Here is a 144,179-nt window from a genome sequence, read left to right as displayed (position 1 = left end):
GACTTTTTTGATAACTCGAATTGTAACTTTATCGTTGATTAAAGAACAAAATCAATAGACGATTATCGCATAGCCGCTTTCAACCTGAAAATGAAGTTAAATAAATACATTGATATAAATGACATAATTATATACTTCTGAGATTTGTTGTAGTTTTTGACAAATGCTTAAAACCTTAGTACTATACTCAGGATATTTGGAACTAACATTAACTTAAGGTGAATGTGTTGAATAATTTTAGGAATATTAAGGAACTGGTACAACATGCAAAATTTGATAGAAAATGTTTTGGTCCATTTGTTTAATGTGGACGAATTGTCTTACACTTTTGTTGTCTCCAGATATCACGAGCACACTAAAGTTGCACTAAAATCTTTTAAAATGATTTAAGAATGTTCGAGATTATAACGAATATTCTTGATATATTTCCTTTTAAAGATAACTTAGCACTGTTATCTATATACAGAGATGATGGATTCATTCTTTTTAATTCTAGTCAAGATAATCTTACTGAATTATTTAACATTGCTAATAATATACACCCGTTGATAAAATTTACGCAGGAAATATCACAATCTAGCATTCAATTCCTTGACGTCACAATTTTTAAAGGAAACAGATTCCTTAATCATAATATATTAGACGTAAAACTATACCGTAAACCTACTGATAACTTTCAGTATCTTGAACGAACGTCAGCTCACCCATCATCGGTGTTCAATGGATTTATTACTGCGGAAATATTGCGTTTTATGAGATCATCAAATAACAAAAAAGATACACTAAAAGAAATTGAAACTTTTAAAACAAAACTTCTCCAAAGGGGATACTCGGAAAAAGATATCAACCCCATTATAACAAATGCACTTCATAAGGAAAGAAAAGATTGTCTAAGGTACAAGCTTAAAAACAAAAGAGCAATGCCTCCATTAGTTTTAGCCACCAAATTTAATCCTTCCTTCAATGGACTAAATAAAGCAATTAAAAAACATTGGCACCTAATTGAACAAAATGATAGCACGAAAACCATGTTTCCAAAACCTCCGATCATAGCATATAAAAGACACAAAAACTTGAAGGATCTACTTACATCCTCCAAATTATAGGATAAACCAAGTTATAGGATAAATCACAACATAAAAGACAATAGTTATATCAAATCATAAACTGATTTAATTTAGAATACAATACATCAATACAAAGTTACCAGGTGTCGTATCCCGGTATGCAGAATTTTTAAATTCTATGCGTATGGATGCTTTGAACTTTACTTTGAAACTGATTATTTTATTAGTTAGAGGCTTAGGATACCTGATGAGGAAAAGCCTTGGTAGTTAAACCTTAACCGAAACACCTTAAGAAACAACAAATATTTATGATACAATATTGAATTGAACAAAAAAGATTATGAAATAAAGTCAAATACTAAGAATATGTATTGGTATATATAGGATTGGTTCTGGACTCGTTATATCTCATTCAAAATTATATAGTTATATTAAGTATTTTCGGGTTTCCTTATATTTTTGACAACTGTACTTAATTGAATATGAGTTGGGGAATCCCTCTATGTTTTAAAATACAAGCTTAAGTGTAATGCCCGAATTATTTCAATTTCTGTGTCCGTATCGTCAGATCACAAAAATTGGCACTATTGACATATAACAAAGATTGTTAGCTTTCTGCAGGGTCTCATCGGAGCATTTAGATGAAGAACAGCAATTCTCTGTTCATTTGGTATAGTTTTATATATGTGCGTAGTTACTTTAAGTCTTTTATGCACCTGATCGACTTTTTTGTTAACTCGAACTGTAACTTTATCGTTGATTAAAGAACAAAATCAATAGACGATTATCGCATAGCCGCTTTCAACCTGAAAATGAAGTTAAATAAATCCATTGATAAAAATGATTATATTCTTCTGAGATTTGTTGTAGTTTTAAACAAATGCTTAAAACCTTAGTACTATACTCATGATATTTGGAACTAACATTAACTTAAGGTGAATGTGTTGAATAATTTTAGGAATATTAAGGAACTGGTACAACATGCAAAATTTGATAGAAAATGTTTTGGTCCATTTGTTTAATGTGGACGAATTGTCTTACACTTTTGTTGTCTCCAGATATCACGAGCACACTAAAGTTGCACTAAAATCTTTTTTAAGATTTTTTTAAAATGTGGTTATATGAAGAAGAAAAAAGGATTGCAAAAATCTCTGTAATATCAGTACAAAAAAAACAAACAAAAAAATAATTGCCAAAAGATGTATCATGTACTTTTGAATAAATTGTGATATAAATATATCATAAGTGTAAAAATTTTTGCCATCAATACAGAATATAAAACTCGTTCAATTGGTGTATTACATGTACCTTTCGCGGGAAAACCAGAAGCGTGACAGTTTTTTTTTTATTTCGTTTGATGTGTTTCGGCTTTGATTTTGCCGCACTTTCAGTTTTGAATTTTCCTCGGAGTTTGATACTTCAATTATTTTAATATTTCCAATGTTTCAACTGAAAACACAGAAATATGAAGCGTATGGCAATAAGGTATTAACCAAACAATATAACATTTTTTTTATAAATCCAGATATTAATATAAAGTCTTAAAAAAAATTGTTTTATTGATATGTCAGGCTCTAAGATGTCCTGAGTATAGAACATATGTGGAAAGATGGTGAAAAGTTTATCAATTGTATGAAAAAAACTATATATTGTATTTATTTTCAAACACTTTTCCCACCAATAGTTATGCTTTCATCATGCTCACAGCTTGTCATACTTCTATTTGACTGGTGAAAATTTACAGTAAAACTATTGTTGAAAGAGTTTTGCAACAGGGCAGAAGCAATGTTTTCATTATGTGATATAAAACTGTAGTTGTCATCATTGCCAAAGTGGTATTGAGAAAAGTTGTCCGGAACTTCGTTGTATTTGTTGCCTTCGTTATAAGCTTTCAATGTCCTATCGATTGCTTTTTCTAGGCTTTTTATATCATCAGTAAGTTTTGAACTGGTCCTTAATGGGAGTTTTCTACCATACAAATGATCCAAACATTTCAAAAGCTCTTCGTTTAAGTCGAATGTTTGTAGACCAGTTGATTTATTTTTAGCTAGATATAATGACGTCTGATAATAAGACACAAGTGTAGGTCTGCATTCCATGTTTTCCACTAACTTTGCTAATTGATTGTTTTCTACGGCTGAACTTGAAAGTTGTTGTGAAAACTGACCGGTTCCATGTCCACCAACAACTACAATTACATTCAATCGTTTATCTTTAACATTGCTGGTTAAAAGAGGGTTGGATCTGATATCATGTTCCTCTAGTACATCCACGTGCCACACGTGCTTTAGAACGTCATAAAATCTTTGAACCACTTTGTCATGCAAGTCGCTACCAGATCGATAACAAACAACTAAACGACCGTTGGTTGTCGACTTTACACAACCTGAAAATGATTAATACTGAGATAAAAAGACCAGCAACAAGAAACTCTCTTTGTTCGCGACTTTTGTTAATTTTCCTCAAAAAAATCAGTTAAAAACTTCTAGGGCGATTGAAGTATTGCAATTTTAATTGTTGGAAGACATGCCAATATAAACTAGACACCACATAGTCATTTGGGAGTCGTAATGTCTAGATGTGATGAAGACACGTTAAATCAATTTATTTATAGAAGGTACTTTCTGAGAAGTTCTTCATTTTATATGTATGCCAAGTGATGCAAATATGTTTCGCTGAGTATGTAAAAAGAGAACAAAGGTGATACAAACATGAAAAAAAAATATGCAAAACTCATCAAAAATCTATACGTCATAGTTATTCTTTTCTAAATTTTGGAAATACATCTAGTAATGAAATCTTGAATACCAGTATACTTACAAAATGTTTGATGTCTTCGAAAACAACACAATAAAAATATCACAGTCACCAAAACAAACAATATTAGTGCCACCGGAACCAAGACTTCGTGTAAAGAGAAGGCGTTTCGACTGTTTTCATTTTCATTGGCTGAAAAAAATAATATAGAACAAGTTTAACTTCACCAGTTTAAAATAACACTGTACAGTATGCTTTGTGTTCGAGTTAAAACAAACTGCTGACTATGTGGTATGGGCTTTGCTCATTGTTGAAGGCCGTACGATGACCTACAGTTGTTAATGTCTGTGTCATTTTGGTCTTTTGTGGATAGTTGTCTCATTGGCAATCATACCACATTTTCTTTTTATATTTAACTAAAAATGCTAGTGCCATGGGTATGGATACAACTTTTCTCCAGGTTTTAATAGCTACCAACATTTAAATATTCAATATATACAGAAAGCAGTTGTACACCGGTGTTTAAAAGCCATAAATAGATTAAAAGGAAACCAATACGAACGAAAACCGATGGAAACACATCAACTATAAGAGGAAAATAAAAGTACAAGAAGAACACCGATAAGCAACTAAAAACACCCAAGCAACACACATAAAAACGAACTTTTTGATAACAACTGCCATATGCCTGACTTGGTAGAGGACATTTTATGCCAAAACTCCCGCTTTATAACAATGTAAAAAAAATATCGCTAATACACTACGTGACAGAAATACAGCACAAACAAGTCATATTATAGTCGACAGAACATTTTGAACGTATCGGACTGCATTATTTCATAAAATTGAGAAAGGAAATGGGGAATGTGTCAAAACGACAACAACCCGACCATAGAGCAGACAACAGCCGAAGGCAACCAATGAGTCTTCAGTGTAGCAAGAAACTCCAGCACCCGGAGGTGTCCTTCAGCTGGCCCTTTAAAAAATATGAACACTAGTTCAATGGTTATGGACGTCATACTAAACTCCGATTTATACACAAGAAACTAAAATTAAAAATCACAAGACTAACAAAGGCCAGAGGCTCCTGACTTGGGAAAGGCGCAAAATTGCGGCGGGGTTAAACATGTTTGTGAGATCTCAACTCTCCCCTATACCTCTAGCCAATGTAGAAAAGTACACCCATAACAATACGCACATTAAAATTCAGTTCAAGAGAGACCTATGTCAGAAGATTTAACAAAAGAAAATAAATAAAATGACAATAATACATAAATAACAACAGACTACTAGCAGTTAACTGTCATGTCAGCTCCAGACCTCAACTAAACCGATCGAAAGTTTATGTCTCCATAATATCAGGCACAATCCCTCCCGTTAAGGGTTAAGTATCATACTATCATAAAATAAATGAAGAACATAACCCGTGTGATGCAATGCAAAGACCCTATAAGTGAATCAATATTAAAGCAAAATATGCAGTCTTTAATGATCTAAAAACAGTATCGTCACTATATCCAATCTCAATAAGTATGTTTAAAGGTTTTGTAAGTTTTTGAGGTGAATACTGAAATTGTTGTGCTTTGTAAAGAATATTACCATAAAAGATTGGATGTGAAATACCTGAACGTATAAGATGGCTGCATGTTGAGTTATATTTACGAATTATTTCCTTATACCAATGATAAAATTTCGTAAATGTTTTGACTAGTTTGTGATGTTGAAAACCCGAGTGTAATACATTGTTTATGCTCTCCTTCAACTAACATCATTATATGGTTAAGACTGCTAAAAGTTGCGTTAAACACCAACGTCAAATCAGTAAATTTAAACTTGATTAGATTACGGGTTTTCACGTTAAATTATAGAAACATCAATGTCAATATTTAAAAATAAAGTTGTAGGCTGAAGATGGTCAAATATATGGGAAACAAAATACAATCGATGAGACCTAATTTCACATAAAAAACGCAACTTTGTCCTTGGAGATTAAAAATAAATATCAAAATATAGTTTTGTTGTACTTCCCTCTTAACGGAATAATATAGCCGATGAGTAACAACCAACTACGTTGGTGTTTAAAAAATTGAGTTAAATCAATTGATATTTAGGATATACATAAATATACGCAGGAAATCTGGACCTATTAGAAAAGTGATATACAATGTATTTTTAAATAATCATGTGTAATATTCTTATCAAAGATACAATGTATCAAGTACCAAACATTAGTGCTGACTACTTGGCTGATTATACCCTCTTGGAAAAAAACCTACCAGCAGTGGCATGGACCCAGTGATTGGAAATAGATTCATCATTTAAATACCAGGCTTTGCCATGCGTTACGCCTATACAAAATACTCAAAACGTCGATGTCACATTCGAGGAAAAGAGGATGTGATTGTGGTAACATCTTCGACATTAGAACATATCCGTCGTCATCTTTTAAACCAGTATTCCTTAGCGGTCAACTAACTCGTGATAGAAAACGTTTGTCCTTAGAAATGGATAGGTTTTTACATATCAATATTTTACCTCATGTCTATTGTATGTGAGAACATTTGAACCACCTTAACATGATAGTTATCAAAGTTACCAGGATTATAATTTAGTACGCCAGACGCGCGTTTCGTCTACATCAGACTCATCAGTGACGCTCAAATCGAAAATATTTATAAACCCAAACAAGTACAAAGTTGAAGAGCATTGAGGATCCAAAATTCCAAAAAGTTGTGCCAAATACGACCAAGGTAATCTATGCCTGGGATGAACCTTTCTTACACATCATTAATAAATTGTATATAGTATTCGTCTGTAATCTGTTTTGAGCAGAGCAATTATATTGAATGCAGTCATTTCAGTAATGTTTATAACCTACGTTTTTCATTGAGGATTTTGAAAGTATATGTATTTTCCTTTCAAAGATCTTTAAATGTAATATTTTGTGTTTATGTCAGTTAAATGGGGTCACTTAGTGATAGGTCACTAAAACTTGATATGCAGTTGTGTTGGCATAGACACATCTCTTTTCATCAGAGATTGTTTAGCCCTATCCCCTCAATGTCACGGTTTATTGACTTTCACATACCGGTATTTTAGATTTTAAAATTTGTAATGATGTCAGTAAGAGGCTGTTAAATGATGGTAAATCAACTGCCAGTCTAAAACGTGCAACTTAAGAGGAGATTCTTCCGAAATATGAAAAGAACCATTTTTTTCATTTTTTTAACTCCGCTATACAATGATACATGTGATGTCCCCTGGCTTTTTTATTGGACGTTTGGTGACTATGCTGAGCACATCAATCCCATCTAACTTGAAAGAGGGTTACAACAGATACACTTCAGACATCATCATGTCTTGACTAGTTCAATGGTTGTCGTTTGTTTATGTGTTACATATTTGTTTTTCGTTCGTTTTTTTTTATATTTAAATAAGGCCGTTAGTTTTCTCATTTGTATTGCTTTACATTGTCTCATCGGGGCCTTTTAAAGCTGACTATGCGGTATGAGCTTTGCTCATTGTTGAAGACAGTACGGTAACCTATAGTTGTTAATGATGGTGTCATTTTGGTCTCTTGTGAACAGTTGTCTCATTGGCAATCATACCACATCTTCTTTTTTATAACATTGGTTGTGAATTGTCATTTTTTATGTAGCTCTATACCAGAAGTCCCTGCCGTATAACTCTCCAAGTTGATACAATATTCTAGAGCGTGCATTTCCTATGCAGATTTCTTTGATGAAGGGTTAACTCTTTAAAGGAAGCTAACTAACCAACGGTTCTCAATTGAAGTCATGCTCTCGAAAATTTTGTGTAGGTTTACATGAACAATAAGACGGTTGGTGCATAGAGAGCAGAATCTGATCGCACTTCCTGTGCATCTCAGACCCCCCTCCCCCCAAACAACATTTTGTAGGATATTTTGGGTTTTTATTCGACAAAAGTAGCATGCATATACATCAAACATTGGTTTTCATTTATAAATCACCTAGAACTAGAAATTAATGAAACAACAGACACGGCTTCCTCTGTCGTATTTTTAGACTTATATCTCAAATTTTTCATAAGCAGTGATATCATATTATCTCTACCAGAATTTATGTTCAACGAGACGATTTCAATTTTGAAATTATCAATTTTTCCCAATTTAGTAGCAATATACAAACTTCACCTGCATATGGGATATATGTAGGACTCAAATCTATGATGGGTTCCAAATCTGTGGCAGTTCCCTAATCTATGGCAAATGTGACGTCATGCCATCTCAAATCTATGGCAGATTTTTTACAATCCTAATCTATGGGATAAGTTTTGTAGTATCCTAGTTTTTGGCGGATTTTTGTTGTTTAAATTATAAATCTATGGCAGATGTTGTGCAAATGGAAAACAATGCAGTACATATACGACTAATAATTTGTCCTAAAGAAGTTGATATGAACGACAACGGGAGCATGTCTATCTTAAACCTTTGCGAAATAAAGATTCCATAATGGTCACATTGTGAACTTTGTAAATGATGAATTCATATACCTTAACACGACTTCGAGATTGCAATGATGTGTCCCGTAAAAATAAACATTTTCTAATCTGTGCATGGTATCTGTTTAACCTATTCATTAATCCAACTTGTAAGTCCTTTAACAAACAAAACGGAAGTTTTTTCTCAAACAAAAATGATAAATAAAAGTGAACAGTTTTAGTTTTCAAATAATATTTATGTCATCGTTGATACATTTTTTATTGGAAGACGATTTAAATCAAATTGGTATCGGTAACTTTTTCTTTCACTTTAAACACTTTGCCAGCCTTAGATAACTTATTTTCTTATAATATTATGTACTGAAAAAGAGGTGCCATTTTTCATCGCGGGGTTCGGACGGTACAGCACATTATGTCCCTCTTCCGGATAATAGGTCACATCTCCCTGTAAACCTTCCTCCAATTGTTTTCGATGGACATATCTTCATAATGGAATGGTGCTAAACTCTATGTGTTTTGCAATCTTTAGCGGCAGCGACGATGTAATACGGCGTTATTCAATTGTGACGTTATGTGTTAAATCTGCCATAGATTTGGAGAAAACAAAAATGTGCCATAGATTTGATTTGTTTGACTTTTGTAACGTCACATTTACCATAGATTAGGAATCTGCCATAGATATGGAACCGGCCATAGATTTGAGTTCTACATATATATTTCCTAACTCATTCAATATGCTACTAAGATTTTATAAAGCGTCACCAGTGTATGAGTAGAAAGTTGATGAACCAGGGTTAAATCAACAACGGCTCTTCCTTTTTCTAAAATAAAGGTCATTGGAAGATACCAAGACCTTATTGGTAAATATTTCGTATCAATTCACAAATAATAGACGACGGTCTTGATGCTATGCGTACCTGATGTACTGACGTTGTTTATCATCTTAATAATGTGTTATAAACTCAGGATTGAAATGTGCTGGTGGAGATTTATTTCCCCGAGGGTATCACAAGCCCAGTAGTCAGCACTTTTTGTGCTTACATGAATTGTGATTGATATGGTTATATTTATAAATTTACTGTTTACAAATTTTTGATTTTTTTTAAATACTAAGGCTTTTCTACCTTAGGCATAGATTACCTTAGCTGTATTTGGCAAAACTTTTAGGAATTTTGGTCCTCAATGCTCTTCAACTTCGTACTTTATTTGGTCTTTTAAACCTTTTGGATTCGAGCGTCACTGATGAGTCGTTTGAAGTCGAAACGCGCGTCTGGCGTATATACTAAACTTAGTCCTTTGATCTATGATGAGTTTAATTATATAAACGCAAGACGTGCGTTTAGTCTTCAAAAGACTCATCTGTGACGCTAGAATCCAAAATGTTTAAAATACCAAATAAAGTAAGAAGTTGAAGAGCATTGAGGACCAAAATTCCTAAAAGTATTGCCAAATACAGCTAAGGTAATCTATTTATGCATAAGATAGAAAAGCCTTAGTATTTCAAAAATTAAAAGTTTTGTTAACAGTTAATTTATAAATATGAACAATTCAGTGATGATTGAAGTCAACACAGAAGTGCTGACTACTGGGCTGGTGATACCCTCTGGGAATTAAAACTCCACTCTTTAAATTGCCTTTATACATTATTACTTTTACTGTTTTAAATGGTTTGTGTTTGGTAATGTTCGTTTGACGAGGCTCAGTACTTATACATCTCGTCAATGTGTTATTGTGCTATGTTAATTTTTGTATTCATGTCTTTCTTTTTTGCTAATGTGCTTTCTTTTTTTGGGGTTTTTTTTTTGAAATATTTATTTGTTTTTATAGTGATTAAAATAATAAAATCATTGACTGCTGTATCCTTATATCTGATATTTGGACCTATTACATGTATCTATATTTGTTTTGTTCACACATCGTTGTCAACATAATGGAATTTGATGTGACTGTCATACAAGTGAGAGGAATAGCTAGCTTTAAAACCAGGATTTGATACATCATTTTCTAGTTAAGAACATGCTTGCCCTACGTTAGGGATAGGACAGTTGTTATCCATTTGTTTGATGTTTAAACTTTTGATTTTGCCATTAGCTTATGGAATTTCCGTCAAGAATTTCCTCGAAGTTCGACTTTTTGTAATTTTCCTTTTTCAGTACATTTGACGTTAAATTACCATACAAATTAGCCAATGAAAAACTACAAGGAGGAGTAAGATGTGTTATGATAATTGTGTACTCTTGACAGGAGAAAGAAACGCTACGCGCTGAGTACAGCTGTTTACGGTTGTTCTAAGCTAACTAGAACAGAAAATAAAAAAAAAGAAAATAATAAAACTACAAACAAACCACATTTAATTCAAGCACAACTACTAATGACAAAAAGACAAATACAAAAACAACATAAACAACTCGACATACTCGACCGCTCGCCTGGAACTTGAAACTCTTGACTATTTTTTCTTTCGCATTGTAGACACACTTTCTTGCCCAAAGATTCGACATAACATGGACAGTGATTTGGAGACATATTACTTTCTATGTCATCCAGCTGTAAAAAATAAAAATGGTATTCTACAAATATAGTATGTCTATTTCATTTCTTTTTAACGCTTAAAACAAATTAAAAGATCGGACAAGAAAGTTTTGTATTCTTAATAATTAAGAAGATACTACACATGTTCAACAACATTTTATACATTCATTAAACAGTTTCTGAAACATTTACTGTTTACTTAACTAGTATTTCCATTTTGAACTCTTGATTTAATAGTTCCATGTGAGCATGCAGCAACCCTCTATCAAAGATATCATGATAGGAAATACAAGTCCAGGTATAACGTTTCAATTTGGAGATACATACTCCGTATGCAGGCGCTGTCTGAATGTTGTTACATAGAAATGAAAAGTTCACAATTGGGAAGCTGAAAACATACCTTTTGTCGTAAAGTTTTGGTTTCAACCGAACCTCATTGTCAATTTCTAAATGTATGTCAATATATGATGCGGACTTAACTGTATCTGTTGTTTCCTTTATCTATATAGCTAGTTCGATTGGATAGATGCGTTAAACAAAGTCACCTAAATATTGAATTATTTAGTGACAGAACGTCATCTATATAGCGGAAGTACAGTTAAGGTGTATGGCTAACTTCTTGACTTTCTTCCTTAGAAGTATTGTACGAAGTTAGCCTCATAAGAATAAGAAACAAGTCGGCAAGAAGAGGGGCATAATTAGTTACCTTTGTAAGTCCTCCCCAAGTAAAAAATATGTTTTAAATAAGGAAATTAAGCATGTTAAGTAATACAAAGGTAGAAAATGAGGAATTGGAAAAATTGTATAACAATAAAATATAAATGTATAATTTGATGAAAGTAATTGATCTCTCAGAATATGAAAAAATTAACTGGATGCAAGTTTAAAAAAGAAATAAGATCTTAGAACTATGGAATATATATGCTTTACCTTTTATTTGATATATATGCTATACTTCTTGTTTCATATATTTCTCTTTTGCCTAGACACATTGTTATTTTGGCATAAACTTAATTGGTTTAAACGACGATTAAGGTTTGAACTGGTTTCCATGACACATCTCAATTTATTCGTATTTTTGTGTCAGAAATGTCGCCCTTGCACACAGGCCATTTTTTTAACTCACTCAGGCACGGCATACGATAAAGTTTTGATCAAACGGTAATTGTTTTCCGAAATATATGCATAATAAGCTATTTTCACCTAAACGCTTCAATTGCATGTAATACAAAATATACCTTCATATTCAACTTTTAGAGATTAATGTGTCTGAATTTTTGACAAATAATCAAAATGAAATTGGCCATTTGGTTTAGGTCTGTGATAGTGTTATAAAGCAAGTTTCTGCGTTTACATACATTGGATTTGATGGCTTTTGACGTTCCTGATGAAAGTAAATTCCGAAAAGAGCTTCTGACGCATGAAAGTTGTAATGTCATTGTATTTTATCATATCTGACAAATATATTGCGGTTTTTTTTTATCGTCAAACCATTGACTTTAGTTGAATTCATATAAAAACAAGAATATGTCCCCAGTACACGGATGCCCCATCCGCCCTATCATTTTCTATGTTCAGTGGACCGTGAAAATCTCTAATTTGGCAATAAAATTAGAAAGAACATATCATAGGGAACATGTGTATGAAGTTTTAAGTTGATTGGAATTAAACTTCATCAAAAACTACCACCACCAAAAACTTTAACCTGAAGCGGTACAGATTGTCAAACGGACGGACGCAAAGACCAGAAAACATAATGCTCATAAGTGGGGCATACAATTATCGTCAAACCACTGTTAGTTGAATTCATATAAATGTTTAACAGAGGGACGAAAGATACCAAATGGACAGTCAAACTCATATATCTAAAACAAACTGACAACGCCATGCATATGGCTAAAAATGTAAAGTGGTTTACGCACCTCGAAGAAATAGACACCTTTTGGTAGACGTTTCACCACAACCATTGACTACAATGAAAAAGAAGTTAAATCTCACGACAAGAATAAACATATTACAGTGGTCATCGGGTAAAAACAATAATAATTATATTGCAAAATAATATGGTATGCTAAATCGTGTTTGTACGTTTGTTGGTTTTTAAGTGTTCCACGTTTCTCATTTTTTGTATAGATTAGACCTTTGGTTTTCCCGTTTGAATAGTTTTACACTAGTCGTTTTGGAGCCTTTATTATAATAGCTTGCTGCTCGACGTGAGCCAAGGTTCCGTGTCGAATACTGCACTTTGACCTATACTGGTTTACTTTTACATATTGTGGCATGGCTGGGGAGTTGTCTGATGGGCACCCAAAACACATCTTCTTATTCATATTTCTAAACACTTTAAAAAGCGGTGCAGAAACTTGTAAGAAAGGGTCAAACAGAAAACAAGAAGATGTGTTCACAAAGAAGATGGGAATAAAGAAAACGAATCTTGTATGAAGGACAAAGAAAAAGAAGAGGAGGGATGACAGAGAACATGACCAAACAATGGAAAAATATTTCTCCCAAATCCGCCATCTCATAGATAATGGACAAACAGTTACACAAATGTACAAGTAGAACAAATTCCAATTAGTTTATAAATTATGATCTATTTCGTCGATTAAATAATGAAATGGTTTATATTTTCATTTGACCTGACTCATTCTTTGCGTAATACATAGAGCATTTATAGATCTGAAACAAATAGATGTTAGACACGACGAACGACACATTTGGGGCAGCATCTGCCTACCTTTCCGGTGAATCTAAAGTAAACCCCTAGGTTCTTTTTTTGGTGAGTTCGTATTGGTAGTTCTGTTGTGTTTTTGAAACTGTTGTTTGCCTATTGGTTTTTTTTCATATGGCGTTGTCAGTTTGTCATCGACATTTGCGAGAGCATCTCAAAACCCGTTATTTTTTTATCAATCTGAATACTGTGGGGATATTTTGTAAAATAATTTAATTGGAATTTCTAATACAATGGTTCGACTGGTCCATTTCAATCTATTTGTTTTGTATTTTCAAGTTTTTTACAAGGAAGACAACCTGAATATTGCACTTTGTTAATAAAAACTGAATATATACTGCCGACCGGAGACAGCAAAAATATAGTTTTGTCCAAAACTTACATTTTTTTCTATCAATGGGGTGGCGTGCATACTAAAAGATATATATGTAAAGTAAAAACTTACTCCTTGAACACGTTTTGAATAGACAAGTTTACCATTCTTTCTGTACAGACTGAAATTCATGGAACTTATATGCTGTAGACCAAAGACAACTTTAATACTGTTTCTAGATATATTTAAAAACGAAAGACCTTTCCACTGCACATCTAGAAAAAAACATTGAGAAATTAAACAATCTTAATGTTTTTCATACCTAAAATAAATAAATGATTATTAGGCAATTAAAGCACTGGATTTTTAAATGTGCACATTTAATACATCATTGAGTGGAGACGAAGACGCTAACAAAAACAATGAAATAAAAATATTAGTATGGGATGAGGGATATATATAGTGACCACGTGACGTCCTGTCTGTGTTTTTGGTTCATGTTTTCTTTTTATCGATCTAACGAGTTAAGCCTTTTCCAACTAAGTGTTTAGTTTGTTCTTATGTTGTGCTGTTACACCACTGTCCCATGTTGAGGGAGGGATTGGCGCTCAGAAACTTGTTTAACCCCGCCACATTCTGTAGAAGCCTGTCCAAAATCAGGAGACTGAAGTTCAGTGTTTGACGTTGGTTCATGTCTGTCATATTTGTTAATACATACATTGTTTTGTCATGAATAGTCCAATAGTTTTATCAATTGAATTGTTTCATAAATTTTTCATAACGGTGCCTATTGTTGCCGACTATACGGTATGGTTTATTTCTAATTGTTTGAGGCCATACGGTTGTCTTTAATTTTTAACATCCACTTCAATTTAACTCTTGTTGAAAATCATATCACATCTCGACTTTTTGTGTCGCTTAAAACTAGATGACGTTTTATCTTAATTCCACGTTTTTTCTTGATTTCATGTTATAAATACTTCACTGTCTTCTGTCGTACGTTTGGTTGTCACTGTTTTTGCACGCATGTAATTGGACATGTCTTCTCATAGTGGGACATTTTTGAGAAGCATTTGCTTTTAGAGTTTCAGACAATCATAATACAAAAAAAAATTAAAAATAAGAATGAAATGGTGTGCATCATTGTCATTTTTTCCTAATGTCAATAAGAAAACCGAGTTTACGAGACATGATGCTGAACTTTTGTCTGAAGAATGGGGTGTACCAAGTAATAAGATGCAAATCAGAAACCATTTTGTATTTTACTTACATTTTATTGAGCCAATTTCTACAAGTGGATAGACATATACTGACAGCGCAGGCGTATTCTTGATATTATTTGGCAAGTGTGTTTTTAAATTCATCTGAAATTTCAGAAACAAGCAGTCTTTGTTTAGATACAAAAGGGCAAACCTCGAAAGAAAACAAACGTTAAAGTTTTAGAACTGGAGAAAAGTGCCAATTTGAAAAAGATACGAAATATTACTTAGTACCCGGATTGACCTTAAAGACATATTCCCACTCCTTTTCAAAGTTTAAAGATGCAAAATAAAACTTGTGAAAATCTTTATAAGGATTCTATTATATCATCATTTTTACATTCTGATTCATTTATTTTGTTTGTTTGTAATTTTAATGGTGATGCATTTTTCATATGCAGATGACTGAAAAAACTATATTTTATTTATTATATTTCATTTTGGCATTTTGGTCCAATAGAAGGGTTAATATATTGCTAGTATTTGTTTCACAATACTTACTAAATTATTATGAGTATTATTCAACAAAACCAGCTTGCAGCCTTCTGAATTAGTTTCCCAGTCAGTAAACCATATCTTGAAACCTGTCAAATTGCTCTTATCTGGAAAAAGAGATAGATTATATTAACTTTAATAACTATTATAAAAAAAAAAGTCATTAACAAATAACCCATCTCAACCACTGAAAACGAAGCAATTCGAAGATGATTTCTATTTCATTCATATCAATTTTTACCTATTTTTCAAATTCAGATACGTCAATTTGAAGAGGTCAGATTTCCGCGGAAAGTCTCTTACTCTAAGGCCGTTTGATAAATGATCTTCGATCTAAATGATAATATGCAAAATGATCACCACGTAAGCTTCATGTCTCATTATCAGAACCATTCTCGTCTTTAACGATATTTTGTCGTATCACAAATTCAGAGCCCAATTTAAGGGAGCTGGGATAAAACTAGATAAATTTAATATATACTATGCTTTAAAAAAAAAAATCATCAATGACACCATGGTTATAACTTTATGCGAAAGACTCATCAGCACTTGATGCTACAATCAAAAAGGTTAAGATGTGAACTAGGTGACATTTATGAGTAGGAACACAAACTAGTCTGTAGTGAACCTTCCTTCTGTATGCTTTCTTTCACATAGTAAGTTACAAATCTGGTACAAAGCAAACCAGATAATTATGATTTGATTGTCCTGAAAATGTCTAGTCATATAATAAAATACTGTAAACATACGTTGCGTTTGAAAATATAATTGAAAAATACATAAATTTGAATAAGTAATAAATTAGCAAATGCTCTATAGGACTCGATTATAAGTGCCTCTATCCACTATTTTAAACAGATACTAACGACAAAAAATCGTTGAGATACGGGTGGTAAGAGAACAACATGCGTGCGTATTTATTCAGATACTCAACTTTTAACGGAAGTTCTAAACGTCTTGTATAACAACCTTTGAGATCTTTTTGTTTGTATATACATATACATATAAAATAAATATTTTACCTTGAATTGGGTAAGACCAGGTTACAGAATGGTTTATGATTTGTATCTTATTACTTGGTACATCCCATTTAGGAGGCAAATCTTCAGCGTTGTATCTCATAAATTCGGTTTCCATACAATCTAAATACATAATTATGTTTTAACTATACACATGCAATATACAAACAAAAAGCATGTAAATACACATTCCTCTATTTTATATTTACTGTTGAACAGAAAGCAAAACGAATTAATAGTTATCATTATCAAATGAATAATGTTTGCTGTCTTATAATGAATAATCCTTTCAAATGATTTCGAAGTGGATATTAGTTGAAGTATATACACCGTGTAGAACGCCACATGCGGGGTGTCGGCTATGTTTGGCACGGGGTGGCAATTTCGAAGCGAAGAAAAACTGTCAAAGTAAGTTCAAATATCAAAATTTCTGTATTAAGAAATCTTAGTACCATATAATGTACTGCACGGAAGGAACTGAAACACAATCTATTTCCTGCAAGCAAAATCAGTCGTTTTCAGTATTCTGTTTTCTCAAACACCTCTCCCTAGTTTTCCGTGTAGCAGATTGTGAGGCTTCATATGCAAATTTCTGGATAAAAAACTACTTTAGACGACTTCCCTCTGCATCATTTATATAGAATTGAATTCCCATCATGGAATTTAACAAAATGCTAGCTTCATACTTAAAATGGATTGGTTTTAAAACTAGGTTTTCATCAAAAAATAAAGTGTCGCTCGGGGTGTCAGATTTTGCATCTCAAGGGGTAGAGGCTTCCAATAAAAAACGAATAGATTTGCATATGAATCGTGTAAATCTGTCTTTTGTCTGATCCGTTTTAATTCAAACACATCTGCTATATCATGATAACAAATAATAAACTGAAAGAGCTTCATTTTGCCTGTTTTTAGTCATATAAGGTGTCAGACCACCAATTAAAAATCCCTATCTGTTCTACCAAATTTTGCAATTTTCACAGCTTTCTAAATATTTTACCTTAAGTTTAACTTCAAGGAAACCAGGTATATCCTGAATTGTACATGTATCAACTTTCTACATGCCAATTTTCAACTAATGTTTAAAGTCTTGTAACAAATTTCTGAACTTGAAAAGACAGGTACTACCAAAATAACTCCCGGTTTTCTGGAAATCTTAAATTAGTGTACTATGTAGCGCATTAATCCTGAATTTTTAATGCAAACTCATAGGCAAGTGAATTTTGGCTCAAAATAGTCTAAATATATTTCCCTTTCACCAAAAGTTTCATTTCTGCAAATTTATTGGTTAGTTTAAGTAAACAATGACATCAAAAGCACTATTTTGTGTCAAAGTAGGACTACTTTTACAATTGTTCTAAATTGGAGGGAGTTATTGGTGGTCTGACACCTATAAGACATGTGCTTTTGATTTCAAAAATAATTAAACATAAATCAAAATATTTTGATTTGAAGCCAGAAAATTATTCCTTTTCCTTTTCAGTCACTATCATGGTCAGATAAAAAGTCACTGATGTGGCTCAATTCACCAAAACATGGAAGAAAATCATAGAGCAGACCTCCATATAAGATTTTGCCAAAGCCACCAACAGTCAAACTCTATCATTGGCATCAAAGGTCTTCATCAGGTTCCTCTCAAAAGCGCATGTGCATGCTGCAAAAACAACTCCGTTCGAAACGAAATCGATTACTCTCTCAAATGCAAAACTCATCGGCATCTTTATCATCAAATAACCATACTGCTTGAAGGAGACATGAAGCCGAAGACACTCTATTCTCAACAATTTTAAAAAGCGATTCAAAATCTTAAAAAAACTTTATATATATGGCTGTTGGTTTTCTATCTTTTATTCGAACGATAAAAACAAATAAATATCCTTCCGGCAAACTTCTCCATGACTTTCTTTGGGACGGTCAGATTTATGTCAAAAAATAACATCGGAACTATGATATCGGGAAACAACTACTTAAGAGGTTTAGGAAAACTCGCTACAGACTTTTTCAAGGTAAAATTTTATAGTTTATGGGTGGATACAAAATTATTGGATACAATACCGAAAACTTGTGCAAGCGAGGAATGGGAGATCCCCAAGATGCAGGAATTAGTTATGCAGTTTTAAATCAAAAGATACCATCAGACCTCTTCGAAATAGATATTTATATCCCAAAGAATGACCTCATCGCCATGGACCTTGATATCCCAAAGTGTGACCAGGCATTCTTTTGCCAGTATTGAAAATGTTAGGTAACCAACAAAATTATTAGTTTATGTTATGTGCTGACGGTTTTGAAGATGAAAAAAAAATCAAGGAAAGAAAAACTACTAGAAGACCAAATAAATACAAAGCAAACAATTCTTGGATATAGACAATTTTTTTGAACTTTTTCTTTGTCAAAGAGTACATGAGGCGCATAAAGATTTAGGTCTTCGATATTGAAAGGCCGTAAAGAGCTCAATCCGCCAACAATTTAAAAGTTTTAAGGAATGGTGGGTGACAATTGGCATTAATCGAGATTTGTGTTTGTGATCAGTGTTTCATTGTATCAGCTAACGGAACTTTTGTTGAAATTGCCTTTCTTGTATAAACTCGGTTCTTTCTCGTGCCAGTGATATATTTGGAACAAACCCCCATTATGTTAATGAAAGCACAGTAGCCATCTTGTATCAAAGAAACCACGTCAGCCTCTTGGAACATGATGAAATGTTTCAATGTTAGAACCAAGATATCTTAAACAAAGGTCAGACGTAAGGATTCTTAGTATCAAAGTCCATGGCAATGAAGTCTGATAGTATCTTATGACTTGAAACTGCAAAACTTATTTCTTCGTCTTGAGGGTTGACCATTCTGCGCCCACATAAGCTTTCTGTAATATGTTCAATACTTTTTGATCCACCTATCAAACTTACCATTTGGATAAAAATTAGGAAATCAGCAGCAAAATTGATTTTTTTCAAGATTTTGCATTGCTGTTTTGAAATAGTCAAGAATAGAAGTGTCATTGTCTGCAGGTCTCCTCGGAGCTATATTGCCATTTGATGATAAATATGCTGGTGAGTGTTTCATTGACGAGAGTAACCGAATTCGTTTTGGAGTGAGAGCTTTTTGCGGTGAGTATGTCCGCTTTTGATAGGAGCCTGATGATGAACTTTGATGGAGTTTGACTGTTGGTGGCTTCGGTATACTCTTATATATGGAGGGCTGCTCTGTGATTTCTCACCACGTTTCGGTGTATTGAGCCACACCAGTGACTTTTTTCTGACCGTGATAGTATCTGAAAAGAAAAAGAAATCTTTTTCCACCTGTGATTTTTTTTACTATTTATGAAATCAAAAGCACATGTCTTATATGACTGTTTTTTTGTTGTTATCATAATATAGGAGTTATGTTTGAATTAAAAAGGATCAGACAAAAGACAGATTTACACGATTCAAATGCAAATCTATTCGTTTTTTATTGGAAGCCTCTACCCCTTGAGATGCAAAATCTGACACCCCGAGCGACACTTTATATTTTGATGAAAACCTAGTTTTAAAACCAATTCATTTTAAGTATGATGCTAGCATTTTCTTAAATTCCATAATGGGAATGTAATTCTATATAAATGATGCAGAGGGAAGTCGTCTAAAGTATTTTTTTATCCAGAAATTTGCATATGAAGCCTCAAAATCTGCTACACGGAAAACTAGGGAGAGGTGTTTGAGAAAACAGAATACTGAAAGCGACTGATTTTGCTTGCAGGAAATAGATTGTGTTTCAGTTCCTTCCGTGCAGTACATTATATGGTACTAAGAATTCTAGATAAAGAAATTGTGATACTTGAACTTACTTTGACAGTTTTTCTTCGCTTCGAAATTGCCACCCGTGTCAAACATAGCCGACACCCCACATGTGGCGTTCTACACGGTGATATATAGAAACTGAAACTAAAGTATCAAGTTGTCTATATATGTTGTTTCGCCACCGTGCTTGCTATTGGTTTATGGTACTAGTACTCTGTAAATACGTGTCGTACTACATGTAAACTGTTATGAGTCGCCATCGTACTTGCTATTGGTTTATGATACTAGTAGTCCGTAAATACGTGTCGTACTACATGCAAACTGTTATGAGTCTCCATCGTACTTGCTATTGGTTTATGATACTAGTAGTCCGTAAATACGTGTCGTACTATACATGCAAACTGTTATGAGTCTCCATCGTACTTGCTATTGGTTTATGATACTAGTAGTCTATAAATACGTGTCGTACTACATGTAAACTGTTATGAGTCGCCATCGTACTTGCTATTGGTTTATGATACTAGTACTCTGTAAATACGTGTCGTACTACATGTAAACTGTTATGAGTCGCCATCGTACTTGCTATTGGTTTATGATACTAGTAGTCCGTAAATACGTGTCGTACTACATGTAAACTGTTAATGTTAAGAGTCTCCACCGTACTTGCTATTGGTGTATGATACTAGCGTTCCGTAAATACGTGTCGTACTACATGTAACAGAAAATCAATACTGGATTTTCAAAATTACTTTACTTTTTTCCATCATGATCATATATTTTTGTTTTTGTTTTGTTTTGTTTTTGTTTGTACGTATGTTTTTGTTTATCATTTTTTTCTTTTTTTTTTTGTTGTTGCATGATTTTTGTTATTTTCGGGATTTCAATCCATACTTGTAAGCCGGTCTTAATATTTAAATATCGAATCATGCATTTGCAGGATGCAGTTTTTTCTGTCTTGTCAACTATAGTACTTACAGAACCAAACATACCTATATCGTACTCTGTAAAACTCGATTCAGTTTGACTGACTTGATCCTAAAAGTGTTTTATGTCATATTTATGAAGTCATCACAACAAATCAAAGAAGAAAAACAAACTACCTAGCCTTGGTTCACATTACTTTAAATGCATTTTATATAACATATATGTAACACTCAGAAACGTGTCCTTCACCCAAAACGTGTCCAATTCCCCTAAACATGTCTAGTTGAAAACTGCGCCAAAGCGTGTCATTTGTATAAACGCCCAAACGTGTCCATTTCTCAACTATCCCCCAAACGTGTCCATATCAAGCGTTATTTGGTTATTGCTATTTCATTTAACGTATACTAATTTTACCATTTCATTAAAAATATAAATAAGGCACCTAAGTACTTTTTTAAACCGGCAAAATTAAACTGGGTAAAAGTGGGGCGTAATTTTGGCTATATCGTATGTAAATTGTAAGCAAAAATGTTGAGTTAAGCTGTACAGTTAACGGGTCAAAGTGTTTCTTTCTCTGCGCGTTCAAACTTTAATGTTCTCTCTAATCATACATGAAATACTGACAACTGGCCAATTCGTAATCAACAGTCTAAACTGATAATTTATTCCGTAGAACTGAAAAAACATTAAAATTTGTATGTTTTCTCTAATATGCATGAAATATTTGCAACTGGACAATACGCAACCAGCAGCATAAAGTTTATCTTAACAATAGAACAGAAAAACATTAAAACATGTATGTTCAAATATATAAAAAAATAAAAACAGGTAGGTTCTCTCTAAATAGAACTGCAAAAACATTAAAACTTATATGCATGACATACTTGCAAGTGGACAATACGCGATCATCAGTTTAGAGTTCAGTTTAAAGTTAATTTGTACAGTACAACTGTAAAAACATTAAAACTTGCAAAACTATATATGCATAAAGTACTTGCAACTGGACAATACGTAATCAACAGTCTAAAGTTTATTTATACACTACAAAATAAATTTGCAATTAAAACCGGCGTTGATCACATAACAGTCATATTCATAAAAAAAGAATCTATAAAACTTATGTATGAAATATTTGGCATTGGACGTTATGTTTCATATCGTGTGTCTTAAGTGATTGTGGAAACCTAAAATTTATTAAAAGGATAACCAGTTTATGATTTGATGAGCTTTTGAAATACACACAGACTGTTGACAAAAATGAGAAAAAACGCTGTTAAAAGCCCATCATGCAATATTCGGATAAAATCGGCGTTTATAAGTACAAAATAATTAACAAAGTTAACGATTAATTCAACTCCAGAACTATATGTATGTACGCTCTAAATGAATATGAAATACTTGCAACTGGACAATAAGCAACTGCAGTCAAAGTTACTTAATAATAACAGATTAATTTCGCAATCATTATTATCATGAAAAACCTACATCAAACTAACTTAATCTGATAAATGACAACTTCATCACGTGTGTCTCCCATCATAGAATTGCCGTACACGTTATCAGCGATTTTATTTAGGAGATACATGTATTAGCGCTAAAAGACATGTGACGTTTTGCCGTAAAATATTGGACACGTTTTGGCGAATAACAATTATCGGACACGTTTGGGGGTTAAGAAATCGGACACGTTTGGGAAATATTGTACATTTTGGACACGTTTAGGGAGAAAAGACACGTTTGGGGAATCGGACTCGTTTGGGGGGAAGGACACGTTTAGGAGTGTTACATATATATGCAGTAACAAAACAAACTTCTAAAATGCTGTTATTGTAAGATGTAATTTATCAGTAATTTATCATAATATTTGATGTAATGTACACAAAGGCATTAACTTTTGTTTGGTTTATTAAGATGTGTTATGCTTACATTTTATCAAGGAATCGTATATTTAAAAATACAATTCCTTGATTTTATATATATACAATAACAAAATATAAAAAAAAAACGAAAATTATATAAAAAAAAAAATATTTGAATTACCTGAGTAACATGTTCATTTCCAATTTGTCTGCCTGCCACTCGAACGTACACGGTGAGCATGTGAATTACCCCAAGAAACAGAATACGCGTTTCAATTGACATAGTTGATTTTGAATGAAATCAGTGCGCTAAACAGTTTATATACACAAATGGGATGGACAAAACTTTTATGATGAATAAATCCTGGAGATTTAAATTACAGAATGTGATTTGAATTCTTTTTCATATACTAGTTTTACGCAAAATAATGACGCGCTTTCTGTGGCAGTTATAAATCTCCAAATGACGAATTTTACCATACTGTCACGTTTTTCATATTTATAAAATAATCATTACATGTTATTTACAAAATCCTTCAGTAAATTAATTTACGTAAAGGCTTTGTCAATTTTGAACCCGTTACAAAGGTATGAGGAAAATGTATATCATTTGTTTACATAATGATAGTAAAATCAAATATTTCCATATTGTCTTTCCGGACCTGGCGTCATTACTGAACTTTAACAACATTTTTTTTTGTCGAATCAGATTCTTGTTGACTTATAGTTTTTTCTTAGAGTACACGAAGTTCAGACGAAGTTGAACGTGTACACCAGTGAATCCGGGTGTGTATACATCGGTGAATGTTTAGGCTTTTCGACTAATACAAGAGTTGGTTAATCGTTTTATAACTTTTGATGCATTCGTGTTTACCTCCTGGTCTGAGGACACCGTTATTTAAGAATAATTGATGCAAGCTATACTTTATTGTAGTTTTAACATGGGTAGGCATTATTTTCGTGATTTTTTTGCCCGAGCACATTGTTCCTATCATTTTTAACTTGAGAAGTAAGAAGATATATCATTGATATGCTGCTGGAAGATCTTGTTGAAACTTGGGATTTTTACCTCCTAATTATCAATTGAGCCAAACGGAGCTAGTTGAAAATTGATGTATTTCCTTGCTGAACATTTTTTTAAAGGTTTAATGGGAAGCATAGGGGTTGGGTCGGGGTGGGTGTGGATGGATAGGGGTTGTGATGTAATAAGTTATTCCACATCTCTAGGTCATACTGAAATGAAAGTTATTAATATAAAGACATATTAAAAATTTGATACCTGACTGCAAGATATTATCTTGAACCTTTAAAAGAGGGTCTGGATGGGGGGTCTGTTATTCATGCAGTTTAATTTTCACCCCTTTTTTCTCTAATCTTTAAGAAATTAACCCCTTTTTTCTCTAATCTTAAAAAAATTGACCCCTTTTTTCTCTAATCTTCTTTTTTTGCCAATTATTCTCTAATCTTCCTTTTTTAAGGGCATTATTCATCCAAACCTTCTTGAAACGATCTGAAATATATGCTCAATCACGAGATTTACGATCAATCATGTAAAGAGAGGGTGGGGGTTCGGAGGGGTCCTGATCTCGTAATCCCAGGCTTAGAAACACGAAATCCCGAGGTCCAGAATTTAGAGAAATTCAAATCCCGACATCCCGAAATTCGAAAAAAGAATTCCCGGATCCCGAAATGATCAATCCCGAAATCTCGAGCTTAAAAACAACCGATCCTGGAGTCCCGTTAAGATCCATCCCCCTTCTGTAAAGGAAACAACTATTAGTATTGTCAGTGTAAAATCTGCAAAATTCCCAATTATCATCCACACTTTATGTCCAATAAACAAACAAAAGATGGTCGACCATGACTTACGTGAATGAAACGTTGAAATGAAGATTAAATAAAATTGAGAAAGGAAATGGGGAATGTGTCAAAGCGACAACAACAAGTTAAAGCATGGAAATATGATGACATACACACTTTTATAGACTATATGACATATGAATGAATCAAGTGACTGCAATCGACACTTCTGTTGAATAATCAAGAATAATGATTTAGCGTATTTATCAAACCACAGGCGCTTCGGTATATGGATACATTTATTTTTTGTTGTTTATTAAAATATTCAATTTTCTATATTTATAATGCATATCTATCACTTCTGTGCATGTCTCACCTAGTTTCGAGTGATTTAACCGACTAAGTGAAAATACCAAATTTTACTATCCATACTAAGAAACAAATTTGGTATTTTCACTTAGTCGTTTAAATCACTCGAAACTATGTAAGACATGCACAGAAATGATGGATATGCATTATAAAATCCTGAATCGGGCAAGGATTTGTATTCAAATCCTTGAATCAGGTAATAAAAATTTGAAACTCTCCTTTCCATTTAAAAAAAAACAAAATCAAAGCCCCCCTTTTCCCACTAGTATTCCACTAACCCCCTTCAGGTTATTAATGATCAATCACTTATATCGTTTCCATCTCAATATTTCAAGTAAAATACATAATAGACAGATTTTATATTTTAACGTGTACATATGGTTATCATGAAAATATGTCAATGCAATAAAAGCCAAACAAAAGGATTGTAACTTGAGAGATAATACAAATCACTTTAGAATGGAAAAATGTTCATTTTTTTCTCTTTTGATCGTTCATGTGATATGGCTTGGTGGCGGTGCTCCTTGGACTAGCGTAGGATATCACTAAGAACAGAAGACCGTAAACTAAATTCAACCGGATAAATCCGGAAAATCATGTCGTCCGGAACTTGTTTATAAACATGGACTACCTCCCCTGAGCAGTACGCACAAGGATAATAGATACGCTGAACGGTGCCCACTGGTCACCCTATAAATAGTACTCTTCTATGTAGTGATATTGTAGTTCTAAAAATAGAAAACTAAAAATAGACAATTCTTCTTTCCATTTAGCAATATACCGTAGACCGGAAAATATAGATAAGAGTGGTATGTATGCATTTAATTTATTGTATCAAACATTTAATATGATGGCAACATACACTATGTTTATATAAAGCTGCAACTATTAATCTTTTTGAACTGAAAATTTGCAATTGTTTCTGGTTAAATGGCTACTTAGGCATGATTGAACAAATCATTTTTTGTTTCGTGATTACCTTACACACACATTTAATTGTGGTAATCTTAACCAGAAATGGGATTTGATAACCTCTGTTGGCCTCAATATGCTAGAATGGGATAACTTCTGGTCACCTTATTCATATTGGATTAGGTGACCTCTGGTCACCTTATGTAAATATTGGATTTGGTGACCTCTGGTCACCATATGTTAATATTGGATTTGGTTACCTATGGTCACCTTATGCAGATTTCAGATTTGGTTATCTCTGGTAATTAACATTTACATACAACTAGTTGATGTTTTTCATCTCATTTGAAGAAAGTTTGAGACAATCAAAGAAAGAGAGAAAAGAAGAAGAACAGGTTTGATATACAGTATGGGTTCAACAAATATAGAATATTATTACATTAAGTTTGATATATCTATATCTATATATTACTATCCTCATCAGATAGAAAATGTAGATAAGAGTGGTATGTATGCATTTAATTTATTGTATTAAACTTTTAATATGATGGAAACATACACAATGTTTATATAATGCTGCAACTATTATTCTTTTTGAACTTAATAATTGTAAATATTTCCTGTAAAATGGCCACTTAGGTTTGATTGAACAATTCATTTTTTGTTAATTGATTACCTTACACAAATATTTAATTCAATTACATGTGGTCATCTTAACCAGAAATGGGATTTGATAACCTCTAGTGGCCTTAGCATGCTAGAATGGGGTAACTTCTGGTCACCTTAAGCATATATTGGATTTGGTTACCTCTGGTCACCTTTTGATAATATTGGAATTGGTGACCTCTGGTCACCTAATGTTAAAGGGAAAATTCGCGATTTTTTACTTATGGTTTAAATATGTTCATTATGACAACATATATATATTCACAAAGTTTTATCGCTATATGTCCAGTAATAAGGAGAAATTCAACAATACATGAAAAAAAAAATAACTACTTCCTGTAGGTCGTGACGTTTTCTCCTGGTTTTTGCATGCCGGGATTTAAAATACAATCAGTAAAAGTCTTGGTTTTTAAGGATATTTAAACGTAATCGTAAGCGCGCCGATGACTTATGGTTTATCTAATAAACATCCGATAATAAGAAGATAAGACGCACAGACGTGCAATTGTACACATTCATGAGATAAATTTTCTATGTTAAACGTATATATTCAAATTATTTTAGTAGACAACCAAAAAAGTTATAAATTTATTAATTAATGCATTTTCGGACTGATATATGAGGTGAACAAATTAAAGTACAATAATCTGTAAAGACAATATGTTGGTGTACTCTTATTGACCTTTTACTATCTCTGCTATGACTAGATTTATACGATGTGTGTATTCACGGTTCTGTGGCAAATTGAAGACTCGTAGATGGCTTGTTGAAAGGTAAATTGTTATTTGCACTTCGGTATTTAACCACGCCTCTAGGGCACACCTTGCCAGGTGTGACTGTCTATTCGGATCAGTGGATTATAAAACAAGGGAGCATTCAATATACACATCTATTATACTAATTCAAGTTTCAAGTTTGTGACAAATAAAAATAGATCGCCGTGGAATTATTTAATTATATTTGCTGTATCATTAATGATTTATTTCAATTCAAATAAATTAATTTACTAAGTAATAAACAATTTTCGGTTAAAGACGGGAAACTTAATTCATGTGTCAGAATGAAATGATATACACCTATTGTCCTTGATTTATGTCTCATTAAAAAGGGGAAATTAGAAATAGCTTTACCAAAGCATTTTGATTTTCTTTATTAGGCAAAAAAATGTACGAGAACACTTACATTTAGACTTTTGAAAGCCATGTATTATTTAATGTATATCTGAAACTATCTGAAGATAAGTAGATAACTCTACCGAAGCGGAGTATAATATGTACAAACAAAGAAAAAATACTTTTGTTTTTAAATCTTTGCACATTTATGATTAATTATTGTTATCTATTACTCATTCAATTACTTAATTGGTACCTTAAATATGTCTACCGCTTGGCATTAAAATTCGGTGTAGTAGGAAGGGGTTATTACATATACTAGATTATATTATTTGGATGAGGATTTGAGCTATCCTATAAAAAAACTACATTCGAGACCAAAGGATATTAACTTAAATGATTCAATTAACTTTACTCACATATTACTTATATTTCTATCTTATGAATTTTGCGTGCTTGTTTTTATAGAACAGTTTATATATGGTCCAAAAATTTATCATAAAATCATAACTAAAAATGTCTTGTTCGGAGAATGATAGTACTATAACAGTGGTTCCAGTCAGTCAAAAGAGTCAGATTTTGACGAGTATGGTCATTTTGGGTACGCACTAGAGCCAAAGTATACCGAAGAAGAGCTCCATGAAATGGAAACTGCAGAAAGTTCCCGAAATCAAGATATCCTTAGCAACCATCGCTAGTTTTTAAAACACAGATTGGTGTTCGTGTACTAAATGCATACTTATGCCGTTATTAACGGAATGTCTATGTTGCCACGAATTTACTCTCTTTGATCGTAATATTGAATTGGGTGAATGCATTAGTAACAGCATCGATTTCATAACAGTTTGTCTGAACCCGGTTGTTCTTGAAACTAACTATATAAGTTTTTTTTTAAGTACAATCGTATTCATATTATACATGTTAAATGAATGAACAAACTATTAAACCTATCTTTTTATTGTTTTCCGCCCATGTCTGCTCATCACCAAAAATAAAGTTTGTCGCACGAAAAAATGGTGTTAATTCCAGAGTCAAAATTTAAAGAACTTATTTTCCATGTTTTCTGGTATTGTTCGAAAGAGAATTGACCTAACAGAAGAATTACTATCTTAGGCTGTCGGTAACACGTGTAGAGTAGTGGGTCGTTGTTGGACATGCACATCTTATAAAGTGTATCATCTGTTAAATTTGCAGGTCACTGAAAAGGGAAGTTCCATACGGAAGTAGGTTTTGAGATTGATTTTTTTTTTATCCAGTGACACATTTTACATGCGTATACTTGAACGTTTGATACATCATTTACTCTCAAATTGCAAAAAACGAAAACTTCCACTTGTATTTATAGTATTTGTTGAAATAGTCCTCGTCTCACAACGTATAATACTCTATCTATTTGACCAACGATGTTCAAAAACAAAAGACAACGAATTTTATGTCATCTTTCCCTATTTTTGAATGTAACTTATAAGGCTGTTCAACTGGCAAGAATACCGCTAAAGCGGACAAGCAGTTTATTCTTTAAATTGCTATCATATCACGACAAGAAAGAAAATAAATCCCGAAATTGATTTGAAACTTTAATACTCAATAGTTTCCCTAGAAAATACTCACATCCCTTTGGGATTATTAGTGTACGTCCAGTTGCATATATTTTACACGAATGTCGGAACAATTGTGATGATGACGAATTTCTTCCTTTATTCGAGAACAACCTAATTGATATATAAAACTGGGATTTTACTATGTTCATAACTTCGATGAACCAAAGCAAGATATATATCGACCTGTATTTAAATCAAACTGGTTCTCTTCTTCTTCTTTTGATATGCAATATAGTCTGATACATGTATATATTTTAAATTCATTATTGCACTATAGTTCCGTAACTTTCTATCCAGGCGTATAAGCCAACATCGACAAGTGCGTACATTTTTTAAATCAATATTTTTGGTATGTTCCAGTCTGTCCTTTACTATTGACAAATTACATTTTCCCAAATTAACCCTCGGAAAAAATATGTATATAGATTTTTATTTCTTCAAATTTTTTTTTTTTGTGGTATTTTTTATATTTTCATAAATAATATTCTTTACACCAGAAATGTTATTTATAAACAAGCGTACGAGTTAAGTTATTGGCATCATATCACTTTCGGACACACAAGACAGAGATGTGTATTATACACCTGATAGTTCAAAATGGAAAGTTATAAGTCTGCCGTGTACACTGATCAATACCTACAGAAGTGAAACGATGCATGAACTTGCAAGCCCGACAGGAAATCGCTTGAATACCTGGACGTGTCACCTGAGTCCTCACACCCCTCACAATACCTTTGGGAGTAATACCTTTAGCCATGCTTGTGATCAGATGAGGAAAGATCCGAATTTATTTGAATAAAGTTTATTACTTTAAAGAATTATGAACGAATTAGATTTTTGAAAACAATTTTCACGGAACACTTATTTATTATTTGAACTAAATTTGACTTTTTAACTAATTCCAATATTAACAGTTTAAAAATAACAGATATATAATAATGGTCATTTAAACAAAATAAGAACATTTTCCGTATCAAGTTTATAGTTAGTCAGATAAAACAATCGTACGATTGACAAGATATCGACACGCAATTACGACTACATCGGTTACTGTAGTTTTGGTCCTTTGTGTTTTATAGACATATCGTGAATATAATCGTAGAAGGTGACACAAAATGGCGGAGCGAAGAAAATTGATACTCAAAATTTAAAATCGATGTTGATCTCTTATCTAGCGGAATAAAACTTTAATATCTATAAATTTGAGCCTTTTTATACAGAATGGACATAATATCAATTTTTGATTTTTTTGCAAAGTTTCCCTTTAATATAGGATTTGGTTACCTCTGGTCACCTTATTCATATATAAGATTTGGTGACCTCTGGTTTCCTTATGTTAATATTTTGATTTGGTTATCTCTGGTCACTTAATGTTTATATTGGATTTGGTTATCTCTGGTCACTTAATGTTTATATTGGATTTGGTTATCTCTGGTCACTTTATGTTTATATTGGATTTGGTTATCTTTTGTCACCTTAGGTTAATATTGGATTTGGTTACCTCTGGTCACCTTATGTTTATATTGGATTTGGTTACCTCTGGACACCTTATGTTCATATTAATTTTGGTTACCTCTGGTCACCTCATGTTAATATTGGATTTGTTTATCTCTAGTCACCTTATGTTACTATTAGATTAGTTACTATTAGATTAGGTGACCTCTGGTCACCTTATGTTACTATTAGATTAGGTGACCTCTGGTTACCTCATGTTAATATTGGATTTGGTTACCTCTGGTCACCTTATGTTAATATTAGATTTGGTTACTTCTGGTCACCTTATGTTAATATTAGATTAGGAGACCTCTGGTCACCTTATGTTAATATTGGATTTGGTAATCTATGATCACCTTATGCAGATTTTAGATTTGGTAATCTATGATCACCTTATGCAGATTTTAGATTTGGTAATCTATGATCACCTTATGCAGATTTTAGATTTGGTTATCCCTGGTTATTAACATTTACATACAACTAGTTGATGTTTTTCATCTCATTTGAAGAAAGTTTGAGACAATCAGAGAAAGAGAGAAAAGAAGAAGAACAGGTTTGATATACAGTATGGGTTCAACAAATATAGAATATTATTACATCAAGTTTGATATATCTATATTTATATATTACTATCCTCATAAGATAGAAAATGTAGATAAGAGTGGTATGTATGCATTTACTTTATTGTATTAAACCTTTAATATGATGGAAACATACACAATGTTTATATAATGCTACATCTATTATTCTTTTTGAACTTAATAATTGTAAATTTTTCCTGTAAAATGGCCACTTAGGCTTGATTGAACAATTCATTTTTGTTTATTGATTACCTTACACAAATATTTAATTCAATTACATGTGGTCATCTTAACCAGAAATGGAAATTGATAACCTCTAGTGGCCTTAGCATGCTAGAATGGGGTAACTTCTGGTCACCTTAAGCATATATTGGATTTGGTAACCTCTGGTCACCTTTTGATAATATTGAATTTGGTGACCTCTGGTTACCTTATGTCAATATTGGATTTGGTTACCTCTGGTCACCTTATTCAAATATAAGATTTGATGACCTCTGGTCACCTTATGTTAATATTGAATTTGGTTATCTCTGGTCACTCATGTTTATATTGGATTATGTTATCTCTTGTCACCTTATGTTAATATTGGATTTGGTTACCTCTGGTCACCTTATTCATATATTAGATTTGGTTATCTCTGGTCACCTTCTGTTTATATTTTTGATTTGGTTATCTCTGGTCACCTTATGCTTATATTGGATTTGGTTACCTCTGGTCACCTTATGGTAATATTAGATTTGGTTACCTCTGGTCACCTTATGTAAATATTAGATTTGGTGACCTCTGGTCACCTTATGTTAATATTGGATTTGATTATCTCTGGTCACCTTACGTTTATATTGGTTTTGTTAACTCTGGTCACTTTATGTTAATATTGGATTTGGTTACCTCTGGTCACCTTATGTTAATATTAGATTTGGTTACCTCTGGTCACCTTATGTTAATATTTGATTTGATTATCTCTGGTCACATTATGTTACTATTAGATTATGTGACCTCTGGTCACTTTATGTTAATATTGGGTTTGGTTACCTCTGTTCACCTTATGTTAATATTAGATTTGGTTACCTCTGGTCACCTTATGCAGAATTCAGATTTGGTTATGTCTGGTAATTAACATTTACATACAACTAGTTGATGTTTTTCATATCATTTGTAGAACGTATGAGACAATCAAAGAAAGAGAGAAAAAAAGAAGAACAGGTTTAATATACATTATGGGTTCAACAAGAATATAGAAAATTATTACATAAAGTTTGATATATCGATAAAACTTTACACAATGAACATTTATCTTTCACGATCATCTACAAGCAAATCTAAGAAAAATTCTTGATCTTTCAAATATTGCCAAGAGCATGGACAGTTGACAATTTAGTCAATTTCTACTTATACTCATCAGATACGTTTGGATAAATAAAATTGAATTTACTAATATGCCAGCTATGCTGGCACTTATGGTAGAAGCATCGTTTTTTGGGACAAAGAACGATAACTCTTGCTAGATGACCCATCTGAAAAGTTTCGTCACTCTCGTTAAATCTCGTACGATTATTTTTTTGTAATGGCGGCCAAATTTAACGTTTTAACGCGATCTTGACTAAACCAGAGACATATATACACATATGTATATATATGTCTCTGACTAAACGGAACAGATCGGAATAATTTCGATGTAAACTACGACATTAATTTTTATTTGTTTGATAAAACAAGAATTCAGAAATTTTGGTAACTTGTGTGGCTTATTGTACCACGGAAATTACCGAAGTTATGACAACAACATCTGACGCCTGCGTAGTTGTACATTTTACCTGATTTTTAATGTAAAATTTTTACTTGCGTGTTTTATTTTTACCAGTGATAGTATTGACTTGTTTATAATTGTGCCGTCATGGAACTGTCGAGGCGTAGTAGGCGTTCAAGAGTCACCAAGGTACCATTTACACCTTCTAAATTAAAATCTAAAGATGCGAAAGTAGATACTGTAAATCTTACTGTACTCCCCGTAAACTATGAACTTGATAGGAGTAAAGCATTATTAACACTAGTACTATGAATATTTTTGGCTAAATACGGTCTGGTAAGTCGGTACCCAGCCCCAACATATCACCTTGTAAAACCAAAATCAGACGCCATTTTTTGTCAACATAGATCGACCCAAACAACAACAAACCACTACAATATCTAATGACAGAGAAAATTAAGAATAAACTCAACAAGTTCTTAAGCAAACCGAGGCTTATTACAGAAGGAAACAGGAAATTAAAACCTGTTGTGCTGACCGATAGCAAAGGCAGCATAAACCGCCATGTAGCAAACACCGCCGAACGAGATATACTCTGGTGGAACAAAAGTGGATCAAAAATAGAACAAAGCACAATTTGGCTAAAGAAAAACATTGCAAGCAAAATTATTAGACACGGCAACATTTGGCTATATGCATGGCTTGGAACATGCAATTTAACATCTAAAAACAAAAGATACATATCAATTACAAAAGAAAACGACGAAGAAGTAAACAAAATCATTGAGAAATACGAAGAGATTATCAAAATAATAGATAAATATCCAGGATCAAAAATTACTATATTAAAAACACCTATTTACTCTATTAGAAACTGGAACAAAAAACAGGGTCACAAAAATCCAGACACTTTTGAAGAGCAGGACATAGAACTAGAGCGTCAACTATACACATTAAACGGAAGAATACGTGAAATAAACAAACGTATAGGTAGCCACTCACCTGAATTTTCCTCAGATATAAGCAACACCAGTAAATATCACTGTGGAAAAGACAGAAAACTCAAAACAACGAGAAACTACGAGTTCGGACTATACCAAGACGGGATACATCCAGGCGAGCTACTAGCAAAAAACTGGCTCAAAAAAATCTCAGAACAGGCCAAGAGAGATTGCTGGGAAACTGTACACAAACCACCATTAAAGTAAGTTCATTGCAGGCAGATTTAGTCAGCGTGGGTTTTTCCACACTACACTAAATCACTATGTTTGCAATGACACTTATTTTATTATTTGTACTTCTCACCATACCAACACAACATAGTAAATCATGGACCCATCAACAACTAGTCCAACAATTACTAAATGCTAAACTACACCCAGCCGGTAGAAGACCAATCTGCCTACCTATCTGCAACACCAAAACCAAATACTTGCTCCTACTATTGATAACGCTAAGTGGAGACATCGAAACAAACCCAGGACCGCCAAAAAAAGAAACTGTATATCCCTGTGGTCTTTGCGAGCATCCAGTCACATGGAACTGTCGAGGAGTATGTTGCGACGGGTGCAACATCTGGCACCACAACTCCTGCATAGAACTATGTTCAAAAGATTATGACCTTCTAGAAAAATCTAATGTACAGTGGATATGCTGCAAATGTGAAAGCATGAACATAAGCTCATTCACCTTTAGAAGCTATGAATTAGAAACATCAAATATATACGAACAAATAACCGGATTGGACTACACCATGGACTCAATATCATCAGTCTTCAGCCCACTGAAGTCGAGCAGCCCAAAGAGTGGAAACATGTCATCTCACAGCAAGACACAATCATCCATAAACCAAAGGAAATCACATCTCAGTAGCAACCCTTATGAGATACCAGAAAAAACCAACCTCCGCATCATGACAATCAACTGCAGGAGCATAAAAGATAAAAAACAAGAATTTGAGGCAGCACTCCACTACCTGAAACCAGACATAGTATGCGCCACAGAATCATGGTTAAAAGGAATAAAACCAGGATCAAATCCAACAAAAGACGCCATAATGTCAAGCGAAATATTCCCAACTAACTACAATGTATACAGAAATGACAGAGGGACCCTTGGAGGGGGTGTATTTGTACTTGTAGAGAAATCCATTACATCAGTCGAACAAACATCTTTAATTACTGATGGAGAAATTGAATGGGTAAAGATCAAAATTAAAAGCAAACAAAGACTTGCTAGTTGGATCCTTTTACATGCCACACAGAGATCAAAAACACCTAAATGAACTACAAAAGTCACTTGAGAAAGCCAGGACTAATGGGAACACCAATGTCATTCTAACGGGAGATTTCAACTGCCCTGACATCATATGGGACACTGCAACAGCCCTTGGACCAGACAGAGAAATCCAACAAGGACTAGTTGATATAGCTGAAACATATAATCTGACACAAATACACACTGTACCAACTCGTGAAGGAAATCTTCTAGATCTTGTATTTGTTACGAATCCAACTCTAGTTAAATCATCAAATAACGTACCAGGTATATCAGACCACGACATTATAATCACCGACCTGGAAACAAAAGTACACCATCAAAAAAGCTTACCAAGAAAATGCTATATCTACAAGAAGGCGAAATGGGACCAAATCACCACAGACCTTAAACACACCCTAGAGGAGGTCAAAGAAAAACATCACCAAGGAGCTGAGGTACATCAACTTTGGGACACCTTCAAAAGTCAGCTTCAAAAAACAATGAATACAAACATTCCGAATAAAGAGATAAGATCAAGAAATAACATCCCATGGATCAAACACAAACAGAGAAAAATGCTAAAGAAAAAACAGAGGCTATACAAACAAGCCAGAAAAACAAACAAATGGTCAAATTATAGGTCCTTCCAAAAGGAATGCAAGAAACAACTGAGGAAAGCAGAATATGAATATGTCAACCAAAACATCTTTGAGGGCCTAAACAACAATGACACAAAGCCGTTTTGGAAATACATTAAATCCAAACGCCAGGACTCAGGAGGAATAGCACCATTAAAAAAGGGAACTACTCTTGTCAGTGACAGTAAAGGAAAAGCCGAACTCCTACTAGAACAATTCAAGTCCGTATTCACAATAACATCAGACACTAACCTACCAACAACAAGAATACGAGCAAAAATCAATATAACACCTCTAACGATCGACCAAAAGGGGCTGGAGAAACTCCTAAAAAACACAAACCCTAATAAAGCCTCTGGACCAGACAACATCCCAAACCGCATACTCAAGGAATGTGCTGAACAACTAGCACCCATTCTACAAATCATAATGCAATGCTCGCTAGACACAGGTGAATTACCAAAAGACTGGAGAGACGCAAACATATCCAGTATCTTCAAAAAAGGGGACAAACACCTGGCAGAAAACTACAGACCTGTATCCTTAACATCTGTCATCAGCAAAATTCTAGAACACATCGTATGCAGGCATATTCTTAAACATCTGGAAAAAAACAAAATCCTAACCAACTTAAACCACGGCTTCAGGTCAGGATACTCATGTGAAACCCAACTCATAACTACCATCAACGACTTCTTACAAGAACACGACAAGGGACATCAAATCGACGTAGGCATATTAGATTTTTCAAAAGCTTTCGACACCGTACCACACAACAAATTATTACATAAATTAGATCAGTATGGAATTAAAGGAAATACACACAAATGGCTTAAGAACTTCCTAACTGCAAGATCAATGAGAACCATCGTGGAAGGCGAATCATCTGGCGAAACAACAGTCGACTCTGGGGTCCCCCAGGGTACAGTCTTAGGACCAATCCTATTCCTGTGCCACATCAATGACCTACCAGACAGTGTAACATCATCAGTAAGACTATTTGCTGACGACTGCCTACTATACAGAACAATTAAAAATAGCCAAGACCAACAAAAGCTACAAACAGATTTGGAACAACTAGAAATCTGGGCCGACAAATGGGGAATGCGATTCAACGCCAAAAAGTGCTATGTTCTATACATAAACAAAAAAGCAGACAAATTCTACACGCTAAATAAACACATCCTACAAGAAGTACAAGTGAACCCTTACTTAGGACTCCAAATCTCAAATGATCTGAAATGGAGCTTCCACATAAATAACATCAGCAAGAAAGCCAACGCCACCTTGGGCTTTCTTCGGAGGAACTTGAGGAACGTACCAGAAGCATGTAGGAAAGTAGCATATATATCCCTTGTAAGATCAACCATGGAATATGGCGCAACAATCTGGAACCCATATATGAAAGGGGATATTGACAAACTAGAACGTATCCAAAACAGAGGCTTACGATTCATAAAGAAAAACTACAGGAGTCGGGAAACAGGGTCCATAACTAATATGAGATGCCAGCTTGAAATGGAGACGCTAGAGGAAAGAAGACACAGCCTCCGTCTTATCCTGATTTACAAGGTGGTTGAGGGTCTGGTGCCGGCTCTACCAGCCGACAATTTTGTCATACCAGCAAGACCGAAACGAACAATTAAAGCCAAAACTTACTTAAACTGTGAAACTGACAATATCATTGAACGTCAAGTTATTAATAACACCAGAGGACTGAAAGTACCAAATAGCAACAAACCACAGTACAAACATTCATTTTTTGTGGAAACAACTATTCACTGGAACCAACTACCAGATAAAGTTGTGCATGCAGGTTCTGTAGAGGCATTTAAGACCGCTCTACAAGAACACCGCCCATAACAACGGCGCTCTTCTCCACCGTGTATAAAAGCCTTAATAGGATTCTACACGTACCACTACAGATACAGATACAGAAGCAATAAAGAATAAAATTGAGGCTGCTTCTAGACCTCACTCAGTAATATTATCTATGGCACGAGGAAACATTGTGATAACTTTTTCAGCAGCTGCCTATGAAGAATTTAAAAGTGTAACAATAAACTATTTACATAGCAAAGGGCTTACCTTAAACACCACAGAAACTACAGAGAAAAGGGGGGCCGTTGTTTCTGAGTCAACTGCCGTTTTTGAAGGAAATAACAAACTCTTTGTGTTAAATTTCTATAATTCAAAATCGAAGATACTGTTAAATGGGAATCAAGGTCATATTATAACTTTTGTGGAGAACTACTTGATACATATTTTAGACATTTTAGATAGAAATGACTCTTTTAGTGACATAAATGAGCAGATCCGTGAATACTGTAAACAATTCCTTAATAAGTCGGGTCAGTCAGCAGAAAATTGTCAAGAGATTGAAACAGCATCTACTGGGAAAAAACTGTCTTCATTAAATGTAAATAAAGCTTTGTCTCTTCCAGCTGTGGACAATGCAGCATGTGGTAATGAACCACTCATAGGTCCCCAGTTCCCACTGTGTTTGGTATGTAATAAACAATGTGATGAAAATCCCACATCTGTAGCCTGTGACATTTGTTATCAGTGGATACACTTCAAATGTGAGGGTTTAACACCAGAAAATGTATTAGAGATGAGCTTAAAGACGATTTATATATATGTAGGATGTGTACCAGTCAGCGGGGTACTGTAAACATGGACATTGCTGTTAATTCTTGTGTTCGCCAGGCAAATCTTAATAGCAACACAGAAAGTGTAGGTCAAACACCCTCGACTAGAACTTTTGAATTAAAAGAGAACTGTCAGCCAACTGCTATAACTGAAAGTTTGCTAGATCAAGTAAATACCTTACCATCTGGTCCGAATATGGCTAATTCACCTGATAACACTGAATTACATAAAGCAGAGATTGCTCATCTCCAAACTCAAATTGAAAAAAGAGATAAATTATTGAAAGTTAAAGACAGTAAAATTCTGAAATATGAGTCTGAAATTGATCAACTTAAAAAGCAGTTAGCTACCAATCGTGCATATTCTATAACTTTGGAAGATAAGAATAAAGACCTTCAACATTCTTTACTAATTATTAACCAGAGAGTTGAACAGTTAGAAAATTATCCAACACAAGGTTCTACTAATTCACATTCTTGTACACAAAATGTACAGAGTACACCACAGTCTGAAATAGGAGAAATGAAAATTTGGTTTTTAGAGCAAAAGGTTAGGCAATTAGAACTTGATGTGCATAAAAATAACACTGAATTATCTTTCATAAGAAACTCGCATGTGCCTCATGTAAAAACTTCTCGTGGAAAGACACGTCGAAAGCCATATATGCAAAATGATAATAATAAAACGCATGCTCAATCAGCAAGTTTACATAACATATGTCACCAAATGGATGACTTTCTTTTGAACACAAGAAGTGATGAAACAATTTCTATGAAGTCCTATGATGAGAATTCTGATTTTTTAGGTGCTCACTCTCCGACGAAAGTAAGACTGAAAAATTTTCGTCCGAAACATGTCTCTACGAACATGACGAAAACTTCACAATGTCTAAGCCCACCATCTTACCCACAAAGAGCGTCGGTCTTCAACCAACAACACCAAAATCACCAAAACCTCCATTTTATTCAACCAATCACCAGACTTCATCTGGAGAAGGGGAAACCTACTCGGCATATCCAAAGTCAACAGACTCGCCTATAGATAACCCTATTGAGACAGAACCGACTCCGTCTTCAGTACTTTCGTCCTTAAATTTATTAACATTTAATATTGAGGGATTCAATAGCAATAAGTTATATCTTGAGACTCTTTCAAAGCGTTCCGATATTTTGTTATTACAAGAACATTGGCTCCACAGTTATGAAAAACATAAGCTTGATGAATTTTTACAAGACTTTATATGCTATGCAAAATGTTTTGATGATAATTCACTTTCTGATGCATATGAGCGCCGTAGGGGCCATGCTGGAGTGGCAATATGTATTCACAAGAAATTTGAAAAATTTGTTGAACTTTTACCAGACGGGGGCAACAGAATTATAGGTATCAAGTTTAATACTACACAGCCATTTATATTTTTATCTACATATCTCCCGTGTCGTGGCAATGCAAATAGCATAAACAATTATCAGGAAATCCTTGATGAACTATCAGAAATTTACATAAAATATAGCAATGTATTCAGAATTGTGATAGGTGGGGACATGAATGCATCTATTTATAGAGATTCTAAACAAGATAAAGTTTTTAGAGATTTTATAAAGGAAAACAATCTTTTAATACCACCGTCTTGCGGAAAGACTTTTACCTTTTATCATTATAATGGAAGAGATACCTCCCAGATAGATTATTTTTTAGAAAGCAAAAGTGTCATTAGCAATTATTTGACTTTTATACATGAGTCTACAAATACCTCTACTCATGATCCAATACTGACTACTATTCCATGTAATATACAAGCGAATGAGGAAATTAATTCATTAATTGAGAACAAAAGAATAAATTGGAATAAGGTTGATAAAACTGCTTATCAGGAAGAGATTGAGAATAAACTGTCAACATGGACTGATGAAATAAACCTTAATTTGACATTTGATAATATACCAGATAAGATAAATGAACTTTGTACAATCATGGCAGCGTCAGCTTCTAAATGTAGCCGTTCTAAACGCTCAAAATGTAAAAAGTTAAAGAAAAAGCCCTGGACTCCAGAATTGGAAAATATGGCTAAGATAAATAGAGATCATTTTGCAAAGTGGAAAGCCGCTGGCCGACCTACTGATAAAAGTAACATTTTATTCCAAAATATTCAGTTTTACAAAAAGAAGCTTAGATCAATGCAAAGGCAACTTGAGGCAAGTTTAAGAATTAACAAATATCAGAAAATTATGGAACTTCACGAGGGAAATGATGCTGGTTTTTATTCTTTAGTAAGGAAACAAAGAAATCCAGCAAATACCACAACTTCTTCGCTTACTTTTAATGATATCTCTTTAAATAGCGATAACTTGATTCGTGATGCATGGATGGATTACTTTCAAGATTTGGCATCTCCTATGGATTCTGAAAATTTTGATAAAGAACATTTTAGTCTAGTTGAAAATGATATAAAACATTTAAATAAAACTTTTACTGAAAATAAGATAGAAAATATTTCACCTGTAACAGAAGTTGAAATGAAAAGTATTTTAGCATCTATGAAAAATAATAAATCTGCTGATGAAGAAAACATAGCAGCTGAACATTTGAAATATGGTGGACCTATTATGATAACTATAATGACTTTTCTTATAAATGCTATTTTTAAACATTTACATATTCCAACTTTATTAAAAGGTGGGATAGCCTGTCCTGTTTTGAAAAATGGAAAACCAAAAATTGATCCGAACTCATATCGGAAAATAACTATAACAAGTACAGTAGGAAAAGTTGTTGAGAAAGCTCATTTATCTCAAAATAAAAACTCTGTAATTAAAAACCAAAAAAATTACAAAAAGGATTTACCTCTGGAGAAATGCCTATTATTGCTGCTTTAATTTTAACTGAACTTATAATTCAAGCAATTAAGACAAAATCACCACTTTATGTGGCTTTAATGGATGCAAGGAAAGCTTTTGACATTGTGTGGCATCTTGGCCTGATGAGAGAAATGCACAAGTTTGGATTAACGGGGGACAATTGGTTATTCTTTAAAAGATGGTATGAAAATCTTAAATCAAAAATTAAATGGAAAGGGTTGCTTTCAAACTCAATAGAGGAACAACAAGGTGTACGACAAGGCGGTATCTGGTCACCGACAGCCTATAAAATATTTATAAATTCACTTTTACAAACTTTTGAAAGAAATCAATTAGGAGCATGTATTGGACCCATTTATTGTGGTATCCCAACAGTAGCTGACGATGTTGCTTTAATCTCAACAGATCCATATGAATTACAAACAATGTTAAATGTACAGGCAGATCATGCAAACAAATTGAGATATCTACTCAGTGAGCAAAAATCTACTATATTAGTATATAACGATAAATTGCCAAAATCTTGGTTTTTGAATGGAAAATCAGTAACACTTTCTGAATCTGCAGTTCACCTTGGAATAGATAGAAATATAACTAAAAATGCAGGGGTTAAAGAAGTTGTGAACAAGCGTATTACTACGGCAAGGAAAACTGTATACTCTCTTATGGGTGCTGGGTTACACGGTTTGAATGGAGTAAATCCAAAAGTTTCTGTACACTTGATTCAAATATATGTTATACCTAGACTACTATATGGTTTAGATGTCATATCGCTCTCAAATACAGATATACAAAAGATGGAACTATTCTTTAGACAATTATTAAAGCAAATTCAGCACCTGCCTAAACGCACATCAATAGCTGCAACTTTACTATTATTAGGGCGTATTCCTATAGAGGGAGAAATTCATAAGAAAAGTCTGAAAACATTTGGAAACATAATTAGAAATGATAAGTCTGTTGAAAGAGAAATTGCTTTTAGACAATTGGCTATGAAAGATGAAAAATCTGAAAGCTGGTTTACAAAACTACACAATTTAACTGTAATTTATGGATTGCCATCGCCTTATGATATCATTGAGAATCCACCTTCAAAAATAAGCTGGAATAGACTTGTGAATAACTGTATAAATAATCATTTTTTACAAAATTTAAAGAAGGAAGCTAAAGAAAAGTCATCCTTGAAATATATTAATATTAATGATTCCAACATAGGAACTGTGCATAATATTTGGAAAAGCAGTGGGACTGACCCGTACTCTGTTAATATGGCTGCAATTAAAGTTAAAATTGCCACCGGAATAATGATTCTTCAGTATCAGAGGTCTAGATTTTCAAAAAACTGTATCTCAGCAATCTGTCCATTATGTAACATTGAACCAGAAGATGTGACTCACTTTATACTTAAATGTGAAAAACTGTCAAGCATAAGAAATCGTTTTATGCAAGAGTTGAAATCTCTTCTCGTAGATTGTAATAAGCCACCTTTGCTAATTCAAGAACTATTTGATGACAAGGAGAATCTTTTACATCTAATTATAGACTGTACATCATATCATTTTCTTACCTACAAGGAACAGGTCCGTATAGAGACATTAACCAGAGGTCTCTGTTACAAACTATATCACAAACGTTTACTTTTAATGTCTGAGTAAATTTGATTCGCATTTACTGGATTGTGTCAGGATTTATTCTGCAATATTGAGAGATGGATAGTGTTTGAACTGAAAACTCGTATCCAAGGCTTGTAAAATATCAAGTGGTTTTAGATTTTAAATATTTTATTAGCGTGTTTTATATGGAATAATTGCTTACCAAATGAACAGTGAAACGTTTTTTAGATTTTAAAGATACCAAGGACAGTGTTTTGAACAGTAAATGCTATTGCGAGGGCAGGAGTGTTTTAATTATAGTCTATAACACTATGTTATATGGAGATATAATAGTGATCCGGCTATGAACGATTGGACTGTGTAATATATATAGTTAACTACGTTTACATGGTGATGGATTAGTCCGCATGCTGTATATATGTTACTGTTATATAAATTATTATAATAACTACCTACGTATATTGATTTTATGAGTGCCCCGTGTGTAAGGGTTAGGGTGCAAAAAAGGGTGCAAATTGGAATTACGCTATAGAAGCGAAGCTCCTGCTAGAGGAGGAAGATTGAGACTAGTTAACAGGTAACAGGTTTCGTCTGCTTCAACATTCCATTATTCAACAGAGATTGATTCTGACTGTATAGAGTCTCAATTTGAATTCCGAGGGTTAGCAGCCTCAAAATCACCACCAGAGTATTGGAAAAATCTCGGAAGTTCAAAGTCTAGATCAGAGGAACAAGCATTTCAGGGAAAAAATATTATTTTGGAAAAAATACATCAACTTAAAAATAATACAACATTAGCTTTCACTGATGGCTCCTGCAAAGGAAATCCAGGTCCATGTGGTGCTGGGGCAGCTATTTTAATATCAAACAGCACAGAACATGTGGAGTTAACCCAGCCAGTTTCCAATAGAGGATCTATTTTATTAGGGGAATTAGTAGCTATCAAGCTAGTAATAGATTTTCTTATAATTCCAAACAACAGAAAAAACACTGAATCCATCCAAATTTTCTCAGACAGCCAATCAGCAATTGGAATTTTAACTTTAAATTGGAAATCAGATAATTATGGCAAAATTATTCATGATATTAAAATTGGTATATTGGCACTTAAATCTGAAGGAATCATTGTTTCCATTGAATGGACCCATGGACACGCTGACATACAAGGTAATGAACTAGCAGACCAACTAGCTAAAAAAGCAGCACAGGAGGCAGAAAAAATACAAAGCATTCCAATATTTACAAAACAAGATATACAAAAAGGAGCAAAAGACAGTGTTATGGTAAAATGGCAAAACCGATGGGACACCAGTGATAAAGGAAGAAGATATTATGCCTTTCAACAAAATGTAAAAAATACACTTCCAAAAGACAAGCCGTCAACTGAAATATATAGAATAACTACTAGTCTAAGAACAGGATATTGCAATTTAAACTTTTACAAATCAACAATATGCCCAGCACTCATCGACAAATGCAGCTGTGGACAAGTAGAAACAGTTGACCATTACCTACTGGATTGTGAAAATTATGAGGAGGCTAGAGAAAAACTCCGCTCAGCACTCTACTTCATAACAGCAAAACTAACACTTGAATCTGAAGTATTGTTAGCAACAACAGAAAATGATATTTACAAACATCACATAGAAGATATTCAACATTTGTTAGGGGTCTTTATTAAAGATACTGGAAGGTTCACAAAATAGATAGTTAAGGTTTTATAAGGGTTAATTATTTATTCAATTTTAATTTAATTTTTTTGGGTAATTAATTATTTAATTATTTATTTAGTTACATATTTTTTTCTGCAGTGCCACATCATAAATACAAATGTACCAATGAGTTGTATACAAAAGTGACGTAAATTTACCAGTGTGATTCAAATTACAGAGAGATTATAGTGTCAAGTTGACACTTCTAAAGACTAAGACACATTCCATTATCAGTGAGGTCAAAACAAATGTCCTAAATAATCACAGGTACTTCATTCAAAAGTCACAAAATCATAGTTAACGAAAACAAATTTAGCGTAAAAGTTCCGCCCAGACATGGAAACACAGAAAAAACTCTGCAAGCAATACATTTCGCATTCCTTTTTACAATATTTTTATTGTCAATCAAAGACGCCCTAAAAGAGCAGTATAATTACAAGCAATTTGTTACAATGATTATTATTAATTCTTAATGATATGCAAATGACAAAATATAGAATAAAGAAAATTGGCCATGCCGGGCATGCGGGGTAAACTCCGGTGCACTGGTTGACCATGACTCCTTATGTTCATCTGCCACATATCATTATTCCCCAAACCAAGGAACAGTGATAATTATACAGTTGAATGTGATCACGGTTATTCATGTAGTCAATGGCGAATCTAGCATTTTTCATAAAAAAAAAAGGGGGGGCTGACGGGGCGCTCCAGTCATGCTTCAGTTATTCCCTATATAATCATCATTTTTTTTTCTCAAGAAAAGGGTCTCCCTCTGGATCCTATGGTAGCACATAGACTCATTCAAAACTTAACAAAAGTTAAACATTCAAATAATTCACAATCTTCTAATTCTGTACTTCCTAAATGGCAAACTCTCAAGACATCTTTTCAAATTTCCATTCATTGATTATGTCACACCTTATACAGTCTAAGGAAATGGAAACTGTTTTGTTTTCTCTCTAAGTTAAATCATAAAAGGAGACTTGAGTCTGAATAGTACATTTAGAACTGACTCAGTGTTCTCCCCAGGGCCTTTTAGCATCAGGGTAATGTGATGCTATATTTTTGAATTTGATGCTATCTAAAGTGATTTTCTTATAGATTACATGTATGTTATGGATGTGATGCTATAATTTTTAGAAGCAAGATGGTATTTCTAATTTCCCTGTTAACCATGATGCTAAATGCAATTTCTGGGGAGAACACTGTCAGACTACTGTATATATTGTATGCTTCAATATTGTCCAAAATTGGATTTTATGGGAAGATGGAGTTATTATGATAACCCATGTCAGAGAATAAACCATGATAGGTATATACAGGGCATGTTACTTGGAAGAATGTGGGCTACATCCTTTAAAATTCAAGCTGCAGCAGTCGCCTGCATATTTTATGCATCAGTTTATCCCTGTTCAAAACATTTTCACTCTACCAAGTACTTTATCACTATATCACTATCAGGTTCATATTTCAACCTATTTAGCAATACACACTTATGATATAACATCAAAGTACCAAAATTGTACTCAGTAACCAAATTGCACCTATTCAACAAAAAATACCTGCAAAAATCTTACAAGTTTTGTTTCACCATGTGAAATTATCGTATTATCACCTTTTACTCTGGTAGATTCCCCATTTCCATTCTCAATTTTAGATTAATTGATGAGTGATAGATTTCTCTTAGAAGAAATTTAAAGGTCTGAGTGACTATAAAATATACAGAGAACAATGCCTGTTGTATTTGTTCAATGGGACAATAGAACTGCAAAAAGTTTAAATGGACAGGTAACTATCAGGTGAATCTATGGAAAGGTTCAATTGGGTTCCAATAAAATGAGCAAATTAAATGTGTTACCATGAACATCCTTTTCTTCCAAAAATAATAGTTACAGCATGAAATAAAACAAAATCTCTGTTTATATCCCAGTTTAAAGGATTTGAAATTAACCATACATTTGGGTACTGGCCTCATTACAGGATCATGGATTGTTTGGATGTAATTTCAAACTCATTTTTCAATGACTCTACATGGACTCAAAATTAAATTGGTGTAACTCTATTGTAAACAAGGAAAGTCTACAAAATAAGCACAGAATAAACTTTTGTCTGGTACATAAAAAAGTTGGGTAAAAAAATCAGACAATTTTGATAAAAGTAGGGTATTCTCATGTTAGCAACTTCACAACAGACTTACAAATTCATTTTCATGACCAAAACCCCCAAAAAAGTACAAACCTGAAGGCAATAAAATGCTTTGCCATGCACAGCCTGTTACGACCGCAGATGTATATTGAGCATATAAATAACACAATTTTTTTTGTCAGTTGAAATCAAACATATTTTAATTTTGGATCCTTTAAACTTCAATATGGACTAATTTGAAAACAGGTAGCAGGAAGACCCTCATATTTCTATTCAGCAAAAGTTTCTAACTACAAATCTCTTTAATTTCAAATGATAGCAAGTCCTATAAAAACATTGATAATGTTTACATTTTTTTTTTCTTCTAGTTTCTCTCATGTGAAAGCAGTACCTTTTTGGTCACTATTTATGTGTTGCGTCTAAATAAGAATTGTAACACTTTATAGTGACTGAATAGGTTAAACAAATACTTCTCAAGAAATCAAAAAAAGAAGACAACAGCACAGCCATGCCAGTATATGTATGTATAAAACTCAGATCAGAATAGCATGGACAATATGTTAGTTTTATGTCCTTGTGAATTTATTGTGAGGCAATTTTTGGAATTAAAGGGAAAGAAGATCCTTTTCTCGCTGTGGTGCATGTCAATTGTGAATATATACTTACGGTTACCAAATATATTTTCTTTATCATGATACTCACATCAACATTATCAAGAAGTACATGTACATCATAGGAAAAATGCACAGACTACAGATAAAATGTTTAAAACACCCTATTTTGAGTGCATCTCCTGCCAAATCTGTACTAGATGAGTATAATTGATGTAAATAAGGTAATTTTTGGAAAAAAACCCAAAATTAAAAAATTAAAATACCCCCAATAATGTACTATAACCCCAAAATCAATTCTTATCTTCCTTTTGAGTTTTGTGTATGAACCTTCTGGTAAAATTTCATGGAAAGCCATTTACTTAACTCAAGTTATTGTCTGAAACCAAATGTGGTTTTTTTAACATGCTTGTATTTCCCATTTCCATTCTCAATTTTTTTTTGCTGTCATATAAGAACTTGAAAAGTAAGCTACATTATGTACATGTAACAAAAAAAATATATGCAAGAAATGACATAAAACCGACTCTGAATTTAATAGTACATGATATTGATGTAGAACTCACAAACTGAAGATGATCAGAAATACAAATGTTTTTTTTATTCGAGTCAGATTTTTTTTACCGAAGCCCTTCAGCGCTATCATTTAAAATTATTTAGTCAAAATTTAACACTAATATTAAGGTTTATCATAACAAATTGGCAAATACAGTCTTATTATCACCTAAAAAATACTGTGTACAGACTGACATGTGCGGTTTGGGAAGTTTTTATGTTTTTAGATATAAAAGTTTTTATTTAGCATATCTGAAAGATAAAATCATTTTTGGCAAAGATCTGGATTCAAAATATTTTTTTGTCCTATGCTTATTTATTCATCAATTTGGGAATCAGAATATTTTTTTCAAGAAAAATAGCATTTTACATCTGAACTTATAATTTTATTTTAGACATATATATAAACAAAACGTTATTGTAGCCTTGGACATTCGTTCTGAACAGACAGAACATGCATGAAATATTTGCCACTGAACGTTTAACAACCAACAACCAATCAATATCTAGGACATTATAAAGCTGGCATTTAAGGTAGCGCCTTCCTCATATTACAGTTATTATATGTTTATCTTCTTTTTTCAGAATTAAACTTTTAATATGATGGAAACATACACAATGTTTATATAATGCTGCAACTATTATTCTTTTTGAACTTAATAATTGTAAATATTTCCTGTAAAATGGCCACTTAGGTTTGATTGAACAATTCATTTTTTGTTTATTGATTACCTTACAAAAATATTTAATTTAATTACATGTGGTCATATTAACCAGAAATGGAAATTGATAACCTCTAGTGGCCTTAGCATGCTAGTAACTTCTGGTCACCCTTATCATATATTGGATTTTTTGTGACCTCTGGTTACCTTATGTCAATATTGGATTTGGTTACCTCTGGTCACCTTATTCAAATATAAGATTTGATGACCTCTGGTCACCTTATGTTTATTTTTGATTTGGTTACCTCTGGTCACCTTATTCATATGTTAGATTTCGTTATCTCTGGTCACCTTATGTTTATATTGGATTTGGTTATCTCTGGTCATCTTATGTTTATATTGAATTTGGTTATCTGTGGTCACCTACTTGTTTATATTGGATTTGGTTACCTCTGGTCACCTTATGGTAATATTAGATTTGGTTACCTCTGGTCACCTTATGTAAATATTAGATTTGGTGACCTCTGGTCACCTTATGTTAATATTAGATTTGGTTACTTCTGGTCACCTTATGTTTATATTGGATTGGTTACCTCTGTTCTCCTTATGTTTATATTAGATTTAGTTATTTCTGGTCACTTTATGTTTATTTTGGATTTTGTTATCTTTTGTCACCTTATGTTGATATTGGATTTGGTTACCTCTGGTCACCTTATGTCTATATTAGATGTGGTTACCTCTGGGCACCTACTTGTTTATATTGGATTTGGTTACCTCTGGTCACCTTATGTCTATATTAGATTTGGTTACCTCTGGGCACCTTATGTTTATATTAGATTTTGTTACCTTTGGTCAACTTATGTTAATATTGGATTTGCTTATCTCTGGTCACCTTATGTTACTATTAGATAAGGTGACCTCTGGTCACCTCTGGTCACCTCTGGTCACCTTATGTTAATATTGGATTTGGTTACCTCTGGTCACCTTATGTTTATATTGGATTTGGTTACCTCTGGTCACCTTTTGTTAATATTAGATTTGGTTACCTCTGGTCACCTTAGGTTAATATTAGATTTGGTGACGACTTATGGTCACCTTATGTTAATATTGGATTTGGTTATCTCTGGTCTCCTTATGTTTACATTGGATTTGGTTATCTCTGGTCACCTTATGTTTATATTGGAATTGGTTACCTCTGGTCATTTTATGCTATATTAAATTTGGTTATTTCTGGTCACCTTATGTTTATATTGAATTGGTTACCTCAGGTTACCTTATGTTTATATTAGATTTGGTTATTTCTGGTCACCTAATATTTATATTGGATTGGTTACCTCTGGTCATCTTATGCTATATTAAATTTGGTTATTTCTGGTCACCTTATGTTTATATTGGATTTGGTTATCTCTTGTCACCTTATGTTAATATTAGATTTGGTTATTTCTGGTCACCTAATATTTATATTGGATTGGTTACCTCTGGTCATCTTATGCTATATTAAATTTGGTTATTTCTGGTCACCTTATGTTTATATTGGATTTGGTTATCTCTTGTCACCTTATGTTAATATTGATTTTGGTTACCTCTGGTCACCTTATGTTTATATTGGATTTGGTTACCTCTGGTTACCTTATGCTTATATTAGATTTGTTTACCTCTGGTCACCTAATGTTATTATTGGATTTGGTTACGTCTGGTCACCTTATGTTAATGTTAGATTTGTTAACCTCTGGTCACCTTATGTTAATATTGGATTAGGTAACCTCTGGTCACCTTATGTTAATATTGGATGAAGGTTACCTCTGGTCACCTTATGTTAATATTGGATTAGGGTTACCTCTGGTCACCTTATGCAAATTTCAGAGTTGGTTATCTCTGGTAATTAACATTTACATACAACTAGTTGATGTTTTTATATCATTTGTAGAAAGTTTGAGACAATCAAAGAAAGAGAAAAAAAAGAAGAAGAACAGGTTTAATATACATTTTGGGTTCAACAAGAATATATAAAATTATTACATTAAGTTTGATATGCCGAAAAAACTTTACACAATGAACATTATCTTTCATGATCATCTGCAAACAAATCTTAGGAAAATCCTTGACCTTGCAAAGATTGTCAAGATCATTGACAGTTGATAATTAAGTAAAATAATACTGATCCTCATAAGATACTTCCGGATAAATAAAATTGAATTTACTAATACATTTATCATATACTTATCTTCTTTTTTCAGAAGTCCTCAGAAAATGTAGACGAGAGCGGTATGCATGCATTTAATTTATGGTGACAAACCTTTAATATGATGGAAAAATGCACTATGCTTATATAATGCTGCAAATATAATTCTTTTTGAACTTAAATCTTGCAATCGTTTCTGGTAAAATGGCCACTTAGGCTTGATAAAACAAATCATTGTTTGTTTCTTGATTACCTTACATAAATATTTAATTTGATTACATCTAAATCAGAAATGGGATGTGTTAACCTGTGGTGGCCTTAACATGCCAGAATGGGGTAACTTCTGGTCACCAAATTCATATATTGGATTTGGTGACATCTGGTTATCTTATGTTATTAGATTTGGTGAACTTTTACCACATTATGTTAATATTGGATTTGGTTACCTCTGGTCACGTTATGCTGATTTAAGATTTGGTTACCTCTGGTCATAAAAACATAAGTCAGGTAATGTTTTTTTTATCATTTGTAGGAAATGTAAGACAATCGAAGAGCAGGAAAAAAGAACAAGAACAGGTTTGATATACATTTCTGGTTCAGCAAGACTAAACTTTATTGTATATAAGTGAATACACTTGATTCTCAAAGAAAACAGTGTAAGTTGTTTAAAATACATAAATTGGTGATATCGTGTTTTTAAAAAAATCATTTATAGAGTAGTAGGTAAGGAATGGTGAATGGGTCGAAAGGAACAATCAAACTGAAATTTGGAGAACAAACTGACAAAGCTGGGCAAAAAAAAAAAAAAGATTGAAATTCAAATTGCAATCATTATAATTCAAAATAGAAAAATTAAACTGAGGAACATAAACCTCACCAAAAACCAGGGCGGTCTCATGTTACCTAGAATGGTTAGCAAATCCAGCTCATTATGCGGTGCCCATAATGTTTTTCATGCTTGATTTTAGGATCCCTTGGTATATTACTGTATCATTAGAAATCATATGTCTACTGTGAATCATATACATGTCGCTTTGCCAATCTGTAAAACATTTTTTTAAGTTGTAAGAATATTCATAACGATGCTTAATATGTCTTATTACATGTATTGTTTTAGCTTGACTGCAAGAAAAGATCACAACTGTATTTCACTTCATTTTCAGGTGAAGTTGACTATCAAGTTAAACATGTTAAATACTTTAACCGAGACTCTTGTCGATAAAGAATCAACCAAAAAGGCTGTATGCCGAAAAATGAAAGTGATATCTGCCCCCAAAAAGGGTGACATTGAAAAAACTAAGTAAGTGTTTGAGGGGAATTCAATTGTTCAGATTTTACGAACATTGGATCTATAATGGCTACAAAGGCAATCGTCTTCTTGGCATCTTTATAACCATAAGCCAATTTATTGTAGGGTGAACAAAAGTAACCATTTTCAATATATGTGTAGGATGACCAGAGGTAACCAAAGCCAATTTCTGTGTGGGTGACCAGAGGTTACCATGTTTAAAATATATGTAGGGCGACCAGAGGTAACCATAGTCAATATCTGTTTAGGGTGACCAGAGGTAATCATATTCAATATCTTTGTAAGGTGACACGATGTAGCCTTATTCAATATCTGTGTAAGGTGACCATAGATAACCTTATTCAATATCTGTGTAGGGTGACCAGAGGTAACCATATTCACAATTTTGGTAGGGTGGCCAGAGGACATCATAGTCAATATATGTGTAGGGTGACCAGAGGTAACAATATTCAATATCTTTGTAGGGTGACAAGAGCTAACCACATTCAACATCTTGGTAGTGGGACCAGAGATTACCAAATTAAACATCTAAGTAGGGTAAATAAAGGTACCTAAATTCAATATTTATTCATGGTGTCTAAAGCAATTATTTTTTATCTGTGTATGGTGATCCAAGCTAACCACATTCCAAAAAAGCCAATTGCTATATATATTTGTTGACAACGGCAACATAATTAAATATATGTGTACAGCGACCAGAAGTTACTAGATAAATATATTTATTATAAAAGTAGCGCAAAAAGTGTGAATCGAGATAACCGATGCTAAACAAATTCATTTTTTGTAAATTGTAATCAAGGGTAACATAAGCCAATTTATTGAAGGTTGACCAAAGGTAACCATTTTCAATATCTTTGAAGGATGACGAGAGGTAACCATAGCCAATATATGTGTGGGTAACAAGAGGTAACCATTTTCAAAATATGTGTAGGGTGACCAGCGGTAACCATTGTCAATATATGTGTAGGGTGACCAGAGGTAACCACATTCAATATCTTTTTAGGAGACCAAAGATAAACATATGCAATATCTTTGTAAGGTGACCAGAGGTAACCTCATTCAATATCTGTGTAGGGTGACCAGAGGTAACCATATTCAAAATGTTGGTTGGGTGACCAGAGGTCACCATATTCAATATCTTTGTAGGGTGACCATAGTCAATATATGTAAAGGATGACCAGAGGTAATCACATTCGATATCTGTAATGGTTTACCAGAGGTTACCGTTTCCAATGTGTGTGAAGGTTGATCAGAGGTTACAACGTTCAATCTATGAGTTGGGTGACCGAAGTTTACAAAATTAAATATAAGTAGGCTAAATATACGTAACCAAATTCAATATTGATGCACGGTGACTAGAGGTAACCAAATTTTATATTTGTGTATGAAAAGAGGTTATCACATTCAAAATATGTGAAGGGTGACCAGAGGTACTGTAACCCCATTCAATATATGTGTATGGTCACTTGAGGTATTTAAAATTCATATATGTATAAGGTGACCAAAGGTCACCAAATTTAATATTTTAGTAAAACATGTATAATTAATTATATAAAAACTCCACAGTCATCAGTACACTTTCGTTATTACGGGACTTACGAAAGAACTCACACGATGGGAGCGTTCAAGGCATCTAACATCATTCACATGATTAAGAAGATTCCTGCTGTTCCTTACTTTTTTAATGTTGTAAATGTCTTCTGGTATATCTGTTTACTCCTTGGTTTTTATTGTTTTTGTCTTAGTAGGGGGACCATAGATTACCAAAATCAAGACCTATTTAGGGTGACACACGGTAGTAAAAGCCAGTTTATACGTTTTTTTTACCGAAAGTTACTCAATTAAAAGTACTTTAGTATGTGAAAGGTGTCTAGATATTAATAACCGTGATCATTATCTGTGAAGGATGGCAAGTTTATAACTTATTCAAAAATCTGTGTAGGGTGACCAGAGGTTTCCATATTCAATATATGTCACCAGAGTTCATTATGTAGAACGTGACAGGATGAAACAAAATTCAATATCTGTTTAGGGTGGCAAGGTTGACCAGTGGTTACCAAATTCAGTATCATACATGTTATGATGGTATGATACTAAACCCCTAACGGGAAGGATTGTGCCTGACATCATAATATTTCAGTCAGTTTAATTGAAGTCTGGAGCTGGCATGTCAGTTAACTGCTAGAAGTCTGTTGTTATTTATGTATTATTGTCATTTTGTTTATTTTCTTTGGTTACATCTTCTGACATTTGACTCGGACTTCTCTTGAACTGAATTTTAATGTGCGTATTGTTATGCGTTTACTTTTCTACATTGGTTAGAGGTATAGGGGGAGGGTTGAGATCTCACAAACATGTTTAACCCCGCCGCATTTTTGCGCCTGTCCCAAGTCAGGAGCCTCTGGCCTTTGTTAGTCTTGTATTATTTTAATTTTAGTTCCTTGTGTACAATTTGGAAATTTAGTAGGGCGTTCATTATCACTGAACTAGTATATATTTGTTTAGGGGCCAGCTGAAGGACGCCTCCGGGTGCGGGAATTTCTCGCTACATTGAAGACCTGTTGGTGACCTTCTCCTTTTGTTTTTTTTATGTGGTCGGGTTGTTGTCTCTTTGACACATTCCCCATTTCCCATCTAAATTTTATCTTATAATTTGTCGATAAATTCAATATATGTGAAGGGTGACCAGAGGTTATCAATTCAGTATCTTATTATTTGTAGGTAAATTCAATATATGTAAAGGATTATCAGAGGTTACCAAATTCAATATATGTGTGGGGTGACCAGAGGTCATCACAATTAATAATAAAAAAGGTGACAAGATGTAACGAAATTCAATATCTGTGAAAGGTTGCTGGGGTGACCAGAGGTAACCAAATTCAATATCTCATAATTTTTAAGCGAATTCAATACATGTGTTGGGTGACCACAGTTAACCAAATTCAATATATGTGTAGGGTGACCAGAAGTCACCACATATAATTATCTAAAACGTGACAGGATGTAACAAAATTCAATATATGTTTAGGGTGGCGAGGTTGACCAATGGTTACCAAATTCAGTATCTTATAATTTGTAGGTAAATTCAATATAAGTGAAGGGTGACCAGAGGTTACCAAATTCAATATATGTGTAGGGTGACCAGAGGTGGTCACCACAATTAATTATGTAAAAGGTGACAAGATGTAACGAAATTCAATATCTGTGTAGGGGGGCATTCAATATCTATATTTGTGTCAGGTAATTGGAAGAACCACTATAAATTTATCTGCAAAGGGAGTAAGGTTAATAAAGTAACTATGTATTTGTATCAAATGACCAGTGTAACTGTAAGCACAATTAGTTTCTGTGTAGGGTGACCAGAGGTAACCAATGGCAGTTTAAAGTAGCCTGAGTGCGAGGCATACCATCTTTTTAGTTATATGTCATGAGAGTGCAATATAGGCCATTAGGTTATTTTTTTTTCTAAAAAATAAGCCATGTCACTCGCTTTAAGATATTAATAGAGTAAAGGGTGACTCTTCTATTCATTTTTAATTGTTTTGTTTGAGTGAATCATTATGATAATTGATTATTTGTGTATTTTCTTTACTTTCTGTAAGTCTCTCAACAGTATCCTTTGAAATATGGTAATTCCGTAACTTTGCATTAAGCTAATATCCGTATTACATAGCAGCAATTATAAACTTTGTATCCCCTTAGTAACGTACTTTCACTTTTAACCGGAAATCATGTACTATTTTTTGTCGCGTATAGACTCAATTTTAACCGTTTCTGTTCAGGTGACCAGTGGGCACCGTTCAGCGTAACTATTATCCTTGTGCGAGCAGTACTGAGCCCGCAGTCCACAGAAGTTTTGACAACTTGAACTTCCAAACAATGAAACACACTGACAAAGGGGAGAATTGGCTTGCTTAAAAACCCTCCATAAAGCTATGACTTCGTTCCTTTTCATTATAAAGGTCCCTGTCGAGGAGGCGAAGCACAAATCCAAGGAGACCGAAAAGAAAGGTTCTATCTATCGCTATATGTATATATGAAACCAATGGCAAATCAGAAAAATAACATGGAAGACATTTTTTATAACCCGGTCGAGCTCATATAGGCAGATCTATATAACAATCTGGCAGGGGGAGGGGGGCACTTGCTATATAATAAGGGGTAGGGATGAGCAGCTGGAATATCGATAGGTCACTTTTTCATGCTCTATGTCTGATGGGGGATAGGACCTTTATCAGGACTCCGGGATCGGGTGTTTTTAAGCTCAGGATTTCGGGATCCAGGAATCCATTTTTCGGATTTTGGGACGTCAGGATTTACTTTATTTAAATCGGAACCTCAGGATTTCCTTTTGCAAAGTCTGGGATTTCAGGATCAGGACCCCTCGTATCCCCCCCATGTCTATGATTTATGAAAAGGGTGCGGAATTCAAATTAAATATATCAACTTAAAATTCAAATTAAATATATCAAAATTATCACTTGCTCTATTATATCATAGGTATCTGAAACTAATCAGATGTCCATTTATTTTTGATCCGGTTAGACCACAGTCGTAAATGCATCAATTGTTTGTCAAACCAATTAAATTCTATTTATTCTGATGTAGTATTTACACTGATCAGTGATGCCAGTGTCAGATAGATGCAATAAATCCAACTATTTTGACATTTTCACGTTATTAACTTTCAAGGGTTTGTATACATAAAACATGATAACAATTATTTAAAGAAATTCCATTGTTAAGAGGGAACGGCAATGAAACTTTTTTTTTATCAGTTTTTAATTAATATTTTAACATGTTAAAATCAGTGAAGGTGTTACTCTCTGGGGGATATTACATTTATCTGTAATACCATCTATTTTAATTTGTTTTCTGGAATGCCTTTCCACAGGCGTCTCAGAAAAAAATAGCTTTGCAAGACGCATTATTTGGACTAACCTAGTCCAGATATATTTATGATAGGGCACTACACAGTTAATCAGGTCAGGAATAACCACCAATTGGTGGATTATACCTCCATGAACTCAATTGACGTATTATCCATCAAATTGACATATTATTCTTTATTTTTCAAAGCAAATTATTCTACCAAAATGGAGCATTGTTTTCTTAAAACCATATTATGGTACATGTATGTAAACATGTTAAACATTCCTAGTTTAGTATAGTGACATAACATATTGCATTTAATCAATAATTGTATTTGCAGTTTCTTGTATTGTTTTGTCTGTCAATAGACATCAATGCTGTCTCCAGTCATGTGATTATAATTACAACTCCACAAGTGAATGAGCTCTTTCATACTGATTTTCATTATTAAAAGTCAATCATGGTCAATGCAATAGTACAGATATTTTAACAAAATAATTGTTGAACACCTGCATAGTCAAGAGATGCAGCAGGCTTTCATGGCTTTGACAAAACTGAAACTTTTGGAGGACTCAATAATAGTCATAAAAGAGGTTGTAAATTGCCAAAATGTTCCTAACTCACACTAGCATTTTATTACAAAAAAACTTGCATTATATGTCAAAACATTTTATGTTGATTAAACGTCAATTGAGATATAATCCACCAATTGGTGGTTATTCCTAATCTGTTAGTTTGGTCAGAAGCGTCTTTTTACTTCAGAACACTACAGAATACCACAGAACACTGCAAAATACCACAGAACACTCAAAACATGCAAAATATACCACAAACTATTCATACCTATAAAATTTCCAGCAAAAATGATCAGCATTTAGTTTAGGCCCTTTGGTCCGACAACCCATAAGTTTGAAAACCATAAGTCTGACAACCCCAAAATCTGACAACCTATTCTTCCGACCTTTAGCAGTAGTTATTGTGTGGTATCGGGTAATAAATAGTAGACCAATCAGCCTGGAAACATGTTCACCCCAGCTACACAATGTACAAGCCTGTCCACATACATTTGATATTTGAATGATACATGTATGCCTCTTGTGGGAGTTCAAATTTAATTTAATAATATTAACATGATGAAGGTTTGACAAAGTGAATGATACCCGAAAAACTTTAACCTTTTTAAACCTAATCATGATCCTTGCTAATGTTAACTACAATGTACCAGGCTACAAAAAAAAATAAGTTCCTTTATTACTAAAATATGGAAAAGACTAAAAATGTTTTCAAATTCTTCTCCTGATACTTCTACCAGTTGATCATAAAAAGCTAATGTCCAAGTTTCTTTATCATCAATATCAAAGAAGACTTTAAAAAGTTATTGATGTCTAAATTTTCTTTATATAATGGTAATGGACAGGATAAAGCTTTACTCATGTTGCTCATGAACGTAAAGTATTTCTTTAATTGAAACAATGATAAATTCTGCACAATTTTTGAAACATGCAAATTTTACAAAGACTAATAGGGGAAAATTAAATCAATGGTGATATTACTCCTGAAAGTTAAACAGCAATTCATTCATTTTTGGTCCATCCATCAAATTCATGACTATAATACTATTTATTACAGGTAAGAAAGAAGTTCAAACTGACGATCAAAAGAAAGATGCAGTACAAAATGGTGATATAAAGAGGGATGGAGTGCTAACTGATGATTTAAAGAAGGATGAAGTGCTAACCGATGATCTTAAGAATGATGAAGTCACAAATGAGACGGAAGAGACCGAAGATAAAGAAACTTCTGATCAAAAAGAGGATAAAATTACCTCAGATGCCATAGATGAAACAAAAAATACAAATAAAACTTCTGATGATAAAAATGAACCGAACAAGACTGAAAAAGAGGTTGTGCAGCAGTCATCAGCAACAACATTGGATGAATGGGATTTTGGTGAAGATGATCCTGTAAAAGACTGTGAGACAGCAGATGAAGTCCCTATCAATAAAGAAGAAAATAAACCTATTGGCACAGATGAGGTCCCTAACGAAAAAGAAGAAAATAAACTTATTGACCCAGATAAAAAGTCTCCATTGTTTTTTGAACAAATAAAAGGAGCTTATTCTGCGATTAAAGACATGGTAATTCCAAAAAAGGATGATTCTTTTTCAGAAGAAGGTAGTATTGTCGATGAAAAATCTAACTTATTGGTGGAAAGTTGCGAAACATCAGAAAAATTAGTTGTAGATAGAAAAGATTCTGAGCCAAGATTTTTTGAAGTTGAGCCAGTTGATGAAAAAAAAGAAATAATACCAAAATTGGACGAGAGTGAAATAGAAAATTTATTACCTTTATTGGAAGAGAGTAAAAAATCAGAAATGAAACCTTTTTTGGAAGAGAGTGAAAAATCAGGGGATCCAAAAGAATCTCCTAAAAAATCATTTGCCGTTACAGCAGTTGAAGCTCCAAAGCCGGAAACTGAAAGCAAAGAAAAAGAACCAATTCCAACAGAGAATTTCTATGTATCAACAGACAAAAAGAATACAATCAGTCTACCAGAGATTAAATCTTCACTCTTGCTTGGTATACCAGAAAGTAAATCATCAGCCAGTCTACAAGAAGAAAACTCGACTGCAAGTCTTCCAAATAAAGGAGCAACAATAAGTCTTGGAAATATTGAAAACTTACATAAAAAGGTTCAGTTTTTGTCACAAGTTTCAGCTACTGATGAAGAAGATCTTCATCCATTCATTGAACCAACAACTATTCTAGAGGTATAATATTTCAATTCTTTATTTTTTCTTGGAATGAAAATTGCACCAAACATAAAAAAGAAGATGTGGAATGATTGGTCAATCAAGTTTCATTCTGACAAAAAAATGTTAACAGCCCCTTTTGTATAAGACTTAGGTTTCTATAAATAATTAATTCTAGTGATGCTTTTTAGCCTTTTTTGAACAAGGGAGATATTTGTTAAGGTGACTGAATCTTGTGTCAAAAATTCAAAAAGACAGAACTGACATGACTGACACTAACTATAGAAAAGATATGGTATGATTGCCAATGAGACAACTCTCCACAAGAGACCAAAATGATATAGAAATAAACAACTATAGGTCACCATACGTCCTTCAACAATGAGCAAAGCTCATCCCGCATAGTCAGCTACAAAAGACCTCGAAATGACAATGTTACTTCCAACTATGTTAATTTTTCTGTAATTATTGGTTTTTGTGTTTGTTGATCTAATTTTAAAAGTCTTAAAAGAATTATTTAACGCAAATTATGCTTGTTCTTAGGGAAATTGTATTCAAACATTTTTTAACTATCTTTCTAGGATACAGAAGCTATATTAGATGATTTTGGAATTGAGAATTATGTTGTGTCAAAAACAGCTACTGGAAAATTTTATCAGGTACCTGTTCTTCATGCCAAAGATTTATCTACAGCACTTAGCAGAAATTTGGTCACAAAAACTTATGGTCATGTGAAACACAAAAGATCTTGTTTTGATTTTACTTTGAAATTTTGACTTTAAATCAATTTGATCTGTACAGTTGATGTATGCAAAGAAAAATATACCTTCAAGAATCTAGAAATTTCAGTTTTTCTTTTTCATTAAACACATTTTTCCAAACTTTTCTGAAGAAAAAATTTCAAAAAGAAATAGAAACTTTCAACCTGGTTTTTTGCAAAGTGTTACTTAATTTATTGGTATATGACATATAAGTCTGTACAAAAAAGATTGAATGATATAAAAAAATTGTTAAATCATAAAATTATTGTTTATAAAAATCTATACACAATTGTCTTGCCACTACAATGTACATATATACCTGTATAAGCATACAGACAAAAAGTACTGTTGATTCTTTTCTTGAAATTCTGTTATACTCTGGATTGATAATTATTTGTTAGACATTCATTTTCCTGAAATTTTTGGATACAGATGAACCATGCATGAATTTCAATGTTAAACAAATTACAAAAATTCCTGAGATTAAATTTATACAGCAATCAGTATTACAACAAAACCAAGCATGCTGAAAGTGGTGTAAAATACTTACAATCAAATTCAAGAAAACTATTTGATGATGTTAGTGATTTCTACAGGAATTTGGGATGCTTTTCATTAGCAATGTTATGAAAAAAAACATGATAACTCTATATCCATTATTTAAATTGTATAAATATGCAATTCTAAAGCATGTTAAGTGTGCATTTAAGATATTTGAGAAAGTATTTCCTTTACTGTACAGAAGTTTAAGTGTTTGACCAATGTTTAATTGGAATTATTTATTTATACTTCCTTGTCATTGCTTGTAGATACTATTTATAGATGAAGGAGGAGAAAAGTGTGAAATGATACTAAATAAATTGGTAGATCAAGGTATTGGGAAAATGGATAATACTTCTGTAGGGTAAGTCTTCAGGAGAAATGGGAAGTACTTCTGTGGGGTAAGTCTTCAGGGAAAATAGATAATACTTCTGTAGGGTAAGTCTTCAGGAGAAATGGAAAGTACTTCTGTAGGGTAAGTCTTCAGGAGAACACTTACTATTTCTTACTTTGGATGAAGGAGACTTAAAAATAGGAATTGTAAGTTTGGCATGGTTTTTTTTAGCATTGTTTTGAAATCTTTTAAATTGCCTGATTATAAAGACTAACACTTAAAACTTGGAGTGGGAGTACAATAATGGAGCAATAGTGGACATTTCAATTTTGTTTTCTCAGTAGAGCTATGCTACCTTACGAGGTCTAGAAAATACTGGAAATGGCAAACAATTCGATCGTGAAGCTATTATAATCTGTTGGAAAATAGTTTTGAGTACTAGCTATTGATGTCTATTTTGGTTAAATTATTTTCTTGAATGACAGTCCTTATAAAACTAACAAAGATGTGGTTTGATTGCCAATGAGACCAAATGGCATCTAGAACTTTATATTAAAGTTAAAACAACTAAAAGTCACTGTAAAGCCTTTAAGTCAATCTGCTGTGAATTTTTTTTTTTATGAGACCAATTATGTGGATTAAGGAAAATTTAATTTTCAAACATGAAATCATGGTTTTGCCAAAATCGCAAAACAAGGCTATAGCAAATTTGTACCCCATTGAACATTTAACATATTTATCTTGTGGTTAACCTGTACTCACAAAAAAACATGAAAATGTGTATCCCATGAATAATATTGAATCCACAGTAAAGTGTAGAAGTATAATTTTCTTCTTCAGAATTTATCCATCGAGCATATTTAAAGGTGCAGCAACAGTAGTAGATAACAGTGACGAGGGTGATCTTGACAGTGAAGGGTATGTACAGTACTGAAATATGGTCATGTGAAAATTATAAAAAAAATATTAAAAGCATATATTTTTAGATTTATTCAATTTGACTTGCTCTTAATATAGATAAATAGATGTTGCTGTATATCATTTTTTTTTATCATTATTTTATTCATAAATCAGTCTGTTAGTCTTCTCATTTGAATTGTTTACATTTGTCATTTCAAGGCATTTTTGATTTTATTGCTGACTAATTTTTGTCGAGCCTGCAACTTTTGTTGCAGAAAGCTCGACACAGGGATAGTGATCCGGCGGCGGCGGTGTTAGCTCACTTCTTGAAAGCTTTATATTTTAGAAGGTAGAAGACCTGGATGCTTCATACTTTGTATATAGATGCCTCATGTTACGAAGTTTCCGTCAGTCACATGGCCAATGTCCTTGACCTCATTTTCATGGTTCAGTGACTACTTGAAAAAAAGATTTTTTGTAATGTTAAATTCTCTCTTATTATTAGTAATTGGATTTTAAACTATATTTGGTATGTGCATACCTTGCAAGGTCCTTATGCACGTCAGACAGTTTTCACTTGACCTCGACCTCATTTCATGGATCAGTGAACAAGGTTAAGTTTTGGTGGTCAAGTCCATATCTCAGATACTATAAGCAATAGGTCTAGTATATTCGGTGTATGGAAGGACTGTAAGGTGTACATGTCCAACTGGCAGGTGTCATCTGACCTTGACCTCATTTTCATGGTTGAGTGGTTATAGTTAAGTTTTAATGTTTTGGTCTGTTTTTCTTATACTATATTCAATAGGTGTACTATATTTGGTGTATGGAATGATTTTTAGGTGTACATGTCTAGCTGACATGTGTCATCTGACCTTGACCTCATTTTTATGGTCCAGTGGTAAAAGTTAAGTTTTTGAGTTTTTGTCTATTTTTCTAATACTTTATGCATAAGGTCAACTATATTTGGTTTATGGAAATATTTTATGACCTATATCTGTTACGCAGGTTTTATTTGACCTTGACCTGATTTTCATGGTCCATTGCTAAGTGTTACGTGTTTGTGTTTTGGTCTGTTTCTTAATTTATTAGCAATAAGTCAACTTTATTTGTGTATTGAAGAATTGTTAGCTGTACATGTCTGCCTGGCATGGTTCATTTGACCATGACCTCATTTTCATGGTTCATTGGTCTTTGTTTAGCTATCTTGGTTAATGTTAAGTTTATGTGACAGTTGAAATACTTAAGTCTATCAACATAATATCAATGATTAGTAAAGAAGGCGAGACATTTCAATGTGTGCACTCTTGTGTTAATTAGATATAGAGAAAATCAATCATTTCCACCTTAAAAAATTGGTGACCAAGGGAAATAACTCTTACTTAGATTATGTCATATTGAAACTTATCTATTTCATCAAATGGTCACTCATTGCTGCTAGTTTCTGGAAGATTTACAATAAACAATACAGGGATTAAAGGGAAATAACACTTTATAAATTTTGTGTCTTTTTTTAAAGATAAGTTCTGAATTAACAGAAAATTTTATGCATTTCTACTTACATGTAATAAAACTGCTTAACAGAATTAACTTTTTGAAATGTCTTGCTTAACAGAAATATACTAGGTGTTAAAAGGTAAATTATTGTTTCTTTCAATGTGTTCAAGTTTTGTGTTAATGTGTTGAATTGTTTTCTTAAACTTGTGGTTATGTTTAAAATTTTGGTGGCATGATAAATCACAGTGTTGGCTTTTACTATGTAAAAAATAATGGTTAACATTTTGGTCGCATGATATATCACAGAGTGTTAACTTTAACTTGGATCTGTAACAATGAACAGTTAACATTTTTGCGGCAGGATAAATCACAGTGATAATAGTCACTATGATCAGTTACAATGAAGTTTTATATATGAGCAGTAAACATTTTGGTGGCAGGACAAATCTCAGAGTTTTAACTTTTACTCTGTGACTATGAATTGTTAACTTTTTGGGGCAGGATAAATCACAGTTTTTATTTTTACTTTGATCAGTAACATCAAAGTGTAAACTTTTACTTACACTGGTATGACTTAACAATAAACATTTTGGTGGCAGGATAAAACACAGAGTGTTAAATTTTACTAAGAAGGGTATAAATGAACAGTTAACATTATGGTGGCATGACAAATCACGTAATGTTAGCTCAATATTTTTGCAAAGTTAATGAAAAAACAATAAAAAAGTAATGAAAGAATTATCATGATAATTATAATTATTAGAATGAAAATTTATAACAATTATTCCTAGTATACAACATTCAATGTTTAGCATGGTGTTTATATCATCAATAAGGATGTGGGAATGACATTTTCATGTTGTCACTATGATGATGGTATCGCCATATAGCATGCATGATTTCTGGACTGAGCAAAAATTAAAGCAATCTAATTAAAATTAAATCTCTCACTCGCTCAAAATGAGTGAGTGAGAAATTTAATTTTAATTAGATTGAGTTTAAAGAAATTTAGTCAGGACAGAAAAACTTCATTCACTTTTTTAATAAAAAAAAATGTTATCTCCCCTTAATTAAGGTTGTACTTAACACTACAGGGAGATAACTTTGTAAAATCAGCTACACGTTTTGATTACGTTGTGTTGTTAAGGGAATATGAAGCTTCTCAATGATCAAAATAAGTGGTTGTCAAAGTGCTATATAACCAGTGTAATTTTTCTGATAAAACAGTTGGTTCAAATTTTTTGAAACTTTTGTATTTTTGTCAAAGGGTCAAAGTAAACACTTTGTCGAAATTTTAAGAAAATTAAACGAGCCAAATTAATTTAAGTTAAAGTGTTGGGTACCGCCTTAAACGTTTTTTAGGGTTCAAAATAGTTTTCAATCTACATTTTCTGTAAATATGCATGACATGGTGACAATTATGATATGTGAAGTTTGCATTATTCCTAAACTTTTCCAAAGGTAGCTTTTTGCTTGGTGAGTTTAAGCTTTAAGCTAATTAAGCTTGGTTGAATTAAAGCTTTTGCACAGTGAGCTAGTTTCGTATATTTATTGTTTGCATTTTTCCTGGTTTTATTTAAAGGAATGATCTTAGGTAAGTTTTCTTGGATTCAGCATGTTGGTGTAGAAACAATAATAGTAGTAGATACAAATATATATTTTGTATTAGTTATTGTATTTTATTAATATAGTTCCTCCTCTTGTGTATTGTTTGTATATAAATAAATATTGTATTCCACTTTGTTTCAAGTATGTTATAGGTCAAATAAAGTGGTCGAAGATGACTTTAGCATGAAGAAAAAACATTGAAAATATCTCAATCTATAGAAGAAAAAAAACCATGTTGTTTGAACTAAAATGTCATGTTAGTTGCACAAAAAAAAGGAAATAAGTTACTAAATGTTCTCCCTTTTTTTACAATTAAGACAAACATACAACTCAATATTTGGATTTCTCAACTCTTAGTTAAATCTGTTTTATTTAAAATTTTGATTTTGCTGTATAGAGAAAAATACACACTCAAAATTGTAATAGCTTAGAGAAATTAAAACATGAATATGTTTTGATAAAATTTTTAAAATGATATTTTCAGTAGAAAAAAATATATTAGATTGGTGGTGTGGGTCATATAACCAAAAGGTACTGGTGAAATTTTCAATATATTTAAGCACAGAGTTAGGGAAGGACAGTGGTTCAATGCTCAAAATCAGTAAAATGCTTGTCTGTAAAGGAAAATTATATTTTTAATAGAAAAATTTGTCCACTTAGTTTTGTTTGTTTGGACTTTTTAGATAAATAATTTGTGATTGTCCAGTGAAAAAATCTTTTGGACCTCTACAGAATTATTGTCCATTGAACCAATTAGCACCCTATGCACAGCGAAATCTGTCTGACCTAATTTTAGTACAGTCAAATCTGAATGAACATGATGAAAGCTCACTTCTATTAACCATACACCTTTCTTATCAGCCACCCTTTTCTTTTCTCTCTACAGTCATATCTTTGCAATAGACCACTTTCAAGTTCATCCGTCATCAGAAAAAACTCGTCAATTAGGCGTGCCTTTGTGACGTCATTAACCCAATAGAGGGGGTCGCCTGTATCCCTGCACTATTAATTAAGGTTCATCAAGGGTCTTAGTGATCGTCATTGTGCAGGATAAACTAGAAATAATTTATGTTTTGTAAGTACTTAACAATTCCCTAATGACAGCAGTGCTAATTGTCAATTATGAGAATTGTGCAATATAGTATTATAATTTTCCAACCACTCGCTCTATATTGGAATAGAAGTGACGATGCCCCTACACGCACAAATGATGTTCACTTAAACCAGAGTTTTTGACGGAAATGCATAGAACTTGAAAGTTGTCTATTAAAACCTGTTTCCAAAGGTCAACTCTGATATAAAGTCAATTTTCTCAGGTCTTGATGTTCAGCTTTATTTAGTATACTACAGGTTTGACTGTACTTATCTTAGCTGATCAATCTTAGTATATAAAAAACACATTTTAATTTAGTTACCATAGTCTTCTGGGATTGGATAGATAGTTTATCTTAAATTGATTGTTTGAAAACATACTTTTAACAGGTAAGTTTTTGTTGAATCAATATTCACTTTTAATTCTTGTATGGATAGGGTTGAAATTTTCACTACATCTAATGCATGATTGATGCACAAGAGTAAAGTGAGAAAATGAATATATTGGATAGATGTTGAAATATTTCAGGCAATGCTCATTGATTTATGGACTCACTTTTGTCACAATAAAGTGACATTATTGATAGGTAAAAAGTTACCAATATACTGTAAATTCAGAAATAAATATACATATTTTACAAATTTCATAAATGTGAAAAATCTTAATTATGTTTAAGAGGTAGACATTGCTTAAGGGAAGTAACGCCGTAAATCAACACTGTATTTAGTGTACCGGTAGTTTGTTTTGTCAATGATTTGTAAGATTTCAAATAAGACAGAATAGATAATCTTTTGTCTCTCTATATATATATATAGAAGCTTAGAATATGTTTTTGAAAAAGGTGAAACAAACACACTAATGATTTTCAAGAGTTATGTAACTTTTAATACATAATAGATCTACCTTCCAAATAGATTTCACATTTCAGAAACATTTTGCTTATTTGCATTTGCAACAGTTCACATTAATTTCCTAATTTACAGTAGATTATTAACAAAGGTATTGGACTAAACTTGATTATTTAACAATATATAATTATAAACTATTAGAACTAAAAAAGAATGTCACCTGAAGTAGTCTGGCCATATCTATTCTAATCAATATGAAACTTTTAACTACAATAATTGTTGTCTTTTCTCGATCATTTAATTTTAATTTTAAGTACTCACTACTCACATTTAAAACACTCATTGTCATTATCTTTCATGTCACTTATCTCTGTAAATGTATGCCTTCTATTAAGGATTGTTTGCAGATTGCAGAATATTGAAGTGTGCAATTACTTTTAGCCATCAACTGTATCTGCAAAATCTTGTTCAAGTCTGGTTGACTGTCTAACTGCATTAATTGTGCTTTGATTATATTTCTTAGCTATCTCAGGGATCAAATATGGCTTGTACCAATATCATACTTTCATCTTTAGGTATAGGAAGATGTGACATGAGTGCCAATGAGAAAACTCTCCATCCAAATAACAATTTATAAAAGTAAACCATTATAGGTCAAGGTACGAACTTCAACACACACAGAGCCTTGGCTCACACCGAATAACAAGCTATAAAGGGCCCAAAAAAATTACAAGTGTAAAACCATTCAAACTGGAAAGCCAACAGTCTAATCTATATAAAAAAAGTAGAATCATGTCTAAACTACAAAAAAACAAACTACAACTACTGTACATCAGATTTGTTTTATTAAGCAAAAACCAGCATAACAAGCAACTGAAAAGTATACATTCATATTACATTCATAAGCATCAATAGCATGTGGTCTAAAAACCTTATATTAACCCAGGTATCATTCATGGCTACAAATTTTGAATAAGGGTTGTATCTATATGGTTTCACAAGGACAGATTTAACAAGTGACAAGCTATTATTAGTAATGTATTTATGTAATTTCATTACAATCAGATTTTTCATTACAATCAGATTTACAATCAGATTTTTCATTGCAATCAGATTTTTCATTACAATCAGATTTTTCACAGATTTTTCATTACAATCAGATTTCACAATAATGACCAGCTTTTGAGTGCTTGAAAAATATGAATTACTGTAAACAAATACAGTTGGTCCAATTACAAAATACCTATATCCTTAAATTTATTGAACAACAATGTCAATACATTATATATTTAATGACATATGTTGAAATACGAGTTAGTTGCTGTTAATGGTAACTCTTCAAGTTACTGTGACATCTTAACACAATGCTTGATAACTGGTTATTTGCTTAGTAAATTGATATAGCTATGGCTATAATATTAATGTGGTTATTGCATATTATTCAGAATCTGATATTTTACCCATAATTCATGTTATGATTGAATTTATTGCAAGTCATGCTGATTCTTTAAATATTAATTTTTCAATCCTGTTATATGTTTATAGATTATCGTTGATCATCTCAACGAGATTGATTTTTTCGCTTGAGCTGGTACAGCGAAAGTGAGAAAAGCAATCGAGTTGAGATGACCAATGATAATCTGTTTATCGCTATTTTACCTATGACGACGTTGTCAATTTCATGTCAATTTCGTTAGCAATGTCACATGGCCTCCTTAGTTTCTAGCGATAATTTTTCCATCTCAAGTGGTAGGATGATATGAAAAGTATCACAAAAAAGATCAAAGGAAAAATGCACAAAATAGCGATAATATCCATTATACATGTTATATGTATTAAACAGCTTTCTAAAGATTTGGGCTAAGATCTCAATTAAAACTGGAGGTTGTTGAGATCTTTAAGATCATATACAGAATTTTAACATATTTTTTGTGCTCATTAGAAAGCGTAATAAGGACGTCATATTAGAATTTGGGGTATAGTTGAAAACATCATATATAAGATTAATTATACAGGAAAGTATATGCTTTCTTTTTATGAAACAATATTTTAATTTTGTGTTTACAAATTGTGTCTAATATATACTAAACAAAAGAAATGGTAAATTCAAAAGGGGAATAACTGCTGTACACATGCTGTTTATTTTATTTTGCAGTGTTTAAGAGTTATATGCGACAAGAAAAACTTGTTTTTCATCTAATGCTATAAAATACAAATATTACATATATGTCATTATTATTTTTCTGTATTCTGGTAAGTATTACTTTACTTGAAATTGAACTGTTGTTATTTATTAGTGAACATCTTTGTATAAGAATGTTGTTTAATATTTTATGAATAGGTTAATAATCAACAATGGATTAAATTTTATTTTACAGATCAATATATGAGGGAGAATTTAGGAAATCCATCAAAGCAAGACTCTTAGTGTCACAGGTACTTTAGGTCTTACTAATTATTGTGAACAATATCAAGGAAAAGGTTCGAAATACAACCAAATTATAAATGTTCAATTAATACAGTTTAATGGAAAAACACAAAACCTACCTAAAAAATTTCATTACAATGACATATTATTAAAAATCCAAATTTGAATTGTACAAGAAACAAAGAAAACATTGGTATGAAATATTTTTTCATGAGAAGTCATGATTTGCCATGATGTATGTGCTACAAAATCATTCATGAAGTTTCACAGATTTTCATTTTATCTTAAATTTATTCATTTCTATAATGACAAGCTCTAAAGGAGTAGGTCTGGTAAGGACTCATTTTGGCCTCAAATTTCAGTTTCATCTGACGAAAGATTTTGACCACTTTTTGAACACTTAAGTGCCTATTTCACTTGATTCAATTAGTGTATGTGAAATATTTTAACTGATTTTGTCATTAAAAACGATCCGACTCAAGATCAAATATGAAAAATCTCTCAAATATGCCAAAAAACATCACTTTTCAGATGTTTTTTGTCAAAAATGAAAGTGGCCGCATCCGTGTTCATCCACAACCTTTATATATGTTATGTATTATCATAAAATACAACTTACATTTCAATATTAAGGATGAACACGAATGCGGCCACTTTCGTTTTACACGGAAACCGTTTAAAATTTAACTAAATAAAATGATAGAATTTTGAAGATTTCAGTAATTTAGCATGACTTAATGGTGCTACAACCTGATATATGTGCATTGTATTGTCTAAAACAGCCCATATTTATGTAGCAGAAGCATTCAACTGTACAATAAATAAATATAAGTTTACATTTTAACAATTTTGTAAAACTGCTATATTTTGGGGCCAAAAAGAGGTCTTACCGGACCTACTCCTTTGCAAATTGTGACCTGGTTTGAGTGTTGATTCATTGGCACTCATACCACATCTTCTTGTATCTAACTTATGTCCAATTTCTTTTGTGTTTAGAATTAGAATAGGAATAGCTAGAGTAGCTACCCGTCAATTGGTATGTGTCAGCCTTTTTTATAGATGTTTTATTGGCTTCTGTATGTGTTGCTAGTAAAGCCAAATTTGAAACAATCAAATCACCAATTGACGACAGTAACTCTTCATCTACAGTACTGTTATGACTTAATTGATATGTATTGTGGGAAATAAGTTGCAAAAATTTTAACCTTTTTTGACAGGTACTTGGCATGTCATATAAGATTAGATGTTTTCTTTCAGGTGGTGAGTTCTGTGCAGGGTAATGCAGAATTTAAGTTTGACTATCTAATGCTTATAATTACAGCAAGGTAAGGCCAAACAGAATAGAATCTTTTTTGCTTAAAAATATAGTATATGCAAGTACATATAATTAACAGTGCCTGGTGATGTTTCATTGCCTGGCCGGTTTCGGTCCAAATGGGACCTTCATCAGAGCCTGAAAAGCATAAAAATTAGTATCCAATGATCCTGTCAGTAGGCGTTAGCTAACTTCTTAAAAGCTTTATATTTTAGAAGGTGAAAGATCTGGATGCTTCATACTTATATAGTATATATAGATGCCTCATTTTACAAAGATGTCCAATGTCCTTGACCTTACCGGTATTTTCATGGTTCAGTGACTACTTGAAAAAAAAGTTATCTTTTGTAATGTTAACTTTTCTCTTATTATAAGTAATAGGATAACTGTATTTTGTATGTGAGTACCATGCCCATCAGACAGTTTTCCTTTGACCTCGAAATCATTTCATGGATCAGTGAACAAGGTTAAGTTTTGGTGGTAAAGTTCATATCTCAGATACTATAAGCAATAGGTCTAATATATTCAGTGTATAGAAGGATTGTAAGGTGTACATGTCCAACTGGCAGGTGTCATCTGACCTTGACCTCATTTTCATGGTTCAGTGGTCAAAGTTAGGTTTTTGAGTTTTGGTCTTTTTTTTCTAATACTATATGCAATAGGTCAACTATATTTGATGTATGAAAATATTCCATGATCTATATGGCAGTTGCGCAGGTTTTATTTGACCTTGACCTAATTTTCAGTGTTAAGTGCTCAGTGTTAGTTTGTGTTTTGATCTGTTTTTCTTAAACTATAAGCAATAGGTCAACTATATTTGTTGTATGGAAGAATTGTTAGCTGTACTTGTCTGTCTTGCATGGTTCATTGAACTTGACCTCTATATTATAGTTTAGTGGTCAATTTTTAATTTTCTTGGTTAATGTTAAGTTTATGTGACAGTTATAATAAAGCTTTATATTTAGGACTATCAACATAATATCAATGATTAGTAAAGAAGGCAAGACATTTCAGCGTGTGACAATTCTTAACATTTGTACAATGGAAGAGGAAATGAAAAATAACCTTCACCAATAAAAAATTTAGTGCAAATTAATATGAAGATCGGGGCAAATGCAAACATAGATTCATTTCAATCAGACAACATGATTTTTCATTGCATCAACTCCATGATTTATGGTCTTTATTTAAAAAAATGTGCTTGCATAAGCAGATGTTGGGTGACTGAATTTTGAAATGTATGATATAACAGTGTCTCTTTTAAGTTGCATTTGAATGGAGATAATAATATTCTATTTGAGGATTTGAAGCCTTCAAGTTTTGATTTGAAGAATACAAATATCCCTTTACTGGCTTTGCTACAGTGTAGTTAATTTGTTACCATCAAATTAACAATTGATGTCTGCAAGTATTCAAATACAGTTATCTCATAATTGTCTCATGACAACAATTTACTGTAATAGTGAAATTGAATATATTTTCTAGTTTTTGTCAAATAAAACACAACATTTTAAGGGAATTAGAGAATAGCTACATGGAGCAATCAAAGTTGATATATCTCAGTCCACCCAGTAAAGCTATATAAGAAAATAAGATGTGGTATGATTGCCAATGTGACAGCCATCTACAAGAGACCAAAATGACACAGAAACTAAGAATCGTACAGGTAAATGTTAATTGGTTTGTTTATAAGAAATCTATTCTATTTCATCTAAAGGAATTTTAGAAAAAACTATTAATTGTTCAACTCAAATTAAAACGGGGTTAATTAAGTACAACTTAGTTCAGATGGTCTTGATTACCACTCATTATCAGTGGAAGCCAGCAAAACCTCTTGATCATCAAATGTCAATTTGACCATGCCAATTAAGTGGATTTTTGATTGTTTCTCTTTTATTATAAGTATTTAAAATGCAGTTGTAATGGTAGTTTAGTATATAAAATATTTAAAGCCTTCAATAGGTAGAGGGGCAGTATGTTTTCTGGTCTGTACCTCCATCTGTCCGTCCGTCCCTTCGTTCGTCCATTCGCTAGTGCCTGGGTCTGTTTGTCCCACTTCAGGTTAAAGTTTTTGGTCAAGGTAGTTTTTAATGAAGTTGAAGTCCAATCAAATTGTAACTTAGTACACTATGGACACATTCTTGTGGTATACATATTTTGCAATTGAGTTTTTAACTTATAAATGAGTACAAGAAATGAGTCTTGAATCCATTAAATTAAGCACATTAACATACAATCCTGACATAACCATACAATTACAATTCAGGAAACCTTTGTGGCAAATTTATTTCTGTTTACCAAGTTAGTCTGTTTTCCTTAAAAAGATTTTGTTGACTCACACAAGTCAATCTCTTTCAAAAAAGCTTCAATTTGTAAATTGCATGTTGCTTCTTTTGAGTTTAATCATAAAAATTTATATATATATTTTTTTTTTTAAATTGTTATTTGGATGGAGAGTTGTCTCATTGGCACTCACACCACATCTTCCTATATGTAAAGTGTTATTTTGGTATTTTTCAGTATAATTGCAGCATTAGGATTAATAGAGGATAGTTCTGTAATACTGGTAGCAAGTATGCTGGTTTCTCCTCTAATGGTGAGTGGAATAATTGTTGGACTTTTAAAATTTTCTATTTATGTCTGCCTCGCCAACTCTAATAGTTGATTGGCATTATGTTTTCTGGTATGTGCATCCATCTGTTAAGTTTTAAAAAGAAGATGTGGTATGATTGCCAATCAGACATTTTAATTGACTAGGATTGTCAGTTTTCCTATCGAAGGTCAGCAATTTCCCCCGTGCACTTCGGCTTCCTCCACCCTGTTAATTAAAACCACCTTTATATAGGGTAACGGTAGCGCTAAAAGGTAGCGTTAAATCACTTAAAATCAATAAAAGACAAGAATACAAAAATTGACCATAACACAATCATAATGATGGGATGTATAAGTACCAAGCCACACTAAAGAGAATTACTAGCTGGTGATATGAAGGAAATGTTTTCTGAGCTAGCATGTAGAAAATCTAACTCATTATTTTATTTAGTGCAAAACAGTTTTTTACATAAATTTTATCTCAACTTATTTTGAGTATGTTTTTTAAAATATTGCCTACACAATCAGTCTATTTAAAATATTCCTTCTTGTATTTTAAAAATGATGATCTTATGTTAATAAGAAATGCTAAATGTACCTAAAAATAGGTTGTGAAATCAGAATGAAAACTATATTCCAGTAATGCTTAAAGCCCATAACCAGGAAATACAGACAAAAGTTGTATGTTTTAAAAGAAAAAAAATTGATCCACAAACAATGAATAATTGCTTGACTATTACATGTATTAAAAGACTTGTAATATTATTTAACATCATATTACTACAATTTCTTCAGAAAATTAGGTTTTATTATTTCTTCATATCTTTTCAGGGACCAATTCTAGCAGGAACTTTTGGATTTGTTATAAAAAACTACTCATTGAGGAATTTAGGAATAGCTTCTGAACTGAAGGGCTTAGCAATATGTGTTCTATGTGGTAAGGTTTTTCCCTCAATGCAGACAATATGGATTATTTTCTAATAATTACAGCTTAGCCTTATATATGTTGAGTAAATGTTGTACTGTTGTTCAAATTATAATTTGCACAGATTTTTTGTACAAGTTATCAGTGTTTTATGATCCGCTTAACACAAATTGATGATGCAAATACACAGTCTTTTTATGTCATCTACGATAGAAGAGGGGCATTATGTTTTCTGGTTTGTGCCTCCGTTTTTTCGTTTGTCCATTCGTTCGTCCCACATCAGGTTAAAGTTTTTGGTCAAGGTAGTTTTTGATGAAGCTGAAGTCCAATCAACTTGAAACTTAGTACACTTGTTGCCTATGATATGATCTTTCTAATTTTAAAGCCAAATTAGGCTTTTGACCCCAATTCCACGGTCTACTGAACATAGAAATTGAAAGTGGGAGTTTCAGGTTAAAGTTTTTGGTCAAGGTAGTTTTTGATGAAGTTGAAGACTAAACAACTTGAAACTTAGTACACATGTCCCCTATGGTATGATCTTTTTAATTTTAATGCCAAATTAGATTTTTTACCAAATTTCACGGTCCATTGAATATGCAAAATGATAGTGCAAGTGGGGCATCCGTGTACTTTGGACACATTCTTGTTTTCACATATTTCTATCATATTTCCACAACTGTATGATAAAGCCTAATACTGACCATTGATACAAGAAACATTATAATGACACGCAAAGATATTTCATGTGTATGATTTTGGTATAAGAGAAAATTAAATTGATTTTAAACCATTCAGGTGTCCTTATATTTGGTTTTATGACAATGAGAATAGCACTTTATGTTAGGTTGAAGTATATAAATTTGAATATAAGACATTCAACTAATACATTTAAGAAAATAAACTTTTATCAGCTGGTGCAAGAAGGTATGTGTCAAAAAGTTTATGACTTGAACGAAAAACCTGTACAAATTATAACTGTACCCAACATATACATGACATTAAAATAAACAAGGTACTTATTTGAAAGTCAAAATATGTCCTATCATTTTAACTAAAATCAATATTTTTCAAAAAAATTATTACCCAGTTAATATCTGAGCGAATTTTATAAAAAAGACTCCCTAAGATGCAGAAATATCTGAAGTTTTATTGTTTGTTTGGCCTTTAAATTATCCATTCTAATTTTAGTTTTCCCACCAGGGGAACACAAAGAAAAATATTGAAAAGTTTGCTATGTAATCTAACCAAATTAAAATTGTGAAAATTTGCATTTGTGTTTTACCCCTTAGGTAAAGAAAACGAACCTCGCCAAAATTATGGCCAAATAAACAATAAAACTTCAGACATTTCTGCATCTTTTGGTGTCAATTCTATTAAAATCGCTCATAAACTTACTTGGTTATAATTTTTTTTTTTAATATTGATTTTAGTTGAAATGATAAGACATTTTTTGAGTGAGAACTCACTTTTGTCCTATATAGATATAGGAAGATGACTGTTCTTAATGTAATGACAAAATAAGATTTTTATTTAATGAACTTAACTGATATCTAATGACACCTTTTGGTATTGCGAGTCAAATATAACTTTTCCATAAAATAATTTCCTCCTGGTCACAGTATTTAAACTTTTGTCAGTTCCATTGTCCCATTGTAATATAACAATAGCTTCTGTGTACTCTGCAATCTGTTATAAACACTGATATAATCATAAAAAGTTGATTTCTGACCAAAATGTTTTACCATAGTTCCTATTGAAGTTTGCCTTTAAAGCAATTGTTAGTTATATATTATATTGAAATAAGTATTAATTTAAACATTGTCATTTGGCAGTTTTTATTTTGTCAAACACACAAACAAACAAAAAATCAAAAGGAAGACTTTTGTATTTTTAGATAAGGAAAATTGATGTTGTGTTATTTTTCCTGAATTACAAATTTGATCTGAAAGCAGAGGCTGCAAGTGTTTAGATGAGGTATGCAAACTTTCACACTGCTAAAGTAAAGAACATTTTACAAGCTTTTGTAGAAGTTTTGCTACCTTAAAACTAATAGACTTAATGTAGATTTTACGAACTTTAGAATGAGGAGTGGTAGTTTGACAATGCTAAGACTAACATTGATTTTATAAGTATCTGGTTGATGTGGGCTAGTTTTTCCAAGCTAGAACAACTTAGATCGTAAAACATGTCAATAGAATGGAAGCATATCAATGAGGAATTGCTGATTTGTATGGTAAATATTTTCAGAGTAAATAGTAATTTAAATTGTGATTATACATCTACCTCTTTGAGAATATTTGATGTTTTTAAGTTTAATGATAGTTTTGTCCAATTTTTGTTTACCATGTGTGAGTTTTGATTTTTTTTATTGAAGGGTTCATAGTAGGGTTAATTGCATCTGGTATTGCTGTCAATTATGGAACACTGGGAGGAACAGAATCATGGCCGACAGATGAAATGAAAATCAGGTAGAATTTATAACAGAAATTTAGATTTTTTTTACATAGCCTAGGATGCAAGTATTATTTCTCTGTCGTTCACGTTTTTATACAACCATCGTCAATGTCGTACGAAGACACTTGGTTATCTGAACAATAACTTAAGTATAAGTGAATGGAAATCTGCGAAATTTAAACGCAAGGTTTATAACCATAAACGGAAGGTTGGGATTGATTTTTTAGGCTTGTGGTCCTAACAGTTTAGGAGTTAGTGGCCAAAATGGGGCCCAAATAAGCATTTTTCCAGTTTCCAGACAATATTTTATGGAACATTGTATGGATCTCTCTGAAATTATACCACAAAGTTCCATACCAGAAAGGGATGGTTGTGATTGGCTTTGGAGGGTTATGGGTCAATCTGTTTAGGAATTAGGGGCAAAAAAGGGGGAAATCAAGGGTGTCCTGGTTAATGGACAATTACTTTTAAGTAAAATTTGGATTACCTCCTCTAACACTGCTTTAAATTATTAAATGAGTAATTATGATTGCAAATTCCATTGGAAATATTTGAATTTTGATTTTGACCATATCTTGAGGGAAAGAATTGGGGTTTTTTTGGAAAAGGGGGGAGGAGGGTAAAAAGAAATTGTGTGGGGGGGGACAAAAAAGAGGGTTGGGGGTATTTTTTTATAATTTTTTTTTTTTTGGGGGGGGGGGGGGCAATTCTCAACAGTTTGGTATATTGCACAAATCAAAAGAAAGGGGGGGGGGGGGATAAACAAATTTAAAGAAAATTTGGGTGGGGTGTCAATTCTTCACAGCTTGGTGTATTGAACAATAGCAAAAAACTGAAAAATAAATTCAAATCATTTAACCAATTCTAAGTTCTTTGACTACAGTTATTGTGTGTCAGAAACCTATAATGTGTAAAACATTTAATTATAATCCAAATTCAAACCTGTATCAGTGGCAAATATTGTGTCCATTTTGCCCAATAGTTCAGGGTTGGACCTCTGCAGTTGTATCCAGCTGTGCTTGGTGAAGCAATTAATTTTTTATAATATTACACTGAAAATTGAAAGAGTTTTCTGATTCCTCATGTTATAATTTTTTCTTCCAATGTACAATGTACAGAAAGAAAAATGAGTTGGATGAAAAAGATTAACTCTAACAATGTTTATTAGATTAAGAAATGTGTTTTGATTACCAATGAGACAATTATCCAAAAGTCAGAATGTAATGGAATCAAGCATATTTAGGTACCCATGCTAAAAACTAAAGGTAGACGGCTCTTCTTTTCTCCCACTTGGTCTTCTCCATCCATTTAAAAATAGCCAATAAAACTGAATTTTTCATTGAATACCAAAAATAAAGCAGTCTTCCTTTTGGTTTAGTTTTTGATGTCTTATTTTATGCTTTGTTTTTATTACAGGGGAGTGGTGAGAGGTCTTGTTCCAGGTTTAATGATTGCCTTAGCCTCTGGTATAGGGGTAGCCTTGTCTGTTTTAGGAGGTAACGCTGGGTCTTTGGTGGGTGTGGCCATCTCAGCTTCACTCCTCCCTCCAGCTGTAAATGCTGTAAGTATTTTGACTTGTCATTGGTGGGTGTGGCCATCTTAGCTTCACTCCTCCCTCCCGATGTAAATGCTGTAAGTATTCTGACTTGTCATTGGTGGGTGTGGCCATCTCAGGTTCACTCCTCCCTCCCGATGTAAATGCTGTAAGTATTTTGACTTGTCATTGGTGGGTGTAGCCATCTCAGCTTCACTCCTCCCCAAACTGTAAATGCTGTAAGTATTTGGACTTTTCATTGGTGGGTTTGGCCATCTCAGCTTCACTCCTCCCTCCAGCTGTAAATGCTGTAAGTATATGGACTTGTCACTTCTGATTCATTGGTGGATGGAGCCATCTCAGCTTCACTCCTCCCTCCAGCTGTCTTCAGCTGTAAATGTTGGAAGATGTTCAACTACTTGAGCTTCCAAGTTATGTGTGAGTTGGGATTTCTTTTATCAAATATAAACTTCAGCTAAGTCTGGTCCTAGTTTATACATTGCATTTGGCTACATAAATCTTAAGCTCAGTAATGTTTGGATCTCTGATTATTGTGGTATTCTCATTTTCCTTAGCTCATACATTCTTAAAATGTCTGCATTCAATCAGTTTCAATGTACAAATATGTCAACGAAAATAATAATAATTGTCCCATAGATGTGGAAAATAATGTAGAAACTGACCTTTTGAAATGCATGAGTGGGTTTTCCAAATAGACTAAAATGTCCCTATCTGATAAGAAGTTATGGTCAGTATTAATGCAGGAGTGGTTTCAATGACATTTCTTCAAATCTGTTCTAACAGAGACTAAAATTTTCTCATAAGTCTGAATAATGTCAAATATAACTGAAATCTAAAAAGTTGAATATATCATAAATGCAAGTTTTATGCAGTCCTTTAACGTATTATTCAATCAAAATGTTTAATATTTTATGACACTAATATTAGTAAAAAATTACACATAAAGATATCTAGTTTCATGACATTCACATCTATGAAGTCAAAATTTTCTATTAAAATATTGCTTTGATTTGAAGATTTTTTGGGCTATTGGTCAAATGTTAGTGATCCCATGTAAACAAACTTAATTTTGTAGGCCAGATTTGTTTACCTGCACGAACCAATCACAGTAAAGAAGGGTTGATAGTTGTTGTATCATTAAGGGTAGATATTTGTTGTATCATTTATGGTTGATAGATGTTGTATCAATAATGGTTGATAGTTGTTGTGTCATTAAGGGTGGATCTTTGTTGTATCATTTATGATTGATCTTTGTTGTATCATGTAGGGTTGATAGTTGTTGTTTCATGTATGGTTGATAGTTGTTGTGTCATTAAGGGTGTATCTTTGTTGTATCATTTATGATTGATCTTTGTTGTATCATGTAGGGTTGGTAGTTGTTGTATCATGTAGGGTTGGTAGTTGTTGTATCATGTAGGGTTGATAGTTGTTGTATCCTGTAGGGTTGATAGTTGTTGCATCCTGTAGGGTTGATCTTTGTTGTATCATGTAGGGTTGGTAGTTGTTGTATCATGTATGGTTGATAGTTGTTGTATCATGTAGGGTTGATAATTGTTGTATCATGTAGGGTTGATAGTTGTTGTATCATGTAGGGTTGATAGTTGTTGTATCATGTAGGGTTGATAGTTGTTGTATCCTGTAGGGTTGGTAGTTGTTGTATCATGTAGGGTTGATAGTTGTTGTATCATGTAGGGTTGATAGTTGTTGTATCATGTAGGGTTGATAGTTGTTGTATCATGTAGGGTTGATAGTTGTTGTATCATGTAGGGTAGATAGTTGTTGTATCATGTATGGTTGATAGTTGTTGTATCATGTAGGGTTGATAGTTGTTGTATCATGTAGGGTTGATAGTTGTTGTATCATGTATGGTTGATAGTTGTTGTATCATGTAGGGTTGATAGTTGTTGTATCATGTAGGGTTGATAGTTGTTGTATCATGTAGGGTTGATAGTTGTTGTAACATGTAGGGTTGGTAGTTGTTGTATCATGTAGGTTTGATAGTTGTTGTATCATGTAGGGTTGATAGTTGTTGTATCATGTAGGGTTGATAGTTGTTGTAACATGTAGGGTTGGTAGTTGTTGTAACATGTAGGGTTGATAGTTGTTGTATCATGTAGGGTTGATAGTTGTTGTATCATGTAGGGTTGATAGTTGTTGTATCATGAAGGTTAGATAGTTGTTGTATCCTGTAGGGTTGATCTTTGTTGTATCATGTAGGGTTGATAGTTGTTGTATCATGTATGGTTGATCTTTGTTGCATCCTGTAGGGTTGATAGTTGTTGTATCATTTATGATTGATCTTTGTTGTATCATGTAGGGTTGATAGTTGTTGTATCATGTAGGGTTGATAGTTGTTGTATCATGTATGGTTGATAGTTGTTGTAACATGTAGGGTTGATAGTTGTTGTATCCTGTAGGGTTGATAGTTGTTGTAACATGTAGGGTTGATAGTTGTTGTATCATGTAGGCTTGATAGTTGTTGTATCATGTATGGTTGATCTTTGTTGCATCCTGTAGGGTTGATAGTTGTTGTATCATTTATGATTGATCTTTGTTGTATCATGTAGGGTTGATAGTTGTTGTATCATGTAGGGTTGATAGTTGTTGTATCATGTATGGTTGATAGTTGTTGTAACATGTAGGGTTGATAGTTGTTGTATCATGTAGGGTTGATAGTTGTTGTATCCTGTAGGGTTGATAGTTGTTGTATCATGTAGGGTTGATAGTTGTTGTATCATGTAGGGTTGATAGTTGTTGTATCCAGTAGGGTTGATAGTTGTTGTATCATGTAGGGTTGATAGTTGTTGTATCATGTAGGGTTGATAGTTGTTGTATCATGTAGGGTTGATAGTTGTTGTATCATGTAGGGTTGATAGTTGTTGTATCATGTAGGGTTGATAGTTGTTGTATCATTTATGGTTGATCTTTGTTGTATCATGTAGGGTTGATAGTTGTTGTATCATGTAGGGTTGATAGTTGTTGTATCATGTAGGGTTGATAGTTGTTGTATCATGTAGGGTTGATAGTTGTTGTATCATGTAGGGTTGGTAGTTGTTGTATCATGTAGGGTTGGTAGTTGTTGTATCATGTAGGGTTGGTAGTTGTTGTATCATGTAGGGTAGATAGTTGTTGTATCATGTAGGGTTGATAGTTGTTGTATCCTGTAGGGTTGATAGTTGTTGTATCATGTAGGGTTGATAGTTGTTGTATCCTCTAGGGTTGATAGTTGTTGTATCATGTAGGGTTGATAGTTGTTGTATCATGTAGGGTTGATAGTTGTTGTATCATGTAGGGTTGATAGTTGTTGTATCATGTAGGGTTGATAGTTGTTGTATCCTCTAGGGTTGATAGTTGTTGTATCATGTAGGGTTGATAGTTGTTGTATCATGTAGGGTTGATAGTTGTTGTATCATGTAGGGTAGATAGTTGTTGTATCATGTAGGGTTGATAGTTGTTGTATCCTGTAGGGTTGATAGTTGTTGTATCATGTAGGGTTGATAGTTGTTGTATCCTCTAGGGTTGATAGTTGTTGTATCATGTAGGGTTGATAGTTGTTGTATCATGTAGGGTTGATAGTTGTTGTATCATGTAGGGTTGATAGTTGTTGTATCATGTAGGGTTGATAGTTGTTGTATCATGTAGGGTTGATAGTTGTTGTATCATTTATGGTTGATCTTTGTTGTATCATGTAGGGTTGATAGTTGTTGTATCATGTAGGGTTGATAGTTGTTGTATCATGTAGGGTTGATAGTTGTTGTATCATGTAGGGTTGATAGTTGTTGTATCATGTAGGGTTGGTAGTTGTTGTATCATGTAGGGTTGGTAGTTGTTGTATCATGTAGGGTTGGTAGTTGTTGTATCATGTAGGGTAGATAGTTGTTGTATCATGTAGGGTTGATAGTTGTTGTATCCTGTAGGGTTGATAGTTGTTGTATCATGTAGGGTTGATAGTTGTTGTATCCTCTAGGGTTGATAGTTGTTGTATCATGTAGGGTTGATAGTTGTTGTATCATGTAGGGTTGATAGTTGTTGTATCATGTAGGGTTGATAGTTGTTGTATCATGTAGGGTTGATAGTTGTTGTATCCTCTAGGGTTGATAGTTGTTGTATCATGTAGGGTTGATAGTTGTTGTATCATGTAGGGTTGATAGTTGTTGTATCATGTAGGGTAGATAGTTGTTGTATCATGTAGGGTTGATAGTTGTTGTATCCTGTAGGGTTGATAGTTGTTGTATCATGTAGGGTTGATAGTTGTTGTATCCTCTAGGGTTGATAGTTGTTGTATCATGTAGGGTTGATAGTTGTTGTATCATGTAGGGTTGATAGTTGTTGTATCATGTAGGGTTGATAGTTGTTGTATCCTCTAGGGTTGATAGTTGTTGTATCATGTAGGGTTGATAGTTGTTGTATCATGTAGGGTTGATAGTTGTTGTATCATGTAGGGTAGATAGTTGTTGTATCATGTAGGGTTGATAGTTGTTGTATCCTGTAGGGTTGATAGTTGTTGTATCATGTAGGGTTGATAGTTGTTGTATCCTCTAGGGTTGATAGTTGTTGTATCATGTAGGGTTGATAGTTGTTGTATCATGTAGGGTTGATAGTTGTTGTATCATGTAGGGTTGATAGTTGTTGTATCATGTAGGGTTGATAGTTGTTGTATCATGTAGGGTTGATAGTTGTTGTATCATGTATGGTTGATAGTTGTTGTATCATGTAGGGTTGATAGTTGTTGTATCATGTAGGGTTGATAGTTGTTGTATCATGTAGGGTTGATAGTTGTTGTATCATGTAGGGTTGATAGTTGTTGTATCATGTATGGTTGATCTTTGTTGCATCCTGTAGGGTTGATAGTTGTTGTATCATTTATGATTGATCTTTGTTGTATCATGTAGGGTTGATAGTTGTTGTATCATGTAGGGTTGATAGTTGTTGTATCATGTATGGTTGATAGTTGTTGTAACATGTAGGGTTGATAGTTGTTGTATCCTGTAGGGTTGATAGTTGTTGTAACATGTAGGGTTGATAGTTGTTGTATCATGTAGGCTTGATAGTTGTTGTATCATGTATGGTTGATCTTTGTTGCATCCTGTAGGGTTGATAGTTGTTGTATCATTTATGATTGATCTTTGTTGTATCATGTAGGGTTGATAGTTGTTGTATCATGTAGGGTTGATAGTTGTTGTATCATGTATGGTTGATAGTTGTTGTAACATGTAGGGTTGATAGTTGTTGTATCCTGTAGGGTTGATAGTTGTTGTATCCTGTAGGGTTGATAGTTGTTGTATCCTGTAGGGTTGATAGTTGTTGTATCATGTAGGGTTGATAGTTGTTGTATCCAGTAGGGTTGATAGTTGTTGTATCATGTAGGGTTGATAGTTGTTGTATCATGTAGGGTTGATAGTTGTTGTATCATGTAGGGTTGATAGTTGTTGTATCATGTAGGGTTGATAGTTGTTGTATCATGTAGGGTTGATAGTTGTTGTATCATGTAGGTTTGATAGTTGTTGTATCATGTAGGGTTGATAGTTGTTGTATCATGTAGGGTTGATCTTTGTTGTATCATGTAGGGTTGATCTTTGTTGTATCATGTAGGGTTGATAGTTGTTGTATCATGTAGGGTTGATAATTGTTGTATCATGTAAGGTTGATAGTTGTTGTATCATGTAGGGTTGATAGTTGTTGTATCATGTAGGGTTGATAGTTGTTGTATCATGTAGGGTTGGTAGTTGTTGTATAATGTAGGGTTGATAGTTGTTGTATCATGTAGGGTTGATAGTTGTTGTATCATGTAGGGTTGATCTTTGTTGTATCATGTAGGGTTGATCTTTGTTGTATCATGTAGGTTTGATAGTTGTTGTATCATGTAGGTTTGATAGTTGTTGTATCATGTAGGGTTGATAGTTGTTGTATCATGTAGGGTTGATAGTTGTTGTATCATGTAGGGTTGATAGTTGTTGTATCATGTAGGGTTGATAGTTGTTGTATCATGTAGGGTTGATAGTTGTTGTATCATGTAGGGTTGATAGTTGTTGTATCATGTAGGGTTGATAGTTGTTGTATCATGTAGGGTTGATAGTTGTTGTATCCTCTAGGGTTGATAGTTGTTGTATCCTCTAGGGTTGATAGTTGTTGTATCATGTAGGGTTGATAGTTGTTGTATCATGTAGGTTTGATAGTTGTTGCAGCATTTTTGATGTGTCTTTGTTGTATCATGTAGGGTTGATAGTTGTTGTATCCTCTAGGGTTGATAGTTGTTGTATCATGTAGGGTTGATAGTTGTTGTATCATGTAGGGTTGATAGTTGTTGTATCATGTAGGGTTGATAGTTGTTGTATCATGTAGGTTTGATAATTGTTGTATCATGTAGGTTTGATAGTTGTTGCAGCATTTTTGATGGATCTTTTATGTATCATGTAGGGTTGATAGTTGTTGTATCATGTAGGGTTGATAGTTGTTGTATCTTGTAGGGTTGATAGTTGTTGTATCCTCTAGGGTTGATAGTTGTTGCAGCATTTTTGATGGATCTTTAATGTATCATGTAGGTTTGATAATTGTTGTATCATGTAGGGTTGGTAGTTGTTGCAGCATTTTTGATGGATCATTTATGTATCATGTAGGGTTGATAGTTGTTGTATCATGTAGGGTTGATAGTTGTTGTATCATGTAGGTTTGATAGTTGTTGTATCATGTAGGGTTGATAGTTGTTGTATCATGTAGGGTTGATAGTTGTTGTATCATGTAGGGTTGATAGTTGTTGTATCATGTAGGGTTGATAGTTGTTGTATCATGTAGGTTTGATAGTTGTTGTTTCATGTAGGGTTGATAGTTGTTGTATCATGTAGGGTTGATAGTTGTTGTATCATGTAGGCTTGATAGTTGTTGTATCATGTAGGGTTGATAGTTGTTGTATCATGTATGGTTGAACTTTGTTGTATCATGTAGGGTTGATCTTTGTTGTATCATGTAGGGTTGATAGTTGTTGTATCATGTAGGTTTGATAGTTGTTGTATCATGTAGGGTTGGTAGTTGTTGTATCATGTAGGGTTGATAGTTGTTGTATCATGTAGGGTTGATAGTTGTTGTATCATGTAGGGTTGATAGTTGTTGTATCATGTAGGGTTGATAGTTGTTGTATCATGTAGGGTTGGTAGTTGTTGTATCCTGTAGGGTTGGTAGTTGTTGTATCATGTAGGTTTGATAGTTGTTGTATCATGTAGGGTTGATAGTTGTTGTATCATGTAGGGTTGATAATTGTTGTATCATGTAGGGTTGGTAGTTGTTGTATCATGTAGGGTTGATAGTTGTTGTATCATGTAGGGTTGGTAGTTGTTGTATCCTGTAGGGTTGGTAGTTGTTGTATCATGTAGGGTTGATAGTTGTTGTATCATGTAGGGTTGATAGTTGTTGTATCATTTATGATTGATCTTTGTTGTATCATGTAGGGTTGATAGTTGTTGTATCATGTAGGGTTGATAGTTGTTGTATCATGTAGGGTTGATAGTTGTTGTATCATGTAGGGTTGATAGTTGTTGTATCGTGTAGGGTTGATAGTTGTTGTATCATGTAGGGTTGATAGTTGTTGTATCATGTAGGTTTGATAGTTGTTGTATCATGTAGGGTTGATAGTTGTTGTATCATGTAGGGTTGATAGTTGTTGTATCATGTAGGGTTGATAGTTGTTGCAGCATTTTTGATGGATCTTTAATGTATCATGTATGTTTGATAATTGTTGTATCATGTAGGGTTGGTAGTTGTTGCAGCATTTTTGATGGATCTTTTATGTATCATGTAGGGTTGATAGTTGTTGTATCATGTAGGGTTGATAGTTGTTGTATCCTCTAGGGTTGATAGTTGTTGCAGCATTTTTGATGGGTCTTTTATGTATCATGTAGGGTTGATAGTTGTTGTATCATGTAGGGTTGATAGTTGTTGTATCCTCTAGGGTTGATAGTTGTTGCAGCATTTTTGATGGATCTTTGTTGTATCATGTAGGGTTGATAGTTGTTGTATCATGTAGGGTTGATAGTTGTTGTATCATTTATGATTGATCTTTGTTGTATCATGTAGGGTTGATAGTTGTTGTATCATGTAGGGTTGATAGTTGTTGTATCATGTATGGTTGATCTTTGTTGTATCATGTAGGGTTGATAGTTGTTGTATCCTGTAGGGTTGATAGTTGTTGTATCATGTAGGTTTGATAGTTGTTGTATCCTCTAGGGTTGATAGTTGTTGTATCATGTAGGTTTGATAGTTGTTGTATCATGTAAGGTTGATAGTTGTTGTATCATGTAGGGTTGATAGTTGTTGTATCATGTAGGGTTGATAGTTGTTGTATCATGTAGGTTTGATAGTTGTTGCAGCATTTTTGATGGATCTTTTATGTATCATGTAGGGTTGATAGTTGTTGTATCATGTAGGGTTGATAGTTGTTGTATCATGTAGGGTTGATAGTTGTTGTATCATGTAGGGTTGATAGTTGTTGTATCCTGTAGGGTTGATAGTTGTTGTATCATGTAGGGTTGATAGTTGTTGTATCATGTAGGGTTGATAATTGTTGTATCATGTAGGGTTGATAGTTGTTGTATCCTCTAGGGTTGATAGTTGTTGTATCATGTAGGGTTGATAGTTGTTGTATCATGTAGGGTTGATAGTTGTTGTATCATGTAGGGTTGATAGTTGTTGTATCATGTAGGGTTGATAGTTGTTGTATCATGTAGGGTTGATAGTTGTTGTATCATGTAGGGTTGATAGTTGTTGTATCATGTAGGGTTGATAGTTGTTGTATCATGTAGGGTTGATAGTTGTTGTATCATGTAGGGTTGATAGTTGTTGTATCATGTAGGGTTGATAGTTGTTGTATCATGTAGGGTTGATAATTGTTGTATCATGTAGGGTTGATAGTTGTTGTATCATGTAGGGTTGATAGTTGTTGTATCCTCTAGGGTTGATAGTTGTTGTATCATGTAGGGTTGATAGTTGTTGTATCATGTAGGGTTGATAGTTGTTGTATCATGTAGGGTTGATAGTTGTTGTATCATGTAGGGTTGATAGTTGTTGTATCATGTAGGGTTGATAGTTGTTGTATCATGTAGGGTTGATAGTTGTTGTATCCTGTAGGGTTGGTAGTTGTTGTATCATGTAGGGTTGATAGTTGTTGTATCATGTAGGGTTGGTAGTTGTTGTATCCTGTAGGTTTGATAGTTGTTGTATCCTGTAGGGTTGATCTTTGTTGTATCATGTAGGGTTGATAGTTGTTGTATCATGTAGGGTTGATAGTTGTTGTATCATGTAGGGTTGATAATTGTTGTATCATGTAAGGTTGATAGTTGTTGTATCATGTAGGTTTGATAGTTGTTGTATCATGTAGGGTTGATAGTTGTTGTATCATGTAGGGTTGATAGTTGTTGTATCATGTAGGGTTGATAGTTGTTGTATCATGTAGGGTTGATAGTTGTTGTATCATGTAGGGTTGGTAGTTGTTGTATCATGTAGGGTTGATAGTTGTTGTATCATGTAGGGTTGATAATTGTTGTATCATGTAGGGTTGATAGTTGTTGTATCATGTAGGGTTGATAGTTGTTGTATCCTCTAGGGTTGATAGTTGTTGTATCATGTAGGGTTGATAGTTGTTGTATCATGTATGGTTGATAGTTGTTGTATCATGTAGGGTTGATAGTTGTTGTATCATGTAGGTTTGATAGTTGTTGCAGCATTTTTTATGGGTCTTTGTTGTATCATGTAGGGTTGATAGTTGTTGTATCATGTAGGGTTGATAGTTGTTGTATCATGTAGGGTTGATAGTTGTTGTATCATGTAGGTTTGATAATTGTTGTATCATGTAGGTTTGATAGTTGTTGCAGCATTTTTGATGGATCTTTTATGTATCATGTAGGGTTGATAGTTGTTGTATCATGTAGGGTTGATAGTTGTTGTATCTTGTAGGGTTGATAGTTGTTGTATCCTCTAGGGTTGATAGTTGTTGCAGCATTTTTGATGGATCTTTAATGTATCATGTAGGTTTGATAATTGTTGTATCATGTAGGGTTGGTAGTTGTTGCAGCATTTTTGATGGATCATTTATGTATCATGTAGGGTTGATAGTTGTTGTATCATGTAGGGTTGATAGTTGTTGTATCATGTAGGTTTGATAGTTGTTGTATCCTGGAGGGTTGATAGTTGTTGTATCATGTAGGGTTGATAGTTGTTGTATCATGTAGGGTTGATAGTTGTTGTATCATGTAGGGTTGATAGTTGTTGTATCATGTAGGTTTGATAGTTGTTGTATCATGTAGGGTTGATAGTTGTTGTATCATGTAGGGTTGGTAGTTGTTGTATCATGTAGGGTTGATAGTTGTTGTATCATGTAGGGTTGATAGTTGTTGTATCATGTAGGGTTGATAGTTGTTGTATCATGTAGGGTTGATAGTTGTTGTATCATGTAGGGTTGATAGTTGTTGTATCATGTAGGTTTGATAGTTGTTGTATCATGTAGGGTTGATAGTTGTTGTATCATGTAGGGTTGATAGTTGTTGTATCATGTAGGCTTGATAGTTGTTGTATCATGTAGGGTTGATAGTTGTTGTATCATGTAGGGTTGATAGTTGTTGTATCATGTAGGTTTGATAGTTGTTGTATCATGTAGGTTTGATAGTTGTTGTATCATGTATGGTTGATAGTTGTTGCAGCATTTTTGATGGATCTTTAATGTATCATGTAGGTTTGATAATTGTTGTATCATGTAGGGTTGATAGTTGTTTTATCATGTAGGGTTGGTAGTTGTTGTATCATGTAGGGTTGATAGTTGTTGTATCATGTAGGGTTGATAGTTGTTGTATCCTCTAGGGTTGATAGTTGTTGCAGCATTTTTGATGGGTCTTTTATGTATCATGTAGGGTTGATAGTTGTTGTATCATGTAGGGTTGATAGTTGTTGTATCCTCTAGGGTTGATAGTTGTTGCAGCATTTTTGATGGGTCTTTTATGTATCATGTAGGGTTGATAGTTGTTGTATCATGTAGGGTTGATAGTTGTTGTATCCTCTAGGGTTGATAGTTGTTGCAGCATTTTTGATGGATCTTTGTTGTATCATTTATGATTGATCTTTGTTGTATCATGTAGGGTTGATAGTTGTTGTATCATGTAGGGTTGATAGTTGTTGTATCATGTATGGTTGATCTTTGTTGTATCATGTAGGGTTGATAGTTGTTGTATCCTGTAGGGTTGATAGTTGTTGTATCATGTAGGTTTGATAGTTGTATCATGTAGGGTTGATATTTGTTGTATCATTTATGGTTGATCTTTGTTGTATCATGTATGGTTGATAGTTGTTGTATCATGTAGGGTTGATAATTGTTGTATCATGTAGAGTTGATAGTTGTTGTATCATGTAGGGTTGATAGTTGTTGTATCATGTATGGTTGATAGTTGTTGTATCATGTAGGGTAGATAGTTGTTGTATCATGTAGGGTTGTTAGTTGTTGTATCATGTATGGTTGATCTTTGTTGTATCATGTAGGGTTGTTAGTTGTTGTATCATGTATGGTTGATCTTTGTTGTATCATGTAGGGTTGATAGTTGTTGTATCATGTAGGGTTGATATTTGTTGTATCATGTATGGTTGAACTTTGTTGTATCATGTAGGGTTGATAGTTGTTGTATCATGTAGGGTTGATAGTTGTTGTATCATGTAGGGTTGATAGTTGTTGTATCATGTAGGGTAGATAGTTGTTGTATCATGTAGGGTTGTTAGTTGTTGTATCATGTAGGGTTGATAGTTGTTGTATCATGTATGGTTGATCTTTGTTGTATCATGTAGGGTTGATAGTTGTTGTATCATGTAGGGTTGATATTTGTTGTATCATGTATGGTTGAACTTTGTTGTATCATGTAGGGTTGATCTTTGTTGTATCATGTAGGGTTGATAGTTGTTGTATCATGTAGGGTTGGTAGTTGTTGTATCATGTAGGGTTGATAGTTGTTGTATCATGTATGGTTGAACTTTGTTGTATCATGTAGGGTTGATCTTTGTTGTATCATGTAGGGTTGATAGTTGTTGTATCATGTAGGGTAGATAGTTGTTGTATCATGTAGGGTTGGTAGTTGTTGTATCATGTAGGGTTGGTAGTTGTTGTATCATGTAGGTTTGATAGTTGTTGTATCATGTAGGGTAGATAGTTGTTGTATCATGTAGGGTTGATAGTTGTTGTATCATGTAGGGTTGATAGTTGTTGTATCATGTATGGTTGATCTTTGTTGTATCATGTAGGGTTGATAGTTGTTGTATCATGTAGGGTTGATATTTGTTGTATCATGTATGGTTGAACTTTGTTGTATCATGTAGGGTTGATCTTTGTTGTATCATGTAGGGTTGATAGTTGTTGTATCATGTAGGTTTGATAGTTGTTGTATCATGTAGGGTTGATAGTTGTTGTATCATGTAGGGTTGATAGTTGTTGTATCATGTATGGTTGATCTTTGTTGTATCATGTAGGGTTGATAGTTGTTGTATCATGTAGGGTTGATATTTGTTGTATCATGTATGGTTGAACTTTGTTGTATCATGTAGGGTTGAACTTTGTTGTATCCTGTAGGGTTGATATTTGTTGTATCATGTAGGGTTGATAGTTGTTGTATCATGTAGGTTTGATAGTTGTTGTATCATGTAGGGTTGGTAGTTGTTGTATCATGTAGGGTTGATAGTTGTTGTATCATGTAGGGTTGATAGTTGTTGTATCATGTAGGGTTGATAGTTGTTGTATCATGTAGGGTTGATAGTTGTTGTATCATGTAGGGTTGATAGTTGTTGTATCATGTAGGGTTGATAGTTGTTGTATCATGTAGGGTTGATAGTTGTTGTATCATCTAGGGTTGATAGTTGTTGTATCCTCTAGGGTTGATAGTTGTTGTATCATGTAGGGTTGATAGTTGTTGTATCATGTAGGGTTGATAGTTGTTGTATCATGTAGGGTTGATAGTTGTTGTATCATGTAGGGTTGATAGTTGTTGTATCATGTAGGGTTGATAGTTGTTGTATCATGTAGGGTTGATAGTTGTTGTATCATGTAGGGTTGATAGTTGTTGTATCATGTAGGGTTGATAGTTGTTGTATCATGTAGGTTTGATAGTTGTTGTATCATGTAGGGTTGGTAGTTGTTGTATCCTGTAGGGTTGATAGTTGTTGTATCATGTATGGTTGGTAGTTGTTGTATCATGTAGGTTTGATACTGTGGATTCATTAATATTCGTTGGATACCAATTTTCGTGGATTTCGTGGGGACAGGGGAACCACGAATTTAAATGTTCAACGAATTACAAAATTCCTAAAGGAATGTATGCAGACTTTGCCAAAACCACGAAATTAAATATCCACAAATATTCAAGTTTTCTTCAAACCACGAAAATTGGTACCCACGAAAATAAATGAATCCACAGTAGTTGTTGTATCATGTAGGGTTGATAGTTGTTGTATCATGTAGGGTTGATAGTTGTTGTATCATGTAGGGTTGATAGTTGTTTTATCATGTAGGGTTGGTTGTTGTTGTATCATGTAGGGTTGATAGTTGTTGTATCATGTAGGGTTGATAGTTGTTGTATCATGTAGGGTTGGTAGTTGTTGTATCATGTAGGTTTGATAGTTGTTGTATCATGTAGGGTTGATAGTTGTATCATGTAGGGTTGATAGTTGTTGTATCATGTAGGGTTGGTAGTTGTTGTATCATGTAGGGTTGATAGTTGTTGTATCATGTAGGGTTGATAGTTGTTGTATCATGTAGGGTTGATAGTTGTTGTATCATGTAGGGTTGATAGTTGTTGTATCATGTAGGGTTGATAGTTGTTGTATCATGTAGGTTTGATAGTTGTTGTATCATGTAGGTTTGATAGTTGTTGTATCATGTAGGGTTGATAGTTGTTGTATCATGTAGGGTTGATAGTTGTTTTATCATGTAGGGTTGGTTGTTGTTGTATCATGTAGGGTTGATAGTTGTTGTATCATGTAGGGTTGATAGTTGTTGTATCATGTAGGGTTGATAGTTGTTGTATCATGTAGGGTTGATAGTTGTTGTATCATGTAGGGTTGATAGTTGTTGTATCATGTAGGGTTGATAGTTGTTGTATCATGTAGGGTTGATAGTTGTTGTATCATGTAGGGTTGATAGTTGTTGTATCATGTAGGGTTGATAGTTGTATCATTTATGATTGATCTTTGTTGTATCATGTAGGGTTGATAGTTGTTGTATCATGTAGGGTTGATAGTTGTTTTATCATGTAGGGTTGATAGTTGTTGTATCATGTAGGGTTGATAGTTGTTGTATCATGTAGGGTTGATAGTTGTTGTATCATGTAGGGTTGATAGTTGTTGTATCATGTAGGGTAGATAGTTGTTGTATCATGTAGGGTTGATAGTTGTTGTATCATGTAGGGTTGATAGTTGTTGTATCATGTAGGGTTGATAGTTGTTTTATCATGTAGGGTTGGTAGTTGTATCATGTAGGGTTGATAGTTGTTTTATCATGTAGGGTTGGTAGTTGTTGTATCATGTAGGGTTGATAGTTGTTGTATCATGTAGGGTTGGTAGTTGTTGTATCCTGTAGGGTTGGTAGTTGTTGTATCATGTAGGGTTGATAGTTGTTGTATCATGTAGGCTTGATAGTTGTTGTATCATGTAGGGTTGATAGTTGTTGTATCATGTAGGGTTGATAGTTGTTTTATCATGTAGGGTTGATAGTTGTTGTATCATGTAGGGTTGATAGTTGTTGTATCATGTAGGCTTGATAGTTGTTGTATCATGTAGGGTTGGTAGTTGTTGTATCATGTAGGGTTGATAGTTGTTGTATCATGTAGGGTTGATAGTTGTTGTATCATGTAGGGTTGATAGTTGTTTTATCATGTAGGGTTGGTAGTTGTATCATGTAGGGTTGGTAGTTGTTGTATCATGTAGGGTAGATAGTTGTTGTATCCTGTAGGGTTGGTAGTTGTTGTATCATGTATGGTTGATAGTTGTTGTATCATGTAGGGTTGATAGTTGTTGTATCATGTAGGGTTGGTAGTTGTTGTATCCTGTAGGGTTGATAGTTGTTGTATCATGTAGGGTTGGTAGTTGTTGTATCATGTATGGTTGATAGTTGTTGTATCATGTAGGGTTGATAGTTGTTGTATCATGTAGGGTTGGTAGTTGTTGTATCCTGTAGGGTTGGTAGTTGTTGTATCATGTAGGGTTGATAGTTGTTGTATCATGTAGGGTTGGTAGTTGTTGTATCATGTAGGGTTGGTAGTTGTTGTATCCTGTAGGGTTGATAGTTGTTGTATCATTAAGAGTTGATCTTTGTTGCAGCATTTTTGAATGATCTTTTATGTATCATGTAGGGTTCATTGGTGTTGTATTATTTAGGGTTGATATTTGTTGTATATAACATGTATCATGTAGGGTTGACGTTTGTTGTAAAATGCAGTGTGGATGTCCTTTGTCCATGTATCATGTAGGTATATTATTTGTTGAATCAGGACTAAATTTCTACAAATCTTATCAACAACTTAATTAGAAAATTCAAATCTCTGTGTAAAAAGATTTGTAAAAACATAACTTGTGCAGTTTGTGATGGACATGTTGAATTGAAGAAGTTTCTGAAGAAAGAAATATCTATAATCAACAATTTCAAGTCTTCATTTGAAATTGCCATAGCCTGTCCCTGGCTTTTCTAAATATGAGAGTCAGATTTATATATTAGATATAGGCAGATGTGGTGGGAGTGCCAATGAGACAACTCTCCGTCCAAATAACAATTTATAAAAGCAAACCATTATAGGTCAATGTACGTCCTTCAACACAGAGCTTTGGATCACACTGAACAAAAAGCTATACAGGGCCCTAAAATTACTAGTGTTAAACCATTCAAACAGGAAACTTGTTTTGCAGAGGTGTATTTTATACTTTCAGGGTATGTTGTGGGCACATTCCATTGTAACTGTGATAAAACCATTAAAACTAGTCCCTGAAATATTCATTGAAAACCAGGTAAGTAAGACTTTAATAAACAAAATGAGATAGTAAAGTTTTATAATTATTCTTTTCTTTTTAAAATTTAAGAAATAATTGATGCAAGCTATACTTTATTGTAATTTTAACATGAGTAGGTATTATATTTTTGACGATTTTTGCTAGAGAGATTGTTGCATTTTGAAAAGTAGAAGTTACTATTTAATACATTCAATAAAATCTTTTTTTTCTCTCATTTTAGAATACATCCATGAATGCAACTGTTAATATGACTGTAAAAACATCAGATTTTCTAATATGTCCTGCCTACCTCGACAATAAATATGAACCAGTCTATTACTGTGAGATGGAGATTGAGTCAATCTGCTTAGGATGTATAAGTCTCTCTCTGACCATACTTAATATCTTCTGTATTTTTATTGTAGGAATTATATTCCTCAAGGTATGTTAGTGATTTTACTTGTGCTGGTCACATTTTCCATTTACAAAATGATTTTCTAAATTGACAAATTTATTTCTGATCAATTTTATCACTTCATCTTTGACCAAATTCTATTGAAAGTTGTCAGGTGTATTTAATTTGCTATAATTTTTTTAAATATCAAATTTTGATGTGCATTACTCATGTGAATAAAAGGTAAAAAGTACAAATTAGAATGTAGCGAGTTTACCTATGTGCTGTTGATTTTATCACCTTACAATTATTTAAAAAAAATACTTGTTTTATAACTGAGAAGATCAGGCGATTCCAAGAATATTGGTTTACAGATTCCTGGTTTTTACTTCAGCAAAACCATTACTATATTCAATATTGTGAAATTTCAAGATTACAATTTCTCAGGGATTTTGGAGTTCATTTAAGAATTGAATGCTTTTTTTTTGTAACTTTATTGGGGTGTAAAAATGTTCACTGAAGTACATTTTGTATATACATTCTAAAAATGTGCACACAGTCAACGCTTTTACAACACAATAAAGTTACAAAAAGAAGCATTCAATACTTATAATTACATTTTTAGCTCACCTGGCCCGAAGGGCCAAGTGAGCTTTTCTCATCACTTGGCGTCCGGCGTCCGGCGTCGTCCGTCGTCGTCCGTCGTCGTCCGTCGTCGTTAACTTTTACAAAAATCTTCTCCTCTGAAACTACTGGGCCAAATCAAACCAAACTTGGCCACAATCATCATTGGGGTATCTAGTTTAAAAAATGTGTGGCGTGACCCGGTCAACCAACCAAGATGGCCGCCACGGCTAAAAATAGAACATAGGGGTAAAATGCAGTTTTTGGCTTATAACTCAAAAACCAAAGCATTTAGAGCAAATCTGACATGGGGTAAAAATGTTTATCAGGTCAAAATCTATCTGCCTTACAATTTTCAGATGAATCGGTCAATCGGTTGTTGGGTTGCTGCCCCTGAATTGGTAATTTTGAAGAAATTTTGCTGTTTTTGGTTATTATCTTGAATATTATTATAGTTAGAGATAAACTGTAAACAGCAATAATGTTCAGCAAAGTATCATCTACAAATAAGTCAACATGACCAAAATGGTCAGTTGACCCGTTTAGGAGTTATTGCCCTTTATAGTCAATTTTTAACCATTTTTCGTTAATTAAAGTAATCTTTTACAAAAATCTTCTCCTCTGAAACTACTTGGCCAAATTAATCCAAACTTGGCCACAATCATCTTTGGGGTACCTAGTTTAAAAAATGTGTGGCGTGACCTGGTCAACCAACCAAGATGGCCGCCACGGCTAAAAATAGAACAAAGGGGTAAAATGCAGTTTTTGGCTTATAACTCAAAAACCAAAGCATTTTGAGGAAATCTGACAGGGATAAAAATGTTTATCAGGTCAAGATCTATCTGCTCTAAAATTTTCAGATGAATCGGTCAATCGGTTGTTGGGTTGCTGCCCCTGAATTGGTAATTTTGAGGAAATTTTGCTGTTTTTGGTTATTATCTTGAATATTATTATAGATAGAGATAAACTGTAAACAGCAATAATGTTCAGCAAAGTAAGATCTACTAATAAGTCAACATGACCAAAATGGTCAGTTGACCCGTTTAGGAGTTATTGCCCTTTATAGTCAATTTTTAACCATTTTTCGTAAATTAAAGTTATCTTTTACAAAAATCTTCTCCTCTGAAACTACTTGGCCAAATTAATCCAAACTTGGCCACAATCATCTTTGGGGTATCTAGTTTAAAAAATGTGTGGTGTGACCTGGTCAACCAACCAAGATGGTCGCCACCGCTAAAAATAGAACATAGGGGTAAAATGCAGTTTTTGGCTTATAACTCAAAAACCAAAGCATTTTGAGGAAATCTGACATGGGATAAAAATGTTTATCAGGTCAAGAACTATCTGCCCTGAAATTTTCAGATGAATCGGTCAATCGGTTGTTGGGTTGCTGCCCCTGAATTGGTAATTTTGAGGAAATTTTGCTGTTTTTGGTTATTATCTTGAATATTATTATAGATAGAGATAAATTGTAAACAGCAATAATGTTCAGCAAAGTAAGATCTACAAATAAGTCAACATGACCAAAATGGTCAGTTGACCCCTTTAGGAGTTATTGCCCTTTATAGTCAATCTTTAACCATTTTTCATAAATCTAAGTAATCTTTTACAAAATCTCCACTGAAACTACTAGGCCACAATCATCTTTGGAGTATCTAGTTTGAAAAATGTGTCCGATGACCTGGCCATTCAACCAAGATGGCCGCCACGGCTAAAAATAGAACATAGGGGTAAAATGCAGTTTTTTGCTTATAACTATGAAACCAAAGCATCTAGAGCAAATCTGACAAGAAGTTAAATTGTTAATCAAGTCAATATCTATCTGCCCTGAATTTTTCAGATGAATTGGACAACTGGTTGTTGGGTTGCTGCCCTCCAATTGGTAATTTTTAAAGAAATTTTGCCGTTTTTGGTTATCTAGGATACTATTATAGATAGCGATAAACTGTAAACAGCAATAATGTTCAGCAAAGTAAGATCTACAAATAAGTCAACATGACCTAAATGGTCAATTGACCCCTTAAGGAGTTATTGCCCTTTATAGTCAATTTTTAACAATTTTCATTAATTTGGTAAATTTATGTAAATTTTTACCAAATATAGTTCTCTGTTACTAATGGGCAAAGTTCATGATAGATATAATTGTAAGAAGCAAAATCGTTCAGTAAAGTAAGAACTTCAAACACATCACCATCACCAAAATACAATTTTGTCATGAATCCATTTGTGTCCTTTGTTTAATATGCACATAGACCAAGGTGAGCGACACAGGCTCTTTAGAGCCTCTAGTTTAGTTATGATAATGAAAACACGAATTTTATAATTGTTTTATTTTATTCACCTATGCACTTTATTGTGGGACTAAATCTTATCATGAATGAAAAGTTTTATTGAGTAATGCAATTGCTTAAGGAACAACATGTGATGTGCAGTTAACTAATCAGAATAAAGTATCATAATTATAATGTAATTATTCATTTATACAGAATAATTGAAGACAATTAGACAGGTGCAATAATAGCAAACTTCAGGCATCAAAATTTGAGAGTTATGTCCCTTTGAACATCTAAATGTACTAAACTGTAGATGTATAAAAAAAACATAATCAAGAAACACCAATATTAAGGGAATAGACCAATTATAAAAGAAATAATAAAAAAAGGCAAAATCTTTATATTTATAGAACTAAAAAGGTATCTTGTACTTTTGTATATTTTCAGAATTGTTAACCTTTATTTTGTGTTAAATTAGATAAACTGGTCACATTAAAACTACAACAAATCAAATGTATTTTTATTCAGTGCTGTCAAGTGAGTTTGATCATTTTACTTTCAACAGAGTTCAAACTTATCAGACAAAATTATATTACCGTAATTAACTGTATTTTTACAGATAAAAGAAGTGGCACCCCAGACTTCAGTATCTGATGAAGCCAGGGGTTTTTGGAAAGATGACATCAAGGTACTTTTTATTCAGTTATTGCTTTAAATTGATAAAATTTTATAGATGCTCCATATGACTGCACACAAAATACATTTCTGAATGGAAGAGATTCCTTACATTTTGTGGGATACTAAGTTTTGTGGATTTCTAGGGTACAATTAAAAGCAAATTTGATTGTTAAACAAAGCAGACATTTTATGAAGGATTGAATACAGACTTTTGGCAAAACCGTGAATCAAAAAAACTAAAAACAACAAACAAATTACTTTTGCTCAATTAATGATATTTTGTTATAAGAAAAATAAATTAATTCACAGTTGTAGGGTTTTGTGGATTTGTTTATTTTCGTGGGTAACAATTTTCATGGATGGAACAAAACTTGCAATTTTAATTTCTTTCTTTTCCCAATCTCTGCACAGAAAGCCAGTAGAAAATTTGTAATTTGTGTTTCACCTGTATTCATAAGACCCACGAAAATTAATATCCAGCTAATAATAATGAAACCACAGTATTTACTTGAAGAAAGTATTTATATTAAACTAAGCAAGACTTGACAATTAGAATTGCAGACTTTTGAGATTGAAGTCAGATTTATTTGTCAAATTTAGTATATCATTAACAAGAATGAGATCAAAATTTAAAAAAGTGTGAGGATTTTTGTCTGTCCCAAATATGAAATACCAAAAGAGTTGCAAACAATTTTAAATATATTTGGACAGATATTTTGTTATGTTTGGAGATTTGTGTTTGACATTATTAATAATTTTGATAAAAAAAACAAACACATTTGTTTAAATGATATATATTTTAGATTGCCAGAGATTCATATGTGACTCTGAAAGGGAAACAGTCTCTGAATTTTGGCGCTGAAGCAAAGAAACTCCTAGAAGAATTGAGGGTAGGAATAGTTATTGTCTACACTGAAATTTTGATACTAGTTTCAAGTCACGTTCTTTACAGCTTAATTTTGAGTTCATTGAAAAGTCATTTCCAAAGAAAAGTGCTTTAAGATAGGCCATTGATGATTTGTTTTCTGAGGAAATGGCAATTATATGTCTCCTTTCAAATTTGAATATAAGACTCTATCCCCTCATTCATACTCCTGTGACTGAATGACAGAATAGGAAAAAATGACAAAATAGGAAAAAATGACATAATAGGAAAAACAGTACTATATTTTAAGAATTTAGGATTAAACTGTTGCAAATAACTGTTTTACAGACTCTGCTCTATATTGCAAGTATAATGCATTTGCTACCATGGAATTCTAAATTGACAGAGGCAACTCTTCAGTACTGTCATTCCTTAAATTTCAGGGTCTGATTGGACAATTATTCAATGACATTATAGTAGCTGGTTGATTAACTTCTTAATGGGAACTACTCCCTGGCAAGGGAAGTACACTACAATTTCTTCAATAGAGAGAATTCACTCAAATTTTAAGATTTGATAATAAGTAACACCACATAGATAAGCAAGTAACATTTAAAAATTCTACAATGCTTTTTTTTTCAGAAGAAGCAAGGAGTTGAAAGTGAAGGAACTGCTCAACGTCTTAGAAGTATCATTGAGGTTGGTATCCTTTCACACATATAACTGCATGTCCAGAATGTAAAGCAGGTTTTTTGTGATGTCATTGATCTTTTTCTTGATATGCCAGTCATGATCTCGCTATCATTTACCCCCAATATTGGTTCAGATTTTGCACATTTTTGTACATTTTTTTCACAAGTTTCCACACCACAAAAGGCTGGTTAGGATTGAATTTATGACAATCTGTTTAGAAATTAGGGGCAAAAAAGGATGAAACAAGGGTTTTCTGGTTAATGGACAATTACTTTAGCTTTTTGTTTCTTTATGTTGGTACTCTTTGCTTTTTTTTTTGCTAGTTCTAGTATGTAATTTTTTAAACTGTCTCTAGAAACATCAAATACTGTGATTTAAATACATTTAATAATTAAGAAATTATGATTGTCTTGAGATCATTTGCTGTTAATTTATTTTTATACGACCTCAAAATTTTTGCAATCGTATATTGGTATCGTGGCGGTGGCGTTGTCGTCGTCCTCAGGGTTGTCTGAAGACGAATGGTTTCCGGATAATAACTTAAGTATAAGTGAATAGAAATAAATGTTTATAACCACAAAAGGAAGCTAGGGATTGATTTTGGGGGTTATGGTTCCTAAGGTTTAGGAATTAGGGGCTGGAAGGGTTGTTTACAAATATTTCAATTGTTCTGAAATTGTACCACTATGTTTAATACCATAAGTAGAAGGTTGGCATATATTTTAAGGGTTATGGGTCAATTTAATAAAATGAAAATTTCTTCAAACATTTTTTGGAGAGGATTAATATTCAAAGCATAGTGAATTGCTCAAAGGCAAAAAAAAAAATTTAAGTTCATTAGACCACATTCATTCTGTGTCAGGGCTAATCTCTGCAGTTGTATAAAGCTGCACCCTGTGTAGCATCTGGTTAGAAGTTACAATTAATTAATATTAATTTTAACCATGAGTTGACTGTATGCCATTTTATATTTTAATATTTTTTTATGTATTTAAATGATTAGTTATTGTTGCAAACTCCATCAGAAATTTGAATTGAGATTATTTTTGTGAAATAAGGGAAATGGGTAGGTGAGAAAAAAATTGAAGGGGGGATACAATTTTTCTCATTTCAGATTTCAGAAATTAAAAAGAAAGTTTCTTCAAATATTTGTTTTGAGCAATAAATATTCAGCAGCATAGTGTATTGCTCAAAAGCAAACAAAAATTGTTAAGTTCATTAGACCAAATTTATTCTGTGTCAGAAACCAATGCTGTTTCAACTTTTTAATAACAATCCAAAGTCAGAGCTGTATCAAGCTTGAATGTAGTGTCCATACTTGCCCTAACTGTTCAGGGTTTGACCTCTGCTATCATCTAAAGCTGCGCCCTGTGGAGCATCTGGTTTTATATGCTACCCTTTTATCAAAGTGGATATGAGATTTACTTTGCAGATAAAGTTACTTTAGTACACATTCTTATTTCATGTCAAATTAGCCAGTTATATATAAATTATACTGTGTGGCACTAAATACTGATGTGCATATCTATCATACATAAAACTTTGAATCAATGGGAAATAGATGAATTTTCTGAACCCTGCTGAAATTACCAGTTTCTTTGATACTGGATCAGTCTGAAAGTTTACTAAACAGCTGAAAATGACTTAACGATAAAATATTCAGTCTTTTAACAGCTATTCAAATAAAAATGACTGTTGCAGACTAAAATTATTCCATAGGTAGAAAAGCCTAAGTATTTCAAAAATTCTATGTTTTGTAAACAGTTTATTTGTATCAATGACCATATCAATGATAACTCATGTATACACAGAAGTACAAATGATTTACAATGTATTTTATTTTAGGATGTAGAACAAGATAGTGGAGTACAATTTGTACAGAGTCGCATTCCAGGCTCAAATAGAACTAATGTAAGTTTGATAAATATAGATTCCACAACTGCAACAAGTTTATTACGATATTTCTCCACTCGAGACACACACTGAACAGCAAACGATAAAGGGCCAAAAAATTACTAGTGTAAAACCATTTTAAAGGTAAAACCAACGGTCTGATCTATATAAAAAATACATTCTTGTTTGTATATACAACTGTCTTATAAGTGAAATAAGTGAGAGGTGTAGCTAGCCATAAAACCCATATTAAAAAATAAATCAGTCAATACAAGTGCCATTTTGTTCTTACACTCATTGGTTTAAATGGTGGAATTTTACGCAACTGTTGTATAAGTTTGAGGTTTAGCTAGCTATAAAACCAGGTTTAATCCACAAATTCTGAGTCAGGAATATGACAGTTGTTATTCTATAGTTTTATGTGTTTGAGCTTTTGAATTTGCCACTTGATTAGGGATTTTCTGTTTTGAAATACCTCTGTGTTCAGTATTTTTGTTTTTTTACCTTTCAAAGGTTACTTTGTTGGGGATATATATATATAATCATAAAATATATTTATTATGACTTGAAAACACTCAAAATGATTCAGCATTGTTTATATTTTTTTGGTACAAAAATTAGTGTTGTCAAATCGTACACTTTTGCCTAACCGGTTACTCGGATAATCGTTCGACCGATTAACCGGTTAACCGGTAGTTTAAGTTGGCGTTTGAAAGCCTTATGAATAGAAACCTTCTCATAGATTTAAGATGTGGTATGGGTGTCAATTTGACAACATTTCATCCAAGTCATGAATACGCTTTTAGTATTGAAGTTTTACCTTAAACATTATGAGGCTTGTCCGTGAGGATTCCTCGCGGAGTTTGACTCTCAAATACACCGTATCAACTATTGAGCGTTTGTACCAACTTCAGATTGAAAAATTAAAAAAAACTTAATCTCGTAGAATTGAATATGTTATATGTCTGAAACCGATTATTCTTTACTTTTCATTGTTGTCTCCAAAAATAATGTGGTGTGTTTCGATTTGAAATTATTAATTATAAAAAAGAAGATGTGGTATGATTGCCAATGAGACAATTCTTTACAAAAGACCAAAATGATGCAAAAATTAACAACTATATGGTCATCGTACGACCTGTTTCTTTACTGTGTTTGCTTTTTTTCTTTTAGCATGTTACTCGTACTAACACGTATACATTGAGAACATTCACATTTGTTTGTATTTCACATTTTTTTTAACGTAATTTAAAGTAAGACTAACCCTTGCACTACGGAGGGTGCACATTTAGATGTAGGTTTACACAATATTTGATCATAAACGAAATAATGAAGTAATTACTAAATTTAACCTCATTGCTGATTTATAGTTACTGTTAAAAAAACATATATACTAATTATATTTCTTTAAGATCTTTCCCCGAACTCTAATTAGTTTTATGTTTTTAGGATTTACAATAGCAATCAATATACTGGACAATTATTGATCTGTCAAATTAATTACCACGATGACAATTTTTAAATAAAACATAACTATTAAATGATTTCAATTCAAATGTAAATCAAATCTATCAAAATTGAATATATATATATATCTTTATTTCTCAACAAACCAAATTACATTGGCATAAAGGTGAAAAAGTCCTGTTAACCGGTTAGTGTTTTTGGTATTCGGTAGTCGGTCGTTCGACCGATTAACCGGTTAACCGTTGACAACACTAACAAAAATCCATGTATGAACACTGATGTTATTTTGTTTCAGGCATTTTCACGGCAATTTTCTGATGATTTGTTTACACCTGTTGATGTTTTTTCCCGAACATTTTCAAAGCGTTATCATGACACATATCATGGTCCGCCAAACAGGTCAAGTATGGGATACCGCAGACCAGTGAGAATTGGAAGTGATAATACTTGTGGAACTGTGACTTCAGCACCAATTGCAGAGAAAACAGACGAATCTTCTCCACTAATAGATGACAGCAATGCATCAAGTTCTACACGCAGTCCTGGTACTTCTTTCCTTGACAAACTGAAATCCCCTATAACAAACAGTATGTTTTTCCGAGGAAAAAGATCTAACAGTGTTGATCTTCATAAAATGGACCCTGTTTAAATAATTAGGGAACTACTTGTGATTTGTAAAAGGTGCTCAACTGAATTGGTTGCATAATTTAAATGAAATGTTTTTTGTTTGGCCTTAAGCAGATAAGGAAATATTAGAAATGTTATATATGACATGTATGACATGGATGAAATGCTTTTGGAATTAAGGTTTTAAAAAGGCATGATATGGGATAAAAGGGGTAACAAAAAGTGAGATCTTCAGACAAAAAAAGATGGGGGAGGGGGAAGTGAGGAAAAATAGCCAAAAATGCTTGAGCACCCTTGTTTTACTTCTACAAACAATATCATGAAATGTATTTATGTTATTCACAGGTATTGCGTGTTAAGTATAGTACATCTATGTTGATAAAACCATGCTCACATGTTAAATATGATTTTTTGGTTTATCACAATTAACAAGCCTCATTGATCAACATCTCAATTTTATGAGTAGTTTTGTTATATTTATTATTATTATGTAGCATGTAGATTGCGTAGATTCTGTAGAATCAGAGATGTTAAACACAATGAACAGCATTTTTAGTCAAAAGTATTAACTTGTTGGAACAGCCAAATATGCACATTTAGTTTAAATGGACATGTGTGTAAATTCGTCAAAACATAATAGAATTTAGAATGGATAATTCCATTATTGATACATTTTTTAACAATGAGGAATAGAAGTGCTTAGAAAAACTAAATGTTAGTCCTTTTTATGCCCCACCTACGATAGTAGAGGGGCATTATGTCTTCTGGTCTGTGGCTCCGTTCGTTCGTCTGTTCGTCTGTTCTTTCAGGTTAAAGTTTTTGGTCGAGGTAGTTTTTAATGAAGCTGAAGTCCAATCAACTTGAAACTTAGTACACTTGTTGCTTATGATATGATCTTTCTAATTTTAATGCCAAATTAGACTTTTGACTTCAATTTCACGGTCCACTGAACATAGAAAATGAAAGTGGGAGTTTCAGGTTAAAGTTTTTGGTCAAGGTAGTTTTTGATGAAATTGAAGTCCAATCAACTTGAAACTTAGTACATATGTTTCCTATAGTATAATCTTTCTAATTTAAATGCCAAATTAGATTATTACCCAATTTCACGGTCCATGGAACATGCAAAAGGATAGTGCGAATGGGGCATCCGTGTACTTTGGACACATTCTTGTTTTATGACTCTTTTTGGCTGAGATGTCAAGAAGGATTTGAGGATTTTAAGCTTGATATTCTATGACATGTTTTTTTTCAATTGTCTAGTAAAGGTGTTTTTTTTCAATTGTCTAGTAAAGGTCTAAAACAACTTCATGTAAGAGGAATTTGGAAAATGAATTATTAGAAGATATAAAAATGTGCATCCTTTACATTCTAACAATAGCTCAAAATAGTGCTGAGATAAAGGATTAATAATAAAAAAAATCAATAGAATGGAATCTATTTCAAAATAGATGAATTTCAACAATATCTCAAAAAGCATACATAGAATTTTTGGTCTGCTTTAGACAATAAAGCAATGTAGATTGCTCTCTTATAGTTTCATCTGATTTGCCATCTATTTATGAAAAAATCCTAAATTTGACTGGATAAATGATATTAATAATATGGGCATTTTAATGGCAAACTCCTGAAGAAACTTGACCATCAACAGAAATTTTACGAAGATACAAGTGTACAAAGCTGTTATTTCAAATAATCTGTTTTATTATTATAATTGTTATGTAAATTATTAAGATTTTCCTTTTACAAATTATTTGTTTGTAAATTTTTTTTAAGATTATATTTAAAATTGTATTACATTCATTATGTACACGTGCAATGAATTGTTTGTTGTATTTTTACCTTAAAATTAGAAAATTGATTAACTCTGAAAAATGTTTTGCTATATATGTATTATCAAGATCGTCTCTGAAAGAAATTGAATTTTGAATTTTTCGGCTAGGGAATTTGCTAGCTATATATAGAGTATTCTCAAAAGACTAGTCAAATTGTTAACCTGTCTTGCCTTATTTATAAACAATGAAATAATTTTATGCATTTAACTATAAATGTATCTAAATATAGATATATAAATAGATGTGAAATATACATAAAGCATTCTTGAGTCTGTGGAAATCATATGAAGGAAACAGCAGAAATCGTATAGCTGTTTAGATATTATAATGCACTTTGATTTTATATTAACAAAATCCAAAGCAAACAGAGCTATAATATGTGGAAAACACCTTATTTTATTGCACATTATCTATTGAAAAAGACTTGAAAAAATCTATTAAAAAAAAATTTCAGCATATCTCATCAATTTTGTTTAATTCTACAATGGTTGGATAAATAATGATATAGATTATGATAAATAAGTGTGATTTTGATTTGTTATTGTTTAATTTATTATATTTGTATTGTTGATTTGTTGTCATTCCATGTTAAGATATTGTCTGTTATTTTAATATTTAATATTTGTATGTATGTTTGTTTCAATTTTCCACATTATTTTATTGTTATGAAAAATTCTTAAGTATTGTACAGTGAAATGTCTAGGATAGAAATGACCAGACTACAGACTGATGAAAGATTTATATTTATAAACTATGACACAACGATTTGGACTACAACTAGGTTCATTATTAATAGCAGATAACATTTTTTTTTTTTTTTTGGCACTAAACAAACATCAATGGTGATAAGTGATCAGAACATATTTTTAAAACTCCTGTTCTTGCCTGTTATTAGAGATAATGTGAATGCTGAAGTGGGTGTCATTGGGGTCTAAGCATGATGGGGGATTGCCGATTAATTGTAAGCGTGACACGGGAAAGTCAAATTATTGTGTCATGAAAACGCGAAATGAGGTCTTGAGGGACCCGGGAAATGACAAAAAAATAAGGATTGCTTACATAACATTGTGTAAGCAGGATACGGGAATCTGACAAAACAGTAAGGGGGATCTGGGATTGGAACCCCCCAATGAGACCCCTGTTGAAGGTGGAATTAACACCAACTGCTACAATGAATCAACCAACCAATCATTGTTGACAGCTGATTTAAGCCATAATTTGATTTTTTTAATTTTACATCAAAAGCAATGACTCATATTATTTTTATAAGCATACAAAAAATACAATTGTCTTTTTAAAACACAACGATTTTAACTAAAAACAATTATAAAGACAAAATTTAGGTCAAGTTATATAATGACGAATGAGCTTTTATATTGTTCAGGAGGTATGGTCCTGAATAGATTTTAAAATTGTACTTCATGTTATTTCTGCGTAAAATTCAATGAACCGTTCAACGAATGCTTTTCAAATTTTGATATATTATAAGATTCGAAAATTAGACACATAATGTGGCAGGTCAAACAAGCCTGAAAGTGCCTTAACAATACATTAAACCCGGTTTACTGTCACATTTATACACAATACTTATACGTCCTTAACATATAAAGCTGTCAAACATATTTTTTTCAGTTTTTTGTCTACCATCATCGAAATAGAAAAAAATGTAGTATAGGTGCTTGAAATTAAACTGACATGGTTATTTTTTTTTATTAAATTTCTCAACCAGTAATAAAAGCAACATAACCAATACCAAAATTGTTGATAATGATAGTTTTTGTCTTATATAGGATTGAAATATTTGCTGCTGAATATTTAAAAAACAAAACACAATCAATTAGTCTACCTCAACAGTAACTGTAAATTTAGAAATGTAAGCATGCATTTGTTTTTGTGATTTTTGAAGAATGAAAAAAAATGTGATTTTTAATTATTTTCATTTCAGAAAATGTGTGATACTACTAATGCAATCAAATGATGCATACTTAAAATTTGAAATATGTGAGTTGATTTTTTGTGAAAATTATCCTGTTTTTTTCTCTCAATAATTTGATAAAAAATTCACTAAATTTGAATAACAGTATCTTATTGGTAAAGGAAATAGGTAAATTAAGTTGCAGCAGGGATGATCCATTAATTTTTCATCCATCAACAATGGAAATGATAAATACCAAATCTGTAGAGAATAATTCGTTGTAGGACAACATTAATACTTACATATTGTTCATTGGATATTCTTTATTTATCACCTTTCTTTCTAAAAATGTTCCATGATCATTGACATTATTTAGCTGACCTTGGATTCATTATTATTTGTATGGGGTAAGAATTCCTGGAATATAGTTACACAGCAGTGGGGTATAGGGACACCACAGATTTAAATGTTCAATAAAGTATAAATTTTCTAGATACATTTCTAAGATATCAAATATTTACCCCAAAAATATGGTTTTCTTAATCTATGATATTGGTTACCACTTTTATAAATAATTCCAAAGTAGTATTTGAAAGGGTGGATCTAGAGCTTGAAAGTGAAGAGTTTAAGCAGAGAATCACTTTATTGATTCAAAAATCTCCATCTCTTTGGGTATTCCGCCAAATTTTTATTGTAAGAAATGAATTGAAGGCGATATGAGGTATAATTTAACAAAGCAGCAACTGTATACCACAACCATCCAAGTGAAATATTAAGGAGAAATGTTAAGTTCCCATTAAAAGAACTCCATATAAAACAATATAGTTTGCTTTTATTCAATTGGACTGTTTAATTTGCGAAAATTCAAATATTAAGGTCAAGACCAACTGATTCTGGGGAAAGGTTTCATATCCTTTGAATTTAAAATAAAAGAAAACAAGCATTTGATTTCATATCAATCAACTTTCTTGTGTTTTTTATTTGTTTTTGTTTTAGTGCTTAGTTTTACTTTTTATCAATCAGCTCTCTAGGTTTTTTATTAGTTTTTGTTTTAATGCTTATCTTTATTCTATATCACTTAGAATGTAATGCATGAATTAAATAAAAATAGTGTTTAAGTTACATATGTTTGTAATGCACAGCTTACTTTTTGTTTTATAATTTATTGCTTTATTATTTTTGCTTGTTTACATATAGAATTATTTATATTATTTATTTATCAATGTTTATTTTAATAGTTGACTTACTTTGAAGTTTTATAAATTGCATTGCAAAATGTATGTTTTCACCTATTGAATTAAAGTATCCATACTAAGAGCTTTTTCAATTTTTGCATATCTTTTTATTTTGTCTTGCATATTTGCTTGAGGCATTCTTGCAACCTACAAATTACCTCATTTTGTGACCTTGTCAGTAATATCAAGTTGTGATAATTGTCGCCCTCAAAAAGAGAGTTAAAGCTATACAATGTCCTATACAAAGATGTTCATGAGAATAAAATTTCTAGTTATTCCATCACTGTGCAGTTTAATTTAAAAAAGTTCTTAGCACATGCAAATATTTTTTTTTGGCTTGTTTATATGTCATGTAAACAACAAAGCGATAATGAGGAGCAAGTACTGAGACTTAAAATTCTTATAAGATTGTTCAGTGATATTCTATACTAAAATGATACGAAAATTCTTCATATTCATTTATTAATTATTTAGGCATAAGAGCAATTTGATATTGGTTCAATTGTGAGAGCTGCTTGAGGGTTCTTTTCTTGAGTTTTCCTTTTGTAGTGATCATAATTTTGTTGAATATTAATATAGGAAAGTAAACACAAGTAAATTTTCTGAAAGACTGAATATATTTTTTTTGTATATTTATACTTCATACATGTATATTATATGATTAAACTAAAAATGAATAAATTAATTTTCTTCATTCTTCTAGTAAAAGAATACGAAAACATGTTATTGTGTTTAATTTATGCAAAGCAGATAATTCAATAGTGTTTTTAAGTTAATTTTTTTTAGTTTGATCTTTGTAAGCCATTAATTTAATCTTTTTAAATGGAATATCCTGTGAATATGGCATTAAATAGGAAAAAGGGTAAATCTTTTTCACAGGGTTTTTGTACCTACTGCTTTTTCAATGGTGTTGATTTTAAATAGGTGAAAATGATGATGCATGTAGACAATTGTTTTGTTTTACTACCTCTTAATTATGATATATTGTTACATATTTTATGAAATAAAAAGCAGATTGCATTTGAGTTCTTGGGTAGTTAACGAATGTATTTTAGTTTGTTCCCAAATTTTTAGATGTTTTTTACTACTTTAAATATATTTATACTTAATAATAAACCATTGCTTTAATGTAATTATTTTTGTTTGTTTGACCATAATGGCCAAGATACCAATTGAGTACAAAAACGTCAATCCCCCCCCCCCCCCCCCCCCAAAAAAAAAACACAGAAAAAATAACTACAGTTAAGCAACATAAGTAAATCAATAACTTTCCCCTTCTTTGACTTTTCATTGGACAAATATTTCTGTCACACTTTTCTACAGTATTTCTAAATGAAACCACTTCATATTTGGTCAGCAAATTAATAATGATAGGTTGTTTAATGTGTTCATATTTCAATATTATTATGTTTGGTTGTACCTGAACATTTCTTCAAAAACTAAATAAAGGCAACAGTAGTATACCGCTCTTCAAAACTCATAAATCCATGGACAAAAATCTAAATCAGGGTAACAAACTAAAACTGAGGGAAACACAATAAATATAAGAGGAGAACAATGACACAATGCTAAAATGTAACACACACAGAAACGGACCAAGAATCAGACAAAATCCAAAGAGAATAACAAATATAACATCAAAACCACATACATGAATTTAGGATAGACAAGTACCGTGACACATCTAATCTTAATGTGAATTAACAGTAATCTTCCTTACAATTCCTAAATAATTGTTGTTGAGATTGGTAACTTTTAGTTGTTTTATTGCATATTTGTCAAAAGAAAAACATCTATATTTACAATGTAAATAATCTCTGAGTAATTTTTTTAATCAGTACATATACTCAAAACAAAATTTAACCTGAGCTCTTAGGACTCAAGATAATTTATATATGCATATATACACACAAGCAAAATCATAAAACCATGCAGCATAATGAAAACAGAAGAGAAGTAAAACAATTGTATAACATGTCTCCGGATCAAAGGCAATGACTTGCGCATAAATCAATATCGGTGTTGTTATCTAACTCATTAAAAGCTTAATTAGTTATCAAAGATACCAGGATTATAATTTAGTACGCCAGACGCGCGTTTCGTCTTCATAAGACTCATCAGTGACGCTCAAATCAAAATATTTATAAAGCCAAACAAGTACAAAGTTGAAGAGCATTGAGAATCCAAAATTCCAAAAAGTTGTGCCAAATACAGCTAAGGTAATCTTTACCTGGGATAAGAAAATCCTTAGTTTTTCGAAAATTCAAAGTTTTGTAAACAGGAAATTTATAAAAATGACCACATTATTGATATTCATGTCAACACAGAAGTCTTGACTACTAGGCTGGTGATACCCTCGGGGACGAAACGTCCACCAGCAGTGGCGTCGACCCAGTGGTGTAAATAGTCATCAAAGGTACCAGGATTATAATTTAGTACGCCAGACGCGCGTTTCATCAGTGACGCTCAGATCATTTAGTATGGTTAAAAACCTAGATGCTTCATACTTTAAATAAAGATGCCCCATGTTACCAACGTTTCTGTCTGTTGAATGTCCATTGTCCTTGTCCTCATTTTCATGGTTCAGAGACTACATGAAAAAGAAAAAGTATTTTTTTGTAATGTTAATTTCTTTCTTATTATAAGTAATATGATAACTATATTTTGTATGTGGGTATCTTGCAAGGTTCTCATGACCGTCAGACAGTTTTCACGGTCAACTGTATGTGTTGTATGGAAGAATTGTTAGCTGTACATGTCTGCCTGGCATGGTTCATCTGCCCTTACATCATTTTCATGGTTCATTGGACAAGGTTCAGTTTTCTTGGTTAATGTTAAGTTTATGTGACAGTCTAATAAAGGTTTATGTTTAGAACTATCAACATAATATCAATGATTAGTAAAGAAGGCGAGACGTTTCAACGTGTGCACTCTTGTTTTAAACTATGAGCAATATGTCAACTATATTTGTTGTAAGGAAGAACTGTAAGCTTTATATGTCTGCCTGGCAAGTTTCATCTGACCTTGGCCTCATTTTCATGTCTGTTTCTTAGATCAACATAATATCGATGATTAGTAAAGAAGGCGAGACATTTTAGCGTGTGCACTCCTATTAAAAGTATTTGTACAAATAAGTTAAAAGAACTTTCGTGCATTGCTAACTAATTTTGTTAAAGCCATATTAGATGCTTTGACTTAGCAATATATAAATGATGTCAATAAATCAGCAACATCTCTGTAGCATCAATATCAGGAAACAATTAATCATAAATTCATGTTGGTGTACTTTATGTATATCCTTTGAATTTGTCTGTCGTATGGAAGTATGTCATGATGACTCAATGGCGGTAATATTTGATGCTTATATCGGAAGTGTAATAAGTTCATTTCTAAAATAAATGATCAAACACAAATACCATCATATTATCTAACTTTGAAGTTTTAAAAACTACAAGAACTGGTTTAGAGGAAGTTGCGATAGGAGATGGTACGAAAGGAACAAAAGAAACGATTCTGATCAGAAAGTAAGAAGAGAAGCGCACCGGCATGACGAGCCCTTTTCATGTATTAGGTTGGAGAAATTGAAAATGAAAATCATGACCGAAATGAAATGAGAAGAAATAATCTTTCCCAACACAGGACGAAAATAAATATTATTCAAAATAAAATGCAGGAAATAACTATGTACAAATAAAGTCATGGGACAAAACCAGGCAAAGGATAAGCACGGAGTGCTACTGAAAAAAATTACTAAATTCAATTAGCAAAAACATCTGTATCCCCTCTGAATATCTAATAGTCGTTACTCTTAGCAACCTTTCGAGTTATTGATGGTTAGAGCTTATCAACATCGTACTATATTTGGCCTTTTTATCTTTTTCCAGCGTCTCTGGTGAGTCTTTTAGTGTAGAGGAAACATGCGTGTCTAGAATGCAGAACGTTGTTCCTAATATCTTTTATGAGTTTAGTTACGACTTAACAGTCCGCTAAAGTTTGATGGAAATCCATTCACTAGTTCAAAAAGAAGGAGATGCGAAGTGGACACAATCATCACTTTAAGAATGAAATTGAAAAGTCCATTATTTGTTTTCAGAAATCACAGAAATCTTTTGAATCAAGCAGTATATCTGGAGGTGCACACCTTAATTATGTCATGAAGAATCCAAGAAATTCATAGAAATCCATTAGGAAGTACAGAAGATACGGATGGGGCATATTTGACCCCATATAATATAAACAGGAAGAACAAACTTCGGGGGAGAGGACCTCATATTCGTTTGACCAAAACAAAAAAATAAAATAAGATTATTATGACATGAAGAATCCGTAAAGGTTTGATTGTAATCCAGTAAATGGTCTTAAATTAATGTTCAAAATAAATCGTATTATCAAGCTGTTATTCTGAAGTCAGTTCGGCTTTAGGGGAGTTGCGTTTTGCAGACACCCACCTATTCGATAGGAAAGGACAACTTTCAATATTTGTTTTGTGGACTACCAATATTATTCTGATGAAAAGTACAATAGGAGGAACACAATGGCATTGTGTGATGAAGTACCCGTTTAAAGCTTGATATAAATCAATTCAGTGATTTTAGAGTATTTGCGCTTAGTGATATTCACCTATATAATATAAAGTTGAAAAGTTCATGTTTTGGTATGGGAATCCCCAGAAAGCATCCTGGTCAAAACATAAAACTAGGATAGACACAACCACATGACGTTTTAAATATTATGTGAAAGTTTCGTTGAAATTAATTAATTGGTTAAGAAGAGATTGGCCAAGATCTAATTTTTTAAGCGGGAGTATGATAACGAGATGCGATTTCATTGTAAAGAGAGGCATCTATAGATGAACACACGGCATTCAACCAGAACAAACCCCACAACGTATAGTTAGCTTAAAAAAAGTTTGACACAATAACAGTAGAATGATTAAAAAGAAAAAAAACATCGACCTAATATATGCTAAAACAATAAACAAATACGAACATGATTGACAGAAACCAAAAACAACTATACTGAATTGCAGGCTCTTGACTTATATGCTCATAAATGTATGACAAAATCAACATATCGGAATGTGTCAGCTCAACATGATAACCGGTTCACACAGTTACAATACAGGCATTTGGTTAAACTTTTAAACACAAAATATGCGGAGTAACGATTAGGAATAATATAAGAATGTATGACCCTAAGAGTTCGTGACTCTATCGCAATATATGATCAATTCTGTTTACTACAAATGTTACTTCCTTTCCTTGTAAATCTATTTACATTCAGTGAAAGAAAATTTAGTGAATTTTCACTTATTACACAATGAGTACAAATGAAACTCAAGTGAGACCGAACCCTTACAAGAAAACCAATGATATTAGTTTTCATTTATTAATTTGGCTTTTGGTTGCTATAACTATAATAATACATATCGATCTACAGTTTGATACAGGTTTAATGCACCCCGTAATAAAAGACGTCCGCGTTCACTGGTCTATTCACAAAGGTTGATAGACTAGTGTAATGTACGAATGATATTTGATAATCAAATAGTTTGACCTGCTTACACATATATAACGCTATTTTTTATATTCTTTACTAAAACAAATATTTGTGATTTTTTTTTATGTGTTAGCACGTGTCTTTAGTGCCGAACGTTAGCTACGCCCTTGTGCAATATTTTAGAATTAATGTTTTCCATACCAATTGGATTTCAAACAGTATATTCACTTGTAATGAATAAAAATGATATCCATTGCACTGCGCTACACCTGCATTTACATGTATAATTATGGTAAAATGTTTGATGTACAATTGGTTTGGGTTAATTATAATTATCATTAAAATACTTTGTTTCTCTCGGAATACGGAATTAAACAATTGGCCTTTTATTTCGGTTAAAATGTGTTTCAATTGACTTTTGAAAGAATAATAATTACTAAGGCGAACAAAACATTGACTTCATTAAAATTGGAAAATTACAAAATTCCGAACTCCGAGAAAATTTCAAAACGGAAATTCCCTAATCAAATGGAAAAATCATAAACACAAATATATCAAACGAATAGATAACAACTGTCACATTTCTGAATTGGTTTAGGCATTTTCTTATGTAGAAAATGATATATTGAACCTGGTTTTATGGCTAGCCTAATCTCTCTCTCTTGTATGACAGTTTCAGGGAATACAATTATATTAACAATGTGTGAACAAAATTGGTACGAAAATCAAAAGCAAGGGCACAGCAGTCAACATTGTTTTATCATCTCAATCACTAAATAACAAATATGTCAACAAAGAAAACCAAATTGGCATATAGACATGGAATATTAGCAAAACAGAAGACAAAATTACCAAAAGTTACTGCAGCACAATAACAAAAGACAGTTATAATTATATCTGTACAACAAAGATTATGTACATTTTCATATGTTTAATGATGTTTTTCTTTTTTTTTATGTGAAACTATATGAACATATTATGTACAAGAATAATAAGGATAATTCTAATGTTTACAATATAAAGGTCACAGACAGGTCACAGACTGTTCACAGGTAATAAAATTTGGGTCAAATTTGTAAAATCAAAAATCATGACAAAAGCTTATAAGAAACATACAAAGAGAATACTTTACTTACCATTTTTTAGTATTAACAAACACTTCCAAAGAATTGTATAAATCCAAAGGTACGAATTAACAAAAGTTAACAGAAACAGTAACCACGCTGTATCTCATTCATATTTTCATATGGTTCAAAATTCTATTAAAAGAACCGATAACGGATTTTTCTCCGTAAATTTCACGACACATGGTCTGTAACATCTTTAAGTACTTCGATAAGATTTTATATGATATTATGTATATTTATAAAGTAATGATAGAAAATAGAAATGTATTAAATGGCTATGTATAAAATAAGATAAGTTTTACTGTATATTCTCCCTGGATATCAGTTATAATTGTATGTAACAGGGATACTTGATGGAATGCTGTACATTAAGTAATTTGTTAAAACAGCAAAGAGTGCAATAAAGAATTTATGAATGTTAAAAAAAAACAAAAAAAAACAAAAGACAGTTATATATATTGTGCAACAGAAACATTCAAATGTCGACTTCATTGGTGACAAAAGTATGTTTTTAAAAATAGTTGATTTCCAAGCTCTACTTTATATTAACAATAAAAAAAATCTTCGTATAGTATTGGCAAAATATATCTAAAACAAAAATGTTAAAATAGATAGATTATTTATCAGGATTTTATGTAGTATGTTTATATATCTCATTTATAAAAATAATGTCCTCGTCATACACGAATAAAACAATTGATAGAATGCGCTTGGTCAACACTGATCAATTAATGTCATTAATATTTCGGAAATGTACTTGGAAGAATTTGTCATTTTGAATTTGTTCAAAGTACCAAAACAACGGTGTGATGTAATGTGCATTTCTATTGATTTGTTAAGTCCCTATTTAACTGAAGATAATTTTTAATGAAGTCTATTTATTTTTTACGGAATTTCAGATGCTGTCTCCTTTCATTCTAACGACTCTACAAATTAAAACTTTATATCCAAACAAATTAAACCAACGGGTTTTCTACCCAAGGAATAGATTACATTATCTGTATTTGGAATAACCTTTCGGAAATTTGGGTTCCCAATGTACTTTAACTTTATTTGGTCTCTTTAAACTTTTACATTGGAGCGTAATAAAACACGCGTCTGGCGTACAACATTTTAATTATGGTATCATTATTGAGTTTATATTCAAATGAAGTCTCCATTCATTTCTAACAACTTTAAAATGAATAAACTATTCATTTCCAAAGACTTTCAGATAAGTCTCTATTCATTTCTAACGACTTCAAGGTGGATTCATTGTTCATTTCATACTACTTTTAGATGAGGTATATAATTAGTATATAGCCATAAAAAAATAGAGAGTACACTTACGATTTTCATTTCAAAATATCAGTCAATAAACTTGTGCAAACAATGCTCATGTTAAGATTATTCACATGATAAATAAAACGTTTTGAAATGAATTGACCACTTGACAAAATATAAAAGTATATACTTATGGTTATATGCGTGTCAAGGTTTCATTTGTGGTCGTGTATGCCTTTCAACTACTTTTGTCTTAAAGACATATTAACATTTGTTTGTCCTATAACATATGTTTTTAACAACAATTTCACTATTTAACATTTAAATTCCACAAGATTTACCAACTTTCAAACTACGAATTGGTCAGTGACACAAGAAATGTCAAAAAGACCCTACCTTTATTTGTAAAATTTTGTATAATTTCATACCATTAAGATCTGAAAAGTATTCCAATTTTAAGACATTCCATAGTTAATGTTCCTACCTTGTTCATTTAAAGGCTATAAGAAATATTGGTGGTTGTAGCATTAAATAATATATACATATACAATGTATAACTATTTGTCGTTGTGTTAGTGTGCTATGGTAAATAGTTTGTATTCTTTCCCAAGGTGCTTTGTCTATAATATAACGTTTTGGTTACTATTATCTTTTTACATATTTGCTTGTTTTTAAAGTGATTACGATTATAACACAATGTTAACACGTGCACCCCTATTTTTGACATGTTTAATATTATGTCTGTTTGTTTTGTTCACACATCGTTGTCAATCTAAAGTTAGGAGCATGTTACTGATGCAGTTATGGCTGATAGTTAATTGTCGAAATGTCCAATTGTAGCTGCACAATTGGTACCGTTTATGTCAGTATTACAATTGGGTCGATACCCCTTCTGATTGACCCTTAGTCACCGAGGGTACTTACACCAGCCCAATAGCCAAAACCTCGGTACTATCGAAAAGCAGTATAATTGGTACCTTTCATGTAGGTTTCTCTGGGTTGATTCTTTTTGCATTTTCCATTGTTTCACATTCATCATCTTGGGGAGGGACATTTTATATGGGACAATACGGTATGACACTTGTTTTATCGTGAAAATGTACAATGTACATGACAGATATTAAAATTCTATTGATGTGTGAAAAAAGTGTTAGATATAAGTGCACCTAAAGATCTGACTAAGACCATCCAATTTTCGTTTTATTGATCATTTTACATTAGTAAACATTTATTAATATCCGCGTTCATTTACTTTACGTCATTTGATCTCTAGTGCATAGTTATTTCATAGGCAATTATACCACATCCCCCCTGTTTAAATGATTACTATTATAGCATCTTAGTCTAAAATCTTTGTCATTGTTACATGACTATGGCCACATTGCCTTTTCAGTGATTCAAAAAGTTACATTTTAAGTTTTATAGTTTTCGTATTCTATAGTATACAAAACTCTTTGTAAGGTACACATGTTAAACTGACAAAGGCCACTTTTCACGAACCAGTAAGCATGCTCATTTGTTTTATTATTATAAAAATGAGGAGATTCAGTATTACTCTCATTGCGTCATCTATCTAAATCTTTAGAGACAGTTTGAAAAGGATTTAAACAATTGCAAATCGTTGACAAGCTATAGAACATTGGAAATGGGCCTGTTTATCCTTTTAGATGATTTGAGATCACTCGCGTTTTTAAGTGGGGTTCATTTTTTTATGTTGTGCTCTTTTGTTTTGTCTACGGTCGTATTGATTTTTTTGCCTCGGCATTATTAGTTAGTAATCGACTAACGAATTTGAAGGTCCCTTTTGTATTTTTTGCCTCATTTCTATAAACGTCTAAAGTATGAAAAGAAAGTGATACAATAAAAAAAAGAAAGAAAATCACCAAATCAACCACGTGATTTACGCCAAAAACAACACAATACAAAAACATATGGCAGACAGCAGTTAACGCCAACCACAATATCTAGGAAGTCTTAAATACAAATGAATGATATGACGGAGAAAACATATTTAAACTCATTTACTAGAATAATAATATTATACAACAACGTAAGAAAAATACGTAAACACATTGTGAAAGGGTTTAACTCTTTAGATCAATACAAAGCACAAAAGGCTTACAAAAACAAAAGGTCTCATCAATGATATTTAGCTTATGAATTAAAGACACGACGTACCGATGAAAGGGTATTTATAATAAGTTAAAGCTTGTATAAAACTTATTTAAACTAGATAAAACCAATATAAAATCATATTACCATATAACAGATTAAGTGGACACTTATAGTATACATGTTTCAAGGTTGTTTTGTATCATATGGGTTAAGACTAAAGATAAACATTGTCTAGTACTCATTACATATGTATTGTTAATCCCATACATTTTTAACAGGAACTTTTTGATATTTACCGAACCTTGGTATACTATGATTACAGTGTAGCATACTTTTTAATGCAAGTTTTACTCTCACTATAAGATCAAACATATCAATGAACTGACAAACTCCCAGAAAATGTTAACTCCTAATAGACAGGAGAATGAAAAATCTACAGTGACTTATCAGAAATAAAATATATGAATGAAGGAAAAGCTGTTCTCAAAAAGAATACAATTGGACGTACTTTTCCAGTCAAAATGAATCAATTTGGTGTAAAGAAATCTTTAATTGATCGAAATGAGTGAATTTCTTATTATCTGATGAACGCCCCTTTCTCAGAATTCAAGGCAATCGAAACTCGATCAGCAAGATCGCAGGAGTAACTTGAAAGTGTAAAGATAAGAACGAACAGATCAAATAAACGATTATCAGCAATAACATTAACAAAGAATGTGACTGTACCAATTAAGTGTCAATACTCGTTAGGCATACTATTAACATATACTTTGATTAGGGAAGTGAGGCGATCGATTTGGTTATGTGGAATGTATAAATGATACACAGATACAATCGTTAGAGGAAATTTACTCTTAGATTGATGTAAGATTTATTGGAACCAAAATACAAACAATTACAATGTCAATCAATATCAAATTATTCTGATATCTATCTCTTAAAGAGATTTTTCTTTTGGTAAATAAATATAAATTGACGTTGATTTGAAGCGTTCAATTATTTTTTTGATTTCATTTGAATTAACTTGTTTGTTTTCCTTAGGTCTGTAAATGTTATGCATTGCATAAACGCTAATAAGTTACAATTGTGTTTTTCTTTTAAATTCATACTGATATGTTGTAACAAAATGCTGATTTGTGCTACAATGTTTCCTATTCAACAATAAAAAGTTATAAAAAATGTACTTGATGATAACAATAGATTAAATACGTTTGTTCCTATTATTGTTTGTCAGATTGTCTTTTTCCGTTTTAGACATGGCGTTGCCAGTTGATGACTTTGAATTTTACAGCGTATCTGTTGTCCCTCTTTTGAATAAAAAAAAAGTGACATTGCGTCCAATTAAAAAAATAAAAATCACGTCTAACACTCCCTTATTACTTTATCATAGTGTATCTACCTATTGCTCTGTTTTGTTTCAGCAAACAATTGCGCTATTTTACAAATGGTTGTGTAATTTTACGAATCATGCAAATTGTATCAAAAAAAATAGATAACATTGATTTGAAGGTTTGCCACTTTTAACATTTATCTACTGAATCTGAAAATTATCCAAGTTCCAAATAACTATTTGTCTCTTAATGTCTCATCACCTTATTTTAATAAATGAGAGACTCCAAAAACTTTGTAATCTGAGCCAAACTGTATTATCGTTTACTTACTATTTATAGTAAACAAAGAAAAAATAACACCAATTTAAAGCATTGCATTTGACATAATTTTCGAACTCATTTCATGGGAAAAAAACGACAAACGCTTATTTCAGGAAGTGCAAATTATTAATTAGAGCATAGAACCTACAAACACGATGACTAACTCATATTGTATCAATTTTGACGCATATCATGATAACGTTAGTCTGTAATTAAAACAGAGTGCCAGCAATACAATGTGTTACGTTTTTGTGTGTTTCGATACATATAGAAAGAAGATGGAAAATGCCAAAGAAGAGATAAGAATCATACTTAAAAAATTGCAGACACAACCTTGACTAAAAGAGAAAAAGACAAAGAAATACAAAAACAAAACAAAACAACATTCTACAAAAAACTTCATAAAAATGGTATAAATAGAGCAACGTATACTAAATCAAACAATTCGGGTATGACTGATGCTAAGGCAATATGCCACTCCCTGTCGAAAAGCCACAGATGTCTCATTCCAAAATGATCCAACTAGGCTGTGAAATATGAAATGTAAGTTTTAACTTTACAGAAATAACAAATAACAACCTACATGACATTTTTTTTTTTTTTCAAATTTCAAACGTCTGTTGCATTGCTCTTCATAAGATATCCAGTTTTATTTTGGCATGACGAAGCCATAATACGTTAAATTAAAGTGATGTTGACTTGCAATTCAGGTTTTTGAATGAAAGCAAATGTACAGGAATCATCTCTTTAGTGGTAGTTGTCAGTTTTATCTTACTGATATTTTCGTCTACTAATTTGAAGAACATCGTGTAGATGGGGAGTCGAATCTGTTGTAGTCTGTCAAATCTATTCATAGGTTGTCTAGATTTAGATGATTTTATAGCTTCACACATAGATTCATACCATTGGCTTATGTTGAATACATATGTCATAATAAAACTAATGTTGCTCTCAAATAATCTTGATTTATAATGGTAGTTTAAGATCATGACAAGTTTGATAAGACGAACAGCAATATACCTAAGACATATTATTTTTGTTCATCTAAATAGTTTTATTCCTCTTTTTCCAAATTCATTTATGATATCCGTGTATAAGGTGTGTCCGTTTTTGTATTGGTTTTTTTTCTTTTAAATTGTGCTGTGTGCATATATTTATGAAAACACAACTGCATCTTGGCAGAGCTGTTCTAAAAGGAAAAGAAAGGTAATGTTTCAACAATTCATGACACAAAATCGCTACGCACAAAAGAAAAGAAAAAGCAATAAAAAAGGCATTTTTATTGTTGGTTGTCTTACCAGAGTCAGCCTGGAAAAAACTCAGCTCTCACTAAAGGTTTCAGATGGACATATTATCTGTCTGAAAGGACTCATAGATTGTTTTTGTTTGATTAATCTAGTGGCAAAGTGAGAAATCCTATTTAAGACATAAAAAAGCTCATTAAACCTAATCCGTTTGAAGAATTTGGATTTTGGTTAAAATCAACCTTAACTTAAAATGAATTGTATATTGGATAAGGATAACACGTTTTCCTGACATTACCTAGCCGTTTATTTTTTTCAAATGGCTTAACTTGTGAAGACAGTGATATTTACAAAACACGGTTCATTGGGTTTATTTTCCACTTCAAGGGGGAATACAAATTAGATGATGATATATGAGTGCCAATGAAACAACAATGTACGAAAAGATAATAATTAAAGTTTAAAGTACCACATTCAATACGGAGCCTTGACTCATACCGAACAGCAAACAATAACGAACCCCAAAATGACTTCCATACAAAACATGACAAAATTAAACGTTGGATAATGTTAATCAAATAAAAACAAATGGAAAACTACTTGCATATTCCTGACTTAGTTCACTAGTATACTAGTATTTCTACATTGGTTAGAGGTATAGGGGGAGGGGGAGATCTCACAAACATGTTAAACCTGCCGCATGTTTGCGCCTGTCCCAAGTCAGGAGCTTCTGGCCTTTGTTAGTCTTGTATTATTTTACTTTTAGTTTCTTGTGTTCAATTTGGAAATTAGTATGGCGTTCATTATTACTGAACTAGTATATATTTGTTTAGGGGCCAGCTGAAGGACGCCTCCGGGTGCGGGAATTTCTCGCTACATTGAAGACCTGTTGGTGACCTTCTGCTGACGTTTTTTTTATTTGGTCGGGTTGTTGTCTCTTTGAAACATTCCCCATTTCCATTCTCAATTTTAGTGTGTTTAAAAATTTGTGAGAATCTGAAATCGAAAATACCTGTTTAACTGGGCAAACGGAAGCAGTATGTGTATATTTTCTTTAAAAAAAACATTGAAACTGATAATCATTTATACCATATTTATTACAATTAATTTTGTGATCGTGTGGATTCAAGATTACATGATATGCTTTGAAATGCACAGAAGAAATTTGTTAAAGACCAGTCTTGAAGACTTCCCATCATAAATGGTGGAATGAAATCGTTTACCAAATGTACATGCGCATACAGTTTCTCAAATACTTTCATGTCTACTTTTTTCAAAGCACATGTTGTACTTGCAAGCATATCGTCAGCACTTAATGCATTGTCATCACTTAGTTTACAACCTTTCGATTTCAAAGATGATGCACATTCACTAACCATTCGATTGGCTTTCGTTATACTTTTTAACTTTCCCATAATGCTCTTTGATCGAGTCATGTGTTCAAGTTCATTACACACATATTTAAAAGCTTGTTGTCCACATGCTTTTGTGCATTTAAAATCTTTTTGATGTAAGTCAGGTGACAAGTAGGAGTCACAATCTACCGTAGGACTTCCGAAAAAATCGTTTAACTCCTCATCACTTTCACACAACTCACTAAGCGTTAGGGTACGTCCATTTCGTAATGCAACTATGGCAACGTTTTTCTCAAAACATTTGTTCGATGAGTTTTGCATACAGACGGATTCATCTTCATCATCAACTAGAAGCCATTGTTCTTGCACACCGATTTCTTTCAAAGATGTCGATGTTACAAAAGAAGCCATTTCGGTAGCTTCATCTTTATAGATGTTTTCGAAGAGGTCGGATAATGGCTCTATCAAATGTTGATAAAGTTGTAGTTCGTAAAATACCCATACATTGTTTAGGTTGATTTTGGTGCAATTGGCTTTCTTGTTGAATGATTTCTGTTTAGATAACAATTGAACCAATGACTGACATTGGTCATAAATATGTTGCATCACTTCTTCTTTTATCAAATTTGTAAACCCTTTTTCGGGTGAGTCCGTATTTAGTTCTGTACTCACATTTTCGTACGGATTACCGATTGCTTTTTGCTTTTCCATTTGTTGAGATGGAAGTGAAAAATCAATCATTTCCATAAAAAATGGAACATTTTCGGATCGTTTCCTGTCAATAAGTGCTTTTTGACTCAGAAAATTTCTGATTTTCTTCACTGTTGATGCACAAAAAGCAGTGTATGTTTGTGCAGATTCAGTTGATTTGTCACTTAATATGTTTTGAATCCTTTCGTTCAACGTTAACCATTTCTTGGGTTTTGGGCTATTTCCAAGGATATCGGTTGACAAGCGTTCTCCACATTTAGGTACATCATAGCCTGTACTTTCACCGGAGGCCTTCAGATCATTACACGCTTGGATAATGGCTTCCCGTACGGACGTGATTTTCACTTTTCCTTCAAACATGCTTTGCATAGCTGATTTATCGGCTCGCAAATTTTCTTTTAGTGTTACATAAGTGTCATGTTTTTCGTTATGTATAATCTTAACTTTTTTCCTCCTTTTTGTTCTTGTTGTAACATTTTTGATAGATTCACGGATGCATTGTAGTTTAAGAATCGAAGAATTTACTTCATCTCTTTTCTTCCTCCATTCTATTAAATGAATCTTACTTTCGTTTACGACACTATTGCGGGTCATGTCGACACAACTTTGGAATGTAATCAGACGATCTGTCAATATTCTGATTTCTCGGTTAACATCATCGAGAAGTTCCATTAGGAATTTGTCAGTGCAATGCTTAACATTACTATAACTTTCAAAATTTTCAGTTCGTAACAAACTTTCTCTATATTCTCGAAGGTTTTTTTCTGATTCCATTAATTGTTTATCTTTATCAATTGTCAAATTGTTCATATATGTGATTCTATGTTCCACATCGTCTAGTGCATCCTTTAGACAAGTAAGGTCTTCATCTTTGAGAAGGACCAGAGGTAAAACATGTAAATGTAATATGCGCAATATTTCCCTGGACACATCGTCTACACTGCAATTCTTTTTATCACGTTTATGAATAAGATCAATAACAGCATTAAACAGTTCGCACTCTTCTAAACGGTCATCCTCAAAGACAACTCTAAGGGAACCAGAACCACCAAGTTGACTTTTCCGTTCCCAAAACACATTTCTCAAATCACAGTCTATCTGAATAGTTTTTATAATCAGGCTTTTAAACCAAATGGCAGGTTCGATTTGAAAGTCTGATTCGATGTTGTTCACAACTGGCATATAAAAATCCTTTAAGGCGATGCCAGAATATTGACACGTTTTACTGCGGTATTTCAGTACAAGTTCCATCTTCATTGTCAACACAGGTTTACTTAATAAACTTTAAAGACGTAAGTGAAAGTTCCTCTCGGTTTTTCAATTGATTATGTTTTTGTTTGCAAAGAAATTTATATGATCTGTGTTTGAGCTGTTTACTTTCTGGAAATGCCTAACGTACGTTTCACTCGTGTATTTATTACATGTTCCTGGTATAAATAACATAAACCACTTGTTCTATTTTGACAAGGAAGTTTTTATTGGTGTTACTATGAAAAACCACAAGTTACTACACTTTAATTTGTTTCCTCGTATTGTCGTAGGCAGGAAAACGCTTTTAAAATCGTAATTGGTTTTTATTCATGTGTGTTGTTTTTAAAATGAATACTTAAGGATAGCTAGTGAAAACCTTCTAAACAGCATGAAGGTGTCATTCATAAAAATATATCTTAAGACTAATTATCCATATATGGTACATCGACCTTGACTTATTTACAAAATCATTTGTTGCATAAGTCTTTTCTTTGAACCGAACCACTTAGTAAATAAATGAATGAAATCCATACCACAATAGTTTTAGGATAAATATGGTCAGCCACTTCAGGGAAAAAAATCAAACTTTAATTACAAAATCATAGAAAATAAATTTACATCCGAATACTTGTATTAAAGTATTAAAAATTATTACACAATCATTGACACGCTATGTTGTATTTTAATCCTTAAAAAGTTTAATGGTGAGTGTCAATGTTCTTTGGGAAATTGTGCAATATCCTGTACTCAAGATCTTTCAAAGCACAAATAAATCAAATAGCACGGACGGGTACCTAATCACGTACATGGAAAGAAAAAAAAAGGTAGACAAAAAATCAAGAGTCCACAAAACACTAAAAATGTGTCACTTAGCTTTAGGTTACAATTTCATTTATTATTCACTAATTATCAATTATTTTGATAGTTTTCGCATATGTGTAACTACCGGAAGTGACTTAGTCATAAATTATTATCCAGACTGGTAACCCATACCAAGGGTCTCTCTTACTGTCATTAAAGTGAGAGGGTTAGCGCTATAGAACCAGGTTTAATCAACCATTTTCTACATTTGAAAATGCCTGTACCAAGTCAGGAATATGACAGTTCTTGATGTGTTTTGCTATTTGATTTCGCCATGTGATTATGGACTTTCCGAGTTGATTTTTCTCTAAGTTCAGTATTTTTGTGATTTTACTGTTTTTTGCAAATAACTCGTTACAACAGTGCCTCTCGTGCAGGTTACTTCCTGTATTTTTGTCGTTTACGTAGAGTGTATTCATTGCGTCAATACAGTATACAGGTTTACGGAATTTTGTTTCGTGCGTTTCAAGTTAACAAATGATGGTTTTTACTCCAAATGAAATGAATGTGGACAGTGGTAAGAAATGAAAACAAATCATAAAAATTGTCATGCATCGGAAGCCACTTTCAGAATTTACCTTCAACAGGAACGGTCAAAGTCGTATTTGAAAGCCGAGGATTTATAAGACTCCAGACAGTTGAAGAGTCGGCCAAATCTTTAAAAGCCGGAAAGCCGAGGAAGTTTAAGAACCAAAATTGTAACTGTAAAAGAGGGACAGTCAAACTCATAAAACGGAAATAAACTGACAACACCTGACACCTGCGAGTATGGTCTTCAGGAAACGATGATAGTCCGTCGGAAGGGGGCGATAAATGGCTGACCCGTGTTAAGAAAGAGTCATATCTCTTGCACGTTAAAGACACCCTTGTAGATTTCGAAAAAGAGTAGGCTAATGCCGCTACAAGGCAGCACTCGCACCCGCAAAGTGGAAAGGAATTAATATAAGTTGCAAAACTTGTTTCCCAATCCACTATAAATAAATATGTTTAAACTAAACTAACGCCTGGCTAAAAATGAAAAAAAGACAAACAATAGAACACATGACACATCATAAAGAATAAGCAACAGGAACCCTACCAAAAACGAGGGTCGATCTCAGGTGCTCCGGAAGGGTAAGCAGATCCTGCTCCACATGTGGCACCCGTCGTGTTACCAAATCCGGAACATATCCGATATCATTTGTAAAACGGTTATTCTATAACGGTCAACCAACTCGTGATGTTAGATTTGCATAATATAAGGAATAACTAAAATTGACTCGAAATATAAGTTTTATTTGTACGCAGCTTAACAAACCAATATTCATGTTATTTGCTTTATACAAAAACAATATGTCGAAAGTATATGACAAAAATATTAATCACGGCCTTTTCTTATTCGGCCCGGGAATCATCCATAGGCCCACATCTGCCAGCGACTTGCGTAGGAGCTGATCTTTTGGGTACCAGGGAAATTTCATAAATCAATGACACATTTTCCTTAAATTTGTTAGTAGTACCCTTTCAAATCAAATTTAAAGAGATGACTTTTTTCTAGTAAACAGAAACTTGTATATAGAAGATATTCTATGGAGTCAAGAAAATTCACTGAAAATGCTGTGGAAGTCAGTTTTAATGATATATTGCAATTTCACATGAATTTAAAAGACAATTCACATATATACATATGACATCATGTTGATTGTTTAATGGACTAGCGACCAGTTCTTATCATAACAGCAATGCCAGGAGATAACCATATAAATTCGGCAGGAACACTTGACTTTGCTAATAAATAAAGTTCGAATTCGAATAAACCCTGTCACACGAGAGATATAAAGGGTTTTGATAGGATAGGGACCACTGTGATATGTACTTGGAAAACTGTGCACCAAGACTCATGCATAGGTTTAGCCATGAAGTCAGCATTTCAGTTTTATAAAGGAAATTTGACTAGATTCTTATAAGAGTTAATTTTGTTAAGAAACTAATTGTTATTGAAGTTTTAATCGCAATTGGAAAGGATTGTATATGACCTGTTACATATGCAAACATTTTCCTTCAACTTACCATCTGGTTTTTGGTATCCTTTATATTCTCTTTCGTGTCCACTCCTTGTCTTATGAATCCTATTCATTGTATAACCGACTTCCGTGTCCAACCTTCAAATCATTATAATATGGCCAACATTATGAAGCAAGCAAAAGAAGAAATGTAGGTCTGGGACATCACCTATTTCAGAAAATAAGTATAAGTTTTAACAGTAATTTTACTAATCTGACAAAAATTCAATTAGAATTCAAACGTACAATACTAATTACGTTTTTTAAATTTTAACTTTAAGCTAACAAAGGATACACCTTAAGATGACGGAAACATGAACACATACAATACATGCATAGCATTTTTCTAATTGTCATTTTTATGCTTTCTTTACCACCTTTCCCTTTTAGAACAAATTTCATCAATTTATTTTCACATTTGATTTCTCTTAAAACTTTCATAAGACCTACTTCCTGTAATTATTTTAAATAACAACTCTTGTTTTTAAAAAGGAAGTTGATTTCTTTCCAAGTAAGAATATGACGATAATGAATTATGACCCATTACTGGTAATTCTATAAAGTAACACATCTGGTTTTAAAAATCAACTTGATTTCTTTCCAAATAACTGCATAACCATAGTGTATTAGATGTTGAAAACTATGTTAAAACTTAACCATGTTTAAAGAAAAGTAAATAAAAGAAAAACAGACACTGTGAGACCAAAATACGAAGAAGTTGGCAACTAAAATATGTTACTGTTTAGCCTTTATCAGTACACAAAATGAACAGACGATAGTTACTACATAAGGTTTCTGATATTGGCTAGGATTTGCTCATTGTTGAAATCCATAAGTTCAGCTTTGGTAGTTGGAATCATTCAAAACATGACGGTGTGATACTCTGTTTACAGTGCTTACTTCAAAAGTTTCTTATATAACATATTAAGTAAGATCGATATCAAAGTTTTGACGAAAAGATTAAGGATCTTATAAACCAAAAAAGACTAAACTGTTCAGGCTAAATCGTTAATATAAAATGAATATGTGGTATTATTGCCAAAGAGACAACTCTCCACAAGAGACATACTGACTCAAGAATTAACAACTATAGATCACAGTATGGCCTTCAACAATGAGCAAAGTCCATATCGTATAGTCAGTTATAAAAGGCCCCGAAATAACAATGTAATACAATTCAAACGAGAAAACTAACGCCCTAACTTATAAACAAAAATTGAACGAAAAAAAAAATATGTAACACAAACAAACGAAGACCATTGAATACCAGACTCCTGACTTAGGACAGACACATGCATACAGAATGTGGCGGGGTTAAATATGTTAGCGGGATCCCCCCTAACCATGGATAGTGGGTTAACAGTACAACATAAAAACGAACTATAAAAATCAGTTGAAAAATGTTTTAAGTTTGATTTTAAAACATTAACACGAATATACTAGGGCTAAAGTACCTAAACACAAATTTTTAGACGAATGTCGGAATGATACCCAAGGGAGTGTTAATGAACCAGAAGCATTTCTGACTAAATGTTGTCTTTTACAGTTTAATCATGATATGTTGGTTGACGAATTTGTCGATAGCTGACTTTATTCTTTTTAACAGTCATATTGTATCATTCCAGTCACGATGGAAAATATGAAACCTCATTGTCTTTTTTCTTTATTTCTTTGGCGATGTTTTAGTTCATAAATCAAAAAAAGTGCGAAAAGATTTTGTTGCTACGTTATACTTTTTATGACTATTTGAATTCAGTGTTCATAATGTTATCTATTTTGTTGCTTGTTTCTATATAGAAGGTATTCGTTATTCGTCTGGTTATTTGTTATTTATTCATCATGTTTTTGATGACATTTATCAGTTATGCTATTGAAGAAAATAACATATCATTTACTACGTTTTACTGTACAGAACAGAATGTTAAGGTTATTATCGATTACGTCATCAAACAGTTGAAATAAAAATAGGCATTTACTAAGTCAGAAATGACACATTTGTTATCAATTCATTTGGTGTGTATGAGCTTTTCATTTGCCATTTGATGACGAACTCTTCGTTTAGAATTTTCAAGTTATAAAATTTGGTACAATGCAAAGAAAACAGTTGCATTGAACTGATTGATGGTTTTACAAATCCGTCAATAAGGCCATCGCTTGTCAAAGTAACTTTACAATAAGGATGCACAATACTGTGAACAAAACAAAAACTAACCGGGATTTAATGTAAAGAAAGACAAATCATTTAAATATATGATCAGTTTGTGTTTTTTTGTAGATTGAGTGCAATTCAGTTGTTCAATTCTTTTCACCAATAAAAGGCAAGTTTTCTTTCGTTTGTTTTTAAAATTTAAAATCGAAATCAAATTTGAATCTTTAACTGATTAAACTTATATTATAGAAAAATAAGAGGCTTCGTCATGTGAATTATAGATAACTACGGTATTAAAATACTATGCTAACCCGCACGTTATGCTGCGGAAGTCAATTTGCATTACCGCACATATACTAATGCCATAATGTCACGGTGTAAACTAAGGCATTTTCACGAAGGACAACAATGCATTGCAAATCGATGTTAAATTTATTATAGATTTTCTAAAATTTAAGTGTGATTCAAAATTGAAATACTTGCTTCCTGTCCAATGCAATCAGGCAAAAATTGACATCTTTTTAAATTCTGATTAGTTTTAAAGAAAATAGTAATCAAGTGGTATTAAAACCAGATAATGATATATAATTTTTATTTGGAAAAGATAATTTAGACATTTTAACATGATTATGCAAAACAAATCCCGTTCCTTTCCTTCTATATCTAGATCTCCTTATCATTTATAGTGGCTTTCATGTCCACCCACTGTCTTGTAAATTCCCTTTATTTTGAGTCCATCCAACAAAACATTACCACTAGAATATGATACTGTGGAGACTGAAAAACTCACTAAACAATACAATAATGGAAGCCAAGGGATTTTTTTTCTCCCTTATTTTGATATATGAACAATTTTATTTATATCAGTAATGTAATCAGTTTAGTACAAAATTTGCTTTTTTTAAAACACCGAATTTAAAACTAAAGATTTTACAATTCTAACTTCAAGCAACGATCAAAAATAAACAGAAGAACTCTTTGGAAAAAATTATCCAATAAAACGATTTATTTGCATTGTCTAGGCTAGAAAACACACTTTGAGCTGCTTTTAAAGATACACAAACATAAATAAAAATCCCGTGTAAACACCTAACATACAAAGGTGCTAAATTTAACTTTTCCTCGATCCTTTTCCATGTTTATTATATAAAGATTTTGTTACTTCCAATCTCCAACCGTAAAAATGCTGTTACTTTCTTAAGACTGTGTATAAATTAATAAAAGATGTATATGTAGTTAGATAAAAGATTAATCTTTTAAATGAATGCAATATTTTTATTATGCAATCATTATATAATCAATTAATATGCAATTTATGTCAAAATCTTGGCCAATTCAGTTGAATAAATTTAGCTCTATGAACTCTATAACCATACAGGAAATTTTAATGAAATCTTTATCAACACAGCAGAGCTACAAAAAGGTGTCTCGAATTATCGCTATTGTATGTATTCCATTCACTCATAAATCTGTAATTAGGGAAAAACTCCTTACCACATAAAAGTAGATAATGTTTAATTAGGTGTAAAATTTGATTTATACAGTCTATCTAAAATCTGAGACATGTTATTAAAGATCATGGCTGTAGGAACAACCTATAATAAAATCAACCTTCTCGGGGTATCGATGAAGACGCTAATTACAATAGAAAATAGAATTGTATTGTAAAACTTTGTAGACACAGTTACGATATAATTGATTACATAATTGTTGTATAAATCTAACTTTGCATTGATTTGAAAGAGTAATCCCTTAGCTATCCAAAAAATACCACTTTTATAAATTTTCAATCGTTATAAAGAAAGTTACAGCATTTTAAAACTGGGGAACTGGAACCATAAAATCTTTGTATTGTACTACCTTAAAAGAACAAATTTTAGCATTTGATTTTCAAATTTGATGATTTTAAAACTTTAATATGACCCACTACTAGTACATGTACATCTATCAAATAAATGGTTGTAAAAACTTCAATTTTAGTTCCTTCAAAGTAAATGCATGACGATGTTGTATTATAAAACATGGAAAAGTAAACAAGAAAAACAGAAGAAAAGGTAAACGAGACTGGGGTACAATCCAAATTGGGCATGAAAAGAAACGATCACATTTAACTAATTTTATAATATAAAAAGGAAGACCTCACATAAGGAAATTTTCAACATAAATAACAAAAAAAACAAAATAAACAAAAGATAAGATTGTTATATAAAGGATTGTAACTCATAAATAAAAAATAACACTTCATAATATTTAAATTTATGAATACGTAGAAACGATAGTAGCTATATGACCTGGATGGAACATAAGAGGAATAGACAAATACATGTAAAGAATACCAAAATGTTGTTTAATTGACAATTAGATAACTTTCAATCAAAGACCATAATGCGTAGATGGCAACGTCTTTTAACTATGAGCAATACCAATTACGCATAGCAAGTTATAAAAGACTTGTTATGGTGGCTGGCTTTTGTGCATTATTTAAGGCCGTACGCTTGGGTGTGTAATTTTTATATCATGAACATATAATACTGTTTACTGCGCTAACAGCAATACTTCTAGTATAAGCTTTCTCAGATTCGATCAATATCAAAGTTCGGGAAGAAAAAATGTTAAAGATCTTCTAAAAGCTAGTCAATTTTAAGGTTAATTTGGGAAAAAAGGCAAGATTAAGGTTACTGTTAGCTGTTATCAGCATTTTAAATTTGTAATTTACTGACCAAATCGAGGTGTTGTTAACATGTTAACGGACCCCCTATTGCCCCCTCTATTATGCGCACACCATTGAAATACAATAATCAATTATAATGATAACGAATTCTTTGAAAGTATCACTAGTTTGTACTGTATTTATATTTAAAATATTTTAAAATTGTCATGAAATACTTACCTTAATAATTAATAATTATCAATATATCATGCCCAATATATCTCTATTCCCAGTTAACAAACATAGATCTTTTTCAAAATAAGTATTTATATATATTTTAAATAAGTACAACATTAAATTTTTTTTAAATAAGGCTTTTTAAAGGGTTAATATTGTTTAATACAGTTCTAGAATAAGATGGTACGAACTGACCAGTTTTTGAAAAAGTTGTAACGAATTAAACAAGCAACTGGGGACGAATTTGTTGAGACGAATCAGAGTTGGAACGAATCATCCAGATACCGATCGTATAGACAGAAAAGGTCTCATATATACAACCTAAACCATGTAAGTTGTAACCTTAGTTATAAAGCATTGATGTATGTACTAAAGTATCCATTTACCGACCATTGGACGGATGATACACCTGTGAGTTTAATTAACCAGCAGGAGTTCTGGTGGTATCTGGATGATTCGTATCAACTCAGATTCGTACCAACAAGTTCGTGATATATATGAAACAATATTAACTGGCTAGTTGTTTTTATAGAATTCAATGTCAAAGCTTTATGTAGCAATTTAAATTGCAGACACCATCATGATCTGTTGGACGAAATATCTTTTTAACAACCACTTAGTACCATTCCTTTACAGAAAGTTCTTTTATTATTAACTCTCTGTACTGCAATTGCTTCATTATTTGTTCGCGTTTCTCTTTTTAACAACCACTTTGTACCATTCCTTTACAGAAAGTTCTCTTATTATTTACTCCCTGTACTGCAATTGCTTCATTATTTGTTCGCGTTTCTTGACACTTATTCAAACAACATTTTTTGGAAGATATTCAAACTTAGCAAGCGGATATATCAGGATAAAAAATTACCACTGGCGTGGGTTGTGTGACACAAAATACAGTGAAAGGTTAAATTGCCAACTCATTTGGACTTGATTTGAGTTGACCTTTTGCTCAATAGGACAAATGAAGATAGTCGAAAATGCTTCAATGGTTATGTAACATGAATCATGCCATGTATAAAAAATCTAGTTTAAAATAACACATTTTGTAATAACCTCTTTGGAAAAGACGATTCATTACTTTGCAACCACGTTTTCAACTGTAACCTTCAACTCTGTTTCAATGAAGAGGTAATCAGATGTGAAACAAATTTTGACTCAAATTGATATGGAAGACTGAATTGCAATTGTGCTGAACGTGTTGTAATATATTAAAACAAAATTAGATATTCGTCGAAGGGTTTGGAGATCAATTTTAACACAATAGTCCTAATATGACTTAATTTGGCCACTATTGACATAATTTGGACACACATATTCATCTTCCACCAACATGAGAAAGAAGGTTGAGGTCCGTATCCTAATATTATTTTGAATACATTATTTTTAATTATTTGGTTAAAAAATAGCAAATGTTAACTTTCTGAAAATCTGGTAATAATTAAAGCAAAAACCAAGCTTCTTTCTTTGCATATATATTCAACAACTCTTAATTATTAATATTTTATACTTATAATTTTCCAGTTTTTACCTAATAACTTTTAAGTCAAATATTCATCGCTGTACAGGTATCAACACTTAATGGCCCTCTAATTGACGATACCTATGTTTTGCCATCTTTTTATAAAGGTAATTATATTTCAGTATAAGTTGTTCAATGTCATGGGCTTCTAGAAACTGTGTTCCTTTCTTTGTGTCTTTCTTCTATCAGTAAATTGTACTTTTTTTCTATCTTATGAGACTGATTTTAACAGTGTGTTCGTTTGTCATGCTCTTACAGCACTGTCTTGTGTTTTAGAAAAGGTAAATCGTCAAAAAACTATTCGAACGTATATCAAATTTGTTTTCAGGCTACGAAATTTTGACCAATTTGTTAGTTGTAATGGGTTTTCAATTTACGTCAGTATTTGCGATGACTGTTACATCCATCGGATTCCCATAAAGAGGTATGTTTCAGTACTCAGAAACATGTTTAACCCCGCCGAATTCTTTATTAATAGATTAAGGATCCTGTATTTTTGCGGTTGTAAATGTTTAATTACTGCAATACTTTTTTGTTTTTATTTATTGATCTAGAGTTAAGCAGGTCGTCAAATGTTTCCTTTAAATAGTTTCAAATGTCAGGTCATTTTATAGCTTCCTAATCATTACCATATAGTTATACATTAGTCATGTTTGTGGAACATATATATATACCAAGTGTACACCATCACAGGTTTTTGCTCTTCTTTAAATTATTTTCATTTATTTCAATAACAAAATAAGCAATTTTTTCAGTCATATTTGACTTCATTTCAAATCTTTAAGGCAGCCCACTACTGGTTATTTCATTCAATGACATATTTGTTAATAGAAATAAACTCGTTTCCTATCAACGTCAATATATGACGATAGTGATTTTTAAGGACATGTAACATATATTTATCCATTTTAAAAATATAATGAAAAGGGTAAAAATAGACCCAGGTACACATGGTAAATGTAATATGATAAGAAGCAATAAATTAAATAAGAAAAACTTTATACGAGGAAGCCTTTTACAAGCTATAAATGCACACAATACTAATAAACTCACAATACTTTACAGTTGCCATAAAAATAATTGTATGAATATAATAGAGAACGAAAGAGACATGTTTTTGAAGTAACCTTCAACAAAGATCGAGATAAAATGTTTGACATAAACAGAACAGACTAACTCATCTAAGGTTACTTTTCCCCGGAGGAAGTTGAAATTTAGTTTAAATTCGTTTACATGATTTATATATTGTAAATTTACCATCACAAAATAATATTTCTTCATATACGTACCGAATCACCAGCTTCAGGGTGAATTACATCCTTAGTCGTCGACCTTGAAGTTATGATTACAATACAAGTACAAAACTATATGAGATATATAAAAAAAAAGATGTGGTATGAATGCCATTGATAAAATTCTGTATAAGAGCCGAAATGACACAGGAATTAACAACTATAGGTCACCTTAATGATTTTCCATATTACAATTAAAGTCTGGACTAGGTTGACTTAATTTCTAAGTTCAATCAATGCTAAAGTGAACGTATCATGCGTTGGTCGATTCTGAAACTATTATTCTATTCTCGCTGTGAAATTTTGACTAAGCAGTTTGTTCGTATTGAAATCAATTGATTCATCAATAGTATAAGACACTTGACATGTTGCCTTACCAGATCCTTCTTTTGGAATTCTATCAGTTTAAGTTTTTTAGCTTAATTTGTACCTTCTTGGTGTACTTATAAGATTTGAACATCGGTAATCTATTATTGTCTCGATTCTATTCTCTGACTTTGCAAGACTCTTTTAGTTCAAGCAGCGTACTAGTATTTAGATAACCAAATATGACAATCCGACTAAATGTTGACGGTTGTATCCATCAAAACTAAGAGCTTTGTGGTCTCCAATTAAGAAAAGCTGTATTTTTCTACGTTTGTAGTAAATACACCATTTATTTAAAGGCATTCAGGAAGATAAATATAAACACAAAAGTGACCATCAATATTTTTTATCTTGTTTTGTTAACGGAGGGTATATTTCATTTCACATGATAACCATCACGATTTGAACAATTTTTGTAAAGATAAAGATTTTGGTAGTACCTAAATGATAGTCATACCCATCATCAGACACTATGATGAATTCTAACTAACTGTCGTATGTTGGAATACTCTTTATCCATCGTCATATTCTGCTAGAATTCTGAAAGTTTGGGTGTTTTCGGGAAAAAATCAAGATAATTTAATTTTGTATTGAGATCACTATTTTAAAAAGTATAGTTTATACAAGAGAGGATGTTTATTTATGAATTGGTGCGAAGAAATAATTATTCTTTTTTTACAATTTTTGTAACTCTCAACTCTACAATATATGCTTCTTAACGTGTGCATTTCTTTTTACTCTTTTTACAAACAAAAAAACTTGCAACCAATCAAACTATTTAAACAAAACATTTTTGGCTTGTTCAAACTACATCATTACAAGTTTTTTGGCTCATGTTTGGTCTATTTTACTATCAAGTTGATCGCGACTCATGGAAATTTGGTATAGTTAATGGTTTCCATCCTTCATGAATCTCAAGTAAACAAGTACTTATACATGTTTTGTAACATTATAATTTTTTTTAAATGTATCTTAGTATTTTCTATGTAATATGGTTCAGGATGCAAATTAATCTTGTTACATTAAACTTGATATGTATACGTCGTGTATCATAACATAAGTAGTCTTGTATAACATTAAGAGATTTGACATAAATGAGGATCTGATGTCGTGGGTCTTCATTTATGTCTTTTTCAAGCTTTGCCATGATTTCTATATTCCTAGTGTCGAATGGTCTAAGTAGTCCAACTAATACAACTATCACTATATTCTCAACAAGGATGTTTTAGTTCGAATCCCGCAATCCACTCAAATCTTTATTGACTAGGACAAAGTTCGGTGATTAATTCCAGAAACGGGTACGGCTTCCACCACTAATAAAAACTTACCTTGCTGAAAGTGGCGTAAAACACCAATCAAGTAATCAATCAATACATTCTTAATGTTCTAAGCAACCTGCTGTTATGGTCCAATTTATAATTCTTTTAAATATCCGATCCAAATTTCTATGCAGAAATTGTTTATATATAATGTAATGAAACGTGCATTCATCTGTTGCTTTTTCTCGTGTCATCTTCTAAAAATCATCCAATGATATTAGTAGTTTAGATTTCCATTAACCAAATTGTTATCTAGCCTAGCACAGTGCTGTTGGTTGAAAATTTGAAAATGCATTGCACATTTTACTTTTGTAATCTAGTTAATTCAGAACTAAGTAATTATAAGATACATTCTTGATTTTGTTGATCATCTATTTCACTCCTTTTTGAGTCTTTATGATTCTTAGGGGCCATTCTCTACAAAGTGTTAAACATTTGATTTATATTCTTCTTGTGAATTGTTTATATTTGGACATCGGTTAACTTCTTTGCAATTTGATTTATTTCGAATTTGGCCATACTATTTTCTATTTCCAATAGAAAAGATTAATAATTCAATGCTCCCTTACGACGATTGTATCATAGTTTTGTTATTGAGCTGTGCAGACCATAAAAAGGATTTGGAAAATTTTAAGATGTAGTATTAGTGAGAGGCTTCATGCTTGAACCACATTATCGAGATTTTAAAAAAGTTGCACATTGGAATAAACCCTTTGTTTGTTCAAGATGATTGCTAGAGATACAGATGTTTCATTACAAATTTTATCCTTTATCTATTTTGTACTCTCTATTTCAAAGACAAAGCTGTTACATTTTAACTTTTCCAAAGTATTTAATACAACCCACCATTGGTTATTTTATTTTATGACATATGTGTATTTAAAAATAATTGTGTTTCCTTTCTACGTAAATGTATGACGATAGTATACAAATAACATGTAAAATATATTTAGAAACATTAATAAAAATACAGAGAAGAAGGGTTAATATAGAACGAGGTACACGTAGGTGACGTATGATATGAAACAAATTTAAACTTGATTAATTTAAGAAAAAGGAGGCAGACTATACAAACAATAGAATATAATATGATGCTGTACAATAGTTTTTGATATAATCGTTATAAGACCTGTTGGTGACCTGCTGCTGTTGTTTTTTTCTTTTGTCGGGTTGTCGTCTAATTGACACATTCCCCGTTTCCATTCTCAATTTTATAAGGATTTCAAGTTCAAAGTTTTAAAAGCTTAAAAGATTGTAGCTTAAAAACCAAAATGACTGAATAGGAAAAGACACAACATCTGAAAAAATTAAACTCTCAACTGTCAACAAAGGGAACGCATGGAAAACAACTGTCAACATCCTAACTTGTAACATGCATTTTCTGGAGCAAATGGGAGCTTTACCTGGATTTATAGTTTGCTAAACCTCCCACTTATATATTTAAAGTGAATATATCATCAACTGAAAGTCAATCAAGTCCCGAAGGAAGATCTGGAGTTGTGTTTTAATTTAATATAAAATTTTGAGGGCTCAAATCTCTCCAATTTCATACTTTATTTGACTTTTAAAAAAAATATTCGAAATTCCTTATTGAAATGCAGTACAAATGTGGGATCCTTGTTTCTATGATGAGTTTATTTATAAACCATCAAAAGATCAGTTTGTTTGTTCCGTTTTAAGAATATAAATGTGGTATCATAACTAGCCAAAACTAATTGAACAACCATCGCATATGATAATACAAAGGTATTTCTTAAAATAAAATCAAAGCCATTGTCAACAACAGTAAGTTATTAATATATATATCTCACTGGAATTAAGTCTTGTGGACATTTTTTGAAATCTAGCATTTAACATGACGTGCCACTTTATTTTATTTTTTTTATTTTTCAGATACTGTAATATAACCAATCTCAAATTACAACTATGAGGAAACTTATTTATCCACAAATACCCCCTTATAGATTATCTAATAGATGATGAAAAAAAAATTAAATTGACACAGCGGATTCTTAAGATAACAATCCTGTAGAAAAGTTACTTTTGGCACTTTGTAAATTTGTACTCGGAACTAGATTAAATGTTTACAATATAAAAATTTGAATTGAATAAGGAAATTGAAACATAAACAAAATAAAACAAGCTATATTATATTCATAAAATATAGTATCAGAAGCCACAATCAAATGTTACGAGAAGCTCTTGAGTAAAGTTCATTTGGACTTTACTTGGAATAAGGGATGACAATTAATAACTGAATAGGCAAGTCATTTAAAATTCCAAGGAAACAAAACTGTGCCACAGTAGTTATTCCTTAAAAGATGGCAAACTCTTTTTCTAAATCAAAATTATAACTTAACGAAGATTAAAAAGATATCTATCTTAACAAAATACAAAGCTATAAAATTATTGATACATCATTATATTTTAAACAAAAGCTATTATTAAAACCGTTCAACTCCATTTTCAGTAAATACAATTGGTTTCTTTAATAAAATGTTCATTAGAAATACGAAAAAGTACTAATTTGCTTGATCTGTTAGATGATATTTTGTGTTTTATTTATAAGGTCTTTCCACGGAAGGTCTTTCCACCTTTCCGTGGAAAGACCTATTGAATTTGTTCTGATTATTATTATTTTATTTATTTTTTTTCCGCCAAATTGTTTTTCTTGCGTAGTATTGATGTTTCAAAAGATGTCGGTTAGATATTTGGAATATGATATCGTATAGTTTATACGCTTTAAAAATTTACAACAACATAACAAAATACTTTACGTTGTAAGAGTTTTCTCCCCAAACACTGTTTTTCTTGTGGCCACTACTCCTTTGCAACCGTAAGGATTACGACAAATTTATTTTACCAAATTGCTCGTTACGTCTTAAAGGTTAGGGTATTCATTTGGACCGAAGCTTTACAGAGACTCCATATGAGATTAATTCCCCCTTTTTCATTTGATTCAAGTGATATGCATTTCTAACTAGTAAACCATAAGTGATAGAGACCTAGGGTTCTCAGATTTGAGGTCCTTGGTCCAAAAAAATGAAAATGAGGTCAAGGTCTAAGGTCAAGGTCATATTCTAAATTTTGATTTTGGCTTATTTTCACTTATTTTCAAATACCTTATGACATATCGACAAATAATTTTTCATAAATTGTTAGTTGCGACATGTCCTTACTTGTATATTTTGGTTGAAAGGGTGCGCAGACAATAAATGGGAGTTTTTCCCAATCTTACATTTAGAATTACGCGTCAAGTGATATTACTAATAAACCAAACATATTAAAGACCAGGGTCTTTTGATTTAAGGTCCTTGGTTTGTGAACTTAAAATTTAGGTGAAGCTCATAGGTTAATATGACGTTCTAGATTTTGACCTTTGCTTTAAATTCATATAAATACATCATAAAACCATAGAAACTAACATTTTAAACTGATTTTTCATATTTCAATATCAAAATAGATCTTTACTAGTGGAAATTGTATTTGGTTCTTGATATAATGTATTTGATGAATTGTAACATATTTCAACTTCATTTGATGACAATAGAAGATAATTTCAAAATTTAACTAGCATATGTTTTTTTTTAACTTCTTTAATGTTATGCAGTGTCGTTATCACGGATACAAACAGAATAACGGGACTATATCTCCTCTCAACATATTATTTGGGTTTTTTTTTTATAGATTAGGCCGTTGCTTTTACCGTTTGAATGGCCCTTTATATATGGCTGATTGTTTGAGTCAAGGCTCCGTGTTAAGGACCATACGTTGACCTGTAATGGTTTACTTTTACAAACTGTGACTTGGATGGAGAGGTGTCTCATTGGCACTTATACCAAACCTTCTTACATCTACTTCTACTCTTTGAGTAATTATTTTGTAAGACATGTTGTCTTCGAAGGACAAAGATACAGTTAAAGATGACTACTAAACAATTATCTTCTAACATATCTAAGTGCGAATCAAAATAGAAATACCTGCTTCTTATCCTATACCATTATGGAACTACATTAGAATAATTTATATCATAAAATATTTAAATGCTGGTAAGAGTGTAACCAAAACCAAGTGCAAAACCAAATATGTTATTTTTTCGTTGTTGAAAAAGATAATTATGACGTTTTTACATGTTATGCAAATATTATCAATTAGAGAGATATACTGTAGAGACAGAATAAAACAGCAATCAGTACAAAAATATAGATAAGGAAAATCTACCGTTTTAATAAAAAGATACTTGATGGGACTTTTTCACTGTAATATTATCAATCTTAAAGAAAATTTGGCTTTTTTTTAACTCAGAACTAGAATAATGCTTTTACAGTTTTAACTTTAACCTATATACAACAACAACAAAAATCACGATGAGAATACTTTGGAAAAAAACGATACAATATAATATATACATTTTATTGTTTAAGCTAGAAACAAATGTTTGAGCTGTGAATACAAATGCACTGGGAGAAGAAGACAAAGTTGCTGAATCACACTGTTCGCGCCTTCTTTTCGACTGTTTTCTAATTGTCACTTATATGCTTCTTTTTTCCGTTTCCTCATTTTTAGTACAGTTTCAGTATATTACTTTCACATTTGATTTCTGTTTTAGAACTTTCATATACTCCCTTCTGGTAATTTTTTAATTGAAATATCTGTTAATGAAAGTAATATTGATTTCTTTCCAAATAAATGCATGACGATGGTTTAATGTAAAAACCTTGCATCTTAGCATAAAAACAAAGTTCAAACTTAACAATGTTAAACGAACAGAAAACAAATGGTAAACAAGGAATTGGTAAAATGATGAAGTATGAATAGAAATAAACAAAATCTAAATAAAATTTAACTTGAAACAGGAAGATATCACATGTTCGTATGTCTTGTTCTTACAGCACTGTCTTGTGTTTTAGAAAAGGTAAATAGCCAAGAAACTATTGAAACTTATATTAAATTTGTTTTCAGTCTACGAAATTATGACCAATTTATTAGTTACAGTTGGCTTTCAACTTCAGTAATCGCGAGTACTGTTACATCGGTTCCCCATGTAAAGGTACGATTCAGTACTCAGAATCATGTTTAACCCCGCCGAATTCTTTATTTATTTGTCAAAAATAAGGGTCCTGTATTTATGAAGTTGTAAATGTTTACTGTATGCAATATTTTTTTGTTTTTGTTTATTGATTTAGCGTTAAATGTTTCCTTTAAACACTTTCAAATGTTGTAATTTCAGATAATTTTATAGTTTACTATACAGTGCCACAGAGTTACACATTAGTAAAACACCTTTATAAGGGATTATTATGGAACATATATATACCAAGTGTACCCCATCACTGTTTTTGCTCTCGTTTGCATTGTTTTTATTCGTTTCAAGGACACAATAACGTTTTTTTCAGTCATATTTGACTTCCTTTCAAATCTTTTAGGCAGCTTCCTACTGGTTATTTCATCCAATGACATGTTACATATAATATTAAATTTCATCAATTTCAAAAGTATAGTGAAAAGGATAAAAATAGACCCAGGTACACATGGTTAATGCAATATGATAAGAAGCAATAAATTAAATAAGAAAACTTTACACGAGGAAGCATTTTATAAGCTTTAAATGCACAGAATACTGATAAACTCACAATACTCTACAATTGCCATAAAATAATTGTATGATAATAATAGAGACAAAAGAGACATGATTTTGAAGTAACCTTCAAAAAAGATCGAGATGAAATGTTTGACATGAACATAACGGCCTAACTCATCATAGGTAACCCTTCCCCTGAGAGAGTTGCAATTAATTTTAAATCCGTTTACGTAGCTTATATATTGTAAATATACCACCACAAAATAATATTTCTTCGTACGTACCGAA

The 144,179-nt window shown here is 32.4% G+C and overlaps 3 protein-coding genes and 1 long non-coding RNA gene across 5 annotated transcripts; 3 read left to right on the top strand and 1 right to left on the bottom strand.

Moving 5' to 3' along the window:
* Nucleotides 1-2,728: 2,728 nt before the first annotated feature.
* LOC134687133 (uncharacterized) lies at nt 2,729-23,715 on the bottom strand. The gene is made up of 9 exons (XM_063547187.1): nt 23,398-23,715; nt 21,423-21,468; nt 16,659-16,778; nt 15,643-15,743; nt 15,153-15,246; nt 14,015-14,157; nt 12,761-12,808; nt 10,715-10,853; nt 2,729-3,453 (listed from the first exon to the last, which is right to left on the bottom strand). Exons 1-9 carry the CDS (start codon nt 23,497-23,499, stop codon nt 2,729-2,731), a joined length of 1,518 nt encoding a protein of 505 aa, XP_063403257.1. The 5' UTR covers nt 23,500-23,715.
* A 27,441-nt stretch (nt 23,716-51,156) lies between these two features.
* Nucleotides 51,157-53,255, top strand: LOC134709447 (uncharacterized). Of its 2 annotated transcripts, none has more exons than XR_010105970.1 (5): nt 51,157-51,176; nt 51,441-51,468; nt 51,918-51,961; nt 52,549-52,685; nt 53,159-53,255. It is a non-coding gene; the product is annotated as an uncharacterized LOC134709447 (long non-coding RNA). The 2 variants fall into 2 exon arrangements; XR_010105971.1 differs by lacking the exon at nt 53,159-53,255 and adding an exon at nt 52,800-52,939.
* Nucleotides 53,256-56,527: 3,272 nt separating this feature from the next.
* Nucleotides 56,528-95,213, top strand: LOC134686995 (uncharacterized). Its single transcript, XM_063546934.1, has 13 exons — nt 56,528-56,705; nt 59,196-60,337; nt 60,901-60,978; nt 61,890-61,984; nt 62,795-62,872; nt 64,470-64,490; nt 70,279-70,336; nt 71,586-71,653; nt 74,164-74,239; nt 75,067-75,172; nt 77,535-77,628; nt 79,031-79,175; nt 95,103-95,213. The coding sequence occupies exons 1-13, from the start codon at nt 56,630-56,632 to the stop codon at nt 95,211-95,213; spliced, it is 2,148 nt and encodes a 715-aa protein (XP_063403004.1). The 5' UTR covers nt 56,528-56,629.
* Nucleotides 95,214-95,407: 194 nt separating this feature from the next.
* LOC134681983 (uncharacterized) lies at nt 95,408-106,484 on the top strand. The gene is made up of 6 exons (XM_063541604.1): nt 95,408-95,604; nt 99,073-99,141; nt 99,935-100,021; nt 100,639-100,695; nt 102,535-102,600; nt 104,345-106,484. Exons 1-6 carry the CDS (start codon nt 95,413-95,415, stop codon nt 104,696-104,698), a joined length of 825 nt encoding a protein of 274 aa, XP_063397674.1. The 5' UTR covers nt 95,408-95,412; the 3' UTR covers nt 104,699-106,484.
* Nucleotides 106,485-144,179: the final 37,695 nt, after the last annotated feature.

Source organism: Mytilus trossulus, chromosome 1 (genome assembly GCF_036588685.1).
Source record: "Mytilus trossulus isolate FHL-02 chromosome 1, PNRI_Mtr1.1.1.hap1, whole genome shotgun sequence".
Taxonomy (NCBI): domain Eukaryota; kingdom Metazoa; phylum Mollusca; class Bivalvia; order Mytilida; family Mytilidae; genus Mytilus; species Mytilus trossulus.
This window is presented reverse-complemented; position numbering and strand designations above follow the sequence as displayed.

Bases quoted from the DNA above. Each gene is read 5' to 3' on its own strand.
- LOC134681983 (XM_063541604.1), top strand. From the start codon at position 95,413: ATGAATGCAACTGTTAATATGACTGTAAAAACATCAGATTTTCTAATA. The intron at 100,696-102,534 runs GTTGGTATCCTT...ATTTTATTTTAG, and splicing joins GTCTTAGAAGTATCATTGAG to GATGTAGAACAAGATAGTGG. The intron at 102,601-104,344 runs GTAAGTTTGATA...ATTTTGTTTCAG, and splicing joins CAGGCTCAAATAGAACTAAT to GCATTTTCACGGCAATTTTC.
- LOC134687133 (XM_063547187.1), bottom strand. From the start codon at position 23,499: ATGTCAATTGAAACGCGTATTCTGTTTCTTGGGGTAATTCACATGCTC. The intron at 16,779-21,422 runs GTATGTTTGGTT...TTATGTATTTAG, and splicing joins TTTTACAGAGTACGATATAG to ATTGTATGGAAACCGAATTT. The intron at 3,454-10,714 runs GTTGTTTATGTT...AATCATTTTCAG, and splicing joins CGAGCGGTCGAGTATGTCGA to GTTGTGTAAAGTCGACAACC.
- LOC134686995 (XM_063546934.1), top strand. From the start codon at position 56,630: ATGACTTCGTTCCTTTTCATTATAAAGGTCCCTGTCGAGGAGGCGAAG. The intron at 60,338-60,900 runs GTATAATATTTC...CTATCTTTCTAG, and splicing joins AACCAACAACTATTCTAGAG to GATACAGAAGCTATATTAGA. The intron at 79,176-95,102 runs GTAAGTATTTTG...TTATACTTTCAG, and splicing joins TCCCTCCAGCTGTAAATGCT to GGTATGTTGTGGGCACATTC.